The following is a 140,513-nucleotide window of genomic DNA, read 5'->3' as shown; positions in this document are numbered from 1 at the left end:
GCCGAACAGGCCCCATTAACATCGACGGGGCTGTAGTGGAGCGGGTCAAGAGTTTCAAGTTCCTTAGCGTCCACATCCCCAACGAACTATCATAGTCCAAACATACCAAGACAGTCATGAAGAGGGCACGACAAAACCTTTTCCCCTCAGGAGAATGGAAAAACTTGGCATGGTCCTCAGATCCTCAAAAGGATTTATACAGCTGCACCATCGAGAGCATACTGACCGGTTGCATTGCCGCCTGGTATGGCAACTGCTGACCCCAAGGCGGTACAGAGAGTAGTGTGAACGGCCCAGTACATCACTGGGGCCAAGCTTCCTGCCATGCAGGACTTATACAATAGGCGGTGTCAGAGGAAAGCCCATTAAATTGTCAGAGACTCCAGTCACCCAAGTTATAAACTGTTCTCTCTGCTACTGCACTGCAAGCAGTACTGGAGCACCAAGTCTAAGGCCAAAAGGCTTCTCAACAGCTTCTACCCCCAAGCCATAAGACTGCTGAACAATTAATAAAATCGCCACCGGACAATTTACATTGACCCCGACTCCTTTTGTGCACTGCTGCTGCTCGCTGTTTATTACCTATGCATAGTCACCCCCACCTACACTATCGATCAAAAGTTTGGGGTCACTAAGAAATGTCCTTGTTTTTGAAAGAAAATCAAATTTTTGGTCCATTAAAATAACAAATTGATCCGAAATACAGTGTAGACATTGTTAATCTTGTAAATGACTATTGTAGCTGAAAACAGCAGTTTTTTAATGGAATATCTACTTAGGCGTACAGAGGCCCATTATCAGCAATGGCACAGTGTGTAAGGTAATCCAAGTTTGTCCTTTTAAAAGGCTAATTGATCATTAGAACACCCTTTTGCAATTATGTTAGCACAGCTGAAAACTGTTGTTCTGGTTAAAGAAGCAATAAAACTGGCCTTTAGACTAGTTGAGTATCTGGAGCTTCAGCATTTGTGGGTTCGATTACAGGCTCAAAATGGCCAGAAACAAATAACTTTCTTCTGGAACTCGTCAGTCTATTCTTGTTCTGAGAAATGAAGGCTATTCCATGCGAGAAATTGCCAAGAAACTGAAGATCTCGTACAACACGGTGTACTACTCCATTCACAGTACAGCCCAAACTGGCTCAAACCAGAATAGAAAGAGGAGTGGGAGACCCCGGTGCACAACTGAGCAAGACTGGGGAGGTCCCGGTGCACAACGCCTCACAAGTCCTCAACTGTCAGTTTCATTAAATAGTACCCGCAAAACACCAGTCTCAATGTCGACAGTGAAGAGGCGACCCCGGGATGCTGGCCTTTTAGGCAGAGTTGCAAAGAAAAAGCCATATCTCAGACTGGCCAATAAAAAGAAAAGATTAAGATGGGCAAAAGGACACAGACACTGGACAGAGGAACTCTGCATCGAAGGCCAGCATCCTGGAGACACCTCTTCACAACATGTCATTGTAACACTGGAGTGATGGTTGCTGATAATGGGCCTCTGTACGCATATGTTGATATTCCATTAAAATATCTGCCGTTTCCAGCTACAATAGACAATGTCTACACTGTATTTATGATCAATTTGATGTTGTTTTAATGGACAAAACATGTGCTTGTCTTTCAAAAACAAGGACATTTCTAAGTGACCCCAAACTTTTGAACGGAAGTGTACGTGTACAAATTACCTCAACTAACCTGCACCCCCGCACACTGACTCGGTACCGGTGCCCCCTGTATATAGTCTCGTTATTGTTATTCTTATTGTGTTACTTTTTATTTTAGTCTATTTGGTAAATATTTTCTTAACTCTTCTTGAACTGCACTGTTGGTTAAGGGCTTGTAAGTCAACATTTCACGGTAAAGTCTACACTTGTTGTATTCGGCGCATGTGACAAATAAGGTTTGATTTGATTTGGAATGAGAAACCCATATAACAGATGACGGGTCAGATAATGGAGGAGGAGGTCTAGATCCTCTAGCTGAGTATTGTTGGATTACCGTAGTTGATGGAGGGGCTCTATGCTAGGCTAGGGGCTCTAGGGTGTAGGAGTAGTACAGGGTCTACACTAGAAGCTCTAGGGTGTAGGAGAATAGGATCTACAGTATGGGCTCTAGGGTGTAGGAGTAGTACAGGGTCCAGTGTAGAGGCGCTAGAGTGTAGGAGTAGTACAGGGTCCAGTGTAGAGGCTCTAGGGTGTAGGAGTAGTACAGGGTCTACTGTAGAGGCTCTAGGGTGTAGGAGTAGTACAGGGTCCAGTGTAGAGGCTCTAGGGTGTAGGAGTAGTACAGGGTCTACTGTAGAGGCTCTAGGGTGTAGGAGTAGTATAGGGTCCAGTGTAGAGGCTCTAAGGTGTAGGATTAGTACAGGGTCTACTGTAGAGGATCTATGGTGTAGGAGTAGTACAGGGTCCAGTGTAGAGGCTCTGGGGTGTAGGAGTAGTACAGGGTCTACTGTAGAGGCTCTAGGGTGTAAGAGTAGTACAGGGTCTACTGTAGAGGCTCTAGGGTATAGGAGTAGTACAGGGTCTACTGTAGAGGCTCTAGGGTGTAGGAGTAGTACAGGGTCTACTGTAGAGGCTCTAGGGTGTAAGAGTAGTACAGGGTCTACTGTAGAGGCTCTAGGGTATAGGAGTAGTACAGGGTCTACTGTAGAGGCTCTAGGGTGTAGGACTAGTACAGGGTCTACTGTAGGGGCTCTAGGGTGTAGGAGTAGTACAGGGTCTACTGTAGAGGCTCTAGGGTGTAGGAGTAGTACAGTGTCTACTGTAGAGGTTCTAGGGTGTAGGAGTAGTACAGGGTCCACTGTAGAGGCTCTAGGGTGTAGGAGTAGTACAAATCAAATCAAATTTATTTATATAGCCCGTCGTACATCAGCTGATATCTCAAAGTGCTGTACAGAAACCCAGCCTAAAACCCCAAACAGCAAGCAATGCAGGTGTAGAAGCACGGTGGCTAGGAAAAACTCCCTAGAAAGGCCAATACCTAGGAAGAAACCTAGAGAGGAACCAGGCTATGTGGGGTGGCCAGTCCTCTTCTGGCTGTGCCGGGTGGAGATTATAACAGAACATGGCCAAGATGTTCAATGTTCATAAATGACCAGCATGGTCGAATAATAATAAGGCAGAACAGTTGAAACTAGAGCAGCAGCACAGTCAGGTGGAAGTTGAAACTGGAGCAGCAGCATGGCCAGGTAGACTGGGGACAGCAAGGAGTCATCATGTCAGGTAGTCCTGGGGCATGGTCCTAGGGCTCAGGTCAGTTGAAACTGGAACAGCAGCATGGCCAGGTGGACTGGGGACAGCAAGGAGTCATCATGTCAGGTAGTCCTGGGGCATGGTCCTAGGGCTCAGGTCCTCCGAGAGAGAGAAAGAAAGAGAGAAGGAGAGAATTAGAGAACGCACACTTAGATTCACACAGGACACCGAATAGGACAGGAGAAGTACTCCAGATATAACAAACTGACCCCAGCCCCCCGACACATAAACTACTGCAGCATAAATACTGGAGGCTGAGACAGGAGGGGTCAGGAGACACTGTGGCCCCATCCGAGGACACCCCCGGACAGGGCCAAACAGGAAGGATATAACCCCACCCACTTTGCCAAAGCACAGCCCCCACACCACTAGAGGGATATCTTCAACCACCAACTTACCATCCTGAGACAAGGCTGAGTATAGCCCACAAAGATCTCCGCCACGGCACAACCCAAGGGGGGGGGGCGCCAACCCAGACAGGATGACCACAACAGTGAATCAACCCACTCAGGTGACGCACCCCCTCCAGGGACGGCATAAGAGAGCCCCAGCAAGCCAGTGACTCAGCCCCTGTAATAGGGTTAGAGGCAGAGAATCCCAGTGGAAAGAGGGGAACCGGCCAGGCAGAGACAGCAAGGGCGGTTCGTTGCTCCAGAGCCTTTCCGTTCACCTTCCCACTCCTGGGCCAGACTACACTCAATCATATGACCCACTGAAGAGATGAGTCTTCAGTAAAGACTTAAAGGTTGAGACCGAGTTTGCGTCTCTGACATGGGTAGGCAGACCGTTCCATAAAAATGGAGCTCTATAGGAGAAAGCCCTGCCTCCAGCTGTTTGCTTAGAAATTCTAGGGACAATTAGGAGGCCTGCGTCTTGTGACCGTAGCGTACGTATAGGTATGTACGGCAGGACCAAATCAGAGAGATAGGTAGGAGCAAGCCCATGTAATGCTTTGTAGGTTAGCAGTAAAACCTTGAAATCAGCCCTTGCTTTGACAGGAAGACAGTGTAGAGAGGCTAGCACTGGAGTAATATGATAAAATTTTTTGGTTCTAGTCAGGATTCTAGCAGCCGTATTTAGCACTAACTGAAGTTTATTTAGTGCTTTATCCGGGTAGCCGGAAAATAGAGCATTGCAGTAGTCTAACCTAGAAGTGACAAAAGCATGGATAAATTTTTCTGCATCATTTTTGGACAGAAAGTTTCTGATTTTTGCAATGTTACGTAGATGGAAAAAAGCTGTCCTCGAAATGGTCTTGATATGTTCTTCAAAAGAGAGATCAGGGTCCAGAGTAACGCCGAGGTCCTTCACAGTTTTATTTGAGACGACTGTACAACCATTAAGATTAATTGTCAGATTCAACAGAAGATCTCTTTGTTTCTTGGGACCTAGAACAAGCATCTCTGTTTTGTCCGAGTTTAATAGTAGAAAGTTTGCAGCCATCCACTTCCTTATGTCTGAAACACATGCTTCTAGCGAGGGCAATTTTGGGGCTTCACCATGTTTCATTGAAATGTACAGCTGTGTGTCATCCGCATAGCAGTGAAAGTTTACATTATGTTTTCGAATAACATCCCCAAGAGGTAAAATATATAGTGAAAACAATAGTGGTCCTAAAACGGAACCTTGAGGAACACCGAAATTTACAGTTGATTTGTCAGAGGACAAACCATTCACAGAGACAAACTGATATCTTTCCGACAGATAAGATCTAAACCAGGCCAGAACATGTCCGTGTAGACCAATTTGGGTTTCCAATCTCTCCAAAAGAATGTGGTGATCGATGGTATCAAAAGCAGCACTAAGGTCTAGGAGCACGAGGACAGATGCAGAGCCTCGGTCCGATGCCATTAAAATGTCATTTACCACCTTCACAAGTGCCGTCTCAGTGCTATGATGGGGTCTAAAACCAGACTGAAGCATTTCGTATACATTGTTTGTCTTCAGGAAGGCAGTGAGTTGCTGCGCAACAGCCTTCTCTAAAATTTTTGAGAGGAATGGAAGATTCGATATAGGCCGATAGTTTTTTATATTTTCTGGGTCAAGGTTTGGCTTTTTCAAGAGAGGCTTTATTACTGCCACTTTTAGTGAGTTTGGTACACATCCAGTGGATAGAGAGCCGTTTATTATGTTCAACATAGGAGGGCCAAGCACAGGAAGCAGCTCTTTCAGTAGTTTAGTTGGAATAGGGTCCAGTATGCAGCTTGAAGGTTTAGAGGCCATGATTATTTTCATCATTGTGTCAAGAGATATAGTACTAAAACACTTGAGCGTCTCTCTTGATCCTAGGTCCTGGCAGAGTTGTGCAGACTCAGGACAACTGAGGTTTGGAGGAATACGCAGGTTTAAAGAGGAGTCCGTAATTTGCTTTCTAATAATCATAATCTTTTCCTCAAAGAAGTTCATGAATTTATCACTGCTAAAGTGAAAGTCATCCTCTCTTGGGGAATGCTGCTTTTTAGTTAGCTTTGCGACAGTATTAAAAAGGAATTTCGGATTGTTCTTATTTTCCTCAATTAAGTTAGAAAAATAGGATGATCGAGCAGCAGTAAGGGCTCTACGGTACTGCACGGTACCGTCCTTCCAAGCTAGTCGGAAGACTTCCAGTTTGGTGTGGCGCCATTTCCGTTCCAATTTTCTGGAAGCTTGCTTCAGAGCTCGGGTATTTTCTGTGTACCAGGGAGCTAGTTTCTTATGAGACATTTTTTACAGGGTCCAGTGTAGAGGCTCTAGGGTGTAGGAGTAGTACAGGGTCTACTGTAGAGGCTCTAGGGTGTAGGAGTAGTACAGGGTCCAGTGTAGAGGCTCTAGGGTGTAGGAGTAGTACAGTGTCTACTGTAGAGGCTCTAGGGTGTAGGAGTAGTACAGGGTCTACTGTAGAGGCTCTAGGGTGTAGGAATAGTACAGGGTCTACTGTAGGGGCTCTAGGGTGTTAGGAGTAGTACAGGGTCCAGTGTAGAGGCCCTATGGTGTAGGAGTAGTACAGGGTCTACTGTAGAGGCTGTAGAGTGTAGGAGTAGTACAGGGTTTACTGTAGAGGCCCTATGGTGTAGGAGTAGTACAGGGTTTACTGTAGGGGCTCTAGGGTGTAGGAAACTCTCCGTGGTTCTAAATCAATAGTTGTTTAGTAGTCCAAACATGTCAAATACTAACTTGCTTGACCCTGCTGCTGTAGGTCATAGAGCTGTTTGTTAGATGCAATATGTTTTGTTGACTTCACTGGATAGAGGTCGCTCTCTGGTTTTAAGATTAAACAAATGTGTGGTTGAATTCATTCTTTCCCTGTGTCTTCTTATTGTATCGGCCCGCAAGGCATATGAACTAACGCAATTATCACAACACATAGGTTGAAGTCGGAAGTTTACATACACTTATTTTGGAGTCATTAAAACTCCTTTTTCAACCACTCCACAAATTTCTTGTTAACAAACTATAATTTTGTCAAGTCTTTAGGACATCTACTTTGTACATGACACAAGTCATTTTTCCAACAATTCTTTACAGACAGACTATTTCACTTATAATTCACTGTATCACAATTCCAGTGGGTCAGACGTTTACATACACTAAGTTGACTGTGCCTTTAAACAGCTTGGAAAATTCTGTAAAATTCTGGTAGGCTAATTGACACTATTTGAGTCAATTGGAGGTGTACCTGTGGATGGATGCCAAGGCCCACTTTCAAACTCAGTGTCTCTTTGCTTGACATCATGGGAAAATCCAAAGAAATCAGCCAAGACCTCAGAAAAACATTTTAGACTTCCACAAGTCTGGTTCATCCTTGGGATCAATTTCCAAACGCCTGAAGGTACCATTTTCATCTGTACAAACAATAGTATGCAAGTATAAACACCATGGGACCATGCAGCCGTCATACCGCTCAGGAAGGAGACACGTTCTGTCTCCTAAAGATGAACGTACTTTGGTGTGAAAAGTGCAAATCAATCCCAGAACAGCAAAGGACCGTGTGAAGATGCTGGAGGAAACAGGTACAAAAGTATCTATATCCACAGTAAAACGAGTCCTATATTGACATAACCTGAAAGGCCGCTCCGCAAGGAAGAAGACACTTCGCAAAATGGAATCATGAGGAAAGAAGATTATGTGGACATATTGAAGCAACATCTCAAGACATCAGTCAGGAAGTTAAAGCTTGGTTGCAAATGGGTCTTCCAAATGGAAAATGACCCCAGGCATACTTCCAAAGTTGTGGCAAAATGGCTTCAGGACAACAAAGTCAAGGTATTGGAGTGGCCATCACAAAAAATGGAGCTCAATCCTATAGAAAATTTGTAGGCAGAACTGAAAAAGCGTGTGCGAGCCAGGAAGTCTACAAACTTGACTCAGTTACACCAGCTCTGTCAGGAGGAATGGGACAAAAATTCACCCATTATTGTGGGAAGCTTGTGGAAGGCTGCCCGAAACATTTGACCCAAGTTAAACAATTTAAAGGCAATGCTACCAAATACGAATTGAGTGTATGTAAACTTCTGACCCACTGGGAAAGTGATGAAAGAAACAAAAAGTTATAATAAATAATTCTCTCTACTATTATTCTGACATTTCACATCCTTAAAATGAAGTGGTGATCCTAACTGACCTAAGACACAGAATTGTTACTAGGATTTACATGTCAGGAATTATGAAAAACTGAGTTTATATGTATTTGGCTTAAGGTTATGCTCAACTAAAAAGCATACTTCATGGAGAATCCCTATTGAAAGGGCTTTTCTTTGTAGTCCAGGACCAAATTGAATTTGTGTCCAGGAAACTAGCCCAGAAAGTGTTAATTCAAAAGCCTGGCCTTCATTCATCAGCATCAGAGGTTAATAATACTTGTAGGTGTTGCTGTTGTTTAGCAACACAGAGTGCTATCTCATTGGTTGAGGCATCACTGAGAACAGGCCACCTGTCTCCATTGGCCCTCTACTTGTGTCCCAAATGACACCCTGGCCTAGATAGTGCACTACTTTTGTAGAGTAAAATGTAGGGTAGTAGAGCACTATGTAGGGAATAGTGTGTCATTTGGTACAACGCATCTGTGTTGAGGGTGTATTGTGGATGCACAGGTGAGGTCTTTATAAACAGTGAGAGGGCATAGGAAAATCCAGAAGTGGTTGTTTCCCCCTAAGACAGAAGGACTCGTCTCCAGACTCTACAGAACACAGGTATTACGACCTTTTATGAGTCATGTAATGAGAGTTCACTTTATAATGTATTATATTTGAAAATTGACATTATGTCAAGAACTCACTGGGCAAAAACTGGTTGAATCAATATTGTTTCCACAAAAATCTATGTGATGACTTTGAATCAACGTGGATTTCTGAATTTGCAAAAAGTGATCAATGTAACCTAAATCCAACGACAACCAAATGTAAATCAGAAGTAGACTTTGAACTGTGACCAGCGGGTATTGTCCTGATATATCCTGCTCCTTCTATCTTCTAATTATTTAGGTATTTTAATGTCTCTCTTTTCTTGTTCTTCTTGCTCTGTGACACGCTCTTAGGGAAACAGGTGATGTGCTTATATTTTCTCCTTTCATCTCCCTATCCCCCCCCCCCTCTCTCTAGTTGTCTTCTCTCCACGGATCAAGCCCTATCAGACTGAGAGACATGTCCTCCTCCTCTCTCCCGTGGTGCCTGCTGGTGGTGTGTGTTCTGACTGTGGTCCAGATCTATGCAGCAGAGGAACCTATGGTCCTCAAGGTGTTCAACCTCCATGCCACTGACCTGCACAGCAGCCTGCTAGGGACCCCTGATGCCTACGTCGAGGTAAATCTCTCCTCACCTGAGTCATCTGTCCACCATGACAGCTGATGTGTGATGTTAGGTTTATTCGATCCCGGGCTGTATCACAACCGGCCGTGATCGGGAGTCTCATAGGGCGGCGTAATATTGGCCCAGCGTCGTCCGGGTCAGAGGAGGGTTTGTCATTGTAAATAAGAATTTATTCTTAACTGACTTGCCTAGTTAAATAAAGGTTAAAAAAAATTGGATAATTTTCAGCATTAATATCAGAATTCATAGAGTTAGTTAGAGGACTCGTCTTTGTATCTGAGCATGGGCAGCGCCATTAAAGCCATCTCTATTTTTAAGTAGTCAATTTTCACAACGCTTATATATGTAATTTACTGCCACCTGCAGGGCTGGAGTCCTGAACCAAATCGTGTGTCATTAATTTAATTAAATCCAAAGTTTGAAGAAAGAGACAATGCTCTCCTGATCTGCTCTCTGCTGATCATCAGCTCTCCTGATCTGCTCTCCGTGGCTGATCACTCCCAACCCATAGGATTACCCACTGGTTTCTACAAGATGCCACAGCCACAAAAAAAAATTATGCATTCATTTAAGGTTAGGGTTAGGCATTAGATTAGCAGTGTGGTTTCTGTTAATGTTAGGGTTGGGGTTGGGTTTAAAATCAGATTTTTACGAAGATAAATTGTAGATATAGGTGGGGTTTATGACTTTGTGGCTCTGGTAACTAATGATGACCATACCCACTCAGTTGACTACTTTAAAGGGATACCGCGAGATTCTGGAGATTCTTTTTTTCTATTTACCCAGAGTCAGATGAACTCGTCGATACCATTTTTATGCCTCTGAGTGCCGTATGAAGGAAGTTACCGGTAGTTTTTTGAGCTAACGCTAGCTAGGTATGCTAGCTTACCTGTAGACTTCCAGTCATTGTGCTATGCTAGCATACACTAATGTATCCTCATAGGCGAACGGGTTATATCCATGATGTTTCCTCTAACTAACTCTATGATCATTATCATTCTCATTATTATCCAGGTGTTCAGAGCGCACGGCTTTCTCGGGAGGACAGAGGTGAAGAACAACAACCATAACCCCAGCTGGAAGGAGGAGTTCAGCTTCCTCAACGCCCGTGAGAACAACATCTTGAGGTTGGAGGTGTACGACAGCGACATCAACTCCGACGACCTGCTGGGGACCTGCGAGCGCTCCATCAAGATTGGAACTTGGCAACATAAATGTTTCCTGAAGACAGGCGGGATCCTGAACTACTCCTACACCCTAGAGCCTCTACAGTAGACCCTGTACTAGTCCTACACTCTAGAGCCTCTACAGTAGACCCTGTACTAGTCCTACACATTACTGATTCCTTACACCCTCAACTAGAGAGTATGCCTGCTCTTACCAACAACAACATCCGGCCCTCATCTAACCCCTCTCCTCTGACATGGATTTCTAATTCTCCTCAAACTGAGCTGAAAAACCGTCCTCCCCCTCACCTCATCCTCAGGCTCATCATAAGAGACTAGATTCTAGAACATTGAGCAGTACAAAACTCCACCTCCCCCTTACAGTTAGTGTATTGTAATTAGTGTCTACACATTTACCTTAGAACTGCAGTAGTGAATGAGTTAACATCTGTCACTCACTGGTGTCTGGCCTGCTGTCACTGTGTCTGGCCTACTGTCACTGTGTCTGGCCTGCTGTCACTGTGTCTGGCCTGCTCTGATCCTCACTTTAGTATGACATCAATTAATACAAATCTTGTTTCCCTGCACAATGGTCTCAGTCTGGCTCTCTCTAGTTCTTCACTGAAATACCAAATTACCATATTCATGTTATAGAAATAACAGCTAGCCTACAATTTGACAATGAGGCTTACATCTTTTCCATCATAGTCTCTTACCATGTTTAGTTTGGAGACTGGACTTTGGCCACAAATTGTCAATAAAACTGTGGAATTATGATTTCAACAAGGTAATTGAACCTCTGTTAGAGAACACGGAATGTCGATTGGAAAAATAATACAATTCCTAGAGAGAGAAATTAAGAAAACCTTTTAAGCTAAATGTGTTTGTTTACTGTCATAGTATCTAATTTGCAGCATCTTCATGATTCAACATTGGTTCTCTTTCACAACAGTTAAAAATGTAAACAATCAAATAATATAGCATTTCCCCTGCAAAGAACGTTGTTGTTTCTGGGGGATTGTGATTAAGTAAGAAAGTAGTATTCAGCTATTTGTTGGTATACCCGACCAGATGTACAGATAGCTAAGCTGGATTCTTCTTGTGCTGTAAGGAAACGAGTAAGGAAAAGAGGCAGAACGAGGCGTACCAAACACATTTTAGGCCAGCTTGAACAAACACAGGTGTGGAAAAATGTGTTGCCGTGGGAATACGTCATGATGACACATGATACGTCACTCAGCTATTAGTCCCTGTTTGTGTTCCAAATGGCACCCTATTCCCTATGTATGGCACTACCCACTCTATGGGCCCTGGTCTAAAGGAGTGCACTATAAAGGGAATAGGGTGCCATTTGGGATGAAGGTATTGTAAAGAACTAGTAATCTCCCCTTTATGGACACATTGGACTGGCTGTGTATGAAAACATTACTGGCTGTCAAATCCTTGCTTCCTCCCTCCTTGTTTCCTCAATTCATCTTAAAGATCATTGGAGGAGAAGGTCCATGGGACATTCTCCTCCAATGAGCTTTAAGAGAGAGGTTACTGGTTGGTTACTGGGAGTCTGGGACTAACAGGTGAGTAATAATGAGGAGAATTCTGCCACGCTAAAGATGATAAACACCTCTTTGTCAAATTGTAGGCTAGCTGTTATTTCAACAACAACAAAAATATGGTAAAAATGTATTGTTTTATGAAGACTGAAGTATATCATGAGTAAGTATATCATGAGTAAGTATATCATGAGTAAGTATATCATGAGTAAGTATATCATGAGTAAGTATATCATGAGTAGGTATATCATGAGTAGGTATATCATGAGTAAGTATATCATGAGTAAGTATATCATGAGTAAGTATATCATGAGTAAGTATATCATGAGTAAGTATATCATGAGTAGGTATATCATGGGTAAGTATATCATGAGTAAGTATATCATGAGTAAGTATATCATGAGTAAGTATATCATGAGTAAGTATATCATGAGTAAGTATATCATGAGTAGGTATATCATGAGTAAGTATATCATGAGTAAGTATATCATGAGTAAGTATATCATGAGTAAGTATATCATGAGTAAGTATATCATGAGTAAGTATATCATGAGTAGGTATATCATGAGTAAGTATATCATGAGTAAGTATATCATGAGTAAGTATATCATGAGTAAGTATATCATGAGTAAGTATATCATGAGTAAGTATATCATGAGTAAGTATATCATGAGTAGGTATATCATGAGTAAGTATATCATGAGTAAGTATATCATGAGTAGGTATATCATGAGTAAGTATATCATGAGTAAGTATATCATGAGTAAGTATATCATGAGTAAGTATATCATGAGTAAGTATATCATGAGTAAGTATATCATGAGTAAGTATATCATGAGTAAGTATATCATGAGTAAGTATATCGTGCCATACTAATAAAGACATTGTAATTAGTTATATGAAGAGTGCCTTGGTCCTCCTTTATTTTTGAATAACAAGAAGTGTTGATTATTTGGCCTTTGGGGATGAAAACATAGCCACAATAAACTGTAAGTGCTGCAGATCAAGTCAAATACATTTGTTAAATGATAAAGGCCTAATTGCTCCTGTCTGTACAGAAATAAATGAAATAATTGAAAATACTTCATCAGAGAGCATCATTTAGCCAGAGCACATCTAGGCCTACTGTTGAGTTGTGTCTGTCAATCTAGGCCTACTGTTGAGTTGTGTCTGTCAATCTAGGCCTACTGTTGAGTTGTGTCTGTCAATCTAGGCCTACTGTTGAGTTGTGTCTGTCAATCTAGGCCTACTGTCGGGAAACCCACAATTGGGCAGCCCATGGGGCAAATATCAAACAGCTGACTGTTGAGTTGTGTCTGTCAATGTGTCTGTCAATGTGTCTGTCAATGTGTCTGTCAATGTGTCTGTCAATGTGTCTGTCAATGTGTCTGTCAAATGTGGCTGTCAATGTGGCTGTCAATGTGGCTGTCAATGTGGCTGTCAATGTGGCTGTCAATGTGGCTGTCGATGTGGCTGTCGATGTGGCTGTCAATGTGGCTGTCAATGTGGCTGTCAATGTGGCTGTCAATGTGGCTGTCAATGTGGCTGTCAAATGTGTCTGTCGATGTGTCTGTCAAAGTGTCTGTCAATGTGTCTGTCAAGTGGCTGTCAATGTGGCTGTCAATGTGTCTGTCAATGTGTCTGTCAATGTGTCTGTCGATGTGGCTGTCAATGTGGCTGTCAATGTGTCTGTCGATGTGTCTGTCAATGTGTCTGTCAATGGGTCTGTCAATGGGTCTGTCAATGGGTCTGTCAATGTGGCTGTCAAATGTGTCTGTCAATGTGGCTGTCAATGTGTCTGTCAATGTGTCTGTCAATGTGGCTGTCAATGTGGCTGTCAATGTGGCTGTCAATGTGGCTGTCAAATGTGTCTGTCGATGTGTCTGTCAATGTGTCTGTCAATGTGGCTGTCAAATGTGTCTGTCGATGTGTCTGTCAATGTGTCTGTCAATGTGTCTGTCAATGTGTCTGTCAATGTGTCTGTCAATGTGTCTGTCAATGTGGCTGTCAATGTGGCTGTCAATGTGGCTGTCAATGTGGCTGTCAATGTGTCTGTCAATGTGTCTGTCAATGTGTCTGTCAATGTGTCTGTCGATGTGTCTGTCAATGTGTCTGTCAATGTGTCTGTCAATGTGTCTGTCAATGTGTCTGTCAATGTGTCTGTCAATGTGTCTGTCAATGTGTCTGTCAATGTGTCTGTCAATGTGTCTGTCGATGTGTCTGTCAATGTGTCTGTCAATGGGTCTGTCAATGGGTCTGTCAATGGGTCTGTCAATGTGGCTGTCAAATGTGTCTGTCAATGTGGCTGTCAATGTGTCTGTCAATGTGTCTGTCAATGTGGCTGTCAATGTGGCTGTCAATGTGGCTGTCAATGTGGCTGTCAAATGTGTCTGTCGATGTGTCTGTCAATGTGTCTGTCAATGTGGCTGTCAAATGTGTCTGTCGATGTGTCTGTCAATGTGTCTGTCAATGTGTCTGTCAATGTGTCTGTCAATGTGTCTGTCAATGTGTCTGTCAATGTGGCTGTCAATGTGGCTGTCAATGTGGCTGTCAATGTGGCTGTCAATGTGTCTGTCAATGTGTCTGTCAATGTGTCTGTCAATGTGTCTGTCGATGTGTCTGTCAATGTGTCTGTCAATGTGTCTGTCAATGTGTCTGTCAATGTGTCTGTCAATGTGTCTGTCAATGTGTCTGTCAATGTGTCTGTCAATGTGTCTGTCGATGTGTCTGTCGATGTGTCTGTCAATGTGTCTGTCAATGTGTCTGTCGATGTGTCTGTCGATGTGTCTGTCGATGTGTCTGTCAATGTGTCTGTCGATGTGTCTGTCAATGTGTCTGTCAATGTGTCTGTCAATGTGTCTGTCAATGTGTCTGTCGATGTGTCTGTCAATGTGTCTGTCGATGTGTCTGTCGATGTGTCTGTCAATGTGTCTGTCAATGTGTCTGTCAATGTGTCTGTCGATGTGTCTGTCGATGTGTCTGTCGATGTGTCTGTCAATGTGTCTGTCAATGTGTCTGTCAATGTGTCTGTCAATGTGTCTGTCAATGTGTCTGTCAATGTGTCTGTCAATGTGTCTGTCAATGTGTCTGTCAATGTGTCTGTCGATGTGTCTGTCGATGTGTCTGTCAATGTGTCTGTCGATGTGTCTGTCAATGTGTCTGTCAATGTGTCTGTCAATGTGTCTGTCGATGTGTCTGTCAATGTGTCTGTCGATGTGTCTGTCGATGTGTCTGTCAATGTGTCTGTCGATGTGTCTGTCAATGTGTCTGTCGATGTGTCTGTCAATGTGTCTGTCGATGTGTCTGTCAATGTGTCTGTCAATGAACAGCAGTCAGCAGCTAAAAGGCCTTTCATAATGTAAAAAATGCAATTGCGTGGAAAAAACAGTTTGGATGTGTCACGACATCCGCTGAAGTTGGCCCTTCTCCTTGTTCGGCGGTCGACGTCACCGGCCTTCTAGCCATCGCTGATCCATTTTTCATTTTCCATTGGTTTTGTCTCATCTTACTTCACACCTGGTTTCAATCCCATCAATTACATGTTGTGTATTTAACCCTCTGTTTCCCCTCATGTGTTTGTCGGTGATTGTTTGTTGTATGTTTTGTGCAAGTCATGTTCTGGTGTGTGATGGGTTTTGTACCCGTTTATATTATTTTTGTATATATTGGTTTTTGGAGTTAAAAATTTTTTTTAAGCATTTATTAAACTGCTCTGTTTATACCAAGTTCACTCTCCTGCGCCTGACTTCCCTGCCACCAACACGCACCCATTACAGGATGACTGGGTGCCACTGGAAAGTTGGTGAAGTATAATTTCCTCCTCATACAATCTGTGCATCCATACTTTTCATTGGCCTATGCTACAGGGTTGCATTTTAAGACAGGGTCATTTGTTTAACTAATCTCAGTATGTCGACGTCGGAGTAGCCATTTTGGTCATTTGTGTGCTATTAAAAAACGTTCTTGTAACGTCTCCAGTCATGTAAAATGACATTTCAAATCTGATTTCATTTTTTTCTCCTTTTTTTCCTTCATGGAATCAGATTTGAAAAGGCTTTTTTTTTTCCTTAGACCCGCATATACAACGACATGCATGCAATGTGCTTCATTAAATATGATTGGTTTTAACTCCCCAGTCCTCAGGACTGAATGTTATGAAACTCTGTTTCCTCAACCTTTACACAACGCTGACCTTTGACCTCTGACCCCACGCTCATTCCAAACACCCTCTTGACCTAAGAGACGCACATACTATGTACTCACCCCTATCACAATGTCTGATTGTCATATTTAAGTGCATTTGTTAATGAACTAACCCCAATAACTGAGCATATGTCAAATGCTCCCTGTGACCTTGTCCCTACTGGATATTGGGATCACTCATCTGATATGACGATGGCATCAATAAATAAACCTGCATCTCAGTGTTATGGTCTCAGTCTGGATATTTATTTCATCACGTAAAGGGTTTACTTTTTATCTTAATATGTCAGTGATTTATGAATTTGAATTTTCATGGATTTCTCTTTATGAGCATTGAGGTCTGATTTCCCAGACCCAGATTAAGCCTAATGCTGAATTTAAAAAGCACACTTAATGTAGAATCCCTGTTGAAAGGGCTTTTCTTTGTAGTCCAGGACCAAGTTTAATTTGTGTCCAGGAAACTAGCCCAGAGTGTTAATTCAAAAGCCTGGCCTTCATTCATCAGCATCAGAGGTTAATAATACTTGTAGGTGTTGCTGTTGTTTAGCAACAGAGTGCTATCTCATTGGTTGAGGCATCACTGAGAACAGGCCACCTGTCTCCATTGGCCCTCTGTGTCCCAAATGACACACTGGCCTAGATAGTGCACTACTTTTGACCAGGATCTATAGGGCTCTGGTCAATAGTAGAGCACTATGTAGGGAATAGGGTGTCATTTGGTACAAAGAATCTGTTCGAGTATGTTGAGGGTATATTGTGGACGCACAGGTGAGGTCTTTATAAACAGTGAGAGGGCATAGGAAAAACCATAAGTGGTTGTTTCCCCCTGAGGCAGACAGACTCGTCTCCAGACTCTACAGAACACAGGTATTATGACCTTTTAGGAGTCATGTAATGAGAGTTCACTTTATAATGTATTATATTTGAAAATTGACATTATGTCAAGAACTCACTGGGCAAAAACTGGTTGAATCAATATTGTTTCCACAAAAATCTATGTGATGACTTTGAATCAACGTGGAATTCTGAATTTGCAAAAAGTGATCAATGTAACCTAAATCCAACGACAACCACATGTAAATCAGAAGTAGACTTTGAACTGTGACCAGCGGGTATTGTCCTGATATATCCTGCTCCTTCTATCTTCTAATTATTTAGGTATTTTAATGTCTCTCTTTTCTTGTTCTTCTTGCTCTGTGACATGCTCTTAGGGAAACAGGTGATGTGCTTATATTTTCTCCTTTCATCTCCCTATCCCCCCCTCTCTCTCTCTAGTTGTCTTCTCTCCACGGATCAAGCCCTATCAGACTGAGAGACATGTCCTCCTCCTCTCTCCCGTGGTGTCTGCTGGTGGTGTGTGTTCTGACTGTGGTCCAGATCTATGCAGCAGAGGAACCTATGGTCCTCAAGGTGTTCAACCTCCATGCCACTGACCTGCACAGCAGCCTGCTAGGGACCCCTGATGCCTACGTCGAGGTAAATCTCTCCTCACCTGAGTCATCTGTCCACCATGACAGTTGATGTGTGATGGTAGGATTATTCGATCCCGGGCTGTATCACAACCGGCCGTGATCGGGAGTCTCATAGGGTGGCGTACAATTGGCCCAGCGTCGTCCGGGTTAGAGGAGGGTTTGTCTTTGTAAATAATGTCACGCCCTGACCTTAGAGAGCCTTTTTATGTCTCTATTTGGTTTGGTCAGGGTGTGATTTGAGGTGGGCATTCTATGTTTTTGTTTTCTATGATTTTGTATTACTATGTTTTGGCCGGGTATGGTTCTCAATCAAGGACAGCTATCTATCGTTGTCTCTGATTGGGAACCATACTTAGGTAGCCCTTTTCCCTCCTTTCAGTGTGGGAAGTTAACTTTGTTTGTGGCATATAGCCCTTACCTCTTGGCGCACAGATCCCTTTAACGGGATCATTTTCGTAAACAACCGCTGAAAATTCCAAATAGTATCTGTAAAGTTTGTAGAAACATGTCAAACGTTTTTTATAACCAATCCTCAGGTTGTTTTTAACATAAATAATCAATATTTCAACCGGATGGTGAACTATTCAATAAAATAGATAAAGAAAATGTCGAGCTACAACTTTCGGGCGCATGAACTAATCGAAGGACATTCAGCTATCCACTGACGCGTTTTGGTAAATCGTGCTCATTTTTCAGAATAATACCTTGAAACTATGTCTAAAGACTGGTCACACCCTATGGAAGCATTTGCAAAAGGAATCTGGTTGATATCCCTTTAAATGGAGGAAAGGCAGGCTATGGAACAGGAGTTTTTCAAAATAAGAGGCACTTCTGGGTTGGATTTCCTCAGGTTTTCGCCTGCAAAATCTGTTCTGTTATACTCACAGACAATATTTTGACAGTTTTGGAAACTTTTGAGTGTTTTCTATCCTAACCTGTCAATTATATGCATATTCTAGTATCTGGGCCAGAGAAATAGGCAGCTTACATTGGGAACATTATTTTTTCCAAACATAAAAATTCAGCCCCCTAGCTTCAAGAGGTTTAAGCTTCACGGTTGTTTTGTATTGTTTATTGTTTTTGTAACGGTTTTCTTTAGGTGAAAGAGAGGCGGACCAAAATGCAGCGTGGTGGTTATTCATGTTTTTACAGACTAAACAAAACAACAAAAGTGAAAACCTAAACAGTCCTATCTGGTGCAAACACAGAGACAGGAACAATCACCCACAAAACCCAACACAAAACAGGCTACCTAAATATGGTTCCCAATCAGAGACCATGACTAACACCTGCCTCTGATTGAGAACCATATCAGGCCAAACATAGAAATAGACAAACCAGACACACAACATAGAATGCCCACCCAGCTCACGTCCTGACCAACACTAAAACAAGGAAAACACATACGAACGATTGTCAGAACGTGACAGTTTTTTGTTCGGCGTCATCCTAAATAAAAGGAATATGTACGCTGACCACGCTGCGCTTTGGTCAACTTCCTTTGACGGCTGTGACAAATAAGGATTTGTTCTTAGCTGACTTGCCTAGTTAAATAAAGGTTAAAAATTATTAGGATAATTTTCAGCATTAATATCAGAATTCATAGAGTTTGTTAGAGGACTCGTCTTTGTATCTGAGCATGGGCAGCGCCATTAATGCCATCTCCATTTTTAAGTCAATTTTCACAAAGCTTATATTGGTAATTTACCGCCACCTGCGGGGCTGGAGTCCTGAACCAAATCTTGTCATTCATTTCATTCAATCCATAGTTAACCCAATTTGAAGAAAGAGACAATGCTCTCCTGATCTGCTCTCTGCTGATCATCTGCTCTCCTGATCTGCTCTCCTTCGCTGATCCCTCCCAACGCACTGGTTTCCACTACATACCACAGCCACACAAAAAATGTATGCATTAATTTAAGGTCAGGGTTAGGCATAAGGTTAGCAGTCTGGTTAACGTTAATGTTAGCATCGGGGTTGGGTTTAACAAAAGATTTTACAAAGATAAATTATAGAAATAGGCGGGGTTTATGACTTTGTGGCTGTGGTAACTAGTGACGACCATACCCACTCAGTTGACTACTTTAAAGGGATACCGCGAGATTCTGGAGATTCTTTACCCAGATTCTTTACCCAGAGTCAGATGAACTCGTCGATACCAGATTTATGCCTCTGCGTGCCGTATGAAGGAAGTTACAGGTAGTTTTTCGAGTTAATGCTAGCTAGGTATGCTAGCTTACCTGTAGACTTCCAGTCATTGTGCTATGCTAGCATACACTAATGTATCCTCATAGGCGAACGGGTTATATCCATGATGTTTCCTCTAACTAACTCTATGATCATAATCATTCTCATTATTATCCAGGTGTTCAGAGCGCACGGCTTTCTCGGGAGGACAGAGGTGAAGAACAACAACCATAACCCCAGCTGGAAGGAGGAGTTCAGCTTCCTCAACGCCCGTGAGAACAACATCTTGAGGTTGGAGGTGTACGACAGCGACATCAACTCCAACGACCTGCTGGGGACCTGCGAGCGCTCCATCAAGATCGGAACTTGGCAACATCAATGTTTCCTCAAGAAGGGTGGGATCCTGAACTACTCCTACACCCTAGAGCCTCTACAGTAGACCCTGAACTACTCCTACACCTTAGAGCCTCTACAGTAGACCCTGAACTACTCCTACACCCTAGAGCCCCTACAGTAAACCCTGTACTACTCCTACACCCTAGAGCCCCTACAGTAGACCCTGTACTACTCCTACACCCTGGAGTCCCTAGCCTAGAGTAGAGTCCCTCCATCGACTACTGTAAGCCAACAATACTCAGCTAGAGTAGCTAGACCTCCTCCTCCATTGTCTGACCCCTCATCTGTTACATGTCTTTCTCATTCTCCTGAACTGAATACTAGGCTCCTCTCCTCTAGGTTTCTTCCTAGGTTCTGGCCTTTCTAGGGAGTTTTTCCTAGCCCACGTACCTCTACACCTGCATTGCTTGCTGTTTGGGGTTTTAGACTGGGTTTCTGTACATCACTTTGTGACATCAGCTGATGTAAGAAGGGCTTTATGAATAAATTTGATTTGATTGAACCCAGCCTCTACTATTCCTACATATGATGTTTATAAACCCTTGATACTGATGCTATGTATTGGCCAACGAGATGCTTTGAAGCCAGCAGCCGCCATATTGGTTCTCCTCATGAAGAGCAGTCCTCCATAGGATGTCACAGACAAAATGACTTGTATTTAAGTTTTCTTTGTTGTAGCGGGGACAGTAACATTAATACTCTCTAAAAAGTATACTTTAAAGAATGTTTTATTATAACAGTTTTTTATTTAAATGTGTATGTTTAAAAGTATGCATTAAGGCAACTATGATAGAATATACTTGGCAAAAACAAATGTTGACAATAATACATGCATTTCTATAGCCTCTAAAATCGATTTTACAATGGTGTAGGAGTTGAATGGTATTGGAGTTGAATGGTATAGGAGTTGAATGGTCAAGGAGTTGAATGACTGCGCAGTGACTTCAAAACAGCACTCCATTAAAGTATTCTAGGGTTTTATAAACATCCCTGATTCCTACATCCTCAACTAGAGTGGACGCCTGCTCTCACCAACAACAACATCCGGCTCCCATCTAACCCCTCTCCTCTGACATGGATTTCTCGTTCTCCTCAAACTGAGCTGAAAAACCGTCCTCCCCCTGACCTCATCCTCAGGCTCATCATAACAGACTAGATTCTAGAACATTGAGCAGTACAAAACTCCACCTCCACCTTACAGTTAGTGTATTGTAATTAATGTCTACACAGATGTCTCCCACCTTGTTTATTTTAAGTTTGACTCAGTTATATGACCCAGATCTGTTTGTCCCACTGTAGTTACATCTTTTACAAGTACTGTGTCTGTTTACCTTATGCAGTATTGAATGTGTTAACCTCTGTCACTTACTGTGTTTTGACAATGAGGCTTGCATCTTTTCAATCATAGTCTCTTACCATGTTTAGTTTGGAGACCGGTCTTTGGCCACAAATTGTCAATAAAACTGTGGAATTATGATACCAACAATGTAATTGAACCTCTGTAGTGAAAATGGAATTCCTAGAGAGAGAAATTAAGAAAACCTTTTAAGCCAAATTTGTTTGTATATGGTCATAGTGTCTAATTAGCAGCATCTTCCTGATTATCACGGCTCTTGAAAAGAGAGGACCAAGGTTCAGCGTGGTGAGCGTACATTTTACTTTATTTAAGAATGACGCCAACAATAAACCGTGACGCTGACGGCAATAGTGCCAACAAACAAAGACTACTTCCCACAAAGAACGGTGGGGGGGAAAAGCTACCTAAGTATGGTTCCCAATCAGAGACAACGATAGACAGCTGTCCCTGATTGAGAACCACACCCTGCCAAAACATAGAAACACAAGACATAGAATGCCCACCCCAACTCACGCCCTGACCAAACCAAAATAGAGACATAAAATGGATCTCTAAGGGCGGGACACTGATTCAACATTGGTTCTCTTTCACAACAGATACAAATGTAAAACAATTAAATAACATATTTTGCAACGAACGTTGTTGTTTTTGGGGGATTGTGATTAAGTAAGAAAGTAGTATTCAGCTATTTGTGGTATACCCGACCAGATGTACAGATAGCTAAACTGGATTCTTCTTGTGCTGTAAGGAAACATGTTTTAAATGAAACAATGTTGGAATGAGGTGTACCAATCACATTTCAGGCCAGCTTGAACAAACACGGGTGTGGAAAGACGTGTTGCTGTGGGAATACATCATCATGACAGATGATAAGTAACTCAGCACAACCCTCCCCCCCTTCCTTTGGGTTGTGCCGTGGCGGAGATCTTTGTGGGCTATACTCGGCCTTGTCTCAGGATGGTAAGTTGGTGGTTGAAGATATCCCTCTGGTGGTGAGGGGGCTGTGCGTTGGAAAATTGGGTGGGGTTATATCCTGCCTGTTTGGCCCTGTCCGGGGGCATCGTCGGATGGGGCCACAGTGTCTCCCGACCCCTCCTGTCTCAGCCTCCAGTATTTATGCTGCAGTAGTTTATGTGTCGGGGGGCTAGGGTCAGTCTGTTATATCTAGAGTATTTCTCCTGTCTTATCCGGTGTCCTTTGTGAATTTAAGTATGCTGTCTCTAATTCTCTCTTTCTTTCTTTCTTTCTTTCTCTCTCTCTCTTCTCTCGGAGGACCTGAGCCCCAGGACCATGCCTCCGGACTACCTGGCCTGATGATTCCTTGCTGTCCCCAGACCACCTGGCCCTGCTGCTGCTCCAGTTTCAACTGTTCTGCCTGCGGCGATGGAACCCTGACCTGTTCACCGGACATGCTACCTGTCCCAGAGATACTCTGAGATACTCTGAATGATCGGCTATGAAAAGCCAACTGACATTTACTCCTGAGGTGCTGACCTGTTGCACCTTCGACAACTACTGTGATTATTATTATTTGACCCTGCTGGTCATCTATGAACATTTGAACATCTTGGCCATGTTCTGTTATAATCTCCACCTGGCACAGCCAGAAGAGGACTGGCCACCCCTCATAGCCTGGTTCCTCTCTAGGTTTCTTCCTAGGTTCTGGCCTTTCTAGGGAGTTTTTCCTAGTCACCGTGTTTCTACATTTGCATTGCTTGCTGTTTGGGGTTTTAGGCTGGGTTTCTGTACAGCACCTTGATATATCAGCTGATGTAAGAAGGGCTTTATAAATACATTTGATTTGATTTGAGATATTAGTTCCTTGTCCTTTCCAAATGACTCCCTATTCCCTATTACCAGGTATATTGACAGAAAACATAGTGCAGTACTTTCTCTTTTACACTTTTTACTTACTTATTTATTTTTATTTCACCTTTATTTAACCAGGTAGGCCAGTTGAGAACACCTTTATTTAACCAGGTAGGCCAGTTGAGAACACCTTTATTTAACCAGGTAGGCCAGTTGAGAACACCTTTATTTAACCAGGTAGGCCAGTTGAGAACACCTTTATTTAACCAGGTAGGCTAGTTGAGAACACCTTTATTTAACCAGGTAGGCCAGTTGAGAACACCTTTATTTAACCAGGTAGGCCAGTTGAGAACATGTTCTCACTAAGGACATGGAGAAGAGTTGCAGGGGAGAGAAGAAAGAGAACAAGTTGCCTATTTGAAAGTTAGAAAAATTGAAAATTTGATTTTTTTTAAAGTAGCTCTCATGCTAAAAAAGGTTGAAGACCTCTGACCTACACTGTGGTTGTAGTGGAGGATGGGTTCCTTTAAAGGAGGTGTCTAGTTGAGGGTGTTGACTACAATAATAGACATTGTTCTAGATGAAAGGAGTGGTCTAGGTTTCAGCTCAGGTCTGAGGAGAACGAGAAAGCTGATGGGGTCAGACATGGGACATTGTGGTAGATATAGATAAGAGGACTAAGAGATATGGGAACAGATAACAAGAGGCCTCTACTCTAGCTGTATATAGGACTATCAGTAGTAAATGCTGTTTTAGATAAGAGGACTCCAGGGTAGGGTGTACTGTAGGCTTTAGGAGTAGCACATGGTCTACTGGGCTCTAGGGTCTAAGGTGTAGGAGTAGTACAGGGTCTACTGTAGAGGCTCTAGGGTGTAGGAGTAGTACAGGGTCTACTGTAGAGGCTCTAGGGTGTAGGAGTAGTACAGGGTCTACTGTAGGGACTCTAGGGTGTAGGAGTAGTACAGGGTTTACTAAAGAGGGTGTAGGAGTAGTACAGGGTCTACTGTAGCGGCTCTAGGGTGTAAGAGTAGTGCAGGGTCTACTGTAGAGGCTCTAGGGTGTAGGAGTAGTACAGGGTCTACTGTAGAGGCTCTAGGGTGTAGGAGTAGTACAGTGTCTACTGTAGAGGCTCTAGGGTGTAGGATTAGTACAGGGTCTACTGTAGAGACTCTAGGGTGTAGGAGTAGTACAGGGTCTACTGTAGAGACTCTAGGGTGTAGGAGTAGTACAGGGTCTACTGTAGAGGCTCTAGGGTGTAAGAGTAGTACAGGGTCTACTGTAGAGGCTCTAGGGTGTAGGAGTAGTACAGGGTCTACTGTAGAGGCTCTAGGGTGTAGGACTAGTACAGGGTCTACTGTAGAGGCTCTAGGGTCTAAGGTGTAGGAGTAGTACAGGGTCTACTGTAGGGACTCTAGGGTGTAGGAGTAGTACAGGGTTTACTAAAGAGGGTGTCAGAGTAGTACAGGGTCTACTGTAGAGGCTCTAGGGTGTAAGAGTAGTACAGGGTCTACTGTAGAGGCTCTAGGGTGTAGGAGTAGTACAGGGTCTACTGTAGAGACTCTAGGGTGTAGGAGTAGTACAGGGTCTACTGTAGAGACTCTAGGGTGTAGGAGTAGTACAGGATCTACTGTAGAGACTCTAGGGTGTAGGAGTAGTACAGGGTCTACTGTATAGGCTCTAGGGTGTAGGAGTAGTACAGGGTCTACTGTAGGGGCCCTAGGGTGTAGGAGTAATACAGGGTCTACTGTAGAGACTCTAGGGTGTAGGAGTAGTGCAGGGTCTACTGTAGAGACTCTAGGGTGTAGGATTAGTACAGGGTCTACTGTAGGGGCTCTAGGGTGTAGGAGTAGTACAGGGTCTACTGTAGAGGCTCTAGGGTGTAAGAGTAGTACAGGGTCTACTGTAGAGGCTCTAGGGTGTAGGATTAGTACAGGGTCTACTGTAGAGGCTCTAGGGTGTAGGAGTAGTACAGGGTCTACTGTAGGGGCCCTAGGGTGTAGGAGTAATACAGGGTCTACTGTAGAGACTCTAGGGTGTAGGAGTAGTGCAGGGTCTACTGTAGAGACTCTAGGGTGTAGGATTAGTACAGGGTCTACTGTAGGGGATCTAGGGTGTAGGAGTAGTACAGGGTCTACTGTAGAGGCTCTAGGTGTAAGAGTAGTACAGGGTTTACTAAAGAGGGTGTAGGAGTAGTACAGGGTCTACTGTAGAGGCTCTAGGGTGTAGGAGTAGTACAGTGTCTACTGTAGAGGCTCTAGGGTGTAGGATTAGTACAGGGTCTACTGTAGAGGCTCTAGGGTGTAGGAGTAGTACAGGGTCTACTGTAGAGACTCTAGGGTGTAGGAGTAGTACAGGGTCTACTGTAGAGACTCTAGGGTGTAGGAGTAGTACAGGGTCTACTGTAGAGACTCTAGGGTGTAGGAGTAGTACAGGGTCTACTGTAGAGGCTCTAGGGTGTAAGAGTAGTACAGGGTCTACTGTAGAGGCTCAAGGGTGTAGGAGTAGTACAGGGTCTACTGTAGAGGATCTAGGGTGTATGACTAGTACAGGGTCTACTGTAGAGGCTCTAGGGTCTAAGGTGCAGGAGTAGTACAGGGTCTACTGTAGAGGCTCTAGGGTGTAGGAGTAGTACAGGCTCTACTGTAGGGACCCTAGGATGTAGGAGTAGTACAGGGTTTACTAAAGAGGGTGTCGGAGGAGTACAGGGTCTACTGTAGTGGCTCTAGGGTGTAAGAGTAGTACAGGGTCTACTGTAGAGGCTCTAGGGTGTAGGAGTAGTACAGGGTCTACTGTAGAGACTCTAGGGTGTAGGAGTAGTACAGGGTCTAATGTAGAGGCTCTAGGGTGTAGGAGTAGTACAGGGTCTACTGTAGAGACTCTAGGGTGTAGGAGTAGTGCAGGGTCTACTGTAGAGGCTCTAGGGTGTAGGAGTAGTACAGGGTCTACTGTAGAGACTCTAGGGTGTAGGAGTAGTACAGGGTCTACTGTAGAGACTCTAGGGTGTAGGAGTAGTGCAGGGTCTACTGTAGAGGCTCTAGGGTGTAGGAGTAGTACAGGGTCTACTGTAGGGGCTCTAGGGTGTAGGAGTAGTACAGGGTCTACTGTAGAGACTCTAGGGTGTAGGAGTAGTGCAGGGTCTACTGTAGAGACTCTAGGGTGTAGGAGTAGTACAGGTTCTACTGTAGGGGCTCTATGGTGTAGGAGTAGTACAGGGTCTACTGTAGAGACTCTAGGGTGTAGGAGTAGTGCAGGGTCTACTGTAGGGGCTCTAGGGTGTAGGAGTAGTACAGGGTCTACTGTAGAGGCTCTAGGGTGTAAGAGTAGTACAGGGTCTACTGTAGAGTCTCTAGGGTGTAGGAGTAGTACAGGGTCTACTGTAGAGGCTCTAGGGTGTAGGAGTAGTACAGGGTCTACTGTAGAGGCTCTAGGGTGTAGGAGTAGTACAGGGTCTACTGTAGAGACTCTAGGGTGTAGGAGTAGTACAGGGTCTCCTGTAGAGACTCTAGGGTGTAGGAGTAGTACAGGGTCTACTGTAGAGGCTCTAGGGCAGCATTTCTTAAAGTATGGGTCGTGGACCTATTAACGGTGGGTGGCGACGTAAATGTTTAATTCTTTCATTAATTACTGGAATTGATTTGGCCAAGTGCAACTGCGATCTCGGTTCAGTGCTCTCTCTGCTTAGCAGCGGTCTCTGCTCAGTTTGGCAGCTACGCGAGTGGGAAAGGTAGAGGTAGAGATTCCCGCGTGCGTCGAGGTTTACCTGATCTTTTTTTCTGCAGTTGATTATATAGAGATCAAATGTGTATGTTCTGTTACAATGCTCTTTCTTCTATCTACTTCAGGTTCATACTACCCCCCCCCCCCTTTTTTGTAAAGCCCTATGACATTGAGTATCTAGCATTATAAGACCATTAATACAAGCCAACATCAGGAACACCTAATCCACACATGCTTCTTGACATGGCCAGTGTTTATGGTTAAATATTGGTTTCTTAACGTTCCACAAGAAGACAAGAAAATAAACTAGGTATACAGTATTTTTAAACCTGAGGGAACTGAAGTGGTATAGATGATATAAGAAATGATAGTCTAGGGTTTATGTTCATCGTTATCACCTCGGGCTTGTCCTCATAGTGATAAAGGCAGAACTGTCCATCTCTTAATGTCAGCCCTGATGGCTTTTAGGAGACCTGGTCCATTAAGATGAAATATCTTATTGACAGATGACCTGATATCTCTCCCTGGGTATTTATAGCTTGTGGTTTCCATATGAAGGGAACAGTACGAAGGTGGGATGGAAAGCTGTGGTGGTTCAGAGAAATAGCCTCCCTCTTAGTCCAATTCACTTTATATCCAGAAAATTGGCCACTCTTGGTATCGAACAGCTGGGATTTGACAGTGTTACTAAGAATATCATCACCCTCTAGGCTGGTTTTGAAGTCATGACCGCTCAGTGTTAGTAAGATATCATCACCGTATAGGCTGGTTTTGAAGTCATGACCACTCCAAGTGATACAGTCAAGGGGGTCTAGTGGCAAAATGACCATACATGGTGAGGCCGGGCAGCCCTGCCTTGTAGAACGGAGAAGCTGAAAGTGACAGATGTTACAGTCTGCCATTAATTTCAAGTGAAGCAATAGGTTCATGATAGAGTGCCCTGATCCACTGCATAATAGCAGGCTCAAAGTAGAGAGAGTATAAAACACATAAGGCCAATTCCATTCTATCAAAAGCTTTCTCTGCATCCAGCGATACTGCTACTTCTGGATACTGGAGAGAGCTAGCCCCTTGACTTAACATGTAAAAAGTATCCTCGTGGTGTTGGAGGATAGTCCACCTGGTACAAACCCCACCTGGTACAATCCCCACCTGGTCTAAGTGTACAAGGGCAAGGATCCTAAGAGATAGAAAGATGGATTGGCTGTCCTTTACCTCATCCTTGTAGCCTCTGAATGTTGTGCATTCTACCCCTTTAAACATAACATACTGTACAGTCCCTTCAGCCCCCTCCACTCTAAAGGTGATAGCAACATACATATGGTCAGTTCTCAAGCATCGTCTCAGCCAATGAGTCTCCACGGTGCTGGCTATGAGACGGCACTCCCTATACTACGTGGCAAACAGGGATTTGAACTGAAATCTTTGTCGTGTCCCAAATGGAAGCTGGGATGAAGCCCGGGTTAACAGAGATGGTCTCATTACATAATGAAAGGTAGGTTAGGGTACAACTGTGAGAAAAGGCTTTCCTCCAACAGGTAGGTGACAACAGAGGCCAAGCAACAATAATATATTGAGGGCGCGGGGTTATCACAGGCCAAAGCACATATCCTCTCATAGTAAGTCAATTAAGCCTTGGAAAAGTAAGTATTGTCTGAGCCAGACCAGCCCATAGAGGCAGGAGCCCATTTCCTGTCTCTGTAATGTGACTGAGGCAGCTTGACGTTCAAGTACACCTCCTGGACAGGACGCCAGTAGCCTACACGTACACCCCCTGGACAGGACGCCAGTAGCCTACACGTACACCCCCTGGACAGGAAGCCAGTAGCCTACACGTACACCCCCTGGACAGGAAGCCAGTAGCCTATACGTACACCCCCTGGACAGGAAGCCAGTAGCCTACACGTACACCCCCTGGACAGGACGCCAGTAGCCTACACGTACACCCCCTGGACAGGACGCCAGTAGCCTACACGTACACCCCCTGGACAGGAAGCCAGTGGCCTACACGTACACCCCCTGGATAGGACGCCAGTAGCCTACACGTACACCCCCTGGACAGGACGCCAGTAGCCTACACGTACACCCCCTGGACAGGACGCCAGTAGCCTACACGTACACCCCCTGGACAGGACGCCAGTAGCCTACACGTACACCCCCTGGACAGGACGCCAGTAGCCTACACGTACCCCCCTGGACAGGACGCCAGTAGCCTATACGTACACCCCCTGGACAGGACGCCAGGAGCCTACACGTACACCCCCTGGACAGGACGCCAGTAGCCTACACGTACACCCCCTGGATAGGACGCCAGGAGCCTACACGTACACATTCTATGATACAGGCTAGAAAACAGCAGGTCACTATAGGCACTGGCCTCCTGGGTGGCGCAGTGGTTAAGGGCGCTGTCCTAGCGTCGTCCGGGTTAGGGAGGGTTTGGCCGGTAGGGATATCCAGAGAGATATATAGAGAGAGAAACAGAGAAACAGGAAGGGAAGCAGATGTGTGATCAGAGGACACATTCGGAGGAGGAAGAGGAGGAGGAGAAGGAGTGGTTACTGATAATAATGTTGATAATGTCAATAATAATAATCATCATCATCATCATCATGTGAGGTCCAGGTCATACCTCTTCTCTGAAGACAGACCACAGTCTCTCTTCACAGTCTCAAACTGCCCACTCTTTTAAAAGACTACACAGACCCCCCCATGCCAATGTCACCACACTTCCTGTCACACCCACCCCTCACTCTCTCCTCACCTCTCACCTGCCCCTAACCCACCCACCCCTCACCCTCTCTTCACCTCTCACCTCTCACCTGCCCCTAACCCACCCACCCCTCACCCTCTCCTCACCTCTCACCTGCCCCTAACCCACCCACCCCTCACCCTCTCCTCACCTCTCACCTGCCCCTAACACACCCACCCCTCACCCTCTCCTCACCTCTCACCTGCCCCTAACACACCCACCCCTCACCCTCTCCTCACCTCTCACCTGCCCCTATAACCCACCCACCCCTCACCCTCTCCTCACCTCTCACCTGCCCCTAACCCACCCACCCCTCACCTCTCACCTGCCCCTAACCCACCCACCCCTCACCCTCTCCTCACCTCTCACCTGCCCCTAACACACCCACCCCTCACCCTCTCCTCACCTCTCACCTGCCCCTAACACACCCACCCCTCACCCTCTCCTCAACTCTCACCTGCCCCTAACCCACCCACCCACCCCTCACCCTCTCCTCACCTCTCACCTGCCCCTAACCCACCCACCCACCCCTCACCTCACCTCTCACCTGCCCCTAACCTACCCACCCCTCACCTCTCACCTGCCCCTAACCTACCCACCCCTCACCTCTCACCTGCCCCTAACCCACCCACCCCTCACCCTCTCCTCACCTCTCACCTACCCTTAACACACCCACCCCTCACCTCTCACCTGCCCCTAACCTACCCACCCCTCACCCTCTCCTCACCTCTCACCTGCCCCTAACACACCCACCCCTCACCTCTCACCTGCCCCTAACCCACCCACCCCTCACCTCTCACCTGCCCCTAACCCACCCACCCCTCACCCTCTCCTCACCTCTCACCTGCCCCTAACCCACCCACCCCTCACCTCTCACCTGCCCCTAACCCACCCACCCCTCACCCTCTCCTCACCTCTCACCTGCCCCTAACCCACCCTCTCCTCACCTCTCACCTGCCCCTAACCCACCCTCTCCTCACCTCTCACCTGCCCCTAACCCACCCACCCCATCATACCCATCTTATCTTTCAGTGTTATGGTACAATTGTTATGGTTTATTTCACTTATTATCTACTTCACTTGCATTGGCATTGTAAACATATATTTCCCATGCCAATAAAGCCCTTACATTGAGAGAGTGAGAGAGAGAGAGAGAGAGAGAGAGAGAGAGAGAGAGAGAGAGAGAGAGAGAGAGAGAGAGAGAGAGAGAGAGAGAGAGAGACAACGTAGAACACCAAATAATGTATGCAGAGCAGAATTAGGCCGATACCCACTAATTATCAAAATCCAGAAAAGAGCCGTTAAATTCTATAACCACCTAAAAGGAAGCGATTCCCAAACCTTCCACAACAAAGCCATCACCTACAGAGAGATGAACCTGGAGAAGAGTCCCCTAAGCAAGCTGGTCCTGGGGCTCTGTTCACAAACACAAACACACCCTACAGAGCCCCAGGACAGCAGCACAATTAGACCCAACCAAATCATGAGAAAACAAAAAGATAATTACTTGACACATTGGAAAGAATTAACAAAAAAACTGAGCAAACTAGAATGCTATTTGGCCCTACACAGAGAGTACACAGCGGCAGAATACCTGACCACTGTGACTGACCCAAAATTAAGGAAAGCTTTGACTATGTACAGACTCAGTGAGCATAGCCTTGCTATTGAGAAAGGCCGCCGTAGGCAGACATGGCTCTCAAGAGAAGACAGGCTATGTGCTCACTGCCCACAAAATGAGGTGGAAACTGAGCTGCACTTCCTAACCTCCTGCCCAATGTATGACCATATTAGAGAGACATATTTCCCTCAGATTACACAGATCCACAAAGAATTCGAAAACAAATCCAATTTTGAAAAACTCCCATATCTACTGGGTGAAATTCCACAGTGTGCCATCACAGCAGCAAGATTTGTGACCTGTTGCCACGAGAAAAGGGCAACCAGTGAAGAACACATTGAGCCATTGTAAATACAACCCATATCTATGCTTATTTATTTTATCTCGTGTCCTTTACCATTTGTACATTGTTAAAACACTGTATATATATATATATATATATATATATGACATTTGTAATGTCTTTACTGTTTTGAAACTTCTGTATGTGTGATGTTTACTGTTAATTTTTATTGTTTATTTCACTTTATATATTCACTTTATATATTATCTACCTCACTTGCTTTGGCAATGTTAACACATGTTTCCCATGCAAATAAAGCCCTTGAATTGAATTGATAGAGACAGACAGAGAGAGGGATAGAGACAGAGAGAGAGAGAGAGATAGAGCTACCTTACAAAAGTAGCCTTGCTCGGCCCAACATTTCTTCACTCCACTGTATTTAGATGTACCCCTGTTATCTACACATTGACATATACAGTATAGTATGTTCCAAAAATTACTTATAGAGGGCAGTGGCTAATATTTGAGAAATGTACTCCAAAGGACAGACTCGAAGAAGAGTTGGGCCATTGAACAATGAAACCGATATTTCACTGGATGTCAAATGTGTGACGCATCTGCTTGGCAATTCCACTCAACACCAAAAATGGTAGTGAGAGGAAGTCCACTGGCCGGCAATGGGAGAAGATTGAAGGAGATGGTTGTTGACCAACATTCTGTACGTTATCTCAATACAGTTTTTTGTTCCCAAAACTAAAAATCTGCTACGAAAAAAGTGTACTAAGTGTTGTATACTTTACCCTTTACCAAAGTTGTAAAACATCACGTTGTTTAGAAGGAGGGCAACGACAAATTTAGTTATTGCACACGCGCACTTCACGGAGTAGGCGTTCTCAAACTGAAATATGCAGATATATGCTAGAACAGGCCAATAGGAACCCGTGCTTGGTTCTGCCCACTATGGCTCATTTGTTTCCATTGGAAACGGCAGGCTGTGGTCTATCTGGGTTTAGTTATAACAAATCTTTGACCACACAATACGTTATCATATCCGGTTAAATATGTATCTCTTTTGGCGGGAACTGTACAGTAGTCCACAGTTGGCTGTCTAGTAGGTACTGAATATCTTCCGTTTGGTTGAGCTAAAATCATTGCACTTTTTCGTCAAGTGAAAATGTCTCGTGTGCTGAACTGCATTGTGGCTGTTTGTCCTGATATGGGGATTGGAAATAACGGGAATCTACCTTGGCACCCGAAGAGACTCAAGTAAGTAACGTTAGCCTACATAGCCATTTAGCTAACGTCGTTAGCCTCGTTCATTTAGCTTTAACTGCTAGCTAAGCCATCTACAACAATAGCCTATATACACATCATATCTGTTTCAACTAGCTGGCAACGAATGGAAAGCTAACAACAGTGTTGAAATGGCAAATATTGGTCGATTGATGTGTGGTACAGAAATCTAGCAAGAAATCAGAAGAGTCAGCTGCAGATGATGCAATGAGTGACAACGTCGGGGATCCAAAGTCCAGGGTTTTGCACAAGACTTAAGTTATTAATTAACAACATCAATGGCATATAACTTAAATTCATAATTTCTGTAGTTAAACCCATACAATTGACTTCACAGTTTTTTTTCTACATTCTTGCTGGACTGTTGTTTTTCTCCCGTTGTCTCACAAACAATAATGACGTTGACTTCTTTTACAGTAATGAATTTAAGTATTTCCAGAAGATGACAATGACGTCTTCGGTGGAAGGTAACAGTCAGTTTCCAAACATTTCACATTTGACGACATGTTATTTATTTTAGCAGATGGTCTTGTCCAGAGTGACTTCCAGTTAGTGCATTCATCTTCAGATACCGTAGCTATGTGGGTGGGACTACCACATATCAAAGGTATAAAAAATTAATTTTTCGTCAATAAAGTAGCTTTATCGGTAGAGTCAGAGCTGGGTATGTGCGGTGAGTGCTGGTTCAGGTTATTACATATTATTATTTGTATTTTTTACCAATGCGGTGTAAATCACATGAGCTTAATCCAAACACGGATACAGACATTGGCTGATTCAGTTGTAAACACCGTGACAGTTGTCAACATTAAACTGTATTATTAATGGCCACTAGGTGACAGTATAGCACCATGTGCAAAGTATCATGAGAGGAAATATTGTCTCGCAAATATTATTTTAAAGGGACATTCCGCCACTTTTTAACCTCGTATTCATCATCTCCAGCACCAACCCGTTTCTATGATCGGTGGTTAAAAACATAAGAAGAAAGGTCCTTTAAAAAAAAATTGTCTCTGTGAAATCACAGGGTAGGAATAAAAGTCTTTAAAAAAAATTGTGATTTTCAAAACCAGCAACGATTTTCTAGCCCAAAGGAGAGTATTTTCAAGCTCCCCACGTCACCACGAATCTCAGTTTGAAAATCACTGTTTTTAAAATGTTATTGTTTTTGATGCTGTAATCGGTGTAACTTTTTAAAACGTTTATATTTATTGTCTACAAAACTTAACTGGTATTGTGCTCATCACAATGAAAATTAGGTTCAATAGTGGTGGAGTTGCTCCTTAGTAAAGAAATATGTAAAAACACTGTCATGATCCAAATGAATTTACCGGTACATACCCTCACTGCTTTTACATTACTGAGTCCAAAGTCAGGAGCATCTACCGTAGATAAACCTCATTTTATTGGTCACATACACATGGTTAGCAGATGTTAATGCAAGTGTAGCGAAATGCTTGTGCTTCTAATTCCGACCGTGCAGTAATATCTAACAAGTAATCTAACAATTTCACAACAACTACCTTATACACACACAAGTGTAAAGGAATGATTAAGAATATGTACATATAAATATATGGATGAGCGATGGCTGAACGGCATGGGCAAGATGCAGTAGATGGTATAGAGTACAGTATATACATACGAGATGAGTAATGTATGGTATGTAAACATTATATAAAGTGGCATTGTTTAAAGTGGCTAGTGATACATTTATTACATCCAATTATTAATTATTAAAGTGGCTGGAGTTGAGTCAGTATGTTGGCAGCAGCCACTCAATGTTAGTGATGGCTGTTTAACAGTCTGATGGCCTTGAGATAGAAGCTGTTTTTCAGTCTCTCGGTCCCAGCTTTGATGCACCTGTACTGACCACGTCTTCTGGATGGTAAGCGGGGTGAACAGGCAGTGGCTCGGGTGGTTGTTGTCCTTGATGATCTTTTGGGCCTTCCTGTGACATCGGGTGGTGTCGGTGTCCTGGAGGGCAGGTATTTTTCCCCCGGTGATGCGTTGTGCAGACCTCACTACCCTCTGGAGACCCTTACGGTTGTGGGCGGAGCAGTTGCCGTACCAGGCGGTGATACAGCCCGACAGGATGCTCTCGATTGTGCATCTGTAAAAGTTTGAGTGTTTTTGGTGACAAGCCGAATTTCTTCAGCCTCCTGAGGTTGAAGAGGCGCTGCTGCGCCTTCTTCACAACGCTGTCTGTGTGGGTGGACCAATTCAGTACAGGGTCTACTGTAGAGTCTCTAGGGTGTAGGAGTAGTACAGGGTCTACTGTAGAGGCTCTATGGTGTAGGAGTAGTACAGGGTCTACTGTAGAGGCTCTATGGTGTAGGAGTAGTACAGGGTCTACTGTAGAGGCTCTAGGGTGTAGGAGTAGTACAGGGTCTACTGTAGAGACTCTAGGGTGTAGGAGTAGTACAGGGTCTCCTGTAGAGACTCTAGGGTGTAGGAGTAGTACAGGGTCTACTGTAGAGGCTCTAGGGCAGCATTTCTTAAAGTATGGGTCATGGACCTATTAACGGTGGGTGGCGACGTAAATGTTTAATTCTTTCATTAATTACTGGAATTGATTTGGCCAAGTGCAACTGCGATCTCGGTTCAGTGCTCTCTCTGCTTAGCAGCGGTCTCTGCTCAGTTTGGCAGCTACGCGAGTGGGAAAGGTAGAGGTAGAGATTCCCGCGTGCGTCGAGGTTTACCTGATCTTTTTTTCTGCAGTTGATTATATAGAGATCAAATGTGTATGTTCTGTTACAATGCTCTTTCTTCTATCTACTTCAGGTTCATACTACCCCCCCCCCCTTTTTTGTAAAGCCCTATGACATTGAGTATCTAGCATTATAAGACCATTAATACAAGCCAACATCAGGAACACCTAATCCACACATGCTTCTTGACATGGCCAGTGTTTATGGTTAAATATTGGTTTCTTAACGTTCCACAAGAAGACAAGAAAATAAACTAGGTATACAGTATCTTTAAACCTGAGGGAACTGAAGTGGTATAGATGATATAAGAAATGATAGTCTAGGGTTTATGTTCATCGTTATCACCTCGGGTTGTCCTCATAGTGATAAAGGCAGAACTGTCCATCTCTTAATGTCAGCCCTGATGGCTTTTAGGAGACCTGGTCCATTAAGATGAAATATCTTATTGACAGATGACCTGATATCTCTCCCTGGGTATTTATAGCTTGTGGTTTCCATATGAAGGGAACAGTACGAAGGTGGGATGGAAAGCTGTGGTGGTTCAGAGAAATAACCTCCCTCTTAGTCCAATTCACTTTATATCCAGAAAATTGGCCACTCTTGGTATCGAACAGCTGGGATTTGACAGTGTTACTAAGAATATCATCACCCTCTAGGCTGGTTTTGAAGTCATGACCGCTCAGTGTTAGTAAGATATCATCACCGTATAGGCTGGTTTTGAAGTCATGACCACTCCAAGTGATACAGTCAAGGGGGTCTGGTGGCAAAATGACCATACATGGTGAGGCCGGGCAGCCCTGCCTTGTAGAACGGAGAAGCTGAAAGTGACAGATGTTACAGTCTGCCATTCATTTCAAGTGAAGCAATAGGTTCATGATAGAGTGCCCTGATCCACTGCATAATAGCAGGCTCAAAGTAGAGAGAGTATAAAACACATAAGGCCAATTCCATTCTATCAAAAGCTTTCTCTGCATCCAGCGATACTGCTACTTCTGGATACTGGAGAGAGCTAGCCCCTTGACTTAACATGTAAAAAGTATCCTCGTGGTGTTGGAGGATAGTCCACCTGGTACAAACCCCACCTGGTACAATCCCCACCTGGTCTAAGTGTACAAGGGCAAGGATCCTAAGAGATAGAAAGATGGATTGGCTGTCCTTTACCTCATCCTTGTAGCCTCTGAATGTTGTGCATTCTACCCCTTTAAACATAACATACTGTACAGTCCCTTCAGCCCCCTCCACTCTAAAGGTGATAGCAACATACATATGGTCAGTTCTCAAGCATCGTCTCAGCCAATGAGTCTCCACGGTGCTGGCTATGAGACGGCACTCCCTATACTACGTGGCAAACAGGGATTTGAACTGAAATCTTTGTCGTGTCCCAAATGGAAGCTGGGATGAAGCCCGAGTTAACAGAGATGGTCTCATTACATAATGAAAGGTAGGTTAGGGTACGACTGTGAGAAAAGGCTTTCCTCCAACAGGTAGGTGACAACAGAGGCCAAGCAACAATAATATATTGAGGGCGCGGGGTTATCACAGGCCAAAGCACATATCCTCTCATAGTAAGTCTGTGACGTAGAAGTCCGTCACTGGCCGCGGGCAGCATTTGGTTCTTTAACGCACACACATATTCATCACTCCTCCCTGCGCCATTATACCATAAGTTAACAATGTGGGTCGACACACAATTTAACTTCTGTCTTGGTGCATGCATTTCATACTTATCAATGTTGTGGATGAGCGCATTGTTTGTTTGTTCTGTTCCTCTCTCTCCATCTCTGTAGCTTCTGGGTATGCTGGAAAAGGACCCGAGCTAAGGGAATTGGGTTGGCTTTATAGTGCCTGTCCCAAATGGCTCATTAATGCATATGGGCATATTGAAAGATATTGTCAGTAGTGATGTAATGTTGTAAATGTTATGTTGTGATATTGTTTAAAACCGTGTTGCAATGTATATCCTTTAGTATGTTTAGTTCATGGAAAATGTAGGTTTGTATTGTTAATTGATTAATTAATTAGGGTTAATTGTTCTGAGGGGAGGGGCTAGCCCTACAAAAGGAGCCTCTCTCCAGTCTCTAAGGGGGATTTTTTGGATTGAGCTGTGGATGGGGCAGCATTGTTGTTAAGCTGTCCCATAAGGTAGACGTTGATGGCAGTACTGTTGTTTTCTGTTCCGGAATCACTTGTAAATAAACACCTTTGCACAGAAGAACTTTTGCGGTTCCGCCATCTTTTTATTTTTATAGAGGTTAGGATATCCAGTTTAGCCATCTGGCCTACTCTACGTGACATATGGTGGCAGTAGTGGGATGGCGTACCGCAAATCAGTGAATTCCAACAAGAGAGGTAAAGGAATGCGTACAGGATTGCGTTCTCAGCAACAGCATCAACTGTCAGAAAAGGTACCTGAAGTTGAACCGGGGTGGAATACCATGGAATCGTCTGGTGAAGAAGAGGTCAAGTATGAGAAACTAGGAGCCCGACCGCGGGGCCAAAGACAACCAGAACTGGGTGAGCTGCTGACTGAAGGAGCAGTTGGGGGACCAGAACCACACCCAACCATGGTAACCCTTTTTCAGCAACTTTTCACCTGCCTTGAGAGGAGGGACGAAGACCTCAAGCAGGAGTTACGTGGCCTACACCAATCTATCCTCACAGCTCCCCACCAGGCGGAACTCGTCAGTGAGAGCCCAAGATTGGGTCTTCCAACACCAGGACGACAAAGGCTCGATGCAGCAGGGACTTCAACTCCACAGCAGGCACCCCAAGCAGTAATGAGGCCAGCACCAGGAGACCAGTCCAGCAGTGTTAACGTCCATCTTCCAGCATTCCTGAGGAAGGAGCCAAAGATGCCCTCATACCAGCAGGGGGAGGACATTGAAAACTACCTGCTGAGGTTTGAGCGCATGGCTAAGACGTGGCAGTGGCCTGAGGTAGAGTGGGCCTGCAGGCTTGTCCCATTGCTCACGGGCAAGGCCTTAGAGGCTTACACAGCAATGGATGAGGGGCTGGCCAATGTCTACAAGGGCTTGAAGGAAGCGCTGCTGGTGAAGTTTGACATCTCACCGGAAACCTACCGTCAACGCTTCAGAGCTGCATCAACGCCATCGGGTGAGTCGCCGACAGAGACGTACCACCGCCTCAAGGGTCTCTACCGACGATGGGTTCGACCGGGGGAGAAGACACAGGACGAAATCGGGGAGGTCATCATCCTCGAGCAACTTCTACAAGTTCTACCACACGACATTCGAACCTGGGTCCGAGAGCACGAGCCCAAGGACGGGCTTATGGCGGCCAAGCTTGCACTGCAGTATCTTCATGCACGTAAAGGGGGCCCACCACAACCTGCAGCACCCGCTCCAAGGAGTCTCAGAGACACAAGGGACATCAGAAACGCCAGAGATGGTGGAGGTAACTCTGGGGGTTATGTGTCTGGGAGGGAGGTAAGGGATCATGCAGTTCGCTCTGATGGGAGGGGTCTGACCTGTTTTTACTGCCGGCAGCAGGGGCACAAAGCTTCAATGTGTCCGCTACGTAAATCCAAGCTCTCAGGTTACTGTTATGTACCCAGAGAGGGGGATGGTGTTCAGAATAGACAGACTCGGGAAGGGTCATGCTTGGTACCTGTAAAAGTGAATGGTAAACGTCTTACTGCAATGATTGACACCGGCAGTTCCCTGTCATTGATCAGAAAAGGTAATGTACCTGTTAATGACATTGATTATGGTCATCAGACACTGATCCAATGTGTCCATGGTGACCAGTCACAGCAGCCCACAGCTGAGCTCACAGTTGAGATTCAGGGTCAGAAATACCTCCTCAAAGTTGGGGTAATGGAGAAGCTACCTTTTGAGATGATTTTGGGGAGGGATGTGCCTGTACTCTCTGATCTGTTGGGAAGTGTGGGGGGTCAGCTATATGAGCAGTCAGTTTGCCAGTCTGATGTTCAGATGGCATGTTCAGTTGTCACTCGTGCCCAGGCCAAAGCTGGTTTACAACCTCTGCCTGACTTGTGTGATAGTCTGTGCGAGGGGGGAACCAAAGGGCCCAGAAAGTCACGCCGCCAGCGGCGTCTTGAGAAGTATGTGGGAACCCCTGTACCTGTTGCTGATGTGTCTGGGTTAGAGGTGCAATGGGATGTTCCACAAAATTTTGCTACACTGCAGAATTCTGACGCAACCTTGAAATGTTTGTTTGACAAGGCCTTAGCTGGGGACAGTCAATCTTCATGTGGGGGGATTTACACAGTAGACAACCACATACTCTACCTTGGGTCAGAGGCAGATAGCAGGAAGTTGGTGGTGCCATCTACCTGTAGACCACTTGTTCTCAACCTTGCACATACAGTTCCATGGGCAGGCCATCTAGGGCAACATAAGACCTATCTTAGGCTAGGCTCCCGTTTCTTTTGGCCCTCCATGTATACTGATGTACAAAAATACTGCAAATCATGCCCCACGTGCCAGAAAACCAGTGCTGTCCGTAGGTCTGAACGGGCTCCTCTATGTTCACTGCCAGTTATCTCTACCCCATTCAAGAGAATTGCAATGGACATTGTTGGACCCTTGGAGAAGAGTAGTGCAGGTTACAAGTATATATTGTTGATCTGTGACTATGCCACCCGGTTCCCAGAAGCCTTCCCACTCCGTTCCATAACCACTCCAAAGATAATCAGTGCTCTTGTTCAGCTCTTCTCTCGTGTAGGAATCCCAGATGAAATCCTGACGGACCAAGGGACAAACTTCACCTCGCGACTGATGGTTCAACTCCACCGACAGCTGGGCATTAAAGGCTTGAGGACTACTACCTACCATCCCCAAACGGATGGGCTCGTAGAGAGATTCAATCAAACGCTCAAGAACATGCTGAGGAAGTTTGTGGCTGACACTGGTAAAGACTGGGATAAGTGGTTACCCTTTCTGCTTTTTGCTTACAGGGAGGTGCCTCAGGCATCGACAGGTTTCTCGCCATTCGAACTCCTCTATGGATGGCCAGTGCAAGGACCACTGGACCTGCTGAAGAAGTGCTGGGAAGGTTCCCCAGTAGCTACCTCAGGACAGGGGATTGTCCAGTATGTCCTCCAGATGCGAGACAGGTTGGAACGGTACCGAGAGGAAGCTAGAGCAAACCTTCAGCAAGCCCAGAAGGCCCAGAAGAGAGGCTATGACCAGCACGCTCGCCACAGAGAGTTTGAGCCAGGACAGAAAGTCCTGCTCCTCCTTCCCTCATCTACCAGCAAGCTCCTTGCGCAATGGCAAGGACCGTACCTAATCGGGAGGAAGATGGGCCCAGTGACCTACGAGGTGCTGCACCCGGACAAGGGTAAGAAGAAGCAAACCTACCATGTGAACCTTCTCAAGGCCTGGGAGGAGAAAGAGGAACTCTCCAAAGGAAAGTCCTTTCTGGTCCGCAGAGTAGAAGAGGATGAGTCGGATGGGGTCACAGAGGCATGGAAAGAACGAGCAGAAGTCATACTGGCTCACCTGGAAGAAGACAAGCAAGATGAGCTGAAGCAGCTGTTTGGCAAGTATCCGGCCCTCTTCAGTCAGAGACCAGGAAGAACCAAAGTCCTGGAACACGTCATTCGTTTGAAACCTGGCCAGAACCCTGTCCGCCAGCATCCTTACCGTGTGCCTGAGAGGCTGGTGGTAGCCCTCAAGGAAGAGGTCCACACCATGATAGAGATGGATGTTGTCGAGCCATCTTCAAGTGAATGGAGCAGCCCTATTGTCATTGTCCCAAAGAAGGATGGCTCTTTGCGCGTCTGCATGGACTTCCGTAAGGTGAATGCCATCTCCCAGTTTGATGCCTATCCCATGCCCCGCATTGATGACTTACTGGAGAGAATAGGTAGAGCTCATTACATCACCACATTGGATCTCTGCAAAGGGTACTGGCAGGTGCCCCTGGATGAACAATCCAAGGCCTACACTGCATTCCGGACGCCAATGGGCCTGTTCCAGTTCAAGGTCATGCCGTTTGGCCTTCATGGGGCCCCTGCGACTTTCCAGAGGCTGATTGACAAGGTCCTCCAGGACTGTGACGATTACTGTGCTGCTTACTTGGATGACGTGGTGATCTACAGCCACTCCTGGGAGGAGCACATACAGCATCTTAGCAGCGTCCTGGGGAAGATCCATGAAGCAGGCCTCACGCTTAACCTCCTGAAGTGTGAGTGGGCGAAACAGGAGACAAAGTACCTGGGTTACCAGCTGGGTAAGGGTGAAGTTCGGCCTCAGGTGGAGAAAGTGGAGTCCATCAGGAATAGCCCTCAACCCAGAACCAAGACACAGGTGAAGTCCTTCCTAGGTCTGGCAGGGTGGTACCGGAGATTCATTCCACAGTTTTCGACCATCGCTGTCCCTCTGACCAACCTCACTTCGAAGGGGGCCAGCAACCCTGTGAAGTGGACTGAGGAGTGTGAGGAAGCCTTCATGACACTGAAAAAACGACTGTGCTCATTCCCTGTTCTCCAGACCCCTGATTTTAAGAAGAGATTTCTCGTGCAGGTGGACGCTTCGGCTGTAGGAATTGGAGCTGTACTGGCCCAAGGGGAGCCAAGAGAAGAGCTTCCTGTGCTGTACCTGAGTCGGAAGCTGTTGCCCAGGGAAACCAGGTATTCTACAATCGAAAAGGAGTGCCTGGCTATAAAGTGGGCCTTAGATAGCCTCCGTTACTACCTTCTTGGGAGGGAATTTGACCTGCACACGGACCACAGAGCACTGACCTGGATCCAGACCATGAAGGACCGGAATTCTCGGGTGACCAGGTGGTATCTGGAGCTCCAGCCCTTCAGGTTCTGTGTCCGTCACAAGGCAGGAAAAGAGAACGTTACTGCGGACTACCTATCAAGGCTCCCGAACATGGTCGCTTCAGGAGAGGAGGAAGGTAATGTGACGTAGAAGTCCGTCACTGGCCGCGGGCAGCATTTGGTTCTTTAACGCACACACATATTCATCACTCCTCCCTGCGCCATTATACCATAAGTTAACAATGTGGGTCGACACACAATTTAACTTCTGTCTTGGTGCATGCATTTCATACTTATCAATGTTGTGGATGAGCGCATTGTTTGTTTGTTCTGTTCCTCTCTCTCCATCTCTGTAGCTTCTGGGTATGCTGGAAAAGGACCCGAGCTAAGGGAATTGGGTTGGCTTTATAGTGCCTGTCCCAAATGGCTCATTAATGCATATGGGCATATTGAAAGATATTGTCAGTAGTGATGTAATGTTGTAAATGTTATGTTGTGATATTGTTTAAAACCGTGTTGCAATGTATATCCTTTAGTATGTTTAGTTCATGGAAAATGTAGGTTTGTATTGTTAATTGATTAATTAATTAGGGTTAATTGTTCTGAGGGGAGGGGCTAGCCCTACATAAGGAGCCTCTCTCCAGTCTCTAAGGGGGATTTTTTGGATTGAGCTGTGGATGGGGCAGCATTGTTGTTAAGCTGTCCCATAAGGTAGACGTTGATGGCAGTACTGTTGTTTTCTGTTCCGGAATCACTTGTAAATAAACACCTTTGCACAGAAGAACTTTTGCGGTTCCGCCATCTTTTTATTTTTATAGAGGTTAGGATATCCAGTTTAGCCATCTGGCCTACTCTACGTGACAAAGTCAATTAAGCCTTGGAAAAGTAAGTATTGTCTGAGCCAGACCAGCCCATAGAGGCAGGAGCCCATTTCCTGTCTCTGTAATGTGACTGAGGCAGCTTGACGTTCAAGTACACCTCCTGGACAGGACGCCAGTAGCCTACACGTACACCCCCTGGACAGGACGCCAGTAGCCTACACGTACACCCCCTGGACAGGAAGCCAGTAGCCTACACGTACACCCCCTGGACAGGAAGCCAGTAGCCTATACGTACACCCCCTGGACAGGAAGCCAGTAGCCTACACGTACACCCCCTGGACAGGACGCCAGTAGCCTACACGTACACCCCCTGGACAGGACGCCAGTAGCCTACACGTACACCCCCTGGACAGGAAGCCAGTGGCCTACACGTACACCCCCTGGATAGGACGCCAGTAGCCTACACGTACACCCCCTGGACAGGACGCCAGTAGCCTACACGTACACCCCCTGGACAGGACGCCAGTAGCCTACACGTACACCCCCTGGACAGGACGCCAGTAGCCTACACGTACACCCCCTGGACAGGACGCCAGTAGCCTACACGTACCCCCCTGGACAGGACGCCAGTAGCCTATACGTACACCCCCTGGACAGGACGCCAGGAGCCTACACGTACACCCCCTGGACAGGACGCCAGTAGCCTACACGTACACCCCCTGGATAGGACGCCAGGAGCCTACACGTACACATTCTATGATACAGGCTAGAAAACAGCAGGTCACTATAGGCACTGGCCTCCTGGGTGGCGCAGTGGTTAAGGGCGCTGTCCTAGCGTCGTCCGGGTTAGGGAGGGTTTGGCCGGTAGGGATATCCAGAGAGATATATAGAGAGAGAAACAGAGAAACAGGAAGGGAAGCAGATGTGTGATCAGAGGACACATTCGGAGGAGGAAGAGGAGGAGGAGAAGGAGTGGTTACTGATAATAATGTTGATAATGTCAATAATAATAATCATCATCATCATCATCATGTGAGGTCCAGGTCATACCTCTTCTCTGAAGACAGACCACAGTCTCTCTTCACAGTCTCAAACTGCCCACTCTTTTAAAAGACTACACAGACCCCCCCATGCCAATGTCACCACACTTCCTGTCACACCCACCCCTCACTCTCTCCTCACCTCTCACCTGCCCCTAACCCACCCACCCCTCACCCTCTCTTCACCTCTCACCTCTCACCTGCCCCTAACCCACCCACCCCTCACCCTCTCCTCACCTCTCACCTGCCCCTAACCCACCCACCCCTCACCCTCTCCTCACCTCTCACCTGCCCCTAACACACCCACCCCTCACCCTCTCCTCACCTCTCACCTGCCCCTAACACACCCACCCCTCACCCTCTCCTCACCTCTCACCTGCCCCTATAACCCACCCACCCCTCACCCTCTCCTCACCTCTCACCTGCCCCTAACCCACCCACCCCTCACCTCTCACCTGCCCCTAACCCACCCACCCCTCACCCTCTCCTCACCTCTCACCTGCCCCTAACACACCCACCCCTCACCCTCTCCTCACCTCTCACCTGCCCCTAACACACCCACCCCTCACCCTCTCCTCAACTCTCACCTGCCCCTAACCCACCCACCCACCCCTCACCCTCTCCTCACCTCTCACCTGCCCCTAACCCACCCACCCACCCCTCACCTCACCTCTCACCTGCCCCTAACCTACCCACCCCTCACCTCTCACCTGCCCCTAACCTACCCACCCCTCACCTCTCACCTGCCCCTAACCCACCCACCCCTCACCCTCTCCTCACCTCTCACCTACCCTTAACACACCCACCCCTCACCTCTCACCTGCCCCTAACCTACCCACCCCTCACCCTCTCCTCACCTCTCACCTGCCCCTAACACACCCACCCCTCACCTCTCACCTGCCCCTAACCCACCCACCCCTCACCTCTCACCTGCCCCTAACCCACCCACCCCTCACCCTCTCCTCACCTCTCACCTGCCCCTAACCCACCCACCCCTCACCTCTCACCTGCCCCTAACCCACCCACCCCTCACCCTCTCCTCACCTCTCACCTGCCCCTAACCCACCCTCTCCTCACCTCTCACCTGCCCCTAACCCACCCTCTCCTCACCTCTCACCTGCCCCTAACCCACCCACCCCATCATACCCATCTTATCTTTCAGTGTTATGGTACAATTGTTATGGTTTATTTCACTTATTATCTACTTCACTTGCATTGGCATTGTAAACATATATTTCCCATGCCAATAAAGCCCTTACATTGAGAGAGTGAGAGAGAGAGAGAGAGAGAGAGAGAGAGAGAGAGAGAGAGAGAGAGAGAGAGAGAGAGAGAGAGAGAGAGAGACAACGTAGAACACCAAATAATGTATGCAGAGCAGAATTAGGCCGATACCCACTAATTATCAAAATCCAGAAAAGAGCCGTTAAATTCTATAACCACCTAAAAGGAAGCGATTCCCAAACCTTCCACAACAAAGCCATCACCTACAGAGAGATGAACCTGGAGAAGAGTCCCCTAAGCAAGCTGGTCCTGGGGCTCTGTTCACAAACACAAACACACCCTACAGAGCCCCAGGACAGCAGCACAATTAGACCCAACCAAATCATGAGAAAACAAAAAGATAATTACTTGACACATTGGAAAGAATTAACAAAAAAACTGAGCAAACTAGAATGCTATTTGGCCCTACACAGAGAGTACACAGCGGCAGAATACCTGACCACTGTGACTGACCCAAAATTAAGGAAAGCTTTGACTATGTACAGACTCAGTGAGCATAGCCTTGCTATTGAGAAAGGCCGCCGTAGGCAGACATGGCTCTCAAGAGAAGACAGGCTATGTGCTCACTGCCCACAAAATGAGGTGGAAACTGAGCTGCACTTCCTAACCTCCTGCCCAATGTATGACCATATTAGAGAGACATATTTCCCTCAGATTACACAGATCCACAAAGAATTCGAAAACAAATCCAATTTTGAAAAACTCCCATATCTACTGGGTGAAATTCCACAGTGTGCCATCACAGCAGCAAGATTTGTGACCTGTTGCCACGAGAAAAGGGCAACCAGTGAAGAACACATTGAGCCATTGTAAATACAACCCATATCTATGCTTATTTATTTTATCTCGTGTCCTTTACCATTTGTACATTGTTAAAACACTGTATATATATATATATATATATATATATGACATTTGTAATGTCTTTACTGTTTTGAAACTTCTGTATGTGTGATGTTTACTGTTAATTTTTATTGTTTATTTCACTTTATATATTCACTTTATATATTATCTACCTCACTTGCTTTGGCAATGTTAACACATGTTTCCCATGCAAATAAAGCCCTTGAATTGAATTGATAGAGACAGACAGAGAGAGGGATAGAGACAGAGAGAGAGAGAGAGATAGAGCTACCTTACAAAAGTAGCCTTGCTCGGCCCAACATTTCTTCACTCCACTGTATTTAGATGTACCCCTGTTATCTACACATTGACATATACAGTATAGTATGTTCCAAAAATTACTTATAGAGGGCAGTGGCTAATATTTGAGAAATGTACTCCAAAGGACAGACTCGAAGAAGAGTTGGGCCATTGAACAATGAAACCGATATTTCACTGGATGTCAAATGTGTGACGCATCTGCTTGGCAATTCCACTCAACACCAAAAATGGTAGTGAGAGGAAGTCCACTGGCCGGCAATGGGAGAAGATTGAAGGAGATGGTTGTTGACCAACATTCTGTACGTTATCTCAATACAGTTTTTTGTTCCCAAAACTAAAAATCTGCTACGAAAAAAGTGTACTAAGTGTTGTATACTTTACCCTTTACCAAAGTTGTAAAACATCACGTTGTTTAGAAGGAGGGCAACGACAAATTTAGTTATTGCACACGCGCACTTCACGGAGTAGGCGTTCTCAAACTGAAATATGCAGATATATGCTAGAACAGGCCAATAGGAACCCGTGCTTGGTTCTGCCCACTATGGCTCATTTGTTTCCATTGGAAACGGCAGGCTGTGGTCTATCTGGGTTTAGTTATAACAAATCTTTGACCACACAATACGTTATCATATCCGGTTAAATATGTATCTCTTTTGGCGGGAACTGTACAGTAGTCCACAGTTGGCTGTCTAGTAGGTACTGAATATCTTCCGTTTGGTTGAGCTAAAATCATTGCACTTTTTCGTCAAGTGAAAATGTCTCGTGTGCTGAACTGCATTGTGGCTGTTTGTCCTGATATGGGGATTGGAAATAACGGGAATCTACCTTGGCACCCGAAGAGACTCAAGTAAGTAACGTTAGCCTACATAGCCATTTAGCTAACGTCGTTAGCCTCGTTCATTTAGCTTTAACTGCTAGCTAAGCCATCTACAACAATAGCCTATATACACATCATATCTGTTTCAACTAGCTGGCAACGAATGGAAAGCTAACAACAGTGTTGAAATGGCAAATATTGGTCGATTGATGTGTGGTACAGAAATCTAGCAAGAAATCAGAAGAGTCAGCTGCAGATGATGCAATGAGTGACAACGTCGGGGATCCAAAGTCCAGGGTTTTGCACAAGACTTAAGTTATTAATTAACAACATCAATGGCATATAACTTAAATTCATAATTTCTGTAGTTAAACCCATACAATTGACTTCACAGTTTTTTTTCTACATTCTTGCTGGACTGTTGTTTTTCTCCCGTTGTCTCACAAACAATAATGACGTTGACTTCTTTTACAGTAATGAATTTAAGTATTTCCAGAAGATGACAATGACGTCTTCGGTGGAAGGTAACAGTCAGTTTCCAAACATTTCACATTTGACGACATGTTATTTATTTTAGCAGATGGTCTTGTCCAGAGTGACTTCCAGTTAGTGCATTCATCTTCAGATACCGTAGCTATGTGGGTGGGACTACCACATATCAAAGGTATAAAAAATTAATTTTTCGTCAATAAAGTAGCTTTATCGGTAGAGTCAGAGCTGGGTATGTGCGGTGAGTGCTGGTTCAGGTTATTACATATTATTATTTGTATTTTTTACCAATGCGGTGTAAATCACATGAGCTTAATCCAAACACGGATACAGACATTGGCTGATTCAGTTGTAAACACCGTGACAGTTGTCAACATTAAACTGTATTATTAATGGCCACTAGGTGACAGTATAGCACCATGTGCAAAGTATCATGAGAGGAAATATTGTCTCGCAAATATTATTTTAAAGGGACATTCCGCCACTTTTTAACCTCGTATTCATCATCTCCAGCACCAACCCGTTTCTATGATCGGTGGTTAAAAACATAAGAAGAAAGGTCCTTTAAAAAAAAATTGTCTCTGTGAAATCACAGGGTAGGAATAAAAGTCTTTAAAAAAAATTGTGATTTTCAAAACCAGCAACGATTTTCTAGCCCAAAGGAGAGTATTTTCAAGCTCCCCACGTCACCACGAATCTCAGTTTGAAAATCACTGTTTTTAAAATGTTATTGTTTTTGATGCTGTAATCGGTGTAACTTTTTAAAACGTTTATATTTATTGTCTACAAACTTAACTGGTATTGTGCTCATCACAATGAAAATTAGGTTCAATAGTGGTGGAGTTGCTCCTTAGTAAAGAAATATGTAAAAACACTGTCATGATCCAAATGAATTACCGGTACATACCCTCACTGCTTTTACATTACTGAGTCCAAAGTCAGGAGCATCTACCGTAGATAAACCTCATTTTATTGGTCACATACACATGGTTAGCAGATGTTAATGCAAGTGTAGCGAAATGCTTGTGCTTCTAATTCCGACCGTGCAGTAATATCTAACAAGTAATCTAACAATTTCACAACAACTACCTTATACACACACAAGTGTAAAGGAATGATTAAGAATATGTACATATAAATATATGGATGAGCGATGGCTGAACGGCATGGGCAAGATGCAGTAGATGGTATAGAGTACAGTATATACATACGAGATGAGTAATGTATGGTATGTAACATTATATAAAGTGGCATTGTTTAAAGTGGCTAGTGATACATTTATTACATCCAATTATTAATTATTAAAGTGGCTGGAGTTGAGTCAGTATGTTGGCAGCAGCCACTCAATGTTAGTGATGGCTGTTTAACAGTCTGATGGCCTTGAGATAGAAGCTGTTTTTCAGTCTCTCGGTCCCAGCTTTGATGCACCTGTACTGACCACGTCTTCTGGATGGTAAGCGGGGTGAACAGGCAGTGGCTCGGGTGGTTGTTGTCCTTGATGATCTTTTGGGCCTTCCTGTGACATCGGGTGGTGTCGGTGTCCTGGAGGGCAGGTATTTTTCCCCCGGTGATGCGTGTGCAGACCTCACTACCCTCTGGGAGACCCTTACGGTTGTGGGCGGAGCAGTTGCCGTACCAGGCGGTGATACAGCCCGACAGGATGCTCTCGATTGTGCATCTGTAAAGTTTGAGTGTTTTTGGTGACAAGCCGAATTTCTTCAGCCTCCTGAGGTTGAAGAGGGCGCTGCTGCGCCTTCTTCACAACGCTGTCTGTGTGGGTGGACCAATTCAGTACAGGGTCTACTGTAGAGTCTCTAGGGTGTAGGAGTAGTACAGGGTCTACTGTAGAGGCTCTATGGTGTAGGAGTAGTACAGGTCTACTGTAGAGGCTCTATGGTGTAGGAGTAGTACAGGGGTCTACTGTAGAGGCTCTAGGGTGTAGGAGTAGTACAGGGTCTACTGTAGAGACTCTAGGGTGTAGGAGTAGTACAGGGTCTCCTGTAGAGACTCTAGGGTGTAGGATAGTACAGGGTCTACTGTAGAGGCTCTAGGGCAGCATTTCTTAAAGTATGGGTCATGGGACCTATTAACGTGGGTGGCGACGTAAATGTTTAATTCTTTCATTAATTTACTGGAATTGATTTGGCCAAGTGCAACTGCGATCTCGGTTCAGTGCTCTCTCTGCTTAGCAGCGGTTCTCTGCTCAGTTGGCAGCTACGCGAGTGGGGAAAGTAGAGTAGAGATTTCCCCGCGTGCGTCGAGGTTTACCTATCTTTTTTTCTGCAGTTGATTATATAGAGATCAAATGTGTATGTTCTGTTACAATGCTCTTTCTTCTATCTACTTCAGGTTCATACTAACCACTACCTACCTAACCCCCCCCCCTTTTTTGTAAAGCCCTATGACATTGAGTATCTAGCATTATAAGACCATTAATACAAGCCAACATCAGGAACACCTAATCCACACATGCTTCTTGACATGGCCAGTGTTTACCCCTAAATATTGGTCACCTTAACCTTCCACAAGAAGACAAGAAAATAAACTAGGTATACAGTATCTTTAAACCTGACCCACTGAAGTGGTATCACCTGATATAAGAAATGATAGTCTACCTTTACCTTCACCGTTATCACCTCGGGCTTGTCCTCATAGTGATAACCCGGAACTGTCCATCTCTTAATCTCAGCCCTGACCCTTACCTCTCACCTGGTCCATTAACCTGACCTATCCTAACAGATGACCTGATACCTCTCCCTGGGTATTTATACCTTGTGGTTTCCCACCCATGAATCAACCCATCTACGAAGTGTTATGGACAAGCTGTGGTGGTTCACTTAAATAACCTCCCTCTTGGCCATTTCACTTATTTCCCAGAAAATAAGCCACTCTTGGTATCGAACAGAGGGATTTGACAGTGTTACTAAGTATCATCACCCTCTAGGCTGTTTGAAGTCATGACGCTCATGTTAGGAAATATCATCACCATATAGGCAGGTTTTGAATTCATGACCACTAAAGTGCTACAGTCAAGGGGTCCCATGCCAAAGACCTTACATGGTGAGGACGGGCAGAGAGAGAGAGAGAGAGAAGAGAGAGAGAGAGAGAGAGAGAGAGAGACAACGTAGAACACCAAATAATGTATGCAGAGCAGAATTAGGCCGATACCCACTAATTATCAAAATCCAGAAAAGAGCCGTTAAATTCTATAACCACCTAAAAGGAAGCGATTCCCAAACCTTCCACAACAAAGCCATCACCTACAGAGAGATGAACCTGGAGAAGAGTCCCCTAAGCAAGCTGGTCCTGGGGCTCTGTTCACAAACACAAACACACCCTACAGAGCCCCAGGACAGCAGCACAATTAGACCCAACCAAATCATGAGAAAACAAAAGATAATTACTTGACACATTGGAAAGAATTAACAAAAAACTGAGCAAACTAGAATGCTATTTGGCCCTACACAGAGAGTACACAGCGGCAGAATACCTGACCACTGTGACTGACCCAAAATTAAGGAAAGCTTTGACTATGTACAGACTCAGTGAGCATAGCCTTGCTATTGAGAAAGGCCGCCGTAGGCAGACATGGCTCTCAAGAGAAGACAGGCTATGTGCTCACTGCCCACAAAATGAGGTGGAAACTGAGCTGCACTTCCTAACCTCCTGCCCAATGTATGACCATATTAGAGAGACATATTTCCCTCAGATTACACAGATCCACAAAGAATTCGAAAACAAATCCAATTTTGAAAAACTCCCATATCTACTGGGTGAAATTCCACAGTGTGCCATCACAGCAGCAAGATTTGTGACCTGTTGCCACGAGAAAAGGGCAACCAGTGAAGAACACATTGAGCCATTGTAAATACAACCCATATCTATGCTTATTTATTTTATCTCGTGTCCTTTACCATTTGTACATTGTTAAAACACTGTATATATATATATATATATATATATGACATTTGTAATGTCTTTACTGTTTTGAAACTTCTGTATGTGTGATGTTTACTGTTAATTTTTATTGTTTATTTCACTTTATATATTCACTTTATATTATCTACCTCACTTGCTTTGGCAATGTTAACACATGTTTCCCATGCAAATAAAGCCCTTGAATTGAATTGATAGAGACAGACAGAGAGAGGGATAGAGACAGAGAGAGAGAGAGAGAGAGATAGAGCTACCTTACAAAAGTAGCCTTGCTCGGCCCAACATTTCTTCACTCCACTGTATTTAGATGTACCCCTGTTATCTACACATTGACATATACAGTATAGTATGTTCCAAAAATTACTTATAGAGGGCAGTGGCTAATATTTGAGAAATGTACTCCAAAGGACAGACTCGAAGAAGAGTTGGGCCATTGAACAATGAAACCGATATTTCACTGGATGTCAAATGTGTGACGCATCTGCTTGGCAATTCCACTCAACACCAAAAATGGTAGTGAGAGGAAGTCCACTGGCCGGCAATGGGAGAAGATTGAAGGAGATGGTTGTTGACCAACATTCTGTACGTTATCTCAATACAGTTTTTTGTTCCCAAAACTAAAAATCTGCTACGAAAAGAGTGTACTAAGTGTTGTATACTTTACCCTTTACCAAAGTTGTAAAACATCACGTTGTTTAGAAGGAGGGCAACGACAAATTTAGTTATTGCACACGCGCACTTCACGGAGTAGGCGTTCTCAAACTGAAATATGCAGATATATGCTAGAACAGGCCAATAGGAACCCGTGCTTGGTTCTGCCCACTATGGCTCATTTGTTTCCATTGGAAACGGCAGGCTGTGGTCTATCTGGGTTTAGTTATAACAAATCTTTGACCACACAATACGTTATCATATCCGGTTAAATATGTATCTCTTTTGGCGGGAACTGTACAGTAGTCCACAGTTGGCTGTCTAGTAGGTACTGAATATCTTCAGTTTGGTTGAGCTAAAATCATTGCACTTTTTCGTCAAGTGAAAATGTCTCGTGTGCTGAACTGCATTGTGGCTGTTTGTCCTGATATGGGGATTGGAAATAACGGGAATCTACCTTGGCACCCGAAGAGACTCAAGTAAGTAACGTTAGCCTACATAGCCATTTAGCTAACGTCGTTAGCCTCGTTCATTTAGCTTTAACTGCTAGCTAAGCCATCTACAACAATAGCCTATATACACATCATATCTGTTTCAACTAGCTGGCAACGAATGGAAAGCTAACAACAGTGTTGAAATGGCAAATATTGGTCGATTGATGTGTGGTACAGAAATCTAGCAAGAAATCAGAAGAGTCAGCTGCAGATGATGCAATGAGTGACAACGTCGGGGATCCAAAGTCCAGGGTTTTGCACAAGACTTAAGTTATTAATTAACAACATCAATGGCATATAACTTAAATTCATAATTTCTGTAGTTAAACCCATACAATTGACTTCACAGTTTTTTTTCTACATTCTTGCTGGACTGTTGTTTTTCTCCCGTTGTCTCACAAACAATAATGACGTTGACTTCTTTTACAGTAATGAATTTAAGTATTTCCAGAAGATGACAATGACGTCTTCGGTGGAAGGTAACAGTCAGTTTCCAAACATTTCACATTTGACGACATGTTATTTATTTTAGCAGATGGTCTTGTCCAGAGTGACTTCCAGTTAGTGCATTCATCTTCAGATACCGTAGCTATGTGGGTGGGACTACCACATATCAAAGGTATAAAAAATTAATTTTTCGTCAATAAAGTAGCTTTATCAGTAGAGTCAGAGCTGGGTATGTGCGGTGAGTGCTGGTTCAGGTTATTACATATTATTATTTGTATTTTTTACCAATGCGGTGTAAATCACATGAGCTTAATCCAAACACGGATACAGACATTGGCTGATTCAGTTGTAAACACCGTGACAGTTGTCAACATTAAACTGTATTATTAATGGCCACTAGGTGACAGTATAGCACCATGTGCAAAGTATCATGAGAGGAAATATTGTCTCGCAAATATTATTTTAAAGGGACATTCCGCCACTTTTTAACCTCGTATTCATCATCTCCAGCACCAACCCGTTTCTATGATCGGTGGTTAAAAACATAAGAAGAAAGGTCCTTTAAAAAAAAATTGTCTCTGTGAAATCACAGGTAGGAATAAAAGTCTTTAAAAAAATTGTGATTTTCAAAACCAGCAACGATTTTCTAGCCCAAAGGAGAGTATTTTCAAGCTCCCCACGTCACCACGAATCTCAGTTTGAAAATCACTGTTTTTAAAATGTTATTGTTTTTGATGCTGTAATCGGTGTAACTTTTTAAAACGTTTATATTTATTGTCTACAAAACTTAACTGGTATTGTGCTCATCACAATGAAAATTAGGTTCAATAGTGGTGGAGTTGCTCCTTAGTAAAGAAATATGTAAAAACACTGTCATGATCCAAATGAATTTACCGGTACATACCCTCACTGCTTTTACATTACTGAGTCCAAAGTCAGGAGCATCTACCGTAGATAAACCTCATTTTATTGGTCACATACACATGGTTAGCAGATGTTAATGCAAGTGTAGCGAAATGCTTGTGCTTCTAATTCCGACCGTGCAGTAATATCTAACAAGTAATCTAACAATTTCACAACAACTACCTTATACACACACAAGTGTAAAGGAATGATTAAGAATATGTACATATAAATATATGGATGAGCGATGGCTGAACGGCATGGGCAAGATGCAGTAGATGGTATAGAGTACAGTATATACATACGAGATGAGTAATGTATGGTATGTAAACATTATATAAAGTGGCATTGTTTAAAGTGGCTAGTGATACATTTATTACATCCAATTATTAATTATTAAAGTGGCTGGAGTTGAGTCAGTATGTTGGCAGCAGCCACTCAATGTTAGTGATGGCTGTTTAACAGTCTGATGGCCTTGAGATAGAAGCTGTTTTTCAGTCTCTCGGTCCCAGCTTTGATGCACCTGTACTGACCACGTCTTCTGGATGGTAAGCGGGGTGAACAGGCAGTGGCTCGGGTGGTTGTTGTCCTTGATGATCTTTTGGGCCTTCCTGTGACATCGGGTGGTGTCGGTGTCCTGGAGGGCAGGTATTTTTCCCCCGGTGATGCGTTGTGCAGACCTCACTACCCTCTGGAGACCCTTACGGTTGTGGGCGGAGCAGTTGCCGTACCAGGCGGTGATACAGCCCGACAGGATGCTCTCGATTGTGCATCTGTAAAAGTTTGAGTGTTTTTGGTGACAAGCCGAATTTCTTCAGCCTCCTGAGGTTGAAGAGGCGCTGCTGCGCCTTCTTCACAACGCTGTCTGTGTGGGTGGACCAATTCAGTACAGGGTCTACTGTAGAGTCTCTAGGGTGTAGGAGTAGTACAGGGTCTACTGTAGAGGCTCTATGGTGTAGGAGTAGTACAGGGTCTACTGTAGAGGCTCTATGGTGTAGGAGTAGTACAGGGTCTACTGTAGAGGCTCTAGGGTGTAGGAGTAGTACAGGGTCTACTGTAGAGACTCTAGGGTGTAGGAGTAGTACAGGGTCTCCTGTAGAGACTCTAGGGTGTAGGAGTAGTACAGGGTCTACTGTAGAGACTCTAGGGTGTAGGAGTAGTACAGGGTCTACTGTAGAGGCTCTAGGGCAGCATTTCTTAAAGTATGGGTCATGGACCTATTAACGGTGGGTGGCGACGTAAATGTTTAATTCTTTCATTAATTACTGGAATTGATTTGGCCAAGTGCAACTGCGATCTCGGTTCAGTGCTCTCTCTGCTTAGCAGCGGTCTCTGCTCAGTTTGGCAGCTACGCGAGTGGGAAAGGTAGAGGTAGAGATTCCCGCGTGCGTCGAGGTTTACCTGATCTTTTTTTCTGCAGTTGATTATATAGAGATCAAATGTGTATGTTCTGTTACAATGCTCTTTCTTCTATCTACTTCAGGTTCATACTACCCCCCCCCCCCCTTTTTTGTAAAGCCCTATGACATTGAGTATCTAGCATTATAAGACCATTAATACAAGCCAACATCAGGAACACCTAATCCACACATGCTTCTTGACATGGCCAGTGTTTATGGTTAAATATTGGTTTCTTAACGTTCCACAAGAAGACAAGAAAATAAACTAGGTATACAGTATCTTTAAACCTGAGGGAACTGAAGTGGTATAGATGATATAAGAAATGATAGTCTAGGGTTTATGTTCATCGTTATCACCTCGGGCTTGTCCTCATAGTGATAAAGGCGGAACTGTCCATCTCTTAATGTCAGCCCTGATGGCTTTTAGGAGACCTGGTCCATTAAGATGAAATATCTTATTGACAGATGACCTGATATCTCTCCCTGGGTATTTATAGCTTGTGGTTTCCATATGAAGGGAACAGTACGAAGGTGGGATGGAAAGCTGTGGTGGTTCAGAGAAATAACCTCCCTCTTAGTCCAATTCACTTTATATCCAGAAAATTGGCCACTCTTGGTATCGAACAGCTGGGATTTGACAGTGTTACTAAGAATATCATCACCCTCTAGGCTGGTTTTGAAGTCATGACCGCTCAGTGTTAGTAAGATATCATCACCGTATAGGCTGGTTTTGAAGTCATGACCACTCCAAGTGATACAGTCAAGGGGGTCTGGTGGCAAAATGACCATACATGGTGAGGCCGGGCAGCCCTGCCTTGTAGAACGGAGAAGCTGAAAGTGACAGATGTTACAGTCTGCCATTCATTTCAAGTGAAGCAATAGGTTCATGATAGAGTGCCCTGATCCACTGCATAATAGCAGGCTCAAAGTAGAGAGAGTATAAAACACATAAGGCCAATTCCATTCTATCAAAAGCTTTCTCTGCATCCAGCGATACTGCTACTTCTGGATACTGGAGAGAGCTAGCCCCTTGACTTAACATGTAAAAAGTATCCTCGTGGTGTTGGAGGATAGTCCACCTGGTACAAACCCCACCTGGTACAATCCCCACCTGGTCTAAGTGTACAAGGGCAAGGATCCTAAGAGATAGAAAGATGGATTGGCTGTCCTTTACCTCATCCTTGTAGCCTCTGAATGTTGTGCATTCTACCCCTTTAAACATAACATACTGTACAGTCCCTTCAGCCCCCTACACTCTAAAGGTGATAGCAACATACATATGGTCAGTTCTCAAGCATCGTCTCAGCCAATGAGTCTCCACGGTGCTGGCTATGAGACGGCACTCCCTATACTACGTGGCAAACAGGGATTTGAACTGAAATCTTTGTTGTGTCCCAAATGGAAGCTGGGATGAAGCCCGGGTTAACAGAGATGGTCTCATTACATAATGAAAGGTAGGTTAGGGTACGACTGTGAGAAAAGGCTTTCCTCCAACAGGTAGGTGACAACAGAGGCCAAGCAACAATAATATATTGAGGGCGCGGGGTTATCACAGGCCAAAGCACATATCCTCTCATAGTAAGTCAATTAAGCCTTGGAAAAGTAAGTATTGTCTGAGCCAGACCAGCCCATAGAGGCAGGAGCCCATTTCCTGTCTCTGTAATGTGACTGAGGCAGCTTGACGTTCAAGTACACCTCCTGGACAGGACGCCAGTAGCCTACACGTACACCCCCTGGACAGGACGCCAGTAGCCTACACGTACACCCCCTGGACAGGACGCCAGTAACCTACACGTACACCCCCTGGACAGGACGCCAGTAGCCTACACGTACACCCCCTGGACAGGACGCCAGTAGCCTACACGTACACCCCCTGAACAGGAAGCCAGTAGCCTACACGTACACCCCCTGGACAGGAAGCCAGTGGCCTACACGTACACCCCCTGGATAGGACGCCAGTAGCCTACACGTACACCCCCTGGACAGGACGCCAGTAGCCTACACGTACACCCCCTGGACAGGACGCCAGTAGCCTACACGTACACCCCCTGGACAGGACGCCAGTAGCCTACACGTACACCCCCTGGACAGGACGCCAGTAGCCTACACGTACACCCCCTGGACAGGACGCCAGTAGCCTACACGTACACCCCCTGGACAGGACGCCAGTAGCCTACACGTACCCCCCTGGACAGGACGCCAGTAGCCTACACGTACCCCCCTGGACAGGACGCCAGTAGCCTATACGTACACCCCCTGGACAGGACGCCAGGAGCCTACACGTACACCCCCTGGACAGGACGCCAGTAGCCTACACGTACACCCCCTGGATAGGACGCCAGGAGCCTACACGTACACATTCTATGATACAGGCTAGAAAACAGCAGGTCACTATAGGCACTGGCCTCCTGGGTGGCGCAGTGGTTAAGGGCGCTGTCCTAGCGTCGTCCGGGTTAGGGAGGGTTTGGCCGGTAGGGATATCCAGAGAGATATATAGAGAGAGAAACAGAGAAACAGGAAGGGAAGCAGATGTGTGATCAGAGGACACATTCGGAGGAGGAAGAGGAGGAGGAGAAGGAGTGGTTACTGATAATAATGTTGATAATGTCAATAATAATAATCATCATCATCATCATCATGTGAGGTCCAGGTCATACCTCTTCTCTGAAGACAGACCACAGTCTCTCTTCACAGTCTCAAACTGCCCACTCTTTTAAAAGACTACACAGACCCCCCCATGCCAATGTCACCACACTTCCTGTCACACCCACCCCTCACTCTCTCCTCACCTCTCACCTGCCCCTAACCCACCCACCCCTCACCCTCTCTTCACCTCTCACCTGCCCCTAACCCACCCACCCCTCACCCTCTCCTCACCTCTCACCTCTCACCTGCCCCTAACCCACCCACCCCTCACCCTCTCCTCACCTCTCACCTGCCCCTAACACACCCACCCCTCACCCTCTCCTCACCTCTCACCTGCCCCTAACACACCCACCCCTCACCCTCTCCTCACCTCTCACCTGCCCCTATAACCCACCCACCCCTCACCCTCTCCTCACCTCTCACCTGCCCCTAACCCACCCACCCCTCACCTCTCACCTGCCCCTAACCCACCCACCCCTCACCCTCTCCTCACCTCTCACCTGCCCCTAACACACCACCCCACCCTCTCCTCACCTCTCACCTGCCCCTATAACCCACCCACCCCTCACCCTCTCCTCACCTCTCACCTGCCCCTAACCCACCCACCCCTCACCTCTCACCTGCCCCTAACCCACCCACCCCTCTCCTCACCTCTCACCTGCCCCTAACACACCCACCCTCTCACCTGCCCCTAACACACCCACCCCTCACCCTCTCCTCAACTCTCACCTGCCCCTAACCCACCCACCCACCCCTCTCCTCACCTCTCACCTGCCCCTAACCCACCCACCCACCCACCCCTCACCTCACCTCTCACCTGCCCCTAACCTACCCACCCCTCACCTCTCACCTGCCCCTAACCTACCCACCCCTCACCTCTCACCTGCCCCTAACCCACCCACCCCTCACCCTCTCCTCACCTCTCACCTACCCCTAACACACCCACCCCTCACCTCTCACCTGCCCCTAACCTACACACCCCTCACCCTCTCCTCACCTCTCACCTGCCCCTAACACACCCACCCCTCACCTCTCACCTGCCCCTAACCCACCCACCCCTCACCTCTCACCTGCCCCTAACCCACCCACCCCTCACCCTCTCCTCACCTCTCACCTGCCCCTAACCCACCCACCTCTCACCTGCCCCTAACCCACCCACCCCTCACCCTCTCCTCACCTCTCACCTGCCCCTAACCCACCCTCTCCTCACCTCTCACCTGCCCCTAACCCACCCTCTCCTCACCTCTCACCTGCCCCTAACCCACCCACCCCATCATACCCATCTTATCTTTCAGTGTTATGGTACAATTGTTATGGTTTATTTCACTTATTATCTACTTCACTTGCATTGGCATTGTAAACATATATTTCCCATGCCAATAAAGCCCTTACATTGAGAGAGACAGAGAGACAGAGAGAGAGACAGACAGAGAGAGAGATAGGCCTAAACATCAGCGCCACAGGTAACTTCCACAAAGCTGTGAACGATCTGAGAGACAAGGCAAGAAGGGCATTCTATGCCATCAAAAGGAACATAATTTTCAACATACCAATTAGGATTTGGCTAAAAATACTTGAATCAGTCATAGAGCCCATTGCCCTTTATGGTTGTGAGGTCTGGGGTCCGCTCACCAACCAAGACTTCACAAAATGGGACAAACACCAAATTGAGACTCTGCACGCAGAATTCTGCAAAAATATCCTCCGTGTACAACGTAGAACACCAAATAATGTATGCAGAGCAGAATTAGGCCGATACCCACTAATTATCAAAATCCAGAAAAGAGCCGTTAAATTCTATAACCACCTAAAAGGAAGCGATTCCCAAACCTTCCACAACAAAGCCATCACCTACAGAGAGATGAACCTGGAGAAGAGTCCCCTAAGCAAGCTGGTCCTGGGGCTCTGTTCACAAACACAAACACACCCTACAGAGCCCCAGGACAGCAGCACGATTAGACCCAACCAAATCATGAGAAAACAAAAAGATAATTACTTGACACATTGGAAAGAATTAACAAAAAAACTGAGCAAACTAGAATGCTATTTGGCCCTACACAGAGAGTACACAGCGGCAGAATACCTGACCACTGTGACTGACCCAAAATTAAGGAAAGCTTTGACTATGTACAGACTCAGTGAGCATAGCCTTGCTATTGAGAAAGGCCGCCGTAGGCAGACATGGCTCTCAAGAGAAGACAGGCTATGTGCTCACTGCCCACAAAATGAGGTGGAAACTGAGCTGCACTTCCTAACCTCCTGCCCAATGTATGACCATATTAGAGAGACATATTTCCCTCAGATTACACAGATCCACAAAGAATTCGAAAACAAATCCAATTTTGAAAAACTCCCATATCTACTGGGTGAAATTCCACAGTGTGCCATCACAGCAGCGAGATTTGTGACCTGTTGCCACGAGAAAAGGGCAACCAGTGAAGAACACATTGAACCATTGTAAATACAACCCATATCTATGCTTATTTATTTTATCTTGTGTCCTTTACCATTTGTACATTGTTAAAACACTGTATATATATATATATATATGACATTTGTAATGTCTTTATTGTTTTGAAACTTCTGTATGTGTGATGTTTACTGTTAATTTTTATTGTTTATTTCACTTTATATATTATCTACCTCACTTGCTTTGGCAATGTTAACACATGTTTCCCATGCCAATAAAGCCCTTGAATTGAATTGAATTGATAGAGACAGACAGAGAGAGGGATAGAGACAGAGAGAGAGAGAGAGAGATAGAGCTACCTTACAAAAGTAGCCTTGCTCGGCCCAACATTTCTTCACTCCACTGTATTTAGATTTACCCCTGTTATCTACACATTGACATATACAGTATAGTATGTTCCAAAAATTACTTATAGAGGGCAGTGGCTAATATTTGAGAAATGTACTCCAAAGGACAGACTCGAAGAAGAGTTGGGCCATTGAACAATGAAACCGATATTTCACTGGATGTCAAATGTGTGACGCATCTGCTTGGCAATTCCACTCAACACCAAAAATGGTAGTGAGAGGAAGTCCACTGGCCGGCAATGGGAGAAGATTGAAGGAGATGGTTGTTGACCAACATTCTGTACGTTATCTCAATACAGTTTTTTGTTCCCAAAACTAAAAATCTGCTACGAAAAGAGTGTACTAAGTGTTGTATACTTTACCCTTTACCAAAGTTGTAAAACATCACGTTGTTTAGAAGGAGGGCAACGACAAATTTAGTTATTGCACACGCGCACTTCACGGAGTAGGCGTTCTCAAACTGAAATATGCAGATATATGCTAGAACAGGCCAATAGGAACCCGTGCTTGGTTCTGCCCACTATGGCTCATTTGTTTCCATTGGAAACGGCAGGCTGTGGTCTATCTGGGTTTAGTTATAACAAATCTTTGACCACACAATACGTTATCATATCCGGTTAAATATGTATCTCTTTTGGCGGGAACTGTACAGTAGTCCACAGTTGGCTGTCTAGTAGGTACTGAATATCTTCAGTTTGGTTGAGCTAAAATCATTGCACTTTTTCGTCAAGTGAAAATGTCTCGTGTGCTGAACTGCATTGTGGCTGTTTGTCCTGATATGGGGATTGGAAATAACGGGAATCTACCTTGGCACCCGAAGAGACTCAAGTAAGTAACGTTAGCCTACATAGCCATTTAGCTAACGTCGTTAGCCTCGTTCATTTAGCTTTAACTGCTAGCTAAGCCATCTACAACAATAGCCTATATACACATCATATCTGTTTCAACTAGCTGGCAACGAATGGAAAGCTAACAACAGTGTTGAAATGGCAAATATTGGTCGATTGATGTGTGGTACAGAAATCTAGCAAGAAATCGGAAGAGTCAGCTGCAGATGATGCAATGAGTGACAACGTCCAGCAAGAATGTAGAAAAAAAACTGTGAAGTCAATTGTATAGGTTTAACTACAGAAATTATGAATTTAAGTTATATGCCATTGATGTTGTTAATTAATAAAGTCCAGGGTTTTGCACAAGACTTAAGTTATTAATTAACAACATCAATGGCATATAACTTAAATTCATAATTTCTGTAGTTAAACCCATACAATTGACTTCACAGTTTTTTTTCTACATTCTTGCTGGACTGTTGTTTTTCTCCCGTTGTCTCACAAACAATAATGACGTTGACTTCTTTTACAGTAATGAATTTAAGTATTTCCAGAAGATGACAATGACGTCTTCGGTGGAAGGTAACAGTCAGTTTCCAAACATTTCACATTTGACGACATGTTATTTATTTTAGCAGATGGTCTTGTCCAGAGTGACTTCCAGTTAGTGCATTCATCTTCAGATACCGTAGCTATGTGGGTGGGACTACCACATATCAAAGGTATAAAAAATTTATTTTTCGTCAATAAAGTAGCTTTATCGGTAGAGTCAGAGCTGGGTATGTGCGGTGAGTGCTGGTTCAGGTTATTACATATTATTATTTGTATTTTTTACCAATGCGGTGTAAATCACATGAGCTTAATCCAAACACGGATACAGACATTGGCTGATTCAGTTGTAAACACCGTGACAGTTGTCAACATTAAACTGTATTATTAATGGCCACTAGGTGACAGTATAGCACCATGTGCAAAGTATCATGAGAGGAAATATCGTCTCGCAAATATTATTTTAAAGGGACATTCCGCCACTTTTTAACCTCGTATTCATCATCTCCAGCACCAACCCGTTTCTATGATCGGTGGTTAAAAACATAAGAAGAAAGGTCCTTTAAAAAAAAATTGTCTCTGAAATCACGGTAGGAATAAAAGTCTTTAAAAAAAATGGTGATTTTCAAAACCAGCAACGATTTTCTAGCCCAAAGGAGAGTATTTTCAAGCTCCCCACGTCACCACGAATCTCAGTTTGAAAATCACTGTTTTTAAAATGTTATTGTTTTTGATGCTGTAATCGGTGTAACTTTTTAAAACGTTTATATTTATTGTCTACAAAACTTAACTGGTATTGTGCTCATCACAATGAAAATTAGGTTCAATAGTGGTGGAGTTGCTCCTTAGTAAAGAAATATGTAAAAACACTGTCATGATCCAAATGAATTTACCGGTACATACCCTCACTGCTTTTACATTACTGAGTCCAAAGTCAGGAGCATCTACCGTAGATAAACCTCATTTTATTGGTCACATACACATGGTTAGCAGATGTTAATGCAAGTGTAGCGAAATGCTTGTGCTTCTAATTCCGACCGTGCAGTAATATCTAACAAGTAATCTAACAATTTCACAACAACTACCTTATATACACACAAGTGTAAAGGAATGATTAAGAATATGTACATTTAAATATATGGATGAGCGATGGCTGAACGGCATAGGCAAGATACAGTAGATGGTATAGAGTACAGTATATACATATGAGATGAGTAATGTATGGTATGTAAACATTATATAAAGTGGCATTGTTTAGAGTGTCTAGTGATACATTTATTACATCCAATGTTTAATTATTAAAGTGGCTGGAGTTGAGTCAGTATGTTGGCAGCAGCCACTCAATGTTAGTGATGGCTGTTTAACAGTCTGATGGCCTTGAGATAGAAGCTGTTTTTCAGTCTCTCGGTCCCAGCTTTGATGCACCTGTACTGACCACGTCTTCTGGATGGTAAGCGGGGTGAACAGGCAGTGGCTCGGGTGGTTGTTGTCCTTGATGATCTTTTGGGCCTTCCTGTGACATCGGGTGGTGTCGGTGTCCTGGAGGGCAGGTATTTTTCCCCCGGTGATGCGTTGTGCAGACCTCACTACCCTCTGGAGACCCTTACGGTTGTGGGCGGAGCAGTTGCCGTACCACGCGGTGATACAGCCCGACAGGATGCTCTCGATTGTGCATCTGTAAAAGTTTGAGTGTTTTTGGTGACAAGCCGAATTTCTTCAGCCTCCTGAGGTTGAAGAGGCGCTGCTGCGCCTTCTTCACAACGCTGTCTGTGTGGGTGGACCAATTCAGTTTGTCCGTGATGTGTACGCCAAGGAACTTTCCACCTTCTCCACTACTGTCCTGTCGATGTGGCTAGGGGGGGTGCTCCCTCTGCTGTTTCCTGAAGTCCCTGATCATCTCCTTTAATTAGTTGACGTTGAGTGAGATGTTATTTTCCTGACGCCACACTCCGATGGACCTCCTCCCTCGTTGTTGGTAATCAAGCCTACCACTAGTGTCATCTGCAAACTTGATATAACATCTCACTCCTCCCTCATCACATGACCTGAGCACCTGTATCACATGTCCTGTCATCATCAAATGTCATTCTCCTGTCCTTTTCTTGATTTCTTTCCTCACTATATTCCAGTCCTGGAGGTGCCAAAACACTTCTGGTTTTTCTTTCTACCTGGTAGTTAATTGCTCCCACCAAGTTCCCCAGGTCTGAAACAGTCCTAGATTAGAATGAGAGGATGAAAACAAGAAGTATTTTGGCCCTTCAGTTCTGGAATCAAACAGTCCTGTGCTTGACTGTAGGTCTGGCCCAGCCCTGAGACATGGCCTCCATAGACACCATAGCAGGCCTCAGCCATGTCTCAGGGCTGTGTAGGACCCTGAGACATGGCCTCCATAGACATCATAGCAGGCCTCAGCCATGTCCCAGGGCTGTGTAGGACCCTGAGACATGGCCTCCATAGACACCATAGCAGGCCTCAGCCATGTCTCAGGGCTGTGTAGGACCCTGAGACATGGCCTCCATAGACATCATAGCAGGCCTCAGCCATGTCCCAGGGCTGTGTAGGACCCTGAGACATGGCCTCCATAGACACCATAGCAGGCCTCAGCCATGTCTCAGGGCTGTGTAGGACCCTGAGACATGGCCTCCATAGACATCATAGCAGGCCTCAGCCATGTCTCAGGGCTGTGTAGGACCCTGAGACATGGCCTCCATAGACACCATAGCAGGCCTCAGCCATGTCCCAGGGCTGTGTAGGACCCTGAGCTATTCTTGACCAGGGGAAACGCATGTCTGTCTGGGATTGGTTATATAAACAGAATGTTGTCATCATCTCTGTCTGGGATTGGTTAGGTAAACAGAATGTTGTCATCATCTCTGTCTGGGATTGGTTAGGTAAACAGAATGTTGTCATCTCTGTCTGGGATTTGTTAAATAAACAGAATGTTGTCATCTCTGTCTGGGATTGGTTAGGTTAACATAAAGTTGTCATCTCTGTCTGGGATTGGTTAGGTAAACATAAAGTTGTCATCTCTGTGATTGGTTAGATAAACAGAATGTTGTCATCTCTGTCTGGGATTGGTTAGGTAAACATAAAGTTGTCATCTCTGTGATTGGTTAGATAAACAGAATGTTGTCATCTCTGTCTGGGATTGGTTAGGTAAACATAAAGTTGTCATCTCTGTGATTGGTTAGGTAAACAGAATGTTGTCATCTCTGTCTGGGATTGGTAAAATAAACAGAATGTTGTCATCTCTGTCTGGGATTGGTTAAATAAACAAATGTTGACATCTCTGTCTGGGATTGGTAAAATAAACAGAATGTTGACATCTCTGTCTGGGATTGGTAAAATAAACAGAATGTTGTCATCTCTGTCTGTGATTGGTTAGGTAAACAGAATGCTGTCATCATGGGGCGGAAGACATGGTTCTCCATTCCAGAGCGGAACCGGCCACTCAAGAACAGGATCAACATCGTTCTCAGCAGAGAACTTAAGTAAGAGGCATGGAGGACATCTGTAATGACAGCCACTGACCAGCTACTCATTTCTATACAATGTTCATCATCCTGTGTTATCTATACCTGCAAGAGAAATGAGGATAATATAGGGAAGGTTCTCTTCCTCTGTGTCATAAGGGACAATGTAAGACTGAAGTCATTAAATACTATGAACCAAAACACATTGTTACTACCATGTTGTCCTAACTGTTGTCCTAACATTACTACCGTGTTGTCCTAACATTACTACCGTGTTGTCCTAACATTACTACCGTGTTGTCCTAACATTACTACCGTGTTGTCCTAACATTACTACCGTGTTGTCCTAACATTACTACTGTGTTGTCCTAACATTACTACTGTGTTGTCCTAACATTACTACCGTGTTGTCCTAACATTACTACCGTGTTGTCCTAACATTACTACCGTGTTGTCCTAACATTACTACCGTGTTGTCCTAACATTACTACCGTGTTGTCCTAACATTACTACCGCGTTGTCCTAACATTACTACCGTGTTGTCCTAACTGTTGTCCTAACATTACTACCGTATTGTCCTAGCATTACTACCGTGTTGTCCTAACATTACTACCGTGTTGTCCTAACATTGCTACCGTGTTGTCCTAACATTACTACCGTGTTGTCCTAACATTACTACCGTGTTGTCCTAACATTACTACCGTGTTGTCCTAACTGTTGTCCTAACATTACTACCGTGTTGTCCTAACATTACTACCGTGTTGTCCTAACTGTTGTCCTAACATTACTACCGTGTTGTCCTAACATTACTACCGTGTTGTCCTAACATTACTACCGTGTTGTCCTAACATTACTACCGTGTTGTCCTAACTGTTGTCCTAACATTACTACCGTGTTGTCCTAACTGTTGTCCTAACATTACTACCGTGTTGCCCTAACATTACTACCGTGTTGCCCTAACATTACTACCGTGTTGCCCTAACATTACTACCGTGTTGCCCTAACATTACTACCGTGTTGCCCTAACATTACTACCGTGTTGTCCTAACTGTTGTCCTAACATTACTACCGTGTTGTCCTAACATTACTACTGTGTTGTCCTAACATTACTACTGTGTTATGTGAATGTCAGAGAGCCTCCAGCCGGGGCTCACCAGCTGGCGTCAGACTTCTGCTCAGCACTCCGCCTGCTGGACACGGCTGAGATGGCAGAACGGGTCGACCAGGTCTGGGTGATCGGTGGCAGCTCTCTGTACGAGGTAAGAAATACGCAGGCCTTAGCCATTGGTCCTTCACGTGGAGGATTGGATAGGATCCATTTGGAATGGGTCAACAGTCTCTGAGACATGGCCAGATGGGAATTTGTGTAGAGGGACGTGGTCATAAAGACAGACTTGTAGAGAAATGGGTTTGTGGGTGTTTTTGAAACTGTTTACTAGAGTGGGAACTTCATTACTGCTCTAAACGTATTTTACCTCAGAAACACATCATTGACGACCTTGGTGCACTCTCCAAGGTCTCAACTGCATTCTCCGCTGTCAAAAACACTGAGAGACTTTTCAATTATGCTATTTGTCCGCTAATCTGAAAGAAATTGAAAGTAGAAAAGTTTCAATCTCCATACACACACAGAGCGTCCCTCATACCTTTCTTTCCCTCGGCAGTCGGTAGGTTGTCATGGAGACCTCATCGCTCAAGGATGCTTTTGACAATGCAGCACACACTCTCCACCTCATATCTCAATCTAAAGGGTTAACTCTTTAAAGGTTCAATTTGGGACTTTAAGACCTTGACTATTTTCCATTTAACCACAACCTTGTTATGAACACACACACAGACTGTCTGGGTCGATCTACAATGGGGCATATTAGTAGAAAATAACGTCTTGGGTCTATTTGTCAAGAGTTGGAGTGCTGATCTTAGATCAGGTCTCCCCCCTCCTTAATAATCTGATACATTATGTTCTAAAGTGTAAACTGATCTTAGATCAGGTGTTCCCCTCCTTAATAATCTGAATCATTATGTTCTAAAGGGCAAACTGATCTAAGATCAGTACTCCTACTCTGAAATGATTGACAAAATGTGGGTCTCGGTCTTAAAATCCCAAACATATACATTCAGTCTATATATTTGTTGTTTTATTTGTTGTCTGGTTCCCTAGGAGATGATGGAGAGTCAGGGGACCAGGAGGTTGTTTGTGACACGGATCCTGCAGCAGTTTAAGAGTGACACCTTCCTGCCTGAAATCAACCAAGACAAATACCGCCTATTGCCAGAGTGAGTATCGCTCATTCATGCATGTATACAGACATACAGGGCATTCAGAAAGTATTCAGACCCCTTCCCCTTTCCACATTTTGTTACGTTACAGCATTATTCTAAAATAGATTAAATTAAAAATCTTCATCAATCTACACACAATACCTCATAATGACAAAGCGAAAACAGGTCTTTAGGAATGTTTGCAAATGAATACAACATAAAAAAAAATTAAAAACATACCTTATTTACATAAATATTCCGACCCTTTGCTATGAAACTCTAAATTGAGCGTCCTGTTTCCATTGATCAATCTTTGAGATGTTTCTACAAGTTGATTGGAGTCCACCTGTGGTGAATTCAGTTGACTGGGACATGATTTGGAAAGGCACACCTGTCTATATAAGGTCCCACAGTTGACAGTGCATGTCAGAGCAAAAACCAAGCCATGAGGTCGAAGGAATTGTCCGTAGAGCTCCGAGACAGGATTGTGTCGAGGCACAGATCTGGGGAAGGGTACCAAAACATTTCTGCAGCATTGAAGGTCCCCAAGAACACAGTAGCCTCCATTCTTAATTTGAAGAAGTTTGGAACCACAAATTATCTTCCTAAAGCTGGCCGCCCAGCCAAACTGAGCAATCGGGGGAGAAGGGCGTTGGTCAGGGAGGTGACCAAGAACCCAATGGTCACTCTGATAGAGCTCTAGAGTCCTCTGTGGACATAGGATAACCTTCCAGAAGGACAACCATCTCTGCAGCACTCCACCAATCAGGCCTTTATGGTAGACGGAAGCTACTCCTCAGTAAAAAGCACATGACAGCCCACTTGGAATTTACCAAAAGGCCTCTGAAGGACTCTGACCATGAAAAACAAGATTCTCTGGCCAAAAAGATAATCAAGGACAACAACCACCCGAGCCACTACCTGTTCACCCCGCTATCATCCAGAAGGCGAGGTCAGTACAGCTGCATCAAAGCAGGGACCGAGAGACTGAAAAACAGCTTCTATCTCAAGGCCATCAGACTGTTAAACAGCCATCACTAACTCAGAGAGACTGTTAAACAGCTTCTATCTCAAGGCCATCAGACTGTTAAACAGCCATCACTAACACAGAGAGACTGTTAAACAGCTTCTATCTCAAGGCCATCAGACTGTTAAACAGCCATCACTAACTCAGAGAGACTGTTAAACAGCTTCTATCTCAAGGCCATCAGACTGTTAAACAGCCACCACTAACTCAGAGAGACTGTTAAACAGCCACCACTAACTCAGAGAGACTGTTAAACAGCTTCTATCTCAAGGCCATCAGACTGTTAAACAGCCATCACTAACTCAGAGAGACTGTTAAACAGCTTCTATCTCAAGGCCATCAGACTGTTAAACAGCCATCACTAACTCTTAAGTAAACTGACTTAATAAAGGTTTAAATAACAATGCCACTTTAATAATGTTTACATACCCTACATTACTCATCACATGTATATTCTGTATTCTATACCATCTACTGCATCTTGCCTATGCCGCACGACCATCGCTCATCCATATATTTACAGTGCCTTGAGAAAGTATTCGGCCCCCTTGAACTTTGCGACCTTTTGCCACATTTCAGGCTTCAAACATAAAGATATAAAACTGTATTTTTTTGTGAAGAATCAACAACAAGTGGGACACAATCATGAAGTGGAACGACATTTATTGGATATTTCAAACTTTTTTAACAAATCAAAAACTGAAAAATTGGGCGTGCAAAATTATTCAGCCCCCTTAAGTTCATACTTTGTAGCGCCACCTTTTGCTGCGATTACAGCTGTAAGTCGCTTGGGGTATGTCTCTATCAGTTTTGCACATCGAGAGACTGAAAATCTTTCCCATTCCTCCTTGCAAAACAGCTCGAGCTCAGTGAGGTTGGATGGAGAGCATTTGTGAACAGCAGTTTTCAGTTCTTTCCACAGATTCTCGATTGGATTCAGGTCTGGACTTTGACTTGGCCATTCTGACACCTGGATATGTTTATTTTTGAACCATTCCATTGTAGATTTTGCTTTATGTTTTGGATCATTGTCTTGTTGGAAGACAAATCTCCGTCCCAGTCTCAGGTCTTTTGCAGACTCCATCAGGTTTTCTTCCAGAATGGTCCTGTATTTGGCTCCATCCATCTTCCCATCAATTTTAACCATCTTCCCTGTCCCTGCTGAAGAAAAGCAGGCCCAAACCATGATGCTGCCACTACCATGTTTGACAGTGGGGATGGTGTGTTCAGGGTGATGAGCTGTGTTGCTTTTACGCCAAACATAACGTTTTGCATTGTTGCCAAAAAGTTCAATTTTGGTTTCATCTGACCAGAGCACCTTCTTCCACATGTTTGGTGTGTCTCCCAGGTGGCTTGTGGCAAACTTTAAACAACACTTTTTATGGATATCTTTAAGAAATGGCTTTCTTCTTGCCACTCTTCCATAAAGGCCAGATTTGTGCAATATACGACTGATTGTTGTCCTATGGACAGAGTCTCCCACCTCAGCTGTAGATCTCTGCAGTTCATCCAGAGTGATCATGGGCCTCTTGGCTGCATCTCTGATCAGTCTTCTCCTTGTATGAGCTGAATGTTTAGAGGGACGGCCAGGTCGTGGTAGATTTGCAGTGGTCTGATACTCCTTCCATTTCAATATTATCGCTTGCACAGTGCTCCTTGGGATGTTTAAAGCTTGGGAAATCTTTTTGTATCCAAATCCGGCTTTAAACTTCTTCACAACAGTATCTCGGACCTGCCTGGTGTGTTCCTTGTTCTTCATGATGCTCTCTGCGCTTTTAACAGACCTCTGAGACTATCACAGTGCAGGTGCATTTATACGGAGACTTGATTACAGACAGGTGGATTGTATTTATCATCATTAGTCATTTAGGTCAACATTGGATCATTCAGAGATCCTCACTGAACTTCTGGAGAGAGTTTGCTGCACTGAAAGTAAAGGGGCTGAATAATTTTGCACGCCCAATTTTTCAGTTTTTGATTTGTTAAAAAAGTTTGAAATATCCAATAAATGTCCTTCCACTTCATGATTGTGTCCCACTTGTTGTTGATTCTTCACAAAGAAATACAGTTTTATATCTTTATGTTTGAAGCCTGAAATGTGGCAAAAGGTTGCAAAGTTCAAGGGGGCTGTCACGCCTTGGTCTTAGTATTTTGTGTTTTCTTAAATTATTTGTTCAGGCCAGGGTGTGACATGGATTTTTGTGTTGTCGTATTGGGGGTTTTTGTAGGCATTGGGATTGTGGTTGATTAGGGGTGTGTCGAGTGTAGGCTTGGCTGCCTGAGGCGGTTCTCGATCAGAGTCAGGTGCTTCTCGTTGCCTCTGATTGGGAACCGTATTTAGGTAGCCTGAGTTCGCTTTGTATTTGGTGGGTGATTGTTCCTGTCTCTGTGTAGTGTTCACCAGATAGGCTGTATTAGGTTGGTGGGTGATTGTTCCTGTCTCTGTGTAGTTTCACCAGATAGGCTGTAATTAGGTTTCACGTTCCGTTTGTTGTTTTTTGTATTTATAAGTTAGTTCATGTATCGTTCCGTCATTTGTTTCATTAAAGATCATGATTAACCACCACGCTGCATTTCGGTCCTCTCTTTCAACAAACGAAGAACGCCGTTACAGAATCACCCACCACACACGGACCGAGCAGCGTGGTAACAGGCAGCGACAGCAGGAGCAGCGAAAGGAGGACGTTATGGACAGCAATGGCATGGATTATACGACGTGGGAAGAAATCGACAGGTGGGCGGCCGACCCAGAGAGAGTGCAGGAGCCCGCATGGGATTCGCTAGAGCAGTGCGAAGAAGGCTATAGGCGAATGGAGTTGGAGAAAAGAAAGACACGGCGGCGCAGAGCAAAGCCCGAAAAGCAGCCCCAAAAATGTATTGGGGGGGGACTCAGAGGGAGAGTGGCTGAGTCGGGTGTCAGACCTGAGCCAACTCTCCCTGCTAATCGTGAAGAGCAGTTGCAGTGGGAGAGGCTGCATCACTTGGAGAATTGGACATGGGAGGAGGAACTGGACGGAAAAGGACCCTGGGCTCAGCCTGGAGAATATCGCCGTCCCAAGGAAGAACTAGAGGCGGCTAAAGCAGAGAGGCGCTGGTATGAAGAGGCAGCACGGCGACGCGGATGGAAGCCTGAGAGTCGGCCCCAAAAATTTATTGGGGGGGGGCTTACAGGGAGTATGGCTATGCCAGGTAGGAGACCTGCGCAAACTCCCTGTGCTTACCGGGGGGCTAAAGAGACCGGGCAGACACCGTGTTATGCTAGTCAGCGCACGGTGTCTCCAGTGCGGGTGCATAGCCCGGTACGGTTCATACCAGCCCTTCGTATTGGCCGGGCTAGAGTGGGCATCGAGCCAGGTAAGCTTGGGCAGGCTCGGTGCTCAAGAGCTCCAGTGCGCCTGCACGGTCCGGTCTATCCAGAGCCACCTCCACACACCAGTCCTCCGGTAGCAGCTCCCCGCACCAGGCTTCCTGTGCGTGTCCTCGCTCCAGTATCACCAGTGCCCGCACCACGCATCAGGCCTACAGTGCGCCTCGCCTCTCCTGCTCTGTCGGAGTCTCCCGCCTGTTCAGCACAGCCAGAGCCTTCCTTCCCTCCTGCGCTGTCGGAGTCTCCCGCCTGTTCAGCGCAGCCAGCGTTTTCCTCCTCTCCTGTGCTGTCGGAGTCTCCCGCCTGTTCAGCGCTATCAGAGCCTTCTTTCTCTACAGCGCTGCCGGAGCCTCCTGCCTGTTTGAAGCAGCCTGAGCTGCCAGTCTGCAGGGTGCTGTCAGTCTGCATGGAGCAGTCAGAGCTGTCAGTCTGCATGAAGCAGCCAGAGCTGTCAGTCTGCAAAGAGCTGTCAGTCTGCAGGGAGCTGTCAGTCTGCAAGGTGCTGTCAGCCTGCATGGAGCAGTCAGAGCTGTCAGTCTGCATGAAGCAGCCAGAGCTGTCAGTCTGCAAAGAGCTGCCAGTCTGCAAGGAGCTGCCAGTCTGCAGGGTGCTGTCAGCCTGCATGGAGCAGTCAGAGCTGTCAGTCTGCATGAAGCAGCCAGTCTGCAAGGAGCTGCCAGTCTGCAAGGAGCTGCCAGTCTGCAAGGAGCTGTCAGCCTGCATGGAGCAGTCAGAGCTGTCAGCCTGCAAGGAGCTGCCAGTCTGCAAGGAGCTGCCAGTCTGCAGGGAGCTGTCAGTCTGCAAGGAGCGGTCAGTCTGCAAGGAGCTGTCAGTCTGCAAGGAGCTGCCAGTCTGCAAGGTGCTGTCAGCCTGCATGGAGCAGTCAGAGCTGTCAGTCTGCAAAGAGCTGCCAGTCTGCAAGGAGCTGTCAGCCTGCATGGAGCAGTCAGAGCTGTCAGTCTGCATAGAGCAGCTAGATCCGCCAGTCAACCAGAATCTTCCAGATCTGCTAGTCAACCAGAATCTTCCAGATCTGCTAGTCAACCTGAATCTTCCAGATCCGCCAGTCAGCCATGATCTTCTAGATCTGCCAGTCAACCAGATTCTTCCAGATCAGCCTGTCAACCAGATTCTTCCAGATCAGCCTGTCAACCAGAATCTTCCAGATCTGCTAGTCAACCTGAATCTTCCAGATCCGCCAGCCAGCCAGGATCTACCGGAGCCTACTACCTACCTGAGCTTCATCTCAGTACTGGGCTTCCTCTCAGTACTGGGCTTCCTCTCAGTACTGGGCTTCCCCTCAGTTCCGGGCTGCCCCTCAGTCCCGGGCTGCCCCTCAGTCCCGAGCTGCCCCTCAGTCCCGGGCTGCCCCTCAGTCCCGAGCTGCCCCTCAGTCCCGAGCTGCCCCTCAGTCCCGAGCTGTCCTTCAGTTCCGAGATGCCCCTCAGTCACGAGCTGCTCCTCAGTTCTGTGGGGTTCTGGGTGAGGACTATTAGGCCATGGTCGGCGGCGAGGGTGGATTATCCCAGGACGCGAAGGGGAGGAACTATGACATTTATGGAGTGGGGTCCACGTCCCGAGCCGGAGCCGCCACCATGGACAGACGCCCACCCGGACCCTCCCTATGGTTTTGAGGTGCGTCCGGGAGTCCGCACCTTGGGGGGGGGGGGGGGGGGTTCTGTCACGCCTTGGTCTTAGTATTTTGTGTTTTCTTTAATTATTTGTTCAGGCCAGGGTGTGACATGGGTTTTTGTGTTGTCGTATTGGGGTTTTTTGTAGGCATTGGGATTGTGGTTGATTAGGGGTGTGTCGAGTGTAGGCTTGGCTGCCTGAGGCGGTTCTCGATCAGAGTCAGGTGCTTCTCGTTGCCTCTGATTGGGAACCGTATTTAGGTAGACTGAGTTTGCTTTGTATTTGGTGGGTGATTGTTCCTGTCTCTGTGTAGTTTCACCAGATAGGCTGTATTAGGTTGGTGGGTGATTGTTCCTGTCTCTGTGTAGTTTCACCAGATAGGCTGTATTAGGTTGGTGGGTGATTGTTCCTGTCTCTGTGTAGTTTCACCAGATAGGCTGTAATTAGGTTGGTGGGTGATTGTTCCTGTCTCTGTGTAGTTTCACCAGATAGGCTGTAATTAGGTTGGTGGGTGATTGTTCCTGTCTCTGTGTAGTTTCACCAGATAGGCTGTAATTAGGTTTCACGTTCCGTTTGTTGTTTTTTGTATTTATAAGTTAGTTCATGTATCGTTCCGTCATTTGTTTCATTAAAGATCATGATTAACCACCACGCTGCATTTCGGTCCTCTCTTTCAACAAACAAAGAACGCCGTTACAGGGGCCGAATACAGTGCCTTGCGAAAGTATATGTACATACTCTTATTCATTCCTTCACACTTGTGTGTGTATATACGGTAGTTGTTGTGAATTTGTCAGATTACTTGTTTAGATATTAATGGCACTGTCGGAACTAGAAGCACAAGCATTTCGCTACACTCGCATTAACCTCTGCTAACCGTGTGTATGTGACCAATAACATTAGATTTGATTTACTGTAACAGAGAGGGACATATTGGCCATTCAGATGGGGAATGACACTGGTCCGTAGCTCTTGGTTCTTTGTTCCCAGACCATTTGGGGAATGACACTGGTCCTTAGCTCTTGGTTCTTTGTTCCCAGACCATTTGGGGAATGACACTGGTCCGTAGCTCTTGGTTCTTTGTTCCCAGACCATTTGCCATGCAGCTCCAGGTGTCAGAGAGCACATCAATTAGTGTCGAGTCCACAAAACCTTAAGTAAAAACACAGTTAAAAAGGTCTTTTAAGATCTTTCGTTAAAAGGTTCTGAGGTTTTTATAACAGACGAAACAACTTAAACCATGGGGATCAGATTAAACCATGGGGATCAGATTAAACCATGGGGATCAGATTAAACCATGGGGGTCAGATTAAACCATGGAGGTCAGATTAAACCATGGAGGTCAGATTAAACCATGGGGGTCAGATTAAACCATGGGGGTCAGATTAAACCATGGGGGTCAGATTAAACCATGGAGGTCAGATTAAACCATGGGGGTCAGATTAAACCATGGGGGTCAGATTAAACAATGGGGAGATCAGATTAAACCATGGGGGTCAGATTAAACCATGGGGGTCAGATTAAACCATATCTCAACTCAATGATAAATGTTTTTGTCTTCGTGGGGTCAACTCTCTTCTCGTGAATGTTATCTAAGACAAATTTAACGGAGACAAACCCACAAGATAGTGTCATTATGGTGTAAAGTACCATATTGACCAAGTTTACGATGGCCCTAAAGAATTGAAAATGGCCAGCCTGGTTTCAGTGAATAGCCAAATTCATGGTCCTTGTTGTTGTGTGGTTGAGTGGAGCATTGAGGATAGATTTGAGTGCTTGTGTCTCTCTCGGTCTCCTCAGGTTCCCAGGAGTCCCACAAGACCTACAGGAGGAGGCTGGGCTACAGTACAGATTTGAAGTCTACGAAAGCATCGACCAATGAGCTATAAACACACCCAGGAAAACATCCTGTGTTGTCATGTAAATACTTTCTCGCTGCTCACTGTTGTCACTCAAATGTAATTAATAAAACGAGCTTAATTCCATTACAATTGTGATATTTTCATCGAAAGGAAACCTGGTTGTTTTGTGTTTTCTCCTATTCCTTTCTGTTTTGGTTATATTTTTATGTCCTTGGATATTTTTTCTCACAGAAATAGACTTTACAAATATTGAAACATTTGATACAGATTTCTCTCACAAACACGTAAAAACAGTGGTTTCTAAGGTAGATTGTTCCACTCTTGACTGCGTCAATGGGCCCTGGTCAAAGGAAGTGTGCACTACGTAGGGAATAGAGTGCTGTTTGGGATGCAGGTTGAGACATGACTGCTCATTCCAAATGAGACATGACATGAATATGCAGAAGGTTTTCACTAGAAAGCTAATTAACTCACCAGGTGTCTGGAGTGGCCCATCACAGCAGAGGAGTACACCTTTCCATCACACACACACACACACACACTGTGGCTTTAATCATGTTAACCCTGCTCAATTAGGCCCCACTGCCCTGGCTGTAACGCTCCAGAACACACAATAGGACACAGAACACACACTCCACACAGAATTCATACACAGAACACACACACACACCTTGATTGGCACTTAAAGGAGAGTCATTATACAGAGATCAGAGCCATGTGCCCCTCAGCCTGCGGTGCACTGCCATGCACATGAGAGTCTGGAAAATGTTGAAGAGAACCGATATTAGCATTTCTGCTGAGAGACACTCACTCGTATTATCACACAAACACACGGTGAGTGAACACCTGTTTCTGGAGGAGACAAAAGCTGACTTGAAGGCGGATCGAAATCTGTAAATAATGAGATGAATTTACACAACTGAATCCCTTTTTTGTGTGCTAGCCTTTTTTGATAAATGTGATATTTTAACACACACACTTGAGACTAATCTGACCTAGGTCCACCTCTTTCTTTGACCCTGAGTAAACTACTTCTGTATGACTCTTGGTGAGTAGTTAGTCCTGGTCCGTGAAGGACGTGCTATCAACAGTCATATTTCTGTCTTCACAGGCTGAGCACAGTGCTGACCGGGTGTTGAGTTGCTCAAAAGGCCATCTTTATTTCCTCAGCCTTGAGTGACCAGGACCTGACGCTGTCTGACTGTCGAGTCGTCACACAGATCGATGGAGACTTGGACAGTTAACACCTGGAGTATTCAAAAGTTATGGCATAATGCCAGGGGGACATACACACTGTCTCTCTCTCTAATACACACATACACACTCTGTCTCTCTCTAATACACACATACACACTGTCTCTCTAATACACACATACACACTCTGTCTCTCTCTCTCTAATACACACATACACACTCTGTCTCTCCGTCTCTCTCTCTAATACACACATACACACTGTCTCTCTCTCTCTAATACACACATACACACTCTGTCTCTCCGTCTCTTTCTCTAATACACACATACACACTGTCTCTCTCTAATACACACATACACACTCTGTCTCTCTGTCTCTCTCTCTAATACACACATACACACTGTCTCTCTCTCTCTAATACACACATACACAGTCTCTCTCTCTCTAATACACACATACACACTGTCTCTCTAATACACACATACATACTCTCTCTCTCTAATACACACATACACACTGTCTCTCTCTCTAATACACATATATACACTCTGTCTCTCCGTCTCTCTCTCTAATAAACACATACACACTCTGTCTCTCTCTCTCTAATACACACATACACACTGTCTCTCTCTCTCTAATACACACATACACACTCTGTCTCTCTCTAATACACACATACACACTCTGTCTCTCTCTCTCTAATACACACATACACACTGTCTCTCCGTCTCTTTCTCTAATACACACATACACACTGTCTCTCTCTCTCTAATACACACATACACACTCTGTCTCTCTCTAATACACACATACACACTCTGTCTCTCTCTCTCTAATACACACATACACACTGTCTCTCCGTCTCTTTCTCTAATACACACATACACACTGTCTCTCTCTCTCTAATACACACATACACACTCTGTCTCTCTCTAATACACACATACACACTCTGTCTCTCTCTCTCTAATACACACATACACACTGTCTCTCCGTCTCTTTCTCTAATACACACATACACACTGTCTCTCTCTAATACACACATACACACTGTCTCTCTCTCTAATACACACATACACACTGTCTCTCTAATACGCATATATACACTCTGTCTCTCCATCTCTCTCTCTAATAAACACATACACACTCTGTCTCTCTCTCTCTCTAATACACACATACACACTCTGTCTCTCCGTCTCTCTCTCTAATACACACATACACACTCTGTCTCTCTCTCTAATACACACATACACACTCTGTCTCTCTCTCTCTAATACACATACACACTCTCTCTCTCTCTAATACACACATACACACTCTGTCTCTCTCTCTAATACACACATACACACTCTGTCTCTCTCTCTAATACACACATATATACAGAGTGTGAGTTTTCAATACAACAAAGAGACAAGGGGAGTGTTGACCTGTGCACAACCTAAACCTCAGACCCATGTTTTGTACCATCAGAGAGGTCCTCATTGGCTGTCCTGTGTTCTTCACTGAGAGACCAGCAGTCCTCACTATTAACACTCCTGCTCCTCCTCTTCAGTCTCCTCACTATTAACACTCCTGCTCCTCCTCTTCAGTTTCCTCACTATTAACACTCCTGCTCCTCCTCTTCAGTCTCCTCACTATTAACACTCCTGCTCCTCCTCTTCAGTCTCCTCACTATTAACACTCCTGCTCCTCCTCTCCAGTCTCCTCACTATTAACACTCCTGCTCCTCCTCTCCAGTCTCCTCACTATTAACACTCCTGCTCCTCCTCTCCAGTCTCCTCACTATTAACACTCCTGCTCCTCCTCTTCAGTCTCCTCACTATTAATGTTCCTCCTGCTGTCAACATTCTCCTCTTCAGTCTCCTCACTATTAATGCTCCTCCTGCTGTCAACATTCTCCTCTTCAGTCTCCTCACTATTAACACTCCTGCTGTCAACATTCTCCTCTTCAGTCTCCTCACTATTAATGTTCCTCCTGCTGTCAACATTCTCCTCTTCAGTCTCCTCACTATTAATGCTCCTCCTACTGTCAACATTCTCCTCTTCAGTCTCCTCACTATTAATGTTCCTCCTGCTGTCAACATTCTCCTCTTCAGTCTCCTCACTATTAATGTTCCTCCTGCTGTCAACATTCTCCTCTTCAGTCTCCTCACTATTAATGCTCCTCCTGCTGTCAACATTCTCCTCTTCAGTCTCCTCACTATTAACACTCCTGCTGTCAACATTCTCCTCTTCAGTCTCCTCACTATTAATGTTCCTCCTGCTGTCAACATTCTCCTCTTCAGTCTCCTCACTATTAATGTTCCTCCTGCTGTCAACATTCTCCTCTTCAGTCTCCTCACTATTAATGTTCCTCCTGCTGTCAACATTCTCCTCTTCAGTCTCCTCACTATTAATGCTCCTCCTGCTGTCAACATTCTCCTCTTCAGTCTCCTCACTATTAACACTCCTGCTGTCAACATTCTCCTCTTCAGTCTCCTCACTATTAATGTTCCTCCTGCTGTCAACATTCTCCTCTTCAGTCTCCTCACTATTAATGCTCCTCCTACTGTCAACATTCTCCTCTTCAGTCTCCTCACTATTAATGTTCCTCCTGCTGTCAACATTCTCCTCTTCAGTCTCCTCACTATTAATGCTCCTCCTACTGTCAACATTCTCCTCTCCAATCTCCTCGCTGTATTCTCTCCATCCCTGTCACACTCATTCTCTCCTCCCTCTCTGTTGCTCTGTCTCCTCCCTCTGTTGCTCTTTCTGTCTCTCCACCCTCTCTCTCTCCCTCTCGCTTTTTCTCCTCCCTCTGTTGCTCTCTCCTCCCTCTGTCTCTGTCTATCTGTCCTCCCTCTGTCACTCTCCTCCCTCCCTCTGTCTCTCTCTCTGTCGCTCTCCTCCCTCTCTCTGTCTCTCTCCTCTGTCTCTCTCTCCTCCCTCCCTCCCTCTCTCTCTGTCTCTCTCTTTAAAGTGGCAGGGTTATCTTTCTCTTCCCCAGCTAGCCATCAGAATGGTCACACCTGCTCTCCGCCTCTCCCTTTTCACTCTATTCCTCCTCCTTTCTCTCACTCATAGATCACACTTCTATCTATCACTCTCCTTGTCTCTTTGTTCCTCTGTAGTTTTGTTCCTCGGTGGGCATCTTTTGGTGCATTGTCAACTGTTCAAGCAGGATGTATAACAACAGCGAAGAGAATCCCAGGTGATTTGAGGGGTATAGCAAGAGAATCAAATGTAATTTTATGGATACAGGGCCATACAACTAATGGTGAGTCCCTTCATTGAAACAACTTATGTGATGCTGTGAATACATGTGATGCTGTGAATACATGTGATGCTGTGAATACATGTATATGCTGTGAATACATGTATATGCTGTGAATACATGTGATGAGGCTGTGAATACATGTGATGCTGTGAATACATGTGATGCTGTGTGAATACATGTATATGCTGTGAACACATGTGATGCTGTGAATACATGTATATGCTGTGAATACATGTGATGAGGCTGTGAATACATGTGAGTATTCAAAACAAACAGAATTATACCGAAGAGGGTTATGGCCAATTCCATTCCAGTCTTTTGAAGGAGGGGGAATTGAATTGTGGGGTAGAAAAAACATTCAAATGATTTAATAGTAGATGCATTGAGGCATATTAAAGAACCAATGTTGCCTATTTGTTAATTTGAGACACACACACAGTAACACAGTAACACAGTAACACACAGTAACACACAGCAGCACAGTAACACACATTAACACAGTAACGCACAGTAACACATTAACACACAGTAATTAACACACAGTAACACATTAACACACAGTAACACAGTAACACACATTAACACATTAACACAGTAACACACATTGACACATTAACACAGTAATACACAGTAACATAGTAACACATTAACACAGTAAAACATTCACACAGTAATACACATTAACACAGTAACACATTAACACAGTAACACATTAACACAGTAATACACAGTAACACAGTAATACACAGTAACACATTAACACACATTAACACAGTAACACACATTAACACAGTAATACACATTAACACATTAACACAGTAATACACATTAACACAGTAATACAGTAACACATTAACACAGTAACACATTAACACAGTAATACACATTAACACAGTAATACACAGTAACACAGTAATACACATTAACACAGTAACACATTAACACAGTAATACACATTAACACAGTAATACACAGTAACACAGTAACACATTAACACAGTAATACACAGTAACACATTAACACACAGTAACACATTAACACAGTAATACACAGTAACACATTAACACACAGTAACACATTAACACACAGTAACACAGTAACACACATTAACACAGTAATACAGTAATACAGTAATACACATTAACACACAGTAATACACATTAACACAGTACTACAGTAATACACATTAACACACAGTAACAAATTAACACACAGTAATACACATTAATACACAGTAACACAGTAATACACATTAACACAGTAATACACATAAACACATTAACACACAGTAATACACATTAACACAGTAATACACATTAACACACAGTAACACACATTAACACACAGTAACACATTAACACACAGTAACACATTAACACACAGTAACACACATTAACACAGTAACACATTAACACACAGTAACACACAGTAATACACATTAACACAGTAAAACACAGTAACACACATTCACACAGTAATACACATTAACACAGTAAAACACAGTAACACATTAACACAGTAATACACATTAACACAGTAACACACAGTAATACAGTAATACACATTAACACAGTAACACATTAACACAGTAATACACATTAACACAGTAACACACAGTAACACATTAACACAGTAACACATTAACACACAGTAACACATTAACACACATTAACACAGTAACACATTAACACACAGTAACACATTAACACACAGTAATACACAGTAACACGCAGTAACACAGTAATACACATTAACACAGTAACACACATTAACACACATTAACACAGTAACTTTAACCAACAAACTATAACAGTTAATTCAAATATTTCAATGATGTATAACGTATCTCTAAATGTTCAATTGATGGTTAATCACCTAATTAAAAAGCCTTTACAAAAGTAATCTGACTCAGAGTATAGTAACCTACAACATCATCTCAACCCTGCTCCATCTAGAAAGGAGACCCCCCTCCCAGGGTTCAGTTGACTCAGAGTATAGTAACCTACAACATCATCTCAACCCTGCTCCATCTAGAAAGGAGACCCCCCTCCCAGGGTTCAGTTGACTCAGAGTATAGTAATCTACAACATCATCTCAACCCTGCTCCATCTAGAAAGGAGACCCCCCTCCCAGGGTTCAGTTGACTCAGAGTATAGTAACCTACAACATCATCTCAACCCTGCTCCATCTAGAAAGGAGACCCCCCCCCCCCTCCCAGGGTTCAGTTGACTCAGAGTATAGTAACCTACAACATCATCTCAACCCTGCTCCATCTAGAAAGGAGACCCCCCTCCCAGGGTTCAGTTGACTCAGAGTATAGTAACCTACAACATCATCTCAACCCTGCTCCATCTAGAAAGGAGACCCCCCTCCCAGGGTTCAGTTGACTCAGAGTATAGTAACCTACAACATCATCTCAACCCTGCTCCATCTAGAAAGGAGACCCCCCCCCCCTCCCAGGGTTCAGTTGACTCAGAGTATAGTAACCTACAACATCATCTCAACCCTGCTCCATCTAGAAAGGAGACCCCCCTCCCAGGGTTCAGTTGACTCAGAGTATAGTAACCTACAACGTCATCTCAACCCTGCTCCATCTAGAAAGGAGACCCCCCTGTCATGGTTCAGTTGACTCAGAGTATAGTAACCTACAACATCATCTCAACCCTGCTCCATCTAGAAAGGAGACCCCCCTCCCAGGGTTCAGTTGACTCAGAGTATAGTAACCTACAACATCATCTCAACCCTGCTCCATCTAGAAAGGAGACCCCCCTCCCAGGGTTCAGTTGACTCAGAGTATAGTAACCTACAACATCATCTCAACCCTGCTCCATCTAGAAAGGAGACCCCCCTCCCAGGGTTCAGTTGACTCAGAGTATAGTAACCTACAACATCATCTCAACCCTGCTCCATCTAGAAAGGAGACCCCCCCCCTCCCAGGGTTCAGTTGACTCAGAGTATAGTAACCTACAACATCATCTCAACCCTGCTCCATCTAGAAAGGAGACCCCCCTCCCAGGGTTCAGTTGACTCAGAGTATAGTAACCTACAACATCATCTCAACCCTGCTCCATCTAGAAAGGAGACCCCCCCCCTCCCAGGGTTCAGTTGACTCAGAGTATAGTAACCTACAACATCATCTCAACCCAGCTCCATCTAGAAAGGAGACCCCCCCCCCAGGGTTCAGTTGACTCAGAGTATAGTAACCTACAACATCATCTCAACCCTGCTCCATCTAGAAAGGAGACCCCCCCCCTCCCAGGGTTCAGTTGACTCAGAGTATAGTAACCTACAACATCATCTCAACCCTGCTCCATCTAGAAAGGAGACCCCCCCCCCCTCCCAGGGTTCAGTTGACTCAGAGTATAGTAACCTACAACATCATCTCAACCCTGCTCCATCTAGAAAGGAGACCCCCCTCCCAGGGTTCAGTTGACTCAGAGTATAGTAACCTACAACATCATCTCAACCCTGCTCCATCTAGAAAGGAGACCCCCTCCTCCCAGGGTTCAGTTGACTCAGAGTATAGTAACCTACAACATCATCTCAACCCTGCTCCATCTAGAAAGGAGACCCCCCCCCCCTCCCAGGGTTCAGTTGACTCAGAGTATAGTAACCTACAACATCATCTCAACCCTGCTCCATCTAGAAAGGAGACCCCCCTCCCAGGGTTCAGTTGACTCAGAGTATAGTAACCTACAACATCATCTCAACCCTGCTCCATCTAGAAAGGAGACCCCCCTCCCAGGGTTCAGTTGACTCAGAGTATAGTAACCTACAACATCATCTCAACCCTGCTCCATCTAGAAAGGAGACCCCCCTCCTCCCAGGGTTCAGTTGACTCAGAGTATAGTAACCTACAACATCATCTCAACCCTGCTCCATCTAGAAAGGAGACCCCCCTCCCAGGGTTCAGTTGACTCAGAGTATAGTAACCTACAACATCATCTCAACCCTGCTCCATCTAGAAAGGAGACCCCCCTCCCAGGGTTCAGTTGACTCAGAGTATAGTAACCTACAACATCATCTCAACCCTGCTCCATCTAGAAAGGAGACCCCCCTCCCAGGGTTCAGTTGACTCAGAGTATAGTAACCTACAACATCATCTCAACCCTGCTCCATCTAGAAAGGAGACCCCCCTCCCAGGGTTCAGTTGACTCAGAGTATAGTAACCTACAACATCATCTCAACCCTGCTCCATCTAGAAAGGAGACCCCCCTGTCATGGTTCAGTTGACTCAGAGTATAGTAACCTACAACATCATCTCAACCCTGCTCCATCTAGAAAGGAGACCCCCTCCTCCCAGGGTTCAGTTGACTCATGCAGAGTGCTTTTAAAAAAATGTAATATTTGTATTGTCTATACATACAGTAAGAACCAGACACATTTGTCTGACTGTGACACCGTTGCCCTGCTGTAATGACGCAGAAACGCACGTGTGTGTGGGGGGGGGGGGGGGGGGGGGGCTGAGTAGAATGAGGTCAGCCTGCCTTACACTCTGAAAACTGCACGTTGAAATATCACATCCAGTCGGGTATGATAAGTGGTGGATTTGACCTCGCATCTCAGATACACATAACACACAGCACAGACATGCTCAGACACACACACACACACACACACACAACATAGATATACTCAAGATACACACACACACACACACAACATAGACACACACAGCACAGACATGCTCAGACACACACACACAACACAGATATACTCAAGACACACACACACACAACATAGACACACACCACACAGACATGCTCAGACACACAAAACATAGATATACTCAGACACACACACACACACACACACAAAACATAGATATACTCAGACTCACACAGCACAGACATGCTCAGACTTTCCATCTCCTTGACTGATTCTAAATATATATATAATATATCCTGATATCAACAGCAAACATTGGGGGAAAAAAGCTTATCTACATTTTCAAGGAAATGAATTATATTGTACTTTAAAGGACCTTGCATTGCTCAGAAACTTGATGTCATTTTGATAGAGAATATTTTTCAAAATATAACATGACACATCTGATTTTATAACATTTTCTCTACGAGATTTGTTAACTTTTCTTATAAATTCTAATCCCTAATGGATGATTTAGGTCAGATCATTCGAATCAATTTCCAAAATGAAAATGTTTTCAGCACCATGTCGTCAAAGGTTCTGTTTCTCTGTCAAACGGAACAACAAAACCTCACAGGCTCGTCACAGTCTTTCTGACATCAATGACAGAATGACTATTCTTCTTCTCTCTTCTTTTTGTTGCCGGCGAGATGTGTTCCCCACTCACTCTCCAACCCAAACGGTTTGAAATGGTTCCTGTATTCTCCTGGCTGCCACTGAGTTGGCTGTCATCATGCATTCTCTCTGTACTCAGGCAGTTTGAAGGCCAGGGCCGGCTCTCAAAGCAAAGCGCTTAAAGAGGTTTAAATGCCACCCTACAAGAGAGAGCCCTCGTCACCAGCCCTGCTGCCTCTCAGAGTGCGTCCGCACCCTATTCCCTATATAGACTGAGCGTACAAAACATTAGGAACACCTTCCTACCGTTGACTTGCAACCCCCTTTGCCCTCAGAACAGCCTCAATTCGTCAGGACATGGACTCTACAAGGTGTCGAAAGCGTTCCACAGTAATGCTGGTCCATGTTGACTCCAATGCTTCCCACAGTTGTGGTCAAGTTGGCTGGATGTCCTTCGTGTTGTGGACCATTCTTGATACACACAGGAAACTGTTGCGCATGAAAAACCCTGCAGCATTGTAGTTCTTGACACACTGAAAACAGTGCGCCTGCCACCTACTACCATACCCTGTTCAAAGGCACTTAAATATTTTGTTTTGCTCATTCACCCTCATTCACCCTCATTCACCCTCATTCACCCTCATTCACCCATAAGGGATCGTAGCTTTCAGCTGGATTCACCTGGTCAGCCTATGTGATGCAAAGAGCAGATGTTCCTAATGTTTTGTACGCTCAGTGTAGTGCACTACTTTAGACCAGAGGCCTATGGCACCATATTCCCTATATAGTGCACTACTTTAGACCAGAGGCCTATGGCACCATATTCCCTATATAGTGCACTACTTTAGACCAGAGGCCTATGGCACCATATTACCTACATAGTGCACTACTTTAGACCAGAGGCCTATGGCACCATATTCCCTAGATAGGGCTCTGGTCTAAAGTAGTGCACCATGAGAATAGGGTGCCATTTGGTATGGATCCTGACTGTAGAGCTCACACTTCCTGCTGTCTGCAAACACATGCAGCAACACACTCTGGCCAAATACACACATTCAAGTTGTACAACAGATGTAGAACGCATTTGGCAAAACAGTTGTGATACAACGGAGAGTTTTTCAGCACAATAATATTTACACATTGCATTGTGTCATACCTGGGGTATATTGTCAGATATACTGTACTGATGGCTGGAATGCTGTTTCAGCCAATCAGCCAGCATCTAGGACCCAAACTACCCAGTTTATGATACAGAATAATTATTGGCCTAAATCGGTTTCTCAAATCACCTGACATTGCATGAAATGAAAGGAAGGAAGGAGGGAGGAGGTCAAAGATCTGGCCGTGTGGTGCCAGGACAGCAACCTCTCCCTCAATGTGATCAAGACAAAGGAGATGATTATAGACTACAGGAAAAGGAGGACCGAGCACGCCCCCGTTCTCATGGACAGGGCTGTAGTGGAGCAGGTTGAGAGCTTCATGTTCCTTGGTGTCCAAATCAACAACAAACTAGAATGGTCCAAACACACCAAGACAGTCAGGAAGAGGGTACAACAACGCCTATACCCCCTCAGGAGACTGAGATTTGTCATGGGGCCTCAGATCCTCAAAAGGTTCTACAGCTTCACCATAGAGAGCCTGGTTGCATCAATGCCTGGTATGGCAACTGCTCGGCCTCCGACTGCTAGGCATCTCAGAGGGTAGTGCGTACAGCCCAGTACAAGCTTCCTGCAATCCAGGACCTCGATACCAGACAGTGTCAGAGGAAGGCCCTAAAAATTGTCAAAGACTCCAGCCACCCTAGTCAAAGACTGTTCTCTCTGCTACCGGACAGCAAGCGGTACCAGAGTCCAGGTCCAAGAGGCTTCTTAACAGCTTCTACCCCCTAAGCCATAAGACTCCTGAACAGCTAATCAAAGGGCTACCCAGACCCCTCTTTTACGCTGCTGTTACTCTGTTTATTATCTATGCATAGTCACTTTAATAACTCTACCTACATGTATATATTACCTCAATTACATCGACTAACCGGTGCCCCCACACATTGACTCTGTACCGATACCCCCCCTGTATATAGCCTCCACATTGACTCTGTACCGATACCCCCCCTGTATATAGCCTCCACATTGACTCTGTACCGATACCCCCCCTGTATATAGCCTCCACATTGACTCTGTACCGATACCCCCCCTGTATATAGTCTCGCTATTGTTATTTTACTGCTGCTCTTTCATTATTATTATTATTATTTATTTTTTCTTAAAACTTCTTAAAGCATTGTTGGTTTAAGGGCTTGTAAATAAGCATTTTACTGTTAGGTCTACACCTGTTGTATTCAGCATTCCACTGTAAGGTCTACTACACCTGTTGTATTCAGCATTCCACTGTAAGGTCTACTACACCTGTTGTATTCAGCATTCCACTGTTAGGTCTACTACACCTGTTGTATTCAGCATTCCACTGTAAGGTCTACTACACCTGTTGTATTCAGCATTTCCCTGTAAGGTCTACTACACCTGTTGTATTCAGCATTTCCCTGTAAGGTCTACTACACCTGTTGTATTCAGCATTCCACTGTTAGGTCTACACCTGTTGTATTCAGCATTCCACTGTTAGGTCTACACCTGTTGTATTCAGCATTACACTGTTAGGTCTACACCTGTTGTATTCAGCATTACACTGTTAGGTCTACACCTGTTGTATTCAGCATTCCACTGTTAGGTCTACACCTGTTGTATTCAGCATTCCACTGTTAGGTCTACACCTGTTGTATTCAGCATTCCACTGTTAGGTCTACACCTGTTGTATTCAGCATTCCACTGTTAGGTCTACACCTGTTGTATTCAGCATTCCACTGTTAGGTCTACACCTGTTGTATTCAGCATTCCACTGTTAGGTCTACACCTGTTGTATTCAGCATTCCACTGTTAGGTCTACACCTGTTGTATTCAGCATTCCACTGTTAGGTCTACACCTGTTGTATTCAGCATTCCACTGTTAGGTCTACACCTGTTGTATTCAGCATTCCACTGTAAGGTCTACACCTGTTGTATTCAGCATTTCACTGTGAGGTCTACTACACCTGTTGTATTCAGCATTTCACTGTTAGGTCTACACCTGTTGTATTCAGCATTCCACTGTTAGGTCTACACCTGTTGTATTCAGCATTCCACTGTTAGGTCTACACCTGTTGTATTCAGCATTCCACTGTTAGGTCTACACCTGTTGTATTCAGCATTCCACTGTGAGGTCTACTACACCTGTTGTATTCAGCATTTCACTGTGAGATCTACTACACCTGTTGTATTCAGCATTCCACTGTTAGGTCTACACCTGTTGTATTCAGCATTCCACTGTTAGGTCTACACCTGTTGTATTCAGCATTCCACTGTTAGGTCTACACCTGTTGTATTCAGCATTACACTGTTAGGTCTACACCTGTTGTATTCAGCATTCCACTGTTAGGTCTACACCTGTTGTATTCAGCATTCCACTGTTAGGTCTACACCTGTTGTATTCAGCATTCCACTGTTAGGTCTACACCTGTTGTATTCAGCATTCCACTGTAAGGTCTACTACACCTGTTGTATTCAGCATTTCACTGTAAGGTCTACTACACCTGTTGTATTCGGCGCATGTGACAGATACAAATTGATTTGATTTGATAGCCCTTTAAGTCTTACAACAATAGTATCCTTGGTCCTCAGAGCTGACATGTTGGCTTCGTGTCACAGACTTCGTTACCTGTTGGTTCCCATGTTTCCTCAGTCACTCGGTTACGGTAGTTGGCAGACACTAACCCCTCTACTTCAATACAAAAAGCAGCTGAATGGAGCATATTTTTTATCCTTCCATCCACTTACATCTTACCTGTTGAAATGATCAAACACACACACTGCGATGATGAATACACACACAAACACACACACACTGCGATGATGAATACACACACAAACACACACACTGCGATGATGAATACACACACAAACACACACACTGCGATGATGAATACACACACAAACACACACACTGCGATGATGAATACACACACAAACACACACACTGCGATGATGAATACACACACAAACACACACACTGCGATGATGAATACACACACAAACACACACACTGCGATGATGAATACACACACAAACACACACACTGCGATGATGAATACACACACAAACACACACACTGCGATGATGAATACACACACAAACACACACACTGCGATGATGAATACACACACAAACACACACACTGCGATGATGAATACACACACAAACACACACACTGCGATGATGAATACACACACAAACACACACACTGCGATGATGAATACACACACAAGCACACACACTGCGATGATGAATACACACACAAACACACACGTATTCTCTCTCTCGCACTCTAAAAGCCAGTTGCTATGGTAGCAACAGAAACACAAGGCCAAGCAGACAATGAGTTTGTGTTGCATACCGTCATTTTCAGTTGTTTGTCGTAGGTTTACATAGACCTTAGACAAATACATTTAAACTCAGTTTTTCACAATTCCTGACATGTAATCCTAGTAAAAATTCCCTGTCTAAGGTCAGTTAGGATCACCAATTTATTTTAAGAATGTGAAATGTCAGAATAATAGTAGAGAGAATGATTTATTTCAGCTTTCATTTCTTTCATCACATTCCCAGTGGGTCAGAAGTTTACATACACTCAATTAGTATTTGGTAGCATTGCCTTTAAATTGTTTAACTTGGGTCAAATGTTTCGGGTAGACTTCCACAAGCTTCCCACAATAAGTTGGGTGAATTATTGCCCATTTCTCCTGACAGAGCTAGTGTAACTGAGTCAGGTTTGTAGGCCTCCTTGCTCACACATGCTTTTTCAGTTCTGTCCACAAATGTTCTATGGGATTGAGGTCAGGGCTTTGTGATGGCCACTCCAATACCTTGACTTTGTTGTCCTTAAGCCATTTTGCCACAACTTTGGAAGTATGCTTGGGGTCATTGTCCATTTGGAAGACCCATTTGCGACAAAACTTTAACTTAAACTGATGTCTTGAGATGTTGCTTCAATATATCCACATAATTGTCCTTCCTCATGATGCCATCTATTTTGTGAAGTACACCAGTCCCTCCTGCAGCAAAGCACCCCCACAACATGATGCTGCCACCCCGTGCTTCACGGATGGGATGGTGTTCTTCGGCTTGCAAGCCTCCCCCTTTTTCTTCCAAACATAACGATGGTCATTATGACCAAACAGTTCTATTTTTGTTTCATCAGACCAGAGGACATTTCTCCAAAAAGTATGATCTTTGTCCCCATGTGCAGTTGCAAACCGTAGTCTGGCTTTTTTAGGGCGGTTTTGGAGCAGTGGCTTCTTCCTTGCTGAGTGGCCTTCCAGGTTATGTCAATATAGGACTCGTTTTACTGTGGATATAAATACTTTTGTAACCGTTTCCTCCAGCATCTTCTCAAGGTCCTTTGCTGTTGTTCTGGGATTGATTTGCACTTTTCGCACCAAAGTACGTTCATCTTTAGGAGACAGAACGTGTCTCCTTCCTGAGCAGTATGACGGCTGCGTGGTCCCACAGTGTTTATACTTGCATACTATTGGTGGCACAGATGAGCGTGGTACGTTCAGGCATTTGGAAATTGCTCCCGAGGATGAACCAGACTTGTGGAGGTCTACAGTTTTTTTACTGAGGTCTTGGCTGATTTATTTTGATTTTCCCATGATGTCAAGCAAAGAGGCACTGGATTTGAAGGTAGGCCTTGAAATACATCCACAGGTACAACTCCAATTGACTCAAATGATGTCAATTAGCCTATCAGAAGCTTCCAAAGCCATGACATAATTGTCTGGAATTTTCCAAGCTGTTTAAAGGCACAGTCAACGTAGTGTATGTAAACTTCTGACCCACTGGAATTGTGATACAGTGAATTATAAGTGAAATAATCTGTCTGTAAACAATTGTTGGAAAAATTACTTGTGTCATGCACAAAGTAGATGTCCTAACCGACTTGCCAAAACTATAGTTTGTTAATTAACAAGAAATTTGTGGAGTGGCTGAAAAATGAGTTATAATGACTCCAACCTAAGTGTAAGTAAACTTCCGACTTCAACTGTAGTTACTCTAGGAGCTTCAGTGTTGCATAACGTCATATAGTCACTCTAGGAACATATAGTCACTCTAGGAACATATAGTCACTCTAGGAACATATAGTCACTCTAGGAACATATAGTCACTCTAGGAGCATATAGTCACTCTAGGAACTATGTGTGTGTGTGTGTGTGTGTGTGTGTGTGTGGGAGGAGTGGGGAAGACGGGGGTGAAGGTGAAGAGACTTCACTTACTCACGTCTCTTTCCATCCCTTCCCTGTCCTTCTCCACTCGCACAAACACACACACACACGCACAAACACACACACACACGCACAAACACACACACACACACACACAAACACACGCACAAACACAAACACACACACACTCGCACAAACACACAAACACAAACGCACAAACACACACACACTCGCACACACACACGCACACACACACATGCACAAACACACACGCACACACACACACGCACAAACACACACACACACACGCACAAACACACACACACACACACACACACAAACACACGCACAAACACAAACACACACACACACACACACTCGCACAAACACACAAACACAAACGCACAAACACACACACACTCGCACACACACACACGCACACACACACATGCACAAACACACGCACAATTACAAAGACACACAAACACGCACAAACACACACACGCACAAACACACACACACAAACACACGCACACACACAAACACAAACACACGCACAAACACCGGTCCCTCAAACCGAGCGGAGGTCGTCAGTGTTGTATAACATGTTGCGTCTGTCTGTTAAGTGTCTTCCTCATGTCCAGGTACCAAGGACAAAAAAACAGGCCATTTCCAATAGGCTCTTGAATATGAGACATGCGTCAGTGTATTGCACAAGATTTTCCCAACTCCGGAGGAACTCATGCCTTCTGAGCCTGTTTGGAGACAGACTGAATGGGTTTTAATGTTGTACAGCAAGCTTGGGCCCAACTAGTCAAGCAGTATGTTAGGTGGGGGAGTTTCATAGCATTGAAGTACTGTTTCACTGCCCCTGTAGTCAAACCATTCTGTATGAATCGGAAATTAGCTAGGTTGAATTTGGTTATTTGAGTTACCTTTATCACCTACTTTTAAAAAAAATGGTTGGAATCAAGTATAATGCCGTGGTACTTGAAATCAAATACCACCTGGAGCTTCTCCTCGGACACACAGACATGATGTCTCAGTCAGTAGCATCAGATACCACCTGGAGCTTCTCCCCTGACACACAGACATCTGCCTCAGTCAGTAGCATCAGATACCACCTGGAGCTTCTCCTCGGACACACAGACATCTGTCTCAGTCAGTAGCATCAGATACCACCTAGAGCTTCTCCTCGGACACACAGACATCTGTCTCAGTCAGTAGCATCAGTTGCCCTCTTTGTGAAGAACATGCAGACAGTTTTTGTCTTCACATTGAGATGCAAACATCAGTCACTGAGCCACTTTGTAACCTGGACCATTACAGTAGTGAGTTCTTGTGCAGCTTGTTGTTTGCTCTTTGCATGCACGTATATCACTGTATCATCTGCATACATTTGAACTTCAGACCCAGTACAGACAGAAGGCAGATCATTAATGTACAGGCTGAACAGGAGGGGCCCCAGTACTGACCCTTGGGGCACGCCCACATCATAGCTGAGAGTAGGAGACGGCTCATTGATCACTCTGACACACTGGGTTTTTCCTTCAAGGTATGACTTCATCCATCTGATGGCTTAGGGGGAAACATTGAACTTGAACAGTTTTGTGATGAGAACCTCATGGTTAATAGTGTCTAGAAACACAGCCATTAATTTAGTCAGAGGTTTTGACAATAAAGAGGAGAGACTGTGGGTGAGCAGGACATCATGAGTGGTCCAAGGCAGTATCAATACATCCTGTGTTGTCCAAGGCAGTGTCAATACATCCTGTGTTGTCCAAGGCAGTATCAATACATCCTGTGTTGTCCAAGGCAGTCTCAATACATCCTGTGTTGTCCAAGGCAGTGTCAATACATCCTGTGTTGTCCAAGGCAGTGTCAATACATCATGAGTGGTCCAAGGCAGTGTCAATACATCCTGTGTTGTCCAAGGCAGTGTCAATACATCATGAGTGGTCCAAGGCAGTGTCAATACATCCTGTGTTGTCCAAGGCAGTGTCAATACATCATGAGTGGTCCAAGGCAGTATCAAAACATCCTGTGTTGTCCAAGGCAGTGTCAATACATCCTGTGTTGTCCAAGGCAGTATCAATACATCCTGTGTTGTCCAAGGCAGAATCAATACATCAAAGTGCACTAAGGTTGGGCAACTCTGCTCCTCTGGGGCCTTCTGTCTCTCTTTCAAATCAGCGTCAGGTTTAGACCTGGGTTATCTTGTGCTCAAATACTGTTGTCTGGATTATTTAGTGACCTGTCCATTTGTATTCCCACAGGGCCTTGAACAAATTGCATATACATAAATGACAGATGACCCTATAAGAAACAGTAAAGGTACCTGCATTAGCGTGACCTTTCACCTTTAACCCTGCTGTCATGGAAGACGCGATGTTGGTGCGTACGGACGGGAATTCTCTGCTCAAGGCTGTGTTCCTGAGCCGACTGCGTCTGACACGCCTGCTGCTGGAGGGAGGTGCTTACATCAACGAGAGCAACGAGCGCGGCGAGACGCCCCTGATGGTGGCGTGCAGGACGAGCCACATGGACGCACAAAGCGTGCCCAAACACAAGATGGTTCGGTACGTTAACGAAGTAGGAACACCGCTCAGCAGAGCAGGAGTGTCCAAATGGGCCAGTGCAGGCTTTTACTACGTACAGTTAAACAGCCAAAATAGTTACACACCTGACTTAACACAGTTTGTATTGAAGACTATGATTGGATAATTAGTTAAATCAGGTGCTATGGCTGGAGCAAAATCCTGCACCAAAAACGTCCCTTAATGAATAATCTTGGCCACCAATGGCCTGCCGTAGTGTCCATAAGACCCTGTACCTCCTCTTCAGGTGTTTCCGCAAGGTATTGATCAACATTACATCAACAGGTATCTGCTGGAGAGCGGAGCTGACCCAAATATCCAGGACAAGACCGGTAAGACGGCCCTGATGCATGCCTGTTTGGAACAGGCGGGGGCAGAGGTCCTCTCTCTACTGCTGGGGAGTGGAGCTGACCCCAGCCTGGACGACCACTCTGGCTTCTCAGCACTGGTCTATGCCGTCAACGCAGGGGACAACGAGGCCCTGAGAGTCCTACTGGATGCCTGCAAGGCCAAAGGCAAGGAGGTAAGGATTTGGGTTTGATTCCGCTTGGAAGGGTTGCAAAATTCTGGTAACTTCCCCAGAAATCCTGGTTTGAGGTTTCCTGCTGATCTCCTTCTGATTCCTGCAATCCTCCAACCAGGACTTCTGGAAAACCTGGGAATTTTGGGAAAGTAACCAGAGTTTTGCAACCCATTTGCACCCTCTACTAGAAGTGGCTTTGGATTAAAAAACAAACATCTTATGGCCTTTATTACAGGTCATCATCATCACCACGGACAAGCTGCCGTCAGGACGCCAGATGACCAAGCAGTACCTGAACGTACCCCCACCTCCCGACCTGGAGGAGCGCCTGCATTTCACCCCTGGCTCCGCTGCCTGCCTCATGTCCCCCTCAGAGATCCAGCTCCGCACCCCTCCACAGGGCACCTCAGCCACTGCCTCACCCCAGCCAGGGAGCCCCCTCCTGGGCCTCAGGGAGCACCACCACCAGGGTGGTGGAACAAACATCTCTGGTTCTGCTGGTTCTGGTTCTTCTCAGCCAGGCTCCCCGACCAGGGACCCTAACCTGTTTCGAGGCCCCGGTCCTGGGGTGGTGAAGCTGTTCCATCCCCAGCGGCTCCACTCTGAGCCCTGGCTACAGCAGAACAAGGCCTCCAGGTAGGTAGCCTAGACTAGGTTAGACAAGTGCGCCAGCACCTGGAGGGTTACCGGTTTGAATCCTATGTCTGTCAGGGAAGAAAATCTGGTCAGGAGTAGATCGGCAACTGGAGGGTTGGTGGCATCAGTGTCCCAGTGTCCTATCTCCTGCCCTTGAGCAGGAGGGCGCTTTAGCCCCTAAACTGCTCACAGGGAACTACACGAGTAGCTTCCCATTGGTCCAGCCTCTCCAAACAAATATGTATGTGTGTTTTCTTCTTCTTCCTCCAGCCTGACCGAGGAGCTGCTGGACATCACCCCAGAGGAAGAGCTCTCCTTCCGGGTCAACAACCTGGTCCTCTCTGGGTCCGGAAGGGTGGGGTCCGGGGCACATCCGATCGTCGCCCGCCACCAAAGTATCGACCCCAAGGATGCCACGGGGCTGCTGGAGCAGGTCATGATAATAATACAATTAATAACTTCTCATGTGCCTGTATAATAATTAATTTGTATATTTTTTTCTCTTTCAGGTGGTTGAGAGTGACGGAGGTGGCGGGGTAGGAGGAAGAGGAGGCCTTAGTAGGAAGATGTCTTATGACAGTGCTGCAGCTTATTCCCACCCAAACCTCCTGCACCGGGGGGACGGAGGAAGCTATGGAGGCTACCCCTGTGGCACCCATGAGCCTGTCCTCCCCGTAAACAAAGACTGTTGCCTTCCCAACCTGGCTGTGTCCAGCCTGAGGAATGTGGTTCGCCGCCGCAACATTGGCATAGACCATTACAGCTCTGACTCCCAGCTTCCCCAGTTTGGCAGCCACAGCAGCCACCCAGAGAATGGAGACTCCTCCAGGGGTGTTGTAGGGGGAACTGAGAAGCGTAAACTGGTCAGTAGTAGATCCTCCACACTGTCGGGCTCCCGGGAGTCCCTGGAGAGTGCTGCCCAGAGAAGAGGTCCTGCAAACCTGGAGAGGAGAGGCTCGGGGGCCCTGCTCCTGGATCACATCTCCCACACCCGTCCGGGGTACCTGCCCCCTCTCAACCCCCACGCACCCATACCCGACATCGGGGTCAGCCCCACCTCAACCTGCCCCAGCCTGAGTGGAAGCACCAAGGCACTGAATCTGAACGGGGGTGTTGCAGGGCTGGGATCAAAGCCTCTTGTCCCCTGTGCTCCTGCCACCCCCAGAGATCTGAAGTCAAAGCAGACACTGCTGAGGAGACACTCCATGCAGACAGAGCAGATTAAACAGCTGTTCAACCTCCAGGAGATAATCCATGCAGACAGAGCAGATTAAACAGCTGTTCAACCTCCAGGAGCTCTTTCGGCCAATAAGACGAACGATGCTAGACTGATCCCAGATCTGTTTGTGCCGTCTTGTCCCTGTTACTCCTTGGCAAAACAGCACAAACAGTTCTGGGAACAAAAAAAGGTTGCATTTTCTTTGTGTCTGGCTACTGTGTGCTTGGCTGACTGTGATCGTTTCCTATGTCAAGCATTGTTGCTGCTGTGTGACCATGGCATTGTTGCTGCTGTGTGACCATGGCATTGTTGCTGCTGTGTAACCATGGCATTGTTGCTGCTGTGTGACCATGGCATTGTTGCTGCTGTGTGACCATGGCATTGTTGCTGCTGTGTGACCATGGCATTGTTGCTGCTGTGTGACCATGGCATTGTTGCTGCTGTGTGACCATGGCATTGTTGCTGCTGTGTGAACATGGCATTGTTGCTGCTGTGTGACCATGGCATTGTTGCTGCTGTGTGACCATGGCATTGTTGCTGCTGTGTGACCATGACGTCGTGCTGCTGTGTGACCATGATGTCGTGCTGCTGTGTGACCATGATGTCGTGCTGCTGTGTGACCATGGCGTCGTGCTGCTGTGTGACCATGATGTCGTGCTGCTGTGTGACCATGGCGTCGTGCTGCTGTGTGACCATGATGTAGTGCTGCTGGGTGACCATGACATTGTTGCTGCTGTGTGACCATGACATCATGCTGCTGTGTGACCATGATGTAGTGCTGCTGTGTGACGATGACATTGTGCTGCTGTGTGACCATGACGTCGTGCTGCTGGGTGAACATGATGTCATGCTGCTGTGTGACCATAACGTCGTGCTGCTGTGTGACCATGACATTGTGCTGCTGTGTGACCATGACATTGTGCTGCTGGGTGACCATGACATTGTTGCTGCTGTGTGACCATGACATCATGCTGCTGTGTGACCATGACATCATGCTGCTGTGTGACCATGATGTAGTGCTGCTGTGTCACGATGACATTGTGCTGCTGTGTGACCATGATGTAGTGCTGCTGTGTCACGATGACATTGTGCTGCTGTGTGACCATGACATCGTTAACAAATAACTACCAGAAGACTTATTGCTCATCCCAGCTTTTTCAATGTGCTTAATTACACTTATTTTGCCAACCAGACTTGTCATTCCATCAAGCTCATGAGGGAATAACGATTGGCGCATCAGAACCATTGAGAACACGCCAGGAAACAGGGCTGAGCTCTTCTTTGATAAATTAATCGATCGCTCTCCGTTTGAAGCCTGAGATGCAGAAATTGCATGGCACAACAGACAGAAATGCTTAAAAAAAAAAATCTATAGTTACAATCGCAATATTATTTTGGGCCGATATTACATAGATTCTCTTTGCCTGGTAGCGTTAGCTTGCGCCAGTCGGCTGTGCCTACGCCAAAACTCTATTTTTCATCCCGTAGCTTTGTTCTCCATCGTCTTATTAAATAGTGTTTAAAACAACATGTTGTCATCACTTTTATTTCCATGACGTCTCATAAAGAATTTCCCCATGGCTCCCATGGCTCTCCCCATGGCTCTCCCCATGGCTCTCCCCATGGCTCTCTGGTCTCTCCCCATGGCTCTCTGGTCTCTCCCCATGGCTCTCCCCATGGCTCTCCCCATGGCTCTCCCCATGGCTCTCCCCATGGCTCCCCCCATGGCTCTCCCCATGGCTCTCCCCATGGCTCTCCCCATGGCTCTCCCCATGGCTCTCCCCATGGCTCTCCCCATGGCTCTCCCCATGGCTCTCCCCATGGCTCTCCCCATGGCTCTCTGGTCTCTCTGCAGCAGAGTCGTGCAGGATGGTGGGAGGAGCTAAAAGGTGGACAGGCTCATTGTAATGGCTGGAATTAAATAAATGGTTTACATATGTTTGTGGTTGATACCGTTCAATTAATTCCATTCTAGTCATAACAATGAGCCCGTTCGTCTATAGCTCCTCCCACCAGCTTCCTCTGCAGCAGACATATACTGAGTATACAAAACATTAAGAACGGCTCTGTCCATGACAGACTGACCGGGATGAAAGCTATGATCCCTTATTGATGTCACTAGTTAAATCCACTTCAATCAGTGTAGATGAAGGGGAGGAGACGGGTTAAAGAAGGATTTTTAAGCCTCGAGGCAACTGAGACATGGATTGTATACGTGTGCCATTCAGAGGGGGAATGGACAAGACCAAAGATTGAAGTGTATTTGAACGGGGTATGGTAGTAGGTGCCAGGCGCACCAGTTTGAGTGTGTTAAGAACTGCAACGCTGCTGGGGTTTTCATGCTCAACAGTTTCCCATGTGTATCAAGAATGGTCCAGTACACGAAGGACATCCAGCCATCTTGACACAACTGTGGGAAGCAATGGAGTCAACATGGGCCAGCATCCATGTGGAACACTTGACACCTTGTAGAGTCCATGACCTGATGAATTGAGGATGTTCTGAGGGCAAAGGGGGGTGCAACTCAATATTAGGAAGGTGTTCTTTATGTTTGGAATACTCCGAGTATAGTGAGCAATGTTTGGGACATACAAATCCCAATAACATCCTAGTATCGAATCATAATACATATAGAATCATGAGAATCACAATGCATATCGTATCGGCACCTAAGTGTCATGATAATATCGTATAGTGAGGTCCCTGCCACATCCCAGCCCTACTTTTAACACATGGAATGAATTGGAATGAACTTTGTTGGAAGCCTTGAATTCTATAAACTCTCTGACAAGAACAGAATACAGGATCTTCAAAGGGAAGAGGGGCATTCTCTGACTAAATCATTATCTAACTAAATCATTCTCTAACTAAATCATTCTCTGACTAAATCATTTTCTGACTAAATCATTATCTAACTAAATCATTCTCTAACTAAATAATTATCTGACTAAATCATTATCTAACTAAATCATTCTCTAACGAAATCATTCTCTGGCTAAATCATTCTCTGACTAAATCAATCTCTGACTAAATCATTATCTAACTAAATAATTCTCTGACTAAATCATTATCTAACTAAATCATTCTATAACTAAATCATTCTCTGACTAAATCATTCTCTGACTAAATCAATCTCTGACTAAATCATTATCTAACTAAATCATGTTCTGCTTTAAAGTGATTAGTAAGAATTTCAGAACATCCAATTATTGTCTTTACATTTTATTCAACAGGGTTGTTTTGTACACCATTTGACGAGGTAGTTGTGTTACCTTTCACGTGTTCTGTTGTGCTCCTTCACTGCTAATTAAATACGTATTTTAAGCTGAAAAGAAAGTTTCAAGGGTGTCATCTTATATATCATGTATTAAAAGAATGTATTAATACAATATGTATTCATATATAATGTATTAATACAATATGTATTCATATGTAATGTATTCATATGTAATGTATTCATAGATAATGTATTAATATAATATGTATTCATATCTACTGTATTAATATAATGTATTCATATACTATATTAATATAATATATTAATATATCATGTATTAATGTGTCTTAATATAATATAATGTATTAATATGTAATGTATTCATATGTAATGTATTCATATATGTATTCATATATAATGTATTAATATAATGTATTAATATGTAATGTATTCATATATAATGTATTAATATAATGTATTAATATGTCATGTATTCATATATAATGTATTAATATAATATGCATTCATATATACTGTACTAATATAATATGTATTAATATAATATATTAATATAATATATCAATATATTATGTGTTAATTTAATGTATTAATATGTAATGTATTCATATGTAATGTATTGATATAATATAATGTATTGATATATAATGTATTCATATAATATAATGTATTGATATAATATAATGTATTGATATAATATAATGTATTGATATAATATAATGTATTGATATAATATAATGTATTGATATATAATGTATTGATATATAATGTATTGATATATAATGTATTGATATATAATGTATTGATATATAATGTATTGATATATGATGTATTGATATATAATGTATTAATATGTAATGTATTCATATAATATAATGTATTGATATAATAATGTATTGATATATAATGTATTAATATAATATATTTATATTATATGTATTCATATACATCTTAATATAATGTATTAATATAATGTAATGTATGCATATGTATTAACATGATAGTAATTTATAATGTATTAAAATATATGTATTAATAAAATACAATGTATTATAATACATAATACAGTAGTAATATATAGTAGTAATATATAATATGTATTAATATAACATAATGTATTAATATATATGTATTAATATAATACAATGTATTATAATACATAATACAGTAGTAATATATAGTAGTAATATATAATATGTATTAATATAACATAATGTATTAATATATATTGTATTAATATAATATATTCATAAATAATATCATGTATGCATATGTATTAATATAATGTATTCATAGAATGTATTAATATACATAATGAAGTCATAATATATTCACATATAATGCATTAATATAATATATTCATATAATATCTTCATATATAGTGTATTAATATAATACATTAATATATAATGTATATTATAATGCAGGGGTTTTTAAACTTTTTCAGCCTGGGACAAAAATGACACATTCTGTTTTCCTGGGACCCAAGCTATATGTAACTATACGTAAATATTGGTACATTTCATTGCCCTTATGCCCAAAAAAATGCAATATAGACAAAAACAAATCACAATGAAATACCCATAAATATATTTTCATGTTTATTTTTCCCCATTAAAAACACTCTTACATATCTGTCTAGGTTGGAACTCTTGCTGTTAAAATACAATACATTTTTAATTCTGAATTGGAATAAACTGATTTGATCATGTCACACAGATCAGAAAAAACACACAGTCTAGTCTTGTTTTCAACAATAATTTCTACAGTAAAATGTACAGTAGGCCTGAATTTGTCATCTGTACTGTTACTAGAGTTGCACTATCAGTAGCTAGCTAGCTTGCTTTGGCTAACATTGTAATTAACGTAACAAGGCCAGGGGATTGTTTGAAAGAGAAACTCACATCAACTACTATGAGAGATATAAATGTTATAAAATGACAACAATGCCTTGCTTGTTAACTTACTTTTCCACTTTCGAAGCATCGTTTCCTGAAGCATTCTGCCCTGTTCTGAAAGACCTCCCTGGGTTTACCACCATGCTGTGGATGTTTGATCAGGACGTGTCGTTTTATTCATTGGTTCGTTTTGAGAGACTCATTACTAAGCATTTCCACACACAAAACACATTGTGGGAGCTCCTCGTTACTTCTCAAAGTTTGTATGAAAGAGACAGAAAGTCATCACTGAACAGAGAGAGCTGCTAAGCAGAGAGAGCACTGAACAGAGAGAGCACTGAACAGAGAGAGCTGCTAAGCAGAGAGAGTACTGAACAGAGAGTGCTGCTAAGCAGAGAGAGTACTGAACAGAGAGTGCTGCTAAGCAGAGAGAGCACTGAACAGAGAGTGCTGCTAAACAGAGAGAGTACTGAACAGAGAGAGTACTGAGTGCTGCTAAGCAGAGAGAGCACTGAACAGAGAGTGCTGCTAAGCAGAGAGAGTACTGAAGAGAGCACTGAAGAGAGAGCACTGAACAGAGTGCTGCTAAACAGAGAGAGTACTGAACAGAGAGAGTACTGAGTGCTGCTAAGCAGAGAGAGCACTGAACAGAGAGTGCTGCTAAGCAGAGAGAGTACTGAAGAGAGAGAGTACTGAAGAGAGCACTGAAGAGAGAGCACTGAAGAGAGAGCACTGAAGAGAGAGCACTGAAGAGAGCACTGAAGAGAGAGCACTGAACAGAGAGTACTGAACAGAGAGAGTACTGAACAGCGAGAGTACTGAACAGCGAGAGTACTGAACAGAGAGCGCTGCTAAGCAGAGAGAGCACTGAACAGAGAGAGCGCTGCTAAGCAGAGAGAGCACTGAACAGAGAGAGCACTGAACAGAGAGCACTGAACAGAGAGAGAGCACTGAACAGCGAGACCACTGAACAGCGAGACCACTGAACAGCGAGACCACTGAACAGAGAGAGAGCACTGAACAGAGAGAGAGCACTGAACAGAGAGAGAGCACTGAACAGAGAGAGAGCACTGAACAGAGAGACCACTGAACAGAGAGAGAGCACTGAACAGAGAGAGAGCACTGAACAGAGAGAGCACTGAACAGAGAGAGCACTGAACAGAGAGCACTGAACAGAGAGCACTGAACAGAACAGTTGCACTTGGCCAAATCAATTCCAGTAATTCATGAAAGAATATACATTTACGTCACAACCCACCATTATCAGGTCCGCGACCCATACTTTAAGAAACGCTGATATAATCTATTAATATAATGAATTCACATATAACGTATTAATATAATCTATTATTTGAAAAACACATTTGATATCAAAAAATAGTTTTTGGACAAATGTTAAAGTTAAATGTTTTGTTCCAACTGGAAAACATTCTGCTACATTGTGATCCTGAACTGTGGCCCTGATTTCACTTCAGAAATGGTAACTATTGTCTTTGACTTCTGAATGGTTATTGTTAATTGGTCTTGTGTAACTCCAGTAAAATACAGTCTGCTAGAGAATCGGTTTCATCTGACTCCTTTCACAGGCCTGGTACCCCCATTCCTGACATCTGATTGAAAACATACTGGTCTCTATGTCTCTGGTCAAAAGTAGTGCATCACATAAGGGAATAGGGTGTACAACTGTTGTCCTTTCACGACTAGGAGTCTTCTGAGCTCTGGGCCCATATTCAGAAGTGCTGATCTAGGATCAGTTTTCACCTTTGAGATCATAAGGCCCGGGGCTTTCGAATCAAATGAAATATTCCTCACGTGCTTCATTAAAACAACAGGTGTAGACTAACAGTGAAATGCTTACTTTACGTGCCCTTCCCCAACAATGCAGAGACACAAATAGAGATTGTTTGTTTGTTTGTTTAATAACACAAGATCAGTAGCCTGTTAGTCCTCTGAGCTGTGTCCTCTGGGAGTCCAGCAGGTCGTAATATATCCTGGTCTTGTCGATGCCACTCCTGTAAGGCAGTAGGTCCTTTACAACGAAGACATCAGTGTGGCCAGTCCATATTGTCAGGCTGTACCTAGGAGAGGGAACAACAGACAGGGTTATCCACACTGTCAGGCTGTACCTAGGAGAGGGAACAACAGACAGGGTTATCCACACTGTCAGGCTGTACCTAGGAGAGGGAACAACAGACAGGGTTATCTACACTGTCAGGCTGTACCTAGGAGAGGGAACAACAGACAGGGTTATCCATATTGTCAGGCTGTACCTGGGAGAGGGAACAACAGACAGGGTTATCCACACTGTCAGGCTGTACCTGGGAGAGGGAACAACAGACAGGGTTATCCACACTGTCAGGCTGTAACTGGGAGAGGGAACAACAGACAGGGTTATCCACACTGTCAGGCTGTACCTGGGAGAGGGAACAACAGACAGGGTTATCCACACTGTCAGGCTGTACCTAGGAGAGGGAACAACAGACAGGGTTATCCACACTGTCAGGCTGTACCTAGGAGAGGGAACAACAGACAGGGTTATCCACACTGTCAGGCTGAACCTGGGAGAGGGAACAACAGACAGGGTTATCCACACTATCAAGCTGTACCTAGGAGAGGGAACAACAGACAGGATCAGATCACAGAGTTGTATTGTCTGTCACTGAAATGTGCTTTACCTACAAAAGGTCCTGCCATCCAGGGAACAGCTGATTAGTAGAATCAGGTGTTTGAGCAGAGCAGAGACAACATCCTGGGATCTCATGCTATTAGATCTGAAAGAAGTTATCATTAGCTTGCAGACTCCTGAACAGCTAATCAAATGGCTACCCAGACTATTTGCATTGCCCCCCCCCCCCCTACTCTGTTATCTATGCAGTTACTTTAATAACTCTACCTACATGTACATATTACCTCGACACCGGTGCCCCCCGCACATTGACTCTGTACCGTAACACCCTGTATATAGCCTCCACATTTACTCTGTACTGGTACCCCCCTGTGTATAGCCTCCACATTGACTCTGTACCGGTACCCCCTGTATATAGCCTCCACATTGACTCTGTACTGGTACCCCCTGTATATAGCCTCCACATTGACTCTGTACTGGTACCCCCTGTATATAGCCTCCACATTGACTCTGTACTGGTACCCCCTGTATATAGCCTCCACATTGACTCTGTACCGGTACCCCCTGTATATAGCCTCCACATTGACTCTGTACCGTAACACCCTGTATATAGCCTCCACATTGACTCTGTACCAGTACCCCCTGTATATAGCCTCCACATTGACTCTGTACCGTAACACCCTGTATATAGCCTCCACATTGACTCTGTACCAGTACCCCCTGTATATAGCCTCCACATTGACTCTGTACCGTAACACCCTGTATATAGCCTCCACATTGACTCTGTACCAGTACCCCCTGTATATAGCCTCCACATTGACTCTGTACCGGTACCCCCCTGTATATAGCCTCCACATTGACTCTGTACCAGTACCCCCTGTATATAGCCTCCACATTGACTCTGTACCGTAACACCCTGTATATAGCCTCCACATTGACTCTGTACCGTAACACCCTGTATATAGCCCCACTATTGTTATTTTCTGCTGCTCTTTAATTTTTTGTTATTCTTATCTCTTACTTTTTGGGGGGTTATTTTCTTAAAACTGCCTTGTTGGTTAAGGGCTTGTAAGCATTTCACTGTGAGGTCTACCGTTGCATTCAGCACGTGACAAATAACATTTGATTAGACTCACAAACAGCGGATAGAGAGGAGAGAGTAGAGGACAGATGGAGGGATAGAGAGGAGAGAGTAGAGGACCAACGGGTTAGAGTGTTGGGCCAGTAACCAAAAGGTTGCTAGATTGAATCCCCAAGCTGACAAGGTAAAAAAAAAATCTGTCATTCTGCCCCTGAACAAGGCAGTTAACCCCACTGTTCCCCTGAACAAGGCAGTTAACCCCACTGTTCCCCTGAACAAGGCAGTTAACCCCACTGTTCCCCTGAACAAGGCAGTTAACCCCACTGTTCCCCTGAACAAGGCAGTTAACCCCACTGTTCCCCTGAACAAGGCAGTTAACCCCACTGTTCCCCTGAACAAGGCAGTTAACCCCACTGTTCCCCTGAACAAGGCGGTTAACCCACTGTTCCCCTGAACAAGGCAGTTAACCCACTGTTCCCCTGAACAAGGCAGTTAACCCCACTGTGCCCCTGATCAAGGCAGTTAAACCCACTGTGCCCCTGATCAAGGCTGTTAACCCCACTGTTCCCCTGAACAAGGCAGTTAACCCACTGTTCCCCTGAACAAGGCAGTTAACCCCACTGTTCCCCTGAACAAGGCAGTTAACCCCACTGTTCCCCTGAACAAGGCAGTTAACCCCACTGTTCCCCTGAACAAGGCAGTTAACCCCACTGTTCCCCTGAACAAGGCAGTTAACCCACTGTTCCCCTGAACAAGGCAGTTAACCCCACTGTTCCCCTGAACAAGGCAGTTAACCCCACTGTTCCCCTGAACAAGGCAGTTAACCCACTGTGCCCCTGAACAAGGCAGTTAACCCCACTGTGCCCCTGATCAAGGCTGTTAACCCCACTGTTCCCCTGAACAAGGCAGTTAAACCCACTGTTCCCCTGAACAAGGCAGTTAAACCCACTGTTCCCCTGAACAAGGCAGTTAACCCCACTGTTCCCCTGAACAAGGCAGTTAACCCCACTGTTCCCCTGAACAAGGCAGTTAACCCCACTGTTCCCCTGAACAAGGCAGTTAACCCACTGTTCCTAGACCGTCGTTGTAAACATGAATTTGTTCTTAACTGACTTGCCAAGTTAAATAAAAGGTGAAATAAAACCAGACCTGTCTGACTGCTGTAAAAGCCAGTGTAGCTGGGAGAATGACTGGGCCAGGAGGGCTGCTCTGACAGGGAAGGTGACCGGATGTCTTAGGGTCCGACACATTGCCTCCATCTCCCTCACCATCTCCCAGCTGTACCCTGTGGGGCAGAGAAGTTATTAAGACATCATAAGGCTCCTACATACTTATATGTTATTAAACATTATACCTGCAAATTATATTTATCAGGTAAGATGAATGACTACAGCCACGGCAGGTAGCTGGTAGCAGGTATGACGTAAAACGCTAGCTCGTCTGTGTTCAGGTAACTCACCTGGGTTGTGTGTATCTGCAGTCCAGCCCGTTGTCCAGCCCAGGGAGAGAACATCACCATGGGAACCAGGGGTCACAGCTGCCTCCAGGAAGACTTTGGGGTCAAGGGGTGTGGCCTTGCCTCCAGGGCCTGGCAGGATGTCAGCGTTGATCCACACGGGACCATGGAGCTCAGCCCGAACCTCGTCTAATAACACCATGGATGGAGCGACCGCTGCCAGGCTGGGATGAACAACCAATGGGATCACACAAAACTGACAGAGAAAATATACGGACGGTTTCCATGGACACAACTTAACCCTGGTCGTGGATTGGAAAATCTCCACGGAAATATACTGAACAGAAATATAAAAACGCAACAATTTCTACAATTTTACTGAGTTACAGTTCAAAAGGAAAATCAGTCAATTAAAACAAATTCATTAGGTCCTAAATCTATGGATTTCACATGACTGGGGATACAGATATGTATCTGTTGGTCACGGAGATCTTACACAAAAATGGAGTGGATCAGAAAACCAGTCAGTATCTGGTGTGACCACCATTTGCCTCATGCAGCGTGACACATCTCCTTCACATAGAGTTGATCAGGCTGTTGATTGTGGCCTGTTGAATGTTGTCTCACTCCTCTTCATTGGCTGTTCAAAGTTGCTGGATATTGGCATCAGTTCTGGACATGGACAGGAACACGCTGTCATACACGTCAATCCAGAGCATCCCACACATGCTCATTGGGTGACATGTCTGGTGAGTACGCAGGCCATGGAAGAACTGGGACATTTTCAGCTTCCAGGTAGTGTGTACAGATCCTTGCGTCATGGGGCCGTGCATTATCATGCTGAATGAGATGTTGGCGGCAGATGAACAGCACGACAATAGGTCTCAGGATCTCGTCACTGTATCTCTGTGCATTCAAATTGCCGTCAATAAAATGGAATTGTGTTCGTAGCTTATGCCTGCCCATACCACAACGTTGACATCAGCAAACCCCTCGCCCACATAATGCCATACACGTGGTTTGCGGGTGTTAGGGCAGTTGGATGTACTGCCAAACTATCTAAAACAACCTTGGTAGGTGGCTTATGGTAGAGAAATGAACATTACATTTTCTGGCAACAGCTCTGGTGGACATTCCTGCAGTCAGCATGCCAATTGCACGCTCTGTCAATACTTGAGTCATCCGCGGCATTGTGTTGTGTGACAAAACTGCACATTTTAGAGTGGCCGTTTATTGTCCCTAGCACAAGGTGCACCTGTGTAATTATCATACAGTTTAATCAGATTGTTGATCAATCAGCAACTTTTTATGCACATAGAACATTTCTGGGATCTCATGAAACCAACACTTTACATAATTGCATTTATATATTTTTGTTGAGTGTAGCATTTAGTCGAGAAAATAGGCTCTGTGGACCAATGTGTCGGCGGAAACAATGTTCAACTGGCGACCGTGTCAGCGTGCATGCGCCCGGCCCGCCACACGAGTCGCTCGAGCGTGATTGGACAAGGACATCCCAGCCTTAGACCACCACCACTCGAGGCTCTTAACAAAATTCCCCCATTCAGAAGATACTATCGTCAATAGGCGCTCAAGCAGTTAGCGTCTGTGAATGGTGGTAGCTCCTGCACTATGTGCCGTTCAGGCTCAGACAAGGCTACTTACATTATGACAGGTTGTACGATACTCTATCATACTTACAGGTAATACACAAATGAGAGTACACCTATAGCTAGTTAAATATAACTAAAAGTATAACAAGTACTAAACAATAATGAGTAGAAAGATCATTCACCTTTTGAAGTCGAGCTTTATCCCTTTGTCTGATGCCTTGACCTCCTTCAGCCAATCACGCAGCGTGACATCACTGTCGGTCTCAGGAGGATGAGCCATGATTGGATCTTTAGGGTCGTTACTCCTCAGAAGTATGTCTGCCTCTATCATGTGGGCGGAGCCTTGGTGTATGGATAGGAAATAAAGAATGAGCAAATGAATTGATGCACTGCATCTTCACAACCAGATAACGTTGTGAACAAGTCATGTATTTCAAATAGAGTCCCAACTTTCCACAGAATTATATAACATCTCTATAGGAATAATGGGCCCGTGTAAAGACAGGCAGCTTAGGGCAACATAACGAATACGACCATATCCACTATGAATTATTGGTTAACTCTCTCCATCCAAGGTGGTCCTTACTCTGTAGTGCCTCTGTGATCTTGTTCTTGCTGTTGGCAGCATGGGCCCATTCAATATCTGCTGCATCCTTAACCTGCATCTTCCCCTGGCTGAGAAAATACTCCAGAGTCTGGTCAGTCATCAGTTCTAGACATGGACAGGAAATATGGGTCGTCACTAATTAGTTACAGCCACAAAGTTAAAATGGGCTATATCGTAAAAATTATGAAAACAAAAATGAGCTTTTAGGTCTGAAATTTATGCTTAGGGTTAGGCATAGGGTTAGCAGTGTGGTTAATGTTAGGTTTAAAATCAGATTTTAAGAAGATACGTTTTCTTTACTAGGCAGGGTTTTTCCATAATTATGACTTTGTGGCTGTGGTAACTAGTGACGGCCGGAAATTGGAGACGGAAATAGACTGGAATAATAATCACAGATAGAACAATGACACAGATATTTCACCTAATGTATTAATGCGAAGCATCCTGTTGGCGTTTCCACTCACAACCAAATATGGTGGTGAAAGGAAGCCCAGTGGCTGGCAGTGGGAGAAGATTGAAGGAGATGGATTTGGGGCAACATTCTGATCAATTAAATTTTCTCATCAATGAAACATTTGATCTCAATACAGTTTTCTGTTTCCAAAACTAGAATGTTACAAAAAGAGTGGACTAAGTTTTGTAGACTTTACCCTTTGCCAAAAGTTGTGAAGAATAGCATTGTTTAGGAGTGAAAAAGGGCAAATTGAGTTATTGTACATGCGCACTTCAGAGTAGGCGTTCCCTAACGGAAATATGCTAATTACATCCTAGAACGCGACAAGGCTCTCGCAAGCTCGTGCTTCGCTCTGCACACCTTGCTTTAGTTCCTCCAATCGGAAACAAGGCTGTGGTCTATCTTGAGTTAGTTATACAAAAATCTTTGATACAACTGTGGCTAGCTAGCTCTAGTGATTTTATACTTCTATATACAATCTGTTTATACTACTGTCAGCTATTAACATAGCTATCTACTGTTACATGCCTGTGTAACAGTAATGCTGGACACTTGGCAACTATAGTAAGTGCAATCATAGTCAGATAGTAAGTTAGTGCGTTTAGAGAACGTTAGCATGCTAGCCTACCTGTGGATATCTCTGGCGTTTTATTCTCCAAATTCCAGACACACAGTACAAAGCTGCACGTCAATATAAGAACAATAACTCGTGCACGAAATAAACGGATTAAACTTGGGCTATTTAAAACAGCCATTAAATATGGCAAAATGCATGTGAAATACTGCGTTAGCAAAGCTGATTTTGTTCAAAGGTGCGCTTCCGTCTTCTTCTATGATGTAATGGCGGTCCGCAAACCAACGTTTCAGGTGCATGCCGCCACCTCCTGTGCTGGAGTGTGTGGTTAATCTCAGTTTATACAACATTTCTAAATCCTCCAGATGTGCCAAGACTCGAGGCTGGAATCACTGCCAAAGGTGCTTCAACAAAGTACTGAGTAAAGGGTCTGAATACTTATGTCAATGTGATTTCAGTTTTTTATTTTTTATAAATTAGCAAAAATGTCTAAAAACCTGTTTTTGCTTTGTCATTATGGGGTATTGTGTGTAGATTGATGAGAGGAGGAAAAAGGATTTCATCTATTTTAGAATAAGGCTGTAACGTAACAAAAGGTGGAAAAAGTAAAGGGGTCAGAATACTTTCCGAATGCCCTGTAGAGGAGATCTGACACGCACCGTATGTTGTTTGAGCTCCGCTGGTTGCCTTTTTGTCATGGCAACGGGACAACAAATCTTGCTGCTGTGACTGCACACTGCGGTATTTCACCTAACAGATATGGGAGGTTATCAGTGTTTGATTTGTGTGATCTGTGGGAAATATGTCTCTGATACATTTGGCCTTTCTCTCCCCGGATACTGCTGATCTCCAGCACCATGGTTACCCCTAGTTTACACACACACACACAGCTTTCACCACAGATACTACACAATCCTTTGTCTCATGCCCTCCTGCACCCATCTCACATCTAGGAATCTCCCCATCCTACACACAGCTGTCCGTGTTTTGGTTGCATTGGATTGTGGGATTTGATAACTAAAATTCCTGCTTTTATGAGTTTGAACAGTCATAGGGCTTGTTCGAGTGGGTCAATTTTGTCATGTCGCTTTCAAAGTGTGTTGCATTATTGGGGATAAAAATGGTCTGAACTTGCGCCTACATGTAGACTGCATGAACTTTACAGAAATCATGAGATCAAGGATAATTTAGTTGACTGCAGTCAGAGAGGTCAAGGGTCATGTTTGAGAGCATCAAATCCGCGATACATTGTGGTTAAATTGTGACTTTCGGCTATCGCAGATACACCTCCCCGACTTCACTGCTCGACTTTCGTCGACAGCCGGTTGATTTCGCCTTACAGCTTAAACGCGCCCTGTGGCTTGAAAGGAGGCAGAGGTTATATGTGTAATTGTGTAATCAGGGACATCAACATTGGCACATATCCATTTCTTACATTTGCAAGGCAACAAATAACAATTCTACACACAGCAACATAACCCTAAACAATTCCACTTCAATATTTTGACCATCATAACATTTTATAAGTGGATACATAAAAACATCTTATCAGAGCTCAGGAAATATTCAGAACAAGAGGTTTAGCAAAATGTAAAGCATTCAGTCACTTTCTATCAATTGTAATGTGCTAAGAATTATTAATATAAAATGCAATCACAACGGCTACACAGAGGCCGATATATTCACGTAAAACCAGACTTATACAGGACCAGATTTGTTCCATGATCAGTCAGATGCACAGCGGCAGTGCTGGAATTGGGCTGGTACACATCGGTACGGAGTGCAGGCACCTCTAATTTTGTCCTAGAATACCGGCACCTCTTACAGAACATTACCTCTAATATATAATGAATACCTTTCACTTAAATATCATGAGTATCGGCACCCAAAATGAGTGCTGGCACACGTTTCATTCCATTTCAAGCACGGCACCGCAGTAAGAAGGCCAGGTAGGATCACTCTGTGATGACAAACAACTCATAGTAGGGTGACCAGATGGTCCTCTCTCCATGGGTGACTGCCCTAGAGAAAGGCCCTGTATCTGGAGGTTGGTGGCTTCCGTCTCAGCCTCTTGGATCTCGGAGGGCTGGAGGTCTGTGGTGTCTGATTTTGATGATAACGCCCCACCATGACACTGGTCCACTCCTGCCCTCTCCTGGACATGGTTGGAACTGCAGACGCTTGTGCCTGCATGGTTGGACTTGCATGTGTCTGTCTCTGAAGAACAGTGTGGTGGTGATGTGACCTGTGTCTGCAGCATATTGTCTGTCTTCAACCGTCTCTCTAGTTCCTCTGTGTTGCGGGCTAGCATGAAGCTAACCTTCCTCTGGTGAGCAAGAGCTTCTTCCTTATCACTCAGCTACACAGGGAGAGATAAGGAGGATGGGATGGAGAGAGACAATGGAGAACAAAGAAGGAAGAAGAGAGCGAGAGAGAAAGAAAGAAAGAGAGATGGAGACAGAAAACAAAAAGATAATTACTTGACACATTGGAAAGAATTAACAAAAAAACTGAGCAAACTAGAATGCCATTTGGCAGAGTACACAGTGGCAGAATATCTGACCACTGTAACTGACCCAAACTTAAGGAAAGCTTTGACTATGTACAGACTCAGTGAACATAGCCTTGCTATTGAGAAAGGCCGCCGTAGGCAGAAATGGCTCTCACGAGAAGACAGGCTATGTGCACACTGCCCACAAAATGAGGTGGAAACTGAGCTGCACTTCCTAACCAAATGTATGACAATATTTCCCTCAGATTACACAGATCCACAAAGAATTTGAAAACAAACCCAATTTTGATAAACTCCCATATCTACTGGGTGAAATACCACAGTGTGCCATCACAGCAGCAAGATGTGTGACCGGTTGCCACAAGAAAGGGGCAACCAGTGAAGAATAAAACACCATTGTAAATACAACCCATATTCATATTTATTTTCCCTGTTGTACTTTAACTATTTGCACATCGTTACAACACTGTATAGAGACATAATATGACATGTGAAATCTCTCTTTTGGAACTTCTGTGAGTGTAATGTTTACCGTTAATCTTTATTGTTTATTTCACTTTTGTTTATTATCTATTTCACTTGCTTTGGCCATGTAAACATATGTTCCCCATGCCAATAAAGCCCCTTGAATTGAAAGATAAATATTGAAAGAGAGAGATGGATCAGTGGGTGGGAAGGAAAAGCCAGATAACATTCTGAAACGTTTGCAATATTACTTGAATTTCTAGGAATATAAACAAATGTATTTATCCACATGTACAGGAAATATTCAGGGCCCTAAGTATACTTTATTAGGGTGTAGATACAGTACAGTATACTGTATTAGGGTGTGGGTACAGTATACTGTATTAGGGTGTGGATACAGTATACTGTATTAGGGTGTGGGTACAGTATACTGTATTAGGGTGTGGGTACAGTATACTGTATTAGGGTGTGGGTACAGTACACTGTATTAGGGTGTGGGTACAGTACACTGTATTAGGGTGTGGGTACAGTATACTGTATTAGGGTGTGGGTACAGTATACTGTATTAGGGTGTGGGTACAGTATACTGTATTAGGGTGTGGGTACAGTACACTGTATTAGGGTGTGGGTACAGTACACTGTATTAGGGTGTGGGTTCAGTACGCTGTATTAGGGTGTGGGTACAGTACACTGTATTAGGGTGTGGATACAGTACAGTATACTGTATTAGGGTGTGGGTACAGTACACTGTATTAGGGTGTGGGTACAGTACACTGTATTAGGGTGTGGATACAGTACAGTATACTGTATTAGGGTGTGGGTACAGTACACTGTATTAGGGTGTGGGTACAGTACTGTATTAGGGTGTGGGTACAGTACACTGTATTAGGGTGTGGATACAGTGCAGTATACTGTATTAGGGTGTTGGTTCAGTATACTGTATTAGGGTGTGGGTACAGTATACTGTATTAGGGTGTGGGTACAGTATACTGTATTAGGGTGTGGGTACAGTATACTGTATTAGGGTGTGGGTACAGTATACTGTATTAGGGTGTGGGTACAGTACACTGTATTAGGGTGTGGGTACAGTGCAGGACACTGTATTAGGGTGTGGGTACAGTACAGTATACTGTATTAGGGTGTGGATACAGTACAGTATACTGTATTAGGGTGTGGGTACAGTACACTGTATTAGGGTGTGGGTACAGTATACTGTATTAGGGTGTGGGTACAGTATACTGTATTAGGGTGTGGGTACAGTATACTGTATTAGGGTGTGGGTACAGTATACTGTATTAGGGTGTGGGTACAGTACACTGTATTAGGGTGTGGGTACAGTAAATCAAATAAAATCAAATTTTATTTGTCACATACACATGGTTAGCAGATGTTAATGCGAGTGTAGCAAAATGCTTGTGCTTCTAGTTCTGACAATGCAGTAATAACGAACAAGTAATCTAACTAACAATTCCAAAAACTACTGTCTTATACACAGTGTAAGGGGATAAAGAATATGTACATAAGGATATATGAATGAGTGATGGTACAGAGCAGCATAGGCAAGATACAGTAGATGATATCGAGTACAGTATATACATATGAGATGAGTATGTAAACCAAGTGGCATAGTTAAAGTGGCTAGTGATACATGTATTACATAAGGATGCAGTCGATGATATAGAGTACAGTATATACGTATGCATATGAGATGAATAATGTAGGGTAAGTAACATTATATAAGGTAGCATTGTTTAAAGTGGCTAGTGATATATTTACATAATTTCCCATCAATTCCCATTATTAAAGTGGCTGGAGTAGAGTCAGTGTCATTGTCAGTGTGTTGGCAGCAGCCACTCAATGTTAGTGGTGGCTGTTTAACAGTCTGATGGCCTTGAGATAGAAGCTGTTTTTCAGTCTCTCGGTCCCAGCTTTGATGCACCTGTACTGACCTCGCCTTCTGGATGACAGCGGGGTGAACAGGCAGTGGCTCGGGTGGTTGATGTCCTTGATGATCTTTATGGCCTTCCTGTAGCATCGGGTGGTGTAGGTGTCCTGGAGGGCAGGTAGTTTGCCCCCGGTGATGCGTTGTGCAGACCTCACTAACCTCTGGAGAGCCTTACGGTTGAGGGCGGTGCAGTTGCCATACCAGGCGGTGATACAGCCCGCCAGGATGCTCTCGATTGTGCATCTGTAGAAGTTTGTGACTGCTTTTGGTGACAAGCCAAATTTCTTCAGCCTCCTGAGGTTGAAGAGGCGCTGCTGCGCCTTCCTCACGATGCTGTCTGTGTGAGTGGACCAATTCAGTTTGTCTGTGATGTGTATGCCGAGGAACTTAAAACTTGCTACCCTCTCCACTACTGTTCCATCGATGTGGATGGGGGGGGTGTTCCCTCTGCTGTTTCCTGAAGTCCACAATCATCTCCTTAGTTTTGTTGACGTTGAGTGTGAGGTTATTTTCCTGACACCACACTCCGAGGGCCCTCACCTCCTCCCTGTAGGCCGTCTCGTCGTTGTTGGTAATCAAGCCTACCACTGTTGTGTCGTCCGCAAACTTGATGATTGAGTTGGAGGCGTGCGTGGCCACGCAGTCGTGGGTGAACAGGGAGTACAGGAGAGGGCTCAGAACGCACCCTTGTGGGGCCCCAGTGTTGAGGATCAGCGGGGAGGAGATGTTGTTGCCTACCCTCACCACCTGGGGGCGGCCCGTCAGGAAGTCCAGTACCCAGTTGCACAGGGCGGGGTCGAGACCCAGGGTCTCGAGCTTGATGACGAGCTTGGAGGGTACTATGGTGTTGAATGCCGAGCTGTAGTCGATGAACAGCATTCTCACATAGGTATTCCTCTTGTCCAGATGGGTTAGGGCAGTGTGCAGTGTGGTTGAGATTGCATCGTCTGTGGACCTATTTGGGCGGTAAGCAAATTGGAGTGGGTCTAGGGTGTCAGGTAGGGTGGAGGTGATATGGTCCTTGACTAGTCTCTCAAAGCACTTCATGATGACGGATGTGAGTGCTACGGGGCGGTAGTCGTTTAGCTCAGTTACCTTAGCTTTCTTGGGAACAGGAACAATGGTGGCCCTCTTGAAGCATGTGGGAACAGCAGACTGGTATAGGGATTGATTGAATATGTCCGTAAACACACCGGCCAGCTGGTCTGCGCATGCTCTGAGGGCGCGGCTGGGGATGCCGTCTGGGCCTGCAGCCTTGCGAGGGTTAACACGTTTAAATGTTTTACTCACGTCGGCTGCAGTGAAGGAGAGACCGCATGTTTTCGTTGCAGGCCGTGTCAGTGGCACTGTATTGTCCTCAAAGCGGGCAAAAAAGTTATTTAGTCTGCCTGGGAGCAAGACATCCTGGTCCGTGACTGGGCTGGGTTTCTTCCTGTAGTCCGTGATTGACTGTAGACCCTGCCACATACCTCGTGTCTGAGCCGTTGAATTGAGATTCTACTTTGTCTCTGTACTGGCGCTTAGCTTGTTTGATAGCCTTGCGGAGGGAATAGCTGCACTGTTTGTATTCAGTCATGTTACCAGACACCTTGCCCTGATTAAAAGCAGTGGTTCGCGCCTTCAGTTTCACACGAATGCTGCCATCAATCCACGGTTTCTGGTTAGGGAATGTTTTAATCGTTGCTATGGGAACGACATCTTCAACGCACGTTCTAATGAACTCGCACACCGAATCAGCGTATTCGTCAATGTTGTTGTCTGACGCAATACGAAGCATCTCCCAGTCCACGTGATGGAAGCAGTCTTGGAGTGTGGAGTCAGCTTGGTCAGACCAGCGTTGGACAGACCTCAGCGTGGGAGCTTCTTGTTTTAGTTTCTGTCTGTAGGCAGGGATCAACAAAATGGAGTCGTGGTCAGCTTTTCCGAAAGGGGGGCGGGGCAGGGCCTTATATGCGTCGCGGAAGTTAGAGTAACAATGATCCAGGGTCTTTCCACCCCTGGTTGCGCAATCGATATGCTGATAAAATTTAGGGAGTCTTGTTTTCAGATTAGTCTTGTTAAAATCCCCAGCTACAATGAATGCAGCCTCCGGATAAATCGTTTCCAGTTTGCAGAGAGTTAAATAAAGTTCGTTCAGAGCCATCGATGTGTCTGCTTGGGGGGGGATATACTGTATTAGGGTTTGGGTACAGTACACTGTATTAGGGTGTGGGTACAGTACACTGTATTAGGCTGTGGGTACAGTACACTGTATTAGGGTGTAGGTACAGTACGCTGTATTAGGGTGTGGATACAGTGCAGTATACTGTATTAGGGTGTGGGTACAGTATACTGTATTAGGGTGTGGGTACAGTACAGTATACTGTAAAGGTGTGGGTACAGTACAGTATACTGTAAAGGTGTGGGTACAGTACAGTATACTGTAAAGGTGTGGGTACAGTACAGTATACTGTAAAGGTGTGGGTACTGTACAGTATACTGTAAAGGTGTGGGTACAGTATACTGTATTAGGGTGTGGGTACAGTATACTGTATTAGGGTGTGGGTACAGTATACTGTATTAGGGTGTGGGTACAGTATACTGTATTAGGGTGTGGGTACAGTATACTGTATTAGGGTGTGGGTACAGTATACTGTATTAGGGTGTGGGTACAGTATGCTGTATTAGGGTGTGGGTACAGTATACTGTATTAGGGTGTGGATACAGTACACTGTATTAGGGTGTGGGTACAGTACAGTACACTGTATTAGGGTGTGGGTACAGTATACTGTATTAGGGTGTGGGTACAGTACACTGTATTAGGGTGTGGGTACAGTATGCTGTATTAGGGTGTGGGTAAAGTATACTGTATTAGGGTGTGGATACAGTACACTGTATTAGGGTGTGGGTACAGTACAGTACACTGTATTAGGGTGTAGGTACAGTATACTGTATTAGGGTGTGGGTACAGTATACTGTATTAGGGTGTGGGTACAGTATACTGTATTAGGGTGTGGGTACAGTATACTGTATTAGGGTGTGGGTACAGTATACTGTATTAGGGTGTGGGTACAGTATACTGTATTAGGGTGTGGGTACAGTATACTGTATTAGGGTGTGGATACAGTATACTGTATTAGGGTGTGGGTACAGTATACTGTATTAGGGTGTGGGTACAGTATACTGTATTAGGGTGTGGGTACAGTATACTGTATTAGGGTGTGGGTACAGTATACTGTATTAGGGTGTGGATACAGTACATTATACTGTATTAGGGTGTGGGTACAGTATACTGTATTAGGGTGTGGATACAGTATACTGTATTAGGGTGTGGATACAGTATACTGTATTAGGGTGTGGGTACAGTATACTGTATTAGGGTGTGGGTACAGTATACTGTATTAGGGTGTGGGTACAGTATACTGTATTAGGGTGTGGGTACAGTATACTGTATTAGGGTGTGGGTACAGTATACTGTATTAGGGTGTGGGTACAGTACAGTATACTATATTAGGGTGTGGGTACAGTATACTGTATTAGGGTGTGGGTACAGTATACTGTATTAGGGTGTGGGTACAGTACACTGTATTAGGGTGTGGGTACAGTATACTGTATTAGGGTGTGGATACAGTACAGTGTATTAGGGTTTGGGTACAGTACAGTATACTGTATTAGGGTGTGGATACAGTACAGTATACTGTATTAGGGTGTGGGTACAGTATACTGTATTAGGGTGTGGATACAGTATACTGTATTAGGGTGTGGGTACAGTACACTGTATTAGGGTTTGGGTACAGTATACTGTATTAGGGTGTGGATACAGTACAGTGTATTAGGGTGTGGGTACAGTACAGTATACTGTATTAGGGTGTGGATACAGTACAGTGTATTAGGGTGTGGGTACAGTACAGTACACTGTATTAGGGTGTGGGTACAGTACAGTATACTGTATTAGGGTGTGGATACAGTACAGTGTATTAGGGTGTGGGTACAGTACAGTATACTGTATTAGGGTGTGGGTACAGTACAGTATACTGTATTAGGGTGTGGATACAGTACAGTGTATTAGGGTGTGGGTACAGTACAGTATACTGTATTAGGGTGTATTACAGTACAGACCAGGTCGAGGAGTTTGTGCAGAGTCTCTGTGGGGTCGTCTGTGATCTCTGTGCTGGACGGCAGCAGTCCTCTTAGTCTCTGAGCCACACTGAGAGATGCTGTCTTATCCTTGCCTGCAATACACAGATATAGTCAGTCAGTCAGTCAGTCATACTGTACAAACAGCCTCACTTCTGTTGTCTTAAAACACAATGATGTATCAGTGCCTTCGTATTCAGACCCCTTGACTTTTTCCACATTTCGCAATCAATCTACACACAATACCCTATAATGATAAAGCAAAAACTAAAATATCACATTGACATAAATATTCAGACCCTGTACTCAGTACTTTGTTGAAGCCCCTTTGGCATCGATTACAGCCTCGAGTCTTCTTGGGTATGACTCTACAAGCTTGGCACACCTGTATTTGGAGAGTTTCTCACATTCTTCTCTGCAGATCCTCTCAAGCTCTGTCTAGTTGAATGGGGAGCGTCGCTGCACAGCTATTTTCAGGTCTCTCCAGAGATGTTCGATTGGGTTCAAGTCCGGGATCTGGCTGGGCCACTCAAGGACATTCAAAGACCTGTCCCGAAGCCACTCCTGTATTGTCTTGGCTCTGTGCTTAGGGTCATTATCCTGTTGGAAGGTGAACCTTCACCCCAGTCTGAGGTCCTGAGCGCTCTGGAGCAGGTTTTCACCAAGGATCTCTCTGTACTTTGCTCCGTTCATCTTTCCCTCGATCCTGACTAGTCTCCCAGTCCCTGCAGCTGAAAAACATCCACACAGAATACCACCACCATGCTTCACCGTAGAAATGGTGCTAGGATTCCTCCAGACGTGACCCTTGGCATTCAGGGCAAAGAGTTCAATCTTGGTTTCATCAGACCAGAGAATATTGTTTGTCGTGGTCTGAGCCCTTTGGGTGCCTTTTGGCAACTCCAAGTGGGCTGTCATTTGCCTTTTACTGACCAGTGTCTTCAGTCTGGCCACTGTACCATAAAGGCCTGATTGGTGGACTGCTGCAGAGATGGTTGTCCTTCTGAAAGGTTCTCCTATCTCCACAGATCATCAGGTTTTTGGTCACCTCCCTGATCAAGGCCCTTCTCCCCCGATTGCTCAGTTTGGCCAGCTCTTGGAAGAGTCTTGGTGGTTCCAAACTTATTCAATTTAAGAATGATGGAGGCCACTGTGTTCTTGGGGACCTTCAATGCTGCAGACATTTTTTGGTGCCCTTCCCCAGATCTGTGCCTCGACACAATCCTGTCTCGGAGCTCTACAGACAATTCCTTCGATCTCACGGCTTGGTATTTGCACTGTCAACTGTGGGACCTTATATAGACAGGTGGGTGCCTTTCCAAATCATGTCCAATCAATTGAATTTACCACAGGTGGACTCTAATCAAGTTGTAGAAACATCTCAAGGATTAACAATGGAAACAGGATGCACCTGATCTCAATTTTGAGTCTCATAGCAAAAGGTCTGAATAATTATGTAAATAAGGTATCATAAAAAATAAAAAACTTAATACATTTGTAACACATAATGTAATACATAATGTAACAAAATGTAGAAAAAGTCAAGGGGTCTGAATACTTTCTGAATGCACTTTATATCAATATTACATAGATATTTATATACATCATTCGCTGTGATACACTCAAACCTACAGAACATTAACTTCCATGTTTCTGTGTCTTGTTGAAGTGAGGACAATACAGTATATTTCAATATAGTATACCTTCTGGCCTTAGTGGGCGGGACTTGTTCCTGTCTGTCTCAGCCAGAATCAGGAAGTGATCGCTGCGCCTCCTGAGCTGCTGTTCGAAGGCGATCCGAAATGCGTCCGCCATCAGCAACGCCTCCTCCATCCTCCTGCCATGGCCCTCCAGCTACACACACACACACACACACACACAAACTTATACTTCACTACATTCCTAAAGAAACAATTGACTTTTTAGTCCTATACATTTCCCTGACCGCAATAAATACTCGTTACATTCAGAATGCTCAGGCAGGACAGAATGATGGTCCAATTCACGCACCTATCAATATAACGCGTTGTCATCCTTACTGCCTGTGATCTGGCGGAATCTCTAAACACAAATACTGTGTTTGTAGATGATGAGTGTTGGAGTGTGCCACTGTCTGTCCGTAAAAATATATACAATAAATGGTGCAGTTTGCGTAATATAAGGATTTTGATGTACAGCATTGACTTTTACTTTGTACTTTTACTCAAGTATGAACATGTTGTACTTTTTCCACACCTGTACTTAAGTACATTTAAAACCAGATACTTTTACTCAAGTCAGGGATGTTAACGGTTAGCTGCCGTAAATACATTTGACCGTCATGCTTATCGGTCTATAGGTTAATTTGCATGTTCATTTGTGTGGAATTAAATTGGCGCGTGTGTATTTTCGTTAGTCGTCATGCTTTTTATGTATCACACGCCCACAGCATACAGAGCCTAGATAGACGAGAGGAATGGACCCTGCCACCTGCGAGATGGTCGCTCCTCAAAAAGCCTGGAAACTACTAGAGTGAAACCTGCTGTTCTAAACATTGCGCAACAAATAATAATTCTATATTGTAATCGCGTGTTAAAGACTTGTGGCCACGAATAGAAAGGAGCCATTTTATTTCTCAATCTACACTCGTAAAGCGCGACTCCAATTCGCCATTCGGATGCATAGGCTATATATAGCCTTCCTACGGTTGACTATTATCGCGTCACCCACCACGTTACAATGGGAGCTCGAGGCAGTATAACGGTTTCAATCCTGAACGTTTTACTTTACTTCAAATAATGACCGTGTGTTTTACATTGCTTCAAAGTAGCCCAGCCAAAATCCATCCATTAAAACGTGGAGGCAATTATTTTATAGAGACTTCCTCGTGCCATTAACCAGTATTTCTCTCCTGTTCTATTGGTTTTCATATCAACTTTATTTCGTTGTCCAGAAGCGAAAAGGCACAATCCTCTTCATATGAACTAACCGTCATAGTAGTTGCTCTTAGATTCCCCCTTCTTCAACATTTCTAACTGAGATTTTCATCTGTCACATTTCTGCAAGTTAACACTACAACCTTATGACCTAAACTGGAACAATTGAAAGTGTGGGTTCACAGCTCCAATCCAGATGTGTTGGTCATTAATGAAGAGTGTTTTGAACACTGATGTTGACCTTTCTGGTTATGACCTTGTTTGGCATGATAGATCTTTCAAAGGTGGGGGAGTGGCAATCTTTACCAAGGATCACCTTCACGGTTCGGTTGTCTCCACAAAGTTGGTCCTCAAACAATTTGATTTGCTAGTTTTAAGTATTAAACTTTCAAATAGCTCTTTGTTGACTGTTGATGGGTGCTGTTGTTCTCCATCAACACCGGCCTGTACCCTACCTGTCCTAAACTCTCTCCTGGCCCCTTATACCAGTCTGAATTTGTCCTGCTAGGTGACCTAAACTGGGACATGCTTAAACCACCTGACCAAGTCCTAAAACAATGTGACTCCCTAAATCTTTCTCAGATTATTACCAATCCCACAAGGTATGAGTCCAAACACCCAGAGAAGGCTACTCTTCTTGATGTTATCCTCACAAATAATCCTGATAGGAATCAGCCTGGGGTTTTCTGTAATGACCTTAGTGATCACTGTTTTACAGCCTGTGTTCGTAATGGCTGCTCAGTGAAACTACCTGTCCTGATTTGTCATAGACACCTGCCAAAAAACTTGAGAAAGCCTTCCTTCATGAACTGGCCTCTGTACAATGGTTTAGAATCAGCTTGATCCTCTTAGTGTCCAACAAGTTTGCTCGACCCTTAACCTTGTTCTGAACACCTCCAAAACAAAGGTCACGTGATTTGGTAAGAAGAATGCCCCTCTGCCCACAGGTGTGATTACTACCTCTGTGGGTTTAGAGCTTGGGAGTATGGCTAGATCTAGCCACTGTCCTTCTCTCAGGACATATCAAAGATGCAGGCTAAAGTTCAGTCTAGACTTGGTTTCCTCTATCGTAATCGCTCCTCTTTCACCCCAGTTGCCAAACTAACCCTGGTTCAGATGATCATCCTACCCATCCTATATTACGGAGACATCATTTATAGATTGGCAGGTAAGGGTGCTCTCGAGCGGCTAGATGTTCTTTAGCATTCGGCCATCAGATTTGCCACCAATGCTCCTTATAGGACACAACACTGCACTCTATACTCCTCTGTAATCTGGTTCTCTCTGTATACTGTCGCAAGACACACTGGCTGATGCTTATTTATTTTATGTTTTAATTTAACCTTTATTTAACTAGGCAAGTCAGTTAAGAACAAATTCTTATTTTCAATGACGGCCTACCGGGGAACAGTGGGTTAACTGCCTTGTTCAGGGGGCAGAACAACATTTTTACCTTGTCAGCTCGGGGATTTGATCTAGCAACCTCTCGGATACTGGCCCAACGCTCTAACCACTAGGCTACATACCACCCCACTAGGCTAACCCACTAGGCTAACCACTAGGCTACCTGCCGTAGTCTAGGGGTACTAGTCCAACGCTCTAACCACTAGGCTACCTGCCACCCATTTATAAAACCCTCTTAAACCTCACTCCACCCTATCTCAGATATCTACTGCAGTCCTCATCCTCCACATACAACACCCATTCTGCCAGTCACATTCTGTTAAATGTCCCCAAATCACAGACATCCCTGGGTCGCTCCTCTTTTCAGTTTGCTGCAGCTAGCAACTGGAACGAGCTGCAACAAACACTCAAACTGGACAGTTTTATCTCAATCTCTCCATTCAAAGACTCAATCATGGACACTCTTACTGACAGTTGTGGCTGCTTTGCATGATGTATTGTTGTCTCTACCTTCTTGCCCTTGGTGCTATTGTCTGTGCCCAATAATGTTTGTACCATGTTGTGCTGCTACCCTGTTGTTGTCGTCATGTTGCTACCATGTTGTGCTGCTACCCTGTTGCGCTGCTACCCTGTTGTGCTGCTACCCTGTTGTGCTGCTACCCTGTTGTACTTCTACCCTGTTGTACTGCTACCCTGGTTGTGCTGCTACCCTGTTGTGCTGCTACCCTGTTGTGCTGCTACCCTGTTGTGCTGCTACCCTGTTGTGCTGCTACCCCTGTTGTGCTGCTACCATGTTGTGCTGCTACCATGTTGTGCTGCTACCCTGTTGTGCTGCTATGCTACCATGCTGTGTTTTCATGTGTTTCTGCCTTGCTATGTTGTCTTAGGTCTCTCTTTATGTAGTGTTGTCTCTCTTGTCGTGATGTGTGTTTTGTCCTATATACATTTTTTATTTTTAATCCCAGGCCCCGTCCCCGCAGGAGGCCTTTTGGTAGGCCGTCATTGTAAATAAGAATTTGTTCTTAACTGATTTGCCAGTTAAATAAAGGTTCTAACATCTTTTATTTTTTTACAAATAAAATAATCATTTGGAACTGCTCTCATCAGGTGCACAGTTTAGTACGGTGTTTCCTGTGAATTGCATTATGGTAAATTATGTATTATTATCTGCTTACTTACATGAATTGCATGTTCACTAACAGGCTATAGCATTGGACCCCCCCCAAAAAATGGACCGAAATGTGTATCCTTAAAATCAAGTAGTATTTGCCTGAGTGACTTTAACTTTTACTTGAGTCATTTTCTATGAAGGTGTGTTTATTTTTACTCAAGTATGACAATTGGGTACTTTTTCCACCACTGGGCAGATAGGCAAGCATGCCCGGACACATGTTTCAGCTAATCATCAAGACCTTGATCAGTTGTATCCAGTGTTTTAGTGCTGGTTTGGAATAAAAGCCTGCACAGCCAGGACCAGGTGAACAATGTCTTAATGGTTAAGGTGGGGACCCTACCTCTTGTCTTAGTGGTTAAGGTGGGGACCTTACCTCTTGTCTTAGTGGTTAAGGTGGGGACCCTACCTCTTGTCTTAGTGGTTAAGGTGGGGACCCTACCTCTTGTCTTAGTGGTTAAGGTGGGGACCCTACCTCTTGTCTTAGTGGTTAAGGTGGGGACTCTACCTCTTGTCTTAGTGGTTAAGGTGGGGACCCTACCTCTTGTCTTAGTGGTTAAGGTGGGGACCCTACCTCTTGTCTTAGTGGTTAAGGTGGGGACCCTACCTCTTGTCTTAGTGGTTAAGGTGGGGACCCTACCTCTTGTCTTAGTGGTTAAGGTGGGGACCCTACCTCTTGTCTTAGTGGTTAAGGTGGGGACCCTACCTCTTGTCTTAGTGGTTAAGGTGGGGACTCTACCTCTTGTCTTAGTGGTTAAGGTGGGGACTCTACCTCTTGTCTTAGTGGTTAAGGTGGGGACTCTACCTCTTGTCTTAGTGGTTAAGGTGGGGACTCTACCTCTTGTCTGAGCGGTTAAGGTGGCGACCCTACCTCTTGTCTGAGCTGGAGAACCTGTTTTCGGCTGGCAGCAGCACTCCTGGCACAGGGGCAGGCCTCCCTTAAATTTGGACACTGGCACGCACCCAACACAGCCAGCTACAGGGAACAGACAGAGAATTAGAACACAGCCAACTACAGGATACAGACAGAGAATTAGAACACAGCCAACTACAACACAGACCGAGAATTAGAACACAGCCAACTACAGGGAACAGACAGAATTAGAACACAGCCAACTACAGGATACAGACAGAGAATTAGAACACAGCCAACTACAACACAGACAGAGAATTAGAACACAGCCAACTACAGGATACAGACAGAGAATTAGAACACAGCCAACTACAACACAGACAGAGAATTAGAACACAGCCAACTACAACACAGACAGAGAATTAGAACACAGCCAACTACAACACATAGAATTATGCTGAACAGAAAATATGAACACAACAGCAAAGTGTTGGTCTCATGTTTCATGAGCTGAAATAAAAGATACCAGAAATGTTCCATACGTACAAAAAGCTTAATTCTCTCAAATTTTGTGCACAAATTTGTTTTCATCCCTGTTAATGAGCATTTCTCCTTTACCAAGATAATCCATCCACCTGACAGGTGTGACATATCAAGAAGATTATTTAACAGCATGACCATTACACAGGTGCACCTTGTGCAGTTTTGACACACAACACAACTCCACAGATGTCTCAAGTTGATGGAGCATGCAATTGGCATGCTGACTGCAGCAATGTCCACCAGAGCTGTTTTCAGATAATTCAATGTTAATTTCTCTACCATAAGCCACCTCCAACATATTTTTAGAGAATTTGGCAGTACGTCCAAAAGGCCTCACAACCACAGACCACGTCAGCCCAGGACGGCTTCTTCGCCTGCGGGTTCGTCTGAGACCAGCCACCCGGACAGCTGATGAAACTGTGTGTTTGCACAACCAAATTATTTCTGTACAAACTGTCAGAAACCTACTCAGGTAAGCTTATCTGCTCATCGTCCTCACCAGGGTCTTGACCTGACTGTAGTTCAGCGTCGTAACCGACTTCAGTGGGTAAATGCTCACCTTTGATGGCCACTGGCACGCTGGAGAAGTGGGCTCTTCACGGATAAAATCCGGTTTCAACTGTACCGGGCAGATGGCAGTTGGTTATGGCGTCGTGTGGGCGAGTGGTTTGCTGATTATTAACGTTGTGAACAGAGTGCCCCATGGTGGCGGTGGGGTTATGGAATGGGCAGGCATAAGCTACGGGCAATGAACACAATTGCATTTTATTGAAGGCAATTTGAATGCAGATAGATACCGTGACGATATCCTGAGGCCCATTGTCGTGCCATTCATCTGCCGCCATCACCTCATGTTTCAGCATGATAATGCACGGCCCCATGTCGCAAGGATCTGCACACAATTCCTGGAAGCTGAAAATGTCCCAGTTCTTCCATGGCCTGCATACTCACCAGACATGTTAACTATTGAGCATGTTTTGCATACTCTGGATCGCCGTGTACGACAGCGTGTTCCAGTTCCAACCAATATCCAGCAACTTCACACAGCCATTGAAGAGAAGTGGGACAACATTCAACAGGCTGATTAACTCTATGTGAAGGAGATGTGTCACGCTGCATGAGACAAATGGTGGTCACACCAGATACTGACTGGTTTTCTGATCCACTCACCTTACTACTTTTCTTTTTAAGGTTTTTGTGATCAACAGATGCATGTTTGTATTCCCAGTCATGTGAAATCCATAGATTAGGGCCAAATGAATTTATTTATTTCAAAATACTGATTTCCTTCTATAAACTGTAACTCAGTAAAATCTTTGAAATTATTGCATGTTGCGTTTATATTTTTGTTCAGAAGCCAGCTAAGACACAGACATAAAATTACAACTTTCTTTGGCAATGTAAACATTTGTTACCCAATAACAACTATAACATAATGCATGGTGTAATCATATAACATAATAAATTATGTAATCTCTCTCTGGAACCTCCTGCCCTCTCTCTCTCTCTCCTCCTGTTCACTATGTCTCTCTCTCTCTCTCTCTGGAACCTCCTGCCCCCTCTCTCTCTCTCTCCTCCTGTTCCCTATGTCTCTCTCTCTCTCTCTCTGGAACCTCCTGCCCCTCTCTCTCTCCTCCTGTTCCCTATGTCTCTCTCCCTCTCTCTCCTCCTGTTCCCTATGTCTCTCTCCCTCTCCCTCTCTCTCCTCCTGTTCCCTATGTCTCTCTCCTCCTGTTCCCTATGTCTCTCTCCTCCTGTTTCCTATGTCTCTCTCCCTCTCTCCTCCTGTTTCCTATGTCTCTCTCCCTCTCTCCTCCTGTTTCCTATGTCTCTCTCTCTCTCTCTCCCCCTGTTCCCTATGTCTCTCTCTCCCTCTCTCTCCTCCTGTTCCCTATGTCTCTCTCCCTCTCTCTCCTCCTGTTCCCTATGTCTCTCTCCCTCTCCCTCTCTCTCCTCCTGTTCCCTATGTCTCTCTCCTCCTGTTCCCTATGTCTCTCTCCTCCTGTTTCCTATGTCTCTCTCCCTCTCTCCTCCTGTTTCCTATGTCTCTCTCCCTCTCTCCCCCTGTTCCCTATGTCTCTATGTCTCTCTCTCTCCTCCTGTTCCCTATGTCTCTCTCCTCCTGTTTCCTATGTCTCTCTCCCTCTCTCCTCCTGTTTCCTATGTCTCTCTCCCTCTCTCCTCCTGTTTCCTATGTCTCTCTCCCTCTCTCCTCCTGTTTCCTATGTCTCTCTCCCTCTCTCCTCCTGTTTCCTATGTCTCTCTCCCTCTCTCCTCCTGTTTCCTATGTCTCTCTCCCTCTCTCCTCCTGTTTCCTATGTCTCTCTCCCTCTCTCCTCCTGTTTCCTATGTCTCTCTCTCTCTCTCTCTCTCTCTCTCTCCCTCTCTCCTCCTGTTTCCTATGTCTCTCTCTCTCTCTCTCTCTCTCTCTCTCTCTCTCTCTCTCTCTCTCTCTCTCTCTCTCTCTCTCTCTCTCTCTCTCTCTCTCTCTCTCTCTCTCTCTCTCTCTCTCTCTCTCTCTCTCTCTCTCTCTCTCTCTCTCTCTCTCTCTCTCTCTCTCTCTCTCTCTCTCTCTCTCTCTCTCTCTCTCTCTCTCTCTCTCTCTCTCTCTCTCTCTCTCTCTCTCTCTCTCTCTCTCTCTCTCTCTCTCTCTCTCTCTCTCTCTCTCTCTCTCTCTCTCTCTCCCTGTTCCCTATATCTCTCTCTCCTCTCTCTGAACCTCCTGCCCCCTCTCTCTCTGGAACCTCCTGCCCCCTCTCTCTCTGGAACCTCCTGCCCCCCCCTCTCTCTCTCTCTCTCTCTGGAACCTCCTGCCCCCCCCCTCTCTCTCTCTCTCTCTCTCTCTCTCTCTCTCTCTCTCTCTCTCTCTGGAACCTCCTGCCCCCTCTCTCTCTGGAACCTCCTGCCCCCTCTCTCTCTGGAACCTCCTGCCCCCCTCTCTCTCTCTCTCTCTGGAACCCTCCTGCCCCCCCTCTCTCTCTCGAACCTCCTTCTCTCTCTCTCTCGAACCTTCTGGAACCTCCTTCTCTCTCTCTCTCGAACCTTCTGGAACCTCCTTCTCTCTCTCTCTCGAACCTTCTGGGAACCTCCTTCTCTCTCTCTCTCGAACCTTCTGGAACCTCCTTCTCTCTCTCTCCCCCTGTTCCCTATATGTCTCTCTCTCCCCCTGTTCCCTATATGTCTCTCTCTCCCCCTGTTCCCTATATATGTCTCTCTCTCCCCCTGTTCCCTATATGTCTCTCTCTCCCCCTGTTCCCTATATGTCTCTCTCTCCCCCTGTTCCCTATATGTCTCTCTCTCCCCTGTTCCCTATATGTCTCTCTCTCCCCCTGTTCCCTATATGTCTCTCTACATCCCCCTGTTCCCTATCTCTCTCCCTGTCCCTATATATCTCTCTCTCTCCCCCCCTGTTCCCTATATATCTCTCTCTCTCCCCCTGTTCCCTATATATCTCTCTCTCTCCCCCTGTTCCCTATATATCTCTCTCTCTCCCCCTGTTCCCTATATATCTCTCTCTCTCCCCCTGTTCCCTATATCTCTCTCTCTCCCCCTGTTCCCTATATCTCTCTCTCTCTCTCTCTCTCACTCTCACTCTCACTCTCACTCTCACTCACCTCCAGAACAGTCCCCTGGTCCTCCTCTCTCCCCTGGGTGCATGAAGGCTTGGTCCCCTGGAAGGCTCTCTGTTCCCGGACATTCAGCATGGCTAGGAGTTCCAGACACTGCTGACTCACAGCTGTGCACGCACGCACAAAGAGAGAGAGAGAAGCACATACACTCTTTCTCAATTCCATTGCAAGACAGCGACAAGTATAATTGTTGATTGAGCAGAAGGACTAGGTACCTACCTGTGTTCTCTGTCCTCAGCTCCTCTACCTCTCTCACCCTGTCTCCCAGGCTGTCACTCAGGGCCTTATTCTCACTGCAAACCCTGCCCACACATACACACTGACCAATCAAAATCTGCAAACCCTACCTATAAGCACACACCAACCAATCAAAAATGAAGAAAAAAAACCTGCCTTGAATGAAAACCATGACCTCACCTGACATATTTCTGCTCCCAGGACTGCTCAAAGTTCTTGAAGTGCATCTGGTTATAAGTGATCTCCCACTGCAGGCCATTCACTTCCTGTGACAGAGTTCATAAATACATGTTCAACCTGTAAGTGCACTGTAATAACCTAGGAAATACTGCATATTTAGGATGTATTAAAACAAGCAGAATTATTTGAAAGTACCAGAAAGCTCCCATTGTTACCACATAATTTACTGCAGTGTTTCTCAGCTCCAGTCCTCCCTTACCCCCCAACAGCCAAACTCCAGTCCTCCAGTCCCCCCAACAGCCCAACTCCAGTCCCCTCAACAGCCCAACTCCAGTCCCCCCAACAGCCCAACTCCAGTCCCCCCCAACAGCCCAACTCCAGTCCCCCCAACAGCCCAACTCCAGTCCCCCCAACAGCCCAACTCCAGTCCCCCCAACAGCCCAACTCCAGTCCCCCCAACAGCCCAACTCCAGTCCCCCCAACAGCCCAACTCCAGTCCCCCCAACAGCCCAACTCCAGTCCCCCCAACAGCCCAACTCCAGTCCTCCAGTCCCCCCAACAGCCCAACTCCAGTCCCCTCAACAGCCCAACTCCAGTCCCCCCAACAGCCCAACTCCAGTCCCCTCAACAGCCCAACTCCAGTCCCCCAACAGCCCAACTCCAGTCCCCTCAACAGCCCAACTCCAGTCCCCCCAACAGCCCAACTCCAGTCCCCCAACAGCCCAACTCCAGTCCCCCCAACAGCCCAACTCCAGTCCCCCCAACAGCCCAACTCCAGTCCCCCCAACAGCCCAACTCCAGTCCTCCAGTCCCCCCAACAGCCCAACCCCAGTCCCCCCCAACAGCCCAACCCCAGTCCTCCAGTCCCCCCAACAGCCCAACCCCAGTCCTCCAGTCCCCCCAACAGCCCAACCCCAGTCCTCCAGTCCCCCCAACCCCAGTCCTCCAGTTCCCCCAACAGCCCAACCCCAGTCCTCCAGTCCCCCCAACCCAACCCCAGTCCTCCCCAACAGCCCAACCCCAGTCCTCCAGTCCCCCCAACAGCCCAACCCCAGTCCTCCAGTCCCCCCAACAGCCCAACTCCAGTCCTCCCAACAGCCCAACTCCAGTCCCCCCAACAGCCCACCCCAGTCCTCCAGTCCCCCCAACAGCCCAACCCCAGTCCTCCAGTACCCCCAACAGCCCAACCCCAGTCCTCCAGTCCCCCCAACAGCCCAACCCCAGTCCTCCAGTCCCCCCAACCCAACCCCAGTCCTCCCCAACAGCCCAACCCCAGTCCTCCAGTCCCCCCAACAGCCCAACCCCAGTCCTCCAGTCCCCCCAACAGCCCAACTCCAGTCCTCCCAACAGCCCAACTCCAGTCCCCCCAACAGCCCACCCCAGTCCTCCAGTCCCCCCAACAGCCCAACCCCAGTCCTCCAGTACCCCCAACAGCCCAATCCCAGTCCTCCAGTACCCCCCAACAGCCCAACCCCAGTCCTCCAGTACCCCCAACAGCCCAACCCCAGTCCTCCAGTACCCCCAACAGCCCAACCCCAGTCCTCCAGTACCCCCAACAGCCCAACCCCAGTCCTCCAGTACCCCCAACAGCCCAACTCCAGTCCTCCCAACAGCCCAACTCCAGTCCCCCCAACAGCCCAACTCCAGTCCCCCCAACAGCCCACCCCAGTCCTCCAGTCCCCCCAACAGCCCAACCCCAGTCCTCCAGTACCCCCAACAGCCCAATCCCAGTCCTCCAGTACCCCCAACAGCCCAATCCCAGTCCTCCAGTACCCCCAACAGCCCAACCCCAGTCCTCCAGTACCCCCAACAGCCCAACCCCAGTCCTCCAGTACCCCCAACAGCCCAACCCCAGTCCTCCAGTACCCCCAACAGCCCAACTCCAGTCCTCCAGTACCCCCAACAGCCCAACTCCAGTCCTCCAGTACCCCCAACAGCCCAACTCCAGTCCTCCAGTACCCCCAACAGCCCAACTCCAGTCCTCCAGTACCCCCAACAGCCCAACTCCAGTCCTCCAGTACCCCCAACAGCCCAACCCCAGTCCTCCAGTACCCTCAACAGCCCAACCCCAGTCCTCCAGTACCCCCAACAGCCCAACTCCAGTCCTCCAGTACCCCCAACAGCCCAACCCCAGTCCTCCAGTCCCCCCAACCCAACCCCAGTCCTCCCCAACAGCCCAACCCCCAGTCCTCCAGTCCCCCCAACAGCCCAACCCCAGTCCTCCAGTCCCCCCCAACAGCCCAACTCCAGTCCTCCCAACAGCCCAACTCCAGTCCCCCCAACAGCCCAACTCCAGTCCCCCCAACAGCCCACCCCAGTCCTCCAGTCCCCCCAACAGCCCAACCCCAGTCCTCCAGTCCCCCCAACAGCCCAACCCCAGTCCTCCAGTACCCCCAACAGCCCAACCCCAGTCCTCCAGTACCCCCAACAGCCCAACCCCAGTCCTCCAGTACCCCCAACAGCCCAACTCCAGTCCTCCAGTACCCCCAACAGCCCAACTCCAGTCCTCCAGTACCCCCAACAGCCCAACTCCAGTCCTCCAGTACCCCCAACAGCCCAACTCCAGTCCTCCAGTACCCTCAACAGCCCAACCCCAGTCCTCCAGTACCCTCAACAGCCCAACCCCAGTCCTCCAGTACCCCCAACAGCCCAACTCCAGTCCTCCAGTACCCCCAACAGCCCAACTCCAGTCCTCCAGTACCCCCAACAGCCCAACTCCAGTCCTCCAGTACCCCCAACAGCCCAACCCCAGTCCTCCAGTACCCCCAACAGCCCAACCCCAGTACCCCCAACAGCCCAACCCCAGTCCTCCAGTACCCCCAACAGCCCAACCCCAGTACCCCCAACAGCCCAACCCCAGTCCTCCAGTACCCCCAACAGCCCAACCCCAGTACCCCCAACAGCCCAACCCCAGTCCTCCAGTACCCCCAACAGCCCAACCCCAGTACCCCCAACAGCCCAACCCCAGTCCTCCAGTACCCCCAACAGCCCAACCCCAGTACCCCCAACAGCCCAACCCCAGTTCTCCAGTACCCCCAACAGCCCAACCCCAGTCCTCCAGTACCCCCAACAGCCCAACCTCAGTCCTCCAGTACCCCCAACAGCCCAACCCCAGTCCTCCAGTACCCCCAACAGCCCAACCCCAGTCCTCCAGTACCCCCAACAGCCCAACCCCAGTCCTCCAGTACCCCCAACAGCCCAACCCCAGTCCTCCAGTACCCCCAACAGCCCAACCCCAGTCCTCCAGTACCCCCAACAGCCCAACCCCAGTCCTCCAGTACCCCCAACAGCCCAACTCCAGTCCTCCAGTTCCCCCAACAGCCCAACTCCAGTCCTCCAGTACCCCCAACAGCCCAACTCCAGTCCTCCAGTACCCCCAACAGCCCAACTCCAGTCCTCCAGTACCCCCAACAGCCCAACTCCAGTCCTCCAGTACCCCCAACAGCCCAACTCCAGTCCTCCAGTACCCCCAACAGCCCAACTCCAGTCCTCCAGTACCCCCAACAGCCCAACTCCAGTCCTCCAGTACCCCAACAGCCCAACTCCAGTCCTCCAGTACCCCCAACAGCCCAACTCCAGTCATGCACACCTGATTCAACTCACCTAGGGCTTGATGATTAGTTGACATGATGAATCAGGCGTTCTTGTCTGGGCTACAATAAAAATGTGTACTGTTGGGAGTACTGGAGGACTGGAGTTGGGCTGTTGGGAGTACTGGAGGAGGGCTGTTGGGGGTACTGGAGTACTGGAGGAGGGCTGTTGGGGGTACTGGAGGACTGGTTGAGAAATACTGCACTAGTAAATACCAGGTAAATTCTAGTGAAAGCCACATAAGTCAGAGTCTGAAATTCATTAGCAAGGTGACTGATTCTTATAGTATGTGAAAGTAAACAAACCAATCCTTTATTTGACCTACCTTCCTGTGGCCTTTTAACATAACAGGCCAGAAACAAACAACATTCACCTTTTCCAGAGCCTTGGTCCTCTCCTCACTCTTCTGGAGTAGAATCTTAGTGTGAGAGGTTGCCCTGTCTAGAATACTCTGGAAGAAAAAGAGGGGAAGTGTATTGTAAACAAATGAAAAGGAAGTATTGAGAGTGTATGTGTCCGTATTTACCTGACCCTGTAGGATCTTCAGTGAGAGTGTATGTGTCCGTATTTACCTGACCCTGTAGGATCTTCAGTGAGAGTGTATGTGTCCGTATTTACCTGACCCTGTAGGATCTTCAGTGAGAGTGTATGTGTCCGTATTTACCTGACCCTGTAGGATCTTCAGTGAGAGTGTATGTGTCCGTATTTACCTGACCCTGTAGGATCTTCAGTGAGAGTGTATGTGTCCGTATTTACCTGACCCTGTAGGATCTTCAGTGAGAGTGTATGCGTCCGTATTTACCTGACCCTGTAGGATCTTCAGTGAGAGTGTATGTGTCCGTATTTACCTGACCCTGTAGGATCTTCAGTGCTTCATGTTTTCCCTCCAGGTGACGACTGGTGACCTCCAACTCACAGCGCAGTAGCTCTGCCTCCTGTTAGAACAAGTCACCAACATTCACCAACGATGACAAAGAAAGTACTACGAACAACCCTCTCTAAATGTGGTGTGTGTGTGTGTGTGTGTGTGTGTGTGTGTGTGTGTGTGTGTGTGTGTGTGTGTCTTTTAATGTCTGTGATTTTATTATTGATTGTTTGTTTTTTTCTTCTGCTGCACAACACATTTCCTCATTAAGGATAATAACCAGCTGCACCATGGCAAACCACATATCAAATGTCATCCTTCTTCCGGTCCTCACCTCGGTCACTTCCTGTAGCCTCTCTCGCAGCTCCTCAGTGGACAGATCGCTCAGGGATTCTAGAGCAGAGGGAAACACTTCATGTGCTATACGAATCACAGTCTGAGATAAAACTGAGTCAGGAGAGAGTGTGTGTGTGTGTGTGTGTGTGTGTGTGTGTGTGTGTGTGTGTGTGTGTGTGTGTGTGTGTATTAGACACGAATAGACTGTCTAACTGGCACTCAGTGAGGGAAGGTGACAGATGGTAGTCCTGGTCTTCTGTCGTCACCTCTCTCTCCCACCAAAATCAAACAGAGATGGTAAACAGACAGAGCACAGAGAGAGAGACAGTTCATCACAGGAACAGGCACAACAGGTTCTGTCCCAAATAGTACCCTATATAAAGCCCAATGGGCCCTGGTCTATAGTAGTGCACTACACCCAATGGGCCCTGGTCTATAGTAGTGCACTACACCCAATGGGCCCTGGTCTATAGTAGTGCACTACACCCAATGGGCCCTGGCCTATAGTAGTGCACTACACCCAATGGGCCCTGGTCTATAGTAGTGCACTACACCCAATGGGCCCTGGTCTATAGTAGTGCACTACACCCAATGGGCCCTGGTCTATAGTAGTGCACTACACCCAATGGGCCCTGGCCTAAAGTAGTGCACTACACCCAATGGGCCCTGGTCTATAGTAATGCATTACACCCAATGGGCCCTGGTCTATAGTAGTGCACTACATCCAATGGGCCCTGGTCTATAGTAGTGCACTACATCCAATGGGCCCTGGTCTATAGTAGTGCACTACATCCAATGGGCCCTGGTCTATAGTAGTGCACTACATCCAATAGGCCCTGGTCTATAGTAGTGCACTACACCCAATGGGCCCTGGCCTATAGTAGTGCACTACACCCAATGGGCCCTGGTCAATACTAATGCACTACACCCAATGGGCCCTGGTCTATAGTAGTGCACTACACCCAATGAGCCCTGGTCTATAGTAGTGCACTACACCCAATGGGCCCTGGTCTATAGTAGTGCACTACACCCAATGGGCCCTGGTCTATAGTAGTGCACTACACCCAATGGGCCCTGGCCTATAGCAGTGCACTACACCCAATGGGCCCTGGCCTATAGTAGTGCACTACACCCAATGGGCCCTGGTCTATAGTAATGCACTATACCCAATGGGCCCTGGCCTAAAGTAGTGCACTACACCCAATGGGCCCTGGTCTATAGTAGTGCACTACATCCAATGGGCCCTGGTCTATAGTAGTGCACTACATCCAATGGGCCCTGGTCTATAGTAGTGCACTACACCCAATGGGCCCTGGCCTATAGTAGTGCACTACACCCAATGGGCCCTGGTCTATAGTAATGCACTACACCCAATGGGCCCTGGTCTATAGTAATGCACTACACCCAATGGGCCCTGGTCTATAGTAGTGCACTACACCCAATGGGCCCTGGTCTATAGTAGTGCACTACACCCAATGGGCCCTGGTCTATAGTAGTGCACTACACCCAATGGGCCCTGGCCTAAAGTAGTGCACTACACCCAATGGACCCTGGTCTATAGTAGTGCACTACATAGGGCATAGGGTGCCATTAACGATTCAGCCACAGGGCTCACACCAGAAGGGTCGTGTTCATTAAGGAACAAAATGGAAAACATTGGTTCTGTCCCAATAATATCTCACTTTTCCTGAAGTGTGCACTTGTTCACTTCCCTTCAGGCCCATGCCTACACCAATCCAATGCTTTCACAAATTTGTGCAGAGTAGAGAACGAGTGCACACTTCAGGAGGAAGGAGAGGTCATTTGGACGCAACCATTTTAACACGTTTGGTGCCTAATGAATACGACCCAGCACATACTGATTAACCTCCATGTACTGGACACCCTGGGGCCATAGAACAGTCTTTCATTGTGTTTACCTTCAGGCCTTCTGAGAAGGCACTTAGCACAAATCATTATTCATTACAGAGTTACTGTTGACTACAGCATGGTCATTATTCATTACAGAGTTACTGTTGACTACAGCATGGTCATTATTCATTACAGAGTTACTGTTGACTACAGCATGGTCATTAGAATGGTCATGTGACTAGAGAGGTTAAACCTATTGGAGAAAGATTCTACATCCTTCTAATGTGAGTCTTTGCACATTTCCAGTCATGGATTTAAAAAAGCATTTGATTAAGTGTAATCGTTGGCTAGAGGCAATTTCCACCATTGCTATATCCCACGATAACAAGCGCGGAAGTGCACCGTTTGGGAGAAAGGGTCGAGAATCGGTGCACAGCCAGTTACGAATCTAGAATGTTCCTCCACTGTGACTATGAGGAACTATAGTAGCGCAGGCCTCAAAACTGCAGAAGGAGAAACGAGTTTTGAACAACAGTTTTCTTCAGACATGCCTTTGACAGTTGTGCATGACGACACAAGAAGAGCGTATAGATGTAAATCACTTGTGTAAGAAGCAGGTTTAGCCAGACACCATGCGGTAGGTGATGTAAACACCTATACCTGTAGAGTTCCAACTACAGTGGGGCTAGTCCCACCGTAACAATTCATATCACTGTGGGTACCCACAATAATTCATATATAATTCAAACCGTGCTTACCTGTCCCCCTGACCCTCCATTGCAGTGACGCCTGCTCCACCTCCAGCTCCTGTCTGAACACTGTGTACAGCCCACTGCAGGACGTCCAGATGAAGGCTGCCTCCCCTCCCTCGCTGCCCCTTTTTAGGAGCCCCGTCCTGGGAAGCAGCTCCTCAGAATGCCCCCTGCTACCTCTCCGGCTCTGGAGCTTCTTTCTGGTAGTAGGAGGAAGGAAGGAAGGAAGGCGCAATTAAGACGAAATGTATGGCAATGTGTGGTCTACTGAGACATGTGGCTTGAATAAGAAACATAGAATTCAAACAATGGTTCAACTGCAACTTATATTCAAGTGGGTGCAGGTCTTCAGTTAATATATGCCATTTAGCAAACAATTTTATCTAAAGTGGCATTTTACGTTCATTTGTTGATTTCATTTGTTAATTTTTGATGTGATCAACTGTTGGCTGGATCCCACGTACCCATTAAATGTATTCACGCAAGAGGATAAGAGATCTCTCCTTTCACCTGATAGTGGAGTCTGGTCTGTTGCCCATCCCGTCCCCCAGGTCCCCCTCTGCCATGTCATCTTCACTGGGGCTGGGGCCGCCCTCGGACTGGGAAACCTCGGGCCCTGCGGCTGGTTCTCTGTTGCCGCCCTGCATCCTGATGACATCACACAGACACACACGTTAGAGTGACAGACAGAAACAGACAGACACACACGTTAGAGTGAGTGACAGACAGACAGACAGACAGACAGACAGACAGACAGACAGACAGACAGACAGACAGACACGTTAGAGTGAGTGACAGACACAGACAGACAGACAGACAGACAGACCAAGCTGTCCGTCACCAGGATCTGTGACCTTTGCAGATCTAGGTACAGTGCAGCCAGTCCGGGTCTCCACAGCAACCCACACTGTAATGTGTGTGGGTACTCTGTGAAATGTCATGAGCACTGTAGGCTTCAATGTCAATAAGAATTTGTTCTTAACTGACTTGCCTAGTTAAATAAAGGTTAAATAAAAAACATTTAAAAAAAAGACAAGCAGATGCCAGTTAAAGGATATTTGTGTTGAATACATTACAAAAACTATGACCCTCCCACACCAAACTTGTGATCCATGCAGGTAACGTTTGTCCCCTCATGGAGGTGACACAGCAACAAATACAATAGGCTAGTAGTATCTAACTCTTCACATTGTCTAAGGCTACTCTAACCTTTCTTCGAAATAGTGTTTTAGAGTAGACCTACGGGAACTTCGAAATAGCAGTTATTCCGCTGACGTTGAACACACCTGTTTTCCATCGGAACAGGTGAGGCAGCCTACCTGGAAATTGGAGGAAACTAGAAGCGGTCTGTTTCCGTTCACAAATCGGACAAAATTATCGCAAAATAACTTGAAATAGGCCTACCTCCGTACACCCCGAAGACTGTAATCAAGGTGATACGGGTTTGTTCGTATCGATTTCAACCAACACAACTGTCCGACCAACGTGGCACCACCATCAGCGTGAACGTGCACCTCAACGATAAAAACCGTGCAGTTGTACTTTACAACGCGCGCAGCGCTCTACACCAGGTTGCCAGGAAGTCAAAATGTTGAGATACTAAATCGAAATTTCTAGAAATTATTTCAACATTTCGATATAGTAGATACCTATAGGATATGTTTCTTAATTTGCAGTAGCGGTGCGTAGGTAAAATCACTGGAGTCCCCCCCCCCCACAAATAAGCCATATTACAACCTATGTGTTGTGATAATTGTGTTGTTTGCTCTATAACCTGTTCGTTCATATGCCTTGCGACAGTGATATATAGGCTTAAAGGCCGAGACAATAAGAAGACTCAGTGGCAGAATACATTTAACCACACATTTGTTTTAACACAAAACCGAATAGCAACATCTGCCCAGTGAAGGCCACGAAGCATATTGCATGTACAGTAACAGTTACATGCAAGTTAATGTTTCCGACATTTTCGGACCACTAAACAACTATAGAACCACCACAGAGAGTTACAGCAAGTCGCAAAGAAAACAGGAGCTGCCTCCACTATTCCAGCACCATTTCAACATCATCAAATCACCACTGCTTAGTCTAATACAGTGACATCTAAAAGATACCAAAAACAGTTTAGTCCAATCAACATAAGCTAAATATGACCGGCTGTCCATGGTTCTGATTTCTCTGTGCGTGTGCGCGTGTATGTGCGTGCGTACCTGCGTGTGCGTTGGTGCAAATAGACCTATTCTACTTGTTGAGAAACGGCATCCTTCTCTCTTTTGTGTTGACGAAACGGTCTATTACTCTGTCATACAGTGGACGCTTTTTGTTGTGCCAGGCTACCTGGCTAAAATTATTGCTCGCTAGTCTAACTTTCATTCATTGACAAGGTTACTGTAGCTAGT

The 140,513-nt window shown here is 45.3% G+C and overlaps 6 protein-coding genes and 3 long non-coding RNA genes across 14 annotated transcripts; 7 read left to right on the top strand and 2 right to left on the bottom strand.

The window, feature by feature from the left end:
* The first annotated feature begins 8,291 nt into the window (after positions 1 to 8,291).
* LOC109885773 (perforin-1-like) lies at positions 8,292 to 10,985 on the top strand. Its single transcript, XM_020477580.2, has 3 exons — positions 8,292 to 8,421; positions 8,830 to 9,030; positions 10,051 to 10,985. Exons 2-3 carry the CDS (start codon positions 8,872 to 8,874, stop codon positions 10,309 to 10,311), a joined length of 420 nt encoding a protein of 139 aa, XP_020333169.2. The 5' UTR covers positions 8,292 to 8,421; positions 8,830 to 8,871; the 3' UTR covers positions 10,312 to 10,985.
* Positions 10,986 to 16,690: 5,705 nt separating this feature from the next.
* LOC109885774 (perforin-1) lies at positions 16,691 to 20,378 on the top strand. The gene is made up of 3 exons (XM_020477583.2): positions 16,691 to 16,822; positions 17,231 to 17,431; positions 19,793 to 20,378. Exons 2-3 carry the CDS (start codon positions 17,273 to 17,275, stop codon positions 20,051 to 20,053), a joined length of 420 nt encoding a protein of 139 aa, XP_020333172.1. The 5' UTR covers positions 16,691 to 16,822; positions 17,231 to 17,272; the 3' UTR covers positions 20,054 to 20,378.
* A 12,025-nt stretch (positions 20,379 to 32,403) lies between these two features.
* Positions 32,404 to 33,837, top strand: LOC116374804 (uncharacterized). The gene is made up of 2 exons (XR_004210733.1): positions 32,404 to 32,812; positions 33,257 to 33,837. It is a non-coding gene; the product is annotated as an uncharacterized LOC116374804 (long non-coding RNA).
* Positions 33,838 to 47,048: 13,211 nt separating this feature from the next.
* On the top strand, positions 47,049 to 48,482 carry LOC116374803 (uncharacterized). The gene is made up of 2 exons (XR_004210732.1): positions 47,049 to 47,457; positions 47,902 to 48,482. It is a non-coding gene; the product is annotated as an uncharacterized LOC116374803 (long non-coding RNA).
* Positions 48,483 to 52,647: 4,165 nt separating this feature from the next.
* On the top strand, positions 52,648 to 54,007 carry LOC116374802 (uncharacterized). Its single transcript, XR_004210731.1, has 2 exons — positions 52,648 to 52,982; positions 53,427 to 54,007. It is a non-coding gene; the product is annotated as an uncharacterized LOC116374802 (long non-coding RNA).
* A 7,764-nt stretch (positions 54,008 to 61,771) lies between these two features.
* dhfr (dihydrofolate reductase) lies at positions 61,772 to 76,335 on the top strand. Of its 3 annotated transcripts, XM_020470574.2 has the most exons (6): positions 61,772 to 62,038; positions 62,573 to 62,622; positions 65,975 to 66,080; positions 67,195 to 67,321; positions 68,224 to 68,339; positions 76,151 to 76,335. In XM_020470574.2, exons 1-6 carry the CDS (start codon positions 61,947 to 61,949, stop codon positions 76,230 to 76,232), a joined length of 573 nt encoding a protein of 190 aa, XP_020326163.1. In that variant the 5' UTR covers positions 61,772 to 61,946; the 3' UTR covers positions 76,233 to 76,335. The 3 variants fall into 3 exon arrangements, with proteins under 3 accessions (XP_020326163.1, XP_031685498.1, XP_020326164.1); XM_031829638.1 differs by lacking the exon at positions 62,573 to 62,622 and having other exon boundaries at positions 61,820 to 62,038; positions 76,151 to 76,249; XM_020470575.2 differs by lacking the exons at positions 61,772 to 62,038; positions 62,573 to 62,622 and adding an exon at positions 62,717 to 62,762 and having other exon boundaries at positions 76,151 to 76,249.
* An 18,178-nt stretch (positions 76,336 to 94,513) lies between these two features.
* Positions 94,514 to 98,811, top strand: ankrd34bb (ankyrin repeat domain 34Bb). Its single transcript, XM_031829490.1, has 5 exons — positions 94,514 to 94,809; positions 95,113 to 95,350; positions 95,586 to 95,986; positions 96,257 to 96,419; positions 96,496 to 98,811. Exons 1-5 carry the CDS (start codon positions 94,607 to 94,609, stop codon positions 97,258 to 97,260), a joined length of 1,770 nt encoding a protein of 589 aa, XP_031685350.1. The 5' UTR covers positions 94,514 to 94,606; the 3' UTR covers positions 97,261 to 98,811.
* Positions 98,812 to 104,234: 5,423 nt separating this feature from the next.
* On the bottom strand, positions 104,235 to 111,070 carry fam151b (family with sequence similarity 151 member B). Of its 3 annotated transcripts, XM_020470576.2 has the most exons (7): positions 110,804 to 111,070; positions 109,701 to 109,826; positions 109,297 to 109,456; positions 107,505 to 107,725; positions 107,195 to 107,330; positions 105,014 to 105,109; positions 104,235 to 104,416 (listed from the first exon to the last, which is right to left on the bottom strand). In XM_020470576.2, exons 1-7 carry the CDS (start codon positions 110,928 to 110,930, stop codon positions 104,269 to 104,271), a joined length of 1,014 nt encoding a protein of 337 aa, XP_020326165.1. In that variant the 5' UTR covers positions 110,931 to 111,070; the 3' UTR covers positions 104,235 to 104,268. The 3 variants fall into 3 exon arrangements, with proteins under 3 accessions (XP_020326165.1, XP_020326166.1, XP_031685496.1); XM_020470577.2 differs by lacking the exon at positions 105,014 to 105,109 and having other exon boundaries at positions 110,804 to 111,058; XM_031829636.1 differs by lacking the exons at positions 104,235 to 104,416; positions 105,014 to 105,109 and adding an exon at positions 104,445 to 104,608 and having other exon boundaries at positions 110,804 to 111,059.
* Positions 111,071 to 111,292: 222 nt separating this feature from the next.
* ccdc125 (coiled-coil domain containing 125) lies at positions 111,293 to 139,688 on the bottom strand. 2 transcript variants are annotated; one of them, XM_031829634.1, is made up of 13 exons: positions 139,519 to 139,688; positions 138,625 to 138,762; positions 138,121 to 138,314; positions 135,510 to 135,568; positions 135,159 to 135,245; positions 134,684 to 134,761; positions 130,720 to 130,805; positions 130,522 to 130,604; positions 130,288 to 130,409; positions 126,149 to 126,253; positions 121,491 to 121,641; positions 119,770 to 119,882; positions 111,293 to 113,108 (listed from the first exon to the last, which is right to left on the bottom strand). In XM_031829634.1, exons 2-13 carry the CDS (start codon positions 138,759 to 138,761, stop codon positions 112,659 to 112,661), a joined length of 1,665 nt encoding a protein of 554 aa, XP_031685494.1. In that variant the 5' UTR covers position 138,762; positions 139,519 to 139,688; the 3' UTR covers positions 111,293 to 112,658. The 2 variants fall into 2 exon arrangements, with proteins under 2 accessions (XP_031685494.1, XP_031685495.1); XM_031829635.1 differs by lacking the exon at positions 139,519 to 139,688 and adding an exon at positions 139,358 to 139,478.
* Between the last annotated feature and the right edge of the window lie 825 nt (positions 139,689 to 140,513).

Source organism: Oncorhynchus kisutch, linkage group LG8 (genome assembly GCF_002021735.2).
Source record: "Oncorhynchus kisutch isolate 150728-3 linkage group LG8, Okis_V2, whole genome shotgun sequence".
NCBI lineage: Eukaryota > Metazoa > Chordata > Actinopteri > Salmoniformes > Salmonidae > Oncorhynchus > Oncorhynchus kisutch.
This window is presented reverse-complemented; position numbering and strand designations above follow the sequence as displayed.

What these genes read in the sequence shown, in the direction of transcription:
- LOC109885773 (XM_020477580.2), top strand. Translation starts at nt 8,872, where the DNA reads ATGTCCTCCTCCTCTCTCCCGTGGTGCCTGCTGGTGGTGTGTGTTCTG. An exon ending in CCCCTGATGCCTACGTCGAG is followed by an intron (nt 9,031 to 10,050) that starts GTAAATCTCTCC and finishes ATTATTATCCAG; the next exon opens with GTGTTCAGAGCGCACGGCTT.
- LOC109885774 (XM_020477583.2), top strand. Translation starts at nt 17,273, where the DNA reads ATGTCCTCCTCCTCTCTCCCGTGGTGTCTGCTGGTGGTGTGTGTTCTG. An exon ending in CCCCTGATGCCTACGTCGAG is followed by an intron (nt 17,432 to 19,792) that starts GTAAATCTCTCC and finishes ATTATTATCCAG; the next exon opens with GTGTTCAGAGCGCACGGCTT.
- dhfr (XM_020470574.2), top strand. Translation starts at nt 61,947, where the DNA reads ATGTCTCGTGTGCTGAACTGCATTGTGGCTGTTTGTCCTGATATGGGG. An exon ending in TGGCACCCGAAGAGACTCAA is followed by an intron (nt 62,039 to 62,572) that starts GTAAGTAACGTT and finishes CTTCTTTTACAG; the next exon opens with TAATGAATTTAAGTATTTCC. An exon ending in AAATACCGCCTATTGCCAGA is followed by an intron (nt 68,340 to 76,150) that starts GTGAGTATCGCT and finishes CGGTCTCCTCAG; the next exon opens with GTTCCCAGGAGTCCCACAAG.
- ankrd34bb (XM_031829490.1), top strand. Translation starts at nt 94,607, where the DNA reads ATGGAAGACGCGATGTTGGTGCGTACGGACGGGAATTCTCTGCTCAAG. An exon ending in GCAAGGCCAAAGGCAAGGAG is followed by an intron (nt 95,351 to 95,585) that starts GTAAGGATTTGG and finishes CCTTTATTACAG; the next exon opens with GTCATCATCATCACCACGGA. An exon ending in CAGCAGAACAAGGCCTCCAG is followed by an intron (nt 95,987 to 96,256) that starts GTAGGTAGCCTA and finishes TTCTTCCTCCAG; the next exon opens with CCTGACCGAGGAGCTGCTGG.
- fam151b (XM_020470576.2), bottom strand. Translation starts at nt 110,930, where the DNA reads ATGGCTGTTTTAAATAGCCCAAGTTTAATCCGTTTATTTCGTGCACGA. An exon ending in GATCACAGAGGCACTACAGA is followed by an intron (nt 109,457 to 109,700) that starts GTAAGGACCACC and finishes CCATACACCAAG; the next exon opens with GCTCCGCCCACATGATAGAG. An exon ending in TGCAGATACACACAACCCAG is followed by an intron (nt 107,331 to 107,504) that starts GTGAGTTACCTG and finishes TCTGCCCCACAG; the next exon opens with GGTACAGCTGGGAGATGGTG.
- ccdc125 (XM_031829634.1), bottom strand. Translation starts at nt 138,761, where the DNA reads ATGCAGGGCGGCAACAGAGAACCAGCCGCAGGGCCCGAGGTTTCCCAG. An exon ending in GGCTACAGGAAGTGACCGAG is followed by an intron (nt 135,246 to 135,509) that starts GTGAGGACCGGA and finishes TTGTTCTAACAG; the next exon opens with GAGGCAGAGCTACTGCGCTG. An exon ending in CCGCCCACTAAGGCCAGAAG is followed by an intron (nt 119,883 to 121,490) that starts GTATACTATATT and finishes TGTGTATTGCAG; the next exon opens with GCAAGGATAAGACAGCATCT.